Below are 123,946 nucleotides of genomic sequence, written 5' to 3' on the forward strand. Positions count from 1 at the left end.
TGGTGTCAATTTTTCATCTACAATTCAGCATAATGGTCCAGCAATTAATTATAAACAGACTATGAACAAGGTCGAAACATCAATAATGGGAGATAATTCTTGCAGTAACTATATTGCAGTCTGAGTCCTGGTGTCTTGTTTGCACTGTAAGATAAATAAATTTTGTTTAATAAATAATACTTTTTAACCCTGAACTATAGTCATATATTATAGTATTGTTTGTTATGTACATGGTTAAATGTACATATAATATATATCTAGAATTTGTTAACACTATTTACTGGTAAATAATACTGGTATATGTACATTTATTTAAAACCAAACAAAAATTCCAAGAAGACAACTTTAATGCCAACTTTATGTTCTTGCTTCAACTTACCAACTCTGTTTTCTGTACTTGTATCCATCGCTCTAACAAAACCTTGAGTGATCTTCAATTTCTGAATTGTTTATATTTTAATAATATTAGATTTTAAATATTTGATTTGACAATCAAGACTATATTATGAACATGTCAAAGAATGTTAACTTCACTCACAAACAAGTAATTTGACCAAAATTTTAAATATATTCATTTTTCATCAATCTGATTAAAACACAGATCCAATTTCGTTTCGTTTTTATAGTTCAAAATTTCGATTTTAGTTGTCTTTACTAAACTTGGATCTGGAAGTGTTGTTATTTAACTCGTGTTCTGCTTGAAATGCGGGGTCAGCCAATCAAATGGTTGGTTGAATCGAGCGTTTGACCTTTTTTGCGCGGAACTGTGGGTAGACATTAGCGGCAATAGAAATCAAAACAAAGCAAAAGTAGATAAAAAATACACGGCGGTCGCTAATTGGTTAATCGAATGACTGACGTAATTAGGTCAAATGTCATTTGCTTGGTACCTGACGTCATAGAACGTGAACTCCCACTATAACTTGTTAGATCTACATGTAGTGTAGGCCATCGAAAGTATAAAAAACGAAACGAAATATAGATCTATATTTTAATTAGATTGATTTTTCATTATCTATTTTTGAATTATTATAGCACGAACAGACAGCTCTTTATCTAAATCTTACATAATGTATCTTTAAATTAAATAGTTACACATCTGGAATTATAGACTGCATGACACTTTCAATTATTTATTCTGATTATTAACAAAGATAATTAGTTACTATATAAACTCATAGGACATAGTTACATAAATTGGAAAGATAGATATTGAGATAAATGTTATTGCCTGAATACTTACAATGAGTCATATAAAATTTAATTAAAATATATTTATATCAACTAATCTCAAAAATCAGAAAGAATTTTCATCCAGTTGAAGTTTTAACAAATTTATCTCTCTAAATTAGAAATTCTATTTCCATAATCATTTTTTGAACTTTTTTTATACCCGACCACAGAAAAGTAATTGAGGTTTTGTAAGAAGTGGAGAACAAATGGGTGACTTTTTAACTCTGCCAATTAATATTAAAGATGCGTTATTTAGTTGAGAAAATTCATTGTGATTTTCCGACGTGGTTTCCCCTTGTCAGTGGTGCAGGACGCTGTCTAGTTATTGGGTGGGACTAAAAACCAAGATTATATCATTTCATTTTTGCGTTATATAGATAAAGAGATGGTCGTTCTTGCTATAATAGGGAAAAAATAGATAAAGAAAAATGAATATATTGAAAATTTTACTTAAATTACTGTATTCTGACCGAAGTTATGAATGGTTTTTTGACAAGAAATAGCCTAAATTGTCTGGATTGTCAAGTAATATTGCTCTAAACGCAGCTAGATTTTCCATTTTAAGCTTTATCTGAGGGATGGTAGACATTGTCTAATCCATTCAATACCTCAGCCATTCAATGGTCTAAGTTAAATAATTGTCCAAATGATAATCTATATAACATTTGAAGCCATCAAAAACATGTGGAACAGGCAGATTTAGCTCTTATATAATGCATCTTTAATAATATAGATTATATACTAGCGTGTTATTCTAAATTAAGCTCATTTAATTTAATAACTATAATTATCATTTATTATATTATATAAATGTCATATAAACATCTACAATGTAAACATTCTCTTTCTGCTAAATGTACAGTATTTTTCTAATATTAACATCTTGTTTTGTAGTTTATATTATATTAAGAATATTTGTAAATTTGGAGATGTTTCTTGGTCCAGTTTTCTAATTTATCTTTGATAAACAAAACAGTTTGAAAATTTTATTAAATGTAGAATATTTAACATCGCTAGAGTCAGAGTCTGTTGTGGCCCCTTTGAAAAACATATTTTCCATGAAATTAAAGCTGTCCGATTCTGTGATATGGTTATTGATACAAACGATTGACTTATCGCAGTGGTTCTCAACCTTATTTTTAACAACAGCTCTTCTTGGAACACATGAAAGAATAGTGGCACGTCTGGCTAAATATATATGAAAAATATTTGAATTTTGCAAACTAAAAACATTGCAAGTCAGACGGCATACAACCGTAGACATATCAGTAGACACCAGTGAATACTTAATTGGGATCATGTGGTTTTTTGCATTTGCTTAGTCTGTCGTTCAAAATTCTGCAGCACACTGGTTGAGAATCACTGTTTTATTGGAAAGCATATATAGCTGATTTATTTTATTTGTGGACAATTGTAGATACCTCATGTTATGAGACCATAATAATAATAATAGCCAATATAATATGTTTGTCATGTTTATAGATTTATGCACTGTTTATTAAATTCATAATATATTTGTATTTATACGCTTATTGAATATCTACAGCATTTTAATAATATCAGCTTCCAATATAAAACAATGTGGGGAAGTATTTTATTCATACAGAGGCATTTTTTTGCATAAAGAGGCTCTAGCAATTAAAACTTGTTAAAATTTCTTTAAAAAAAAACTGTTACTGATACTAATCAATATGATTGGTCAAATTTTAAACTCATTTAAATACATTAAACAATAATGCTAGGTTCCCACTGGCATGCGATGTGTTACTATGTCCCTATTGAGTCCATGATCTGTTACGTGCAGATACGTTTCGAGATGATCAACACACTTGCTACGAATGACCTCAATATATGATAGGATTACCACAGTTACGCCACGATTTCAATCGTAGAGCGAATTGTGATAGTGGGAACCTAGAATAAGCAATAAACAAACTGTTTATTCAGCATTTATTGTTTAGCTAAAAATGGTTGTTTTTGTACAAAACACTTAGTTTTCTGTTTATTGTTTTTTAATCAATGTGGGCCGGACTTTAAAGAGCAGTTTTAAATGACTTCAGTACCTGTATGAATTGAATACATCCTTTATGAAAACATGATAGCATTATGAATGTTACTATATGTTGTATTATTATTATATTAATGTACCATTGTTTAACATAATATTGTTATTAAAGTTATTATGTCGTAGTATTAAAATTGGTAATATTTTGTACAGAAAGTAATTATGTTGTAAAACAGATTTAAGAAAGTTAAGATTTACTATGTCAACAAATGGCATGATGCCAGTCCTTACCTTAGCTAATGTCGAATTAAACATGATTTAGCTAATGTCATAGATACATGATTTTGCTGGTGTCGTACATACATTATTTAGCTAATGTTGTATGATTTAACTAATGTCATACATACATACATACATGATTTAGCTAATGTCATACATGATTCAGCTAATCAAATGCATACATGATTTTGAACTGATTTATGTTTATACATTAGAATTATCTGAACTGTATTAATCTATTCAATCTGCTTATAAATATAATCAGAGGTCATGGGCCTTATTCACAAAAAATTCAACTAAAATATTTCTAGAACAAATTTTAACTCTTATCAAGTAAAAATGCAGGATCCTTAAAATGTTTCAGTTTAAAGATTAAAGAAAGAGCTGACAGTTCTCGCTATAATAGTTAAAAAAACGAGAACAAAAACAAAATATGCTGAAAAGCTTGGTCAAATTGCTTCACTCTGAACCGTGATATTGAATTTTAGGCTATTCTCGGTCGTCATTACTGACGTTGTTATGATAATGAAGTCTTGGTTATCCATTTTTATGTTAAATTATCAATACCAATTCCAGTAAATTTCTCAGACTAACGTTGACATCAAGTGAATTATGGTCTAGATAAGTTAATTAATGTCCAATTAATAATTTAGATAAAATTTCAGGCCCAAGGAAAGACCTGAAAAAGGCAGATTTAGTTCTTGTATAATGCATATTTAAGTTTTTGTGATTAAGGGTCAAGGCAGGACCATAAAGGACTCAATCTATAAATTACTCAATTTATAATATTTTGAATGGTATGTCCAAAAACAATAGCAGGTTTTGACTGTATGGATGTTGTATGTCAAAAGAAAAATATCAATAATATTTTAAATACATATTTTACCATGAGCTCTAAAAAAAAGCAATTGAAATTTGAGTAAAACTTTAGTTGATCCATTACTCTGATTTATGTAATTTGGCTTTTTTAAGCTGTTATGTAATTTTGTATTATTATAGATAAAGTATATACATATCACAGATAATTGAAATTATATTCCAAATATATCATCAAATGTTCCACATTTATGAGAATTTGATATCTTTCTAATTAAGAATAGACTATAATATTTGTTTATTTTGTTCCTCTTATTATTCATTGGTTATTTATGACATCTCTGCACAATTTTAAATTACAAAACATATCTAATAATATTTGCTATATTGTTTTTATATTTTTTTAAATAAAATAACATTCTACATTCCTTAATTATTATTTCATAGTCAGACGCTCACTGTTTGATCATTTGATTTCTAATAATTATTTTGTATTTTTCTTCTTTTATATTTCTCATTTTTTCAATATTTTTAACTTACATTTTCTTACTTATATTCTGTTATATATTGTACATTTCCAAGCTGGTCTCCCTGACATTCCGTAATTGATGAAGAAAACATTTATGTAGTTTGTTATACCACAGCTACAAATAACAGGTATTTGACAGGCATTAAGGAAAAATTGACATGAAAAGAGAAACAACTTTATATTTTATTTGACTTGGTCGATTTAAATGTTTTTTTAAACTTGACACTATCATTTTGTGTTCTGTTTGACAAGTAATCAGAAATTAAAAATCTTTGGTTAAAACAAAGTCTACTTTAAACATCTAAAAATTAAATACTCCTTGAAAAAAGAAATAATTCAGTATTAGGCGATTAAATATTAAAATACTTTGCATGTGGCGGAGTATACTTAACCAATCTATAGAAATAAAATGGGGTTTAAAGTCCTACCCAAATATATTTTCTGGCGTGGTTTTTTTTCCCCTTGTCAGTGGTTCTGGACGGAGGGTCTGGCATGGACAGCTGTCTAGTTGTTCGGATGCGACAAAAAACAAGGTCCCGTGTACACATTTTCATGCATGTAAAAGATCCATTGGCAGTTGGAATTCAATATAAGAGTAGGCCGTAGTGCCGCAGTCAGGACAAAATTTCACTTATAGAACTCTGTTTGGCATATGCCCGTCTTCATTATCCCAATCGGAGCAGAACAGTAGGACGCTAAACCCCATTTCATTTCATTTTGAGAAATTTAAATGCGTATTTGTTTGAATTTTATAATATTTTATTCTATTATTTTACTTGACATACCTGAACACATTAATTACAATTGATTTTTGTTACCTAGATATAGGTTAATCTTTTAACCTTTATGAATTATAATTTAAAATCAATTTTACCTGTTGTATTTAAGCATAGAATATTTTTGCCTATTTAACACTTAAATTTTCTTGGTCATATGTTTATTTTAAAATATCAGTGTTTTCTATACTGAAGATATTAAAAAAAAAATTAGAGTACTTAATACTTAATGATTATTACAACTTACCACTTTATTTATTATAAATATATTAAAATTTAAAGTTATTATTTAAAGTTGAAATAACTTATTCTATAATTTTTTATATTTTTAACTGGTTATTGTATGTACTTATATCTTTACTAATCTAATTCATATTTACTTGGTATTCATTCCATGAAATAGTTTGTTTTTCATTTTAGTTCAAATAGAGCATGTAGTGTTTATATAGATATAAAAATTATGACATGTGTATTTTGCTTTAAACATGTGTCATTTTGGGGGACACAGAATTGCTTGAGAATCATATTTTTGCTGATTTGAAAATTATTAAAATGATTGAAAATACTAAAAATGAAATAGGAAGATTCATTGAAAATGTTTTATAATTTTGAAGTAATCATGTCTGAAATATATGTTTATGTTACATAATATAGAGTTCTGGAAATAAATTTGTTGCCAGAGATTTTTTCATAATCAACAATGGATAACAGCAGCCTTAAACCCCAGTCAGATTGGGGTGGCGTCCTTACGGCGCCAGTAAATGGTCCCAGACCGCGTCAATATAGTCATTAGCGTTGTAAAAGTGTGATGGAAACGCGGATATCGTGCTGTGGTCTCTCATGTTCAAAACAAACGCCAAGGTGATGCGATCTGACCTAGAAAGCTGTGAGGAGGCGACTTTTTTCAGGTTTGTAATTTTTTGGGGACATTTTCTCGTGTTGTGTTCACGTTTGCCGGCGACCTTGTGTATTTTCTGGTCGCCTTACGGTCGGTGCGGCGCAATAAGGACGCCGCCCGGTCTGACGGGGGCTTTAGGTTGATTACTATAGAAACCGTAAAACATACAAATTTTGAATAATGATAGTTTAGCATTGTCATTAATTTTATTTTATATATAGTTCAGTATCTTTTGATAGAAATGAGCTTGGTTGATAAAATACTTTCATGTACTGTAAGACCAAGATTTACTTTCTTATGAAATGATGGCAACAGGAATTTTATTGTGATAAATTTGTACATATCTTGAAACTATTGATTTTTTTAGTCTAAGAATGTTAAGAGTATACAAACTATGACGTCAATACTTTATCGACTTGTTAAAAACTATAAAATTTAAAATGTTTATTCATCACCATTATTGTATTGTATTAATGAAATAAAAAAAAAGATATAAAATTTGTTGGTATGAAAATTTCGAGCGCTGATTGTCATTTGTGGCATTTTGAAAACCCATGAGGTTGGGGAGGTTGAGCAGACAACCGTACTCCTTGTTAGCACAAGCTTGTGATGGAAACTCAGTGACAGACCTTATAATCTAAAGCGCACCACCCATCCCCTCACTTAACCATAAACTTTAATCTTGCAACTCTGGATCACGACAACGAGTGAGAAGGATGTTTACACAATCATGTGAATGCACTACTTACTAATTCTCTCGAACAAACAAAAATTGAATTGGACACGATTTTTTGGTGATGACATGGGGTATCAAATGTGGCTTTTAAATAACAAGGGTGGGTTTAAAACTCATACAATTCTGTAGAAGATGTCCTGAGTTTTACACCTGAATATCGTCAACGTGCCATAATACAAAGGAGCACCACATTACCATCCTGAGACGTTCGTTTGGGTCCAGAAGAGATCCACCAATTAAACCCTGGACGGCAAAGCGTGATAATGCCTCCACAAAACCAGCACATTTATACGGCAACATCTGCCAGATCGCACACTGTCAGCTTCCCGACTAGCTGCTATTGGGGGAGGTTCATATAAGCTGCATGCCCAACAGGATCGCATTGAACCAATTCTGACTACTCCCTTACTGACTTGAATTTAACCCTGTATGCCTTTGTGTCACTGTTAATTAAAATTGTTATGACCACCATGGGTTGTTGTGATATTTTCTTGTATGGGCAAATGATGCCAATAATCACATTACAGCTGCATTTATGTCTCCCCAGCACATTCCATTCATTGCGTCTCTGTATATTATCTTAGACATACCATGAGTGAGATGTTAGATAATTGGACATCACAAGTCTGAGAGATTTGACATTATATGACTGAAAGATTGACATTACAGGTCTGATATGAAATGATTGTTTGTTAGATTCAACAGATAAGATATTTATTACATAAAACAACTATTCGAGTGGCATTTTGCGATTGAACACATTTACAATAACAACACATTTTATATGGAAAACAATCACTGTAAAAAATAAAAATAAAAATTGTACTTGAAAAACGATAAGAGAATACTTGTCGAAACGTTGTGCTATATGTTTATAAACTAGTGATTGTTTTCCATATAAATTGCGTTGTGTTTTCTTACATAAATCAACTAGTTGAGTATGTAATTATCAAATAAGATTTGAAAGAAATTATAAATACTGCGATGGTAGATAGACTGCCCTCAGAAAGAAGAAAGAAAGGAGTAAAAAAGAGTTAAAGGAGCTAAATCGCTAATATTTTGGACCTAGAAATTGACACAAATGGGTCGCAACGCAAACAATAATGTAATATGAATTTATATAAATTGATTTACATTCAATCCTTTCTGTTTTTACTGTAATTTCTAATCAGTTAGGTTTCTCAATCAAATTTCAATCTCTAGCTTCTGGTTATTCCAGTCTACGCAGATAGTATTTATTGGGCATGCTCTCCAGATAAGAATATAGCGTCAACGTTTGACATGACTTGTGGAATATGCCTAGCCTCGTTTTTCAAGTCCCTTATTACAAATAGCGCTGAAACGCATTATGCTACACGATTTGTGTACCAATTGTAAAATGTTTATTTTGTCTTAAATAATGGATATCAAAAGGCCATCTTTTCCCGGTAAGATCACAACATCAGTGTTGATTTAAATCGACAAATAAATCGTGTTTTCAATGTCGAAGATTTTGGATGATATTGAGTTAAAGACTTAGCTACTTTAAAGATGCATTATGTACGATTAGATAAAGAGATGACTGTTCTTGCTATATTAGTTCGAAAAAAGATACTGATAAACGGATACTTGAACATCCATTCAAATTACTTTATTCTGAGCCAAGTTATGACTGTTCGAAGATGGAGCGTAGATTGTTTATTATCGTATCCAGTCTCAATTATTCAGTTTAATGTTAGATTTTTAAATCTTGCGAATGTTTTTATCAATTTAAATCTCAGCCGTTCGTTGGTCTACCGAGTTGATTATAGGCTTGTCATGTGAATAAATGTCTAAATAATAGTTTATATAACATTTGAAGCCAAAATGAAGCCCAGCAATCGACAGATTAAGCTCTTATATAATGCAAATGTGTTGTAATGTTGTATGTAGAAAAATATAAACCAAGATAAGCTCATATTAAAAATAATAATATATTAATGCATTTTTACTCATTTTCCACTTGCTGTTACGAATGATTTTTATAAAATCGAAGATGCGACACGAGAGAAAGTTGCCGATGTGTAAATTCTATATAACTACATTGTGAAGATCCAGGGTGAGATGCGTCCCAGCCTAAAACACGTTTAATATAAATTACTAATAGAGCTTAATTTCCAACATATTTTCACTTCAACAGATAGACAGGAAAGTATTATTGTTCTGTTATCGTTCAGACTGAAGTAACAGTGTCTATTGATCCTCAACGATTTCCGATAATTACAGTCGGAGTTATGACCCTTGATCGCACTTTTAACAAACAACTTATGATGGACGCTCTAATGACTCAAGATTGCCTTTATGTACTGTCCTTGATTAGTTTTAAAACATCCAGAAAAAATGGTGTACAAGTGTTGTGCATTGTCAACTAGCTCTTAGTGAGGCGGCCAATTAAGCCATCGTCTGCTTGGTCCATGCGCAAATACGCCCGCGCATGGACCAAGCTGGCGATGGCACAGTCAGGCGTTCCAAAGTGTTGTTATAGTTATATTCAGTGTCATCGTTCAGTGTAACTTTACCTTTACCTGCAATTTACAAAATAGTATGCCATTTGCTAATTACCATACCTCAAAAGACAAGAACGGCAACATTTGAGACTTTTCGGTTTCATACAAACTAAGCATGACGTTAGGCCCTATTCTTATAAACGGATAATGATTACTTTATTCTCACAATCGTTAACGATTTTATAATGTCAAAAACATGCCACTCTACAAAAAAAGAATTCAAAATGTGTTAATGTTCCTGGCAATCGATAAAAAGTACCTGACATATTAGATAACGATATTGTCTGAGCATGATGTAATATATTGTTCTAAAGGAACTAAAATCAGGGGCGGATCCAGGAATTTTTGCAGGAAGGGGGTTTGCCAGGTTCCCGAGGCAATGTATCCCCCCCCCTCCGCCATGGTCTCTATCGTCATTTTGGCGTATATACATACACATTTAGCTTTTTAAACAGAGAAATTCAACACCTCGTTTGACGTCAATTTTTATTATGAATAAATACAATGACATTGTGATTCAATTTCATGGATGCAAAGCATTAATTGTGATATCACATAATGTCTTTATCATTATCTCGTGCTTTGAGTGCCCATCCTGTCCCACATCTGACGATAAAGGATAAAGCACACGGCCGAGGAACTTTATGTAACTGAGCAGGGGGGGGGGGGTCGACCCCCCCCCCCCCCCTGGATCCGCCCCTGAAAATCTGACGCGTATCTGGCGCAATAGGGCGAAGGTATTCCTGTGATGTCACTGTCTTTCCATTTGGCGTCGTGTATCTTTATTATCCTGGTCATCACCGTTGCCAGGAAAGCCGGTGATCAGGACGTACACTCAGGGACGTAACTAGCTCAGAGCAACGAGGGCGGCGGGGGAGTGTTCTCGGAGGGTGCTGTAAAATGTATATCTATTGTTTTATGGTCGACAATTTTTTCACTGTCCCCAATGCGCAGCCGTTTTGAAGGTGTAAAAGAACGTCGTCATTCGCTACCCCATGGGCTGTCGCTGAAAGTAGTGCTCGGAATTTGAAATTGATCGCTGCGCGACAATGGCTACTCGCCATGTGGGGCCAGGCCTCCAGTGGATGGTCTTGGTGTTGCGGTTATTATCCGATCATTTAAATTTATACACAGTGTACAGAAGGATGCGCAAGGACAATTTTTAAACTTTTATTTTTTTCGATTTTTAACATACTGGTAGGTATGGTACCTGCGCGTTAATATTGTTTTTAAATCGATAAACTGTTCCTAGTTTCTGGGTGTCTGAAGAGCATAGTTGCAAATTAAGTTGCTGACATTTTCTTCTGAAGACATTTAGTTATTTGATGATAGAATGAAAGATGGTGTGTTGAATACCTTTTACAATTCAGCAATTTTCGAGGGGGCGCCAAAGCTCAAGAGGGCGCAAAATCTCAAATCCAAGAAGCAAAGTAAAACAGTCTCGAGTAGGGAGTCGAACGAAGATTTTGACATGCCCCAGAGAATCGACATGGCACATGTAATTGACGCAATATCTCATGATATTACATTTCTCTTATTAGACAATAAATGAATGAAAGTTTATTAAATATGAAATGAAATGGGGTTTAACATCTTACTGTTCTGCACCGACTGGGCTAATGAAGATGGGCAAACGCCATACAGTGTGCTGTGCGGAAAATTTACCCCCGGCCAGCGGCACTACGGCCTAGCTTATATCGAATTCCAACTGTCAACGGTTCTTTTACGTGCATACCAACGTGCATACCAATGTTGTCCCTTGCCACACACCTTCCGTCCTAAAGGGAACCACGCTGGAAATCCCGGATGAACTTCCGAGACCGCCAGGTTAGCGAACCAACGTCTTACTCACTGAGCCACATCGATCCCCTTCCTAAATATGAAACAGATCAGTAGACATAACTGCAAAAATGGGAATTACATGATTGACATTTACATTATACGGCAGAAAGATTAGAATTACATGTCTTAAAAATGTAAACGATACAGCTTGTATCTCTTAAAGGGTTGAATTTCCTGACAAATTGTGTTTTAAAAGAGGGCGAGGGTTACAGCACCCCAACCCCGGCACGTTTTGAGGTGACTACTAAATATTTCTACTCTAGTTACGCCACTGGCAGCTGACAGCACTATTTGGAAATCCACGTTAAGAGATTATAGTCCCGAAATGACCTAGTTTGTGTTGAATGGACGTTAGATCTACCAGTTTTATGTCATCCATTTTAAGTGATTATTGTCTACGGCCTATTCTTACATCGAATTCCAACTGCCACCAGATCTTTTACGTGCACACCAATGTGTACATGGGACCTCGTTTTTTGTGCCATCCGAACGACAAGACAGCTGTCCTTATGAGGCCCTCCATCTTACACCACTGGCAAGGGGAAACTGCTAGAGTAATAATGCCATCTGATTCATTTTCAGGGAATAAGTAGACTGTTTGCGTGATCTTGTCATTTGAAACTAATGGAGCGTTTAACTGAAGGTGATCTAATGATAAGACAAGGCTTCCTCTTGAGACATATCCTTAACACAGTTCTATCAAAAATAACATTTTAGTTCTAGACGAGTCTCGTCGTGTGCTGAATTAATGTTATTTCTTTTAAGCCCAGAAAATAAAATTTCCGTTATGCCTGCGAATCAGCCTAATAAATGAATATCATTAAAGAATTGTATTTGTTGGGTCGCTATCCTGGAGGTCCGGTGTTCGATCCCTGCATTGGCCGAGAAAGTTCATTCAGATTTTCCGGCGTGGTTTCCCCTTGTCAGTGATGCAGGATGGATGGCCTGACAAGGAGAGCTGTCGAGTCGTTCGGATGGGACGAAAAACCGAGGTCCCGTGTACACATTGGCGTGCACGTAAAAGATCCCTTGGCAGTTGGAATTTGATATAAAAGTAGGCCGTAGCGCCGCTGCCCGGCAAACCCGTCTTCATTAGCCCAGGTTAGGAGCAGAACCGTAGGACGTTAAACCCCATTTCATTTCGTATTTGTTGGGTACTAGTATACTTCTATCCTGGCTGTTAAACGAAATATTTGTATCGTGTTTTGTGATTCAGTTACGTAAATAAACATCCTCACAATACACAATAATCATTTTCTTTATCGTTTGTTTGGTGTTATTTAAATGTTGGGGTTTAATCTTTATTATACTGGCGGTTCAGCCGAATGTAAAAGAACACTCTTGGTGTTGCGAAATGCGTTCCTGTCTAATGTGGTGAGTGATATTTAAAATGTCGACGAACATCACGTACAATATGTCCTCTTATAGTAAGCATTCTCTGCCTTGAATACAACTGCCGACACTACTCAAATAAACATGGCCTTGTCATTTATTTTTATCTTTCTCTTATCGTTTGTTATTTAAGTACAATTATTCAGTCATCATTGAAATTGTCCAGACGTTCTAGAGACTTTGATAATATAAAGATCATTAAAAGGTGACACGTTCAAGAAAAAATCGAACAATCTGTTTCTGGGTCTATCTTAAATAAATTCAACCATAGACATTGAGTTCTGTCGTGTACTTCCATGTAATTCTATACAAACGATACAGATGTTCTGTTTTTGACACATTTTTTGGTTTCTCAAAATAGGACTGTTAATCAATGTCATCCATTTGTCCCAGGCCCGTAACTAGGGGTGGGGGGGCGTCCCCCAGCAAAAAGTTTCGCCCCCCCCCCCCTGTGAAAAAATTGTCGACCATTAAAACAATAGATATACATTGTCCGTCAATTTTACAGCACCCCCTGAGAACACTTCCCGCCCTCCTTGTTGCTCTGAGCTAGTTACGTCCCTAATTAGTTCGCAACCATTAATGCAAAGGGATGGTGTGCGGGGGAGGGGGATGTTGCGGACTCAAGCGGACACTCATGGCCTCTCGACTAGATTGTCCCAGGCTCGAATCCAGGCGAGGACCGGAAAGAACCTTGGTATTTTTTAAAGCCCGATTCCCATTTTTAAGGGCAGAAAAGTGATGCCCACGCGAGACAACGGCGGGTAGGTCCTACTTTGAAAAATTATAAAAATATATTTACTTGTAACAGAAAAAAACGCGGAAGGGAGCACCCCTTCCTTCAAAATATCTAGTCTTATCTTAGGAGTGTTCATGGAAGTATTATTAGTAGCAGTACTTGTTGTAATTTCTAAGTTATATTATCTCAAGGAAATATCATTTTAATGATATTTATATGTATATCAGTAAATGAATAATTGGGCTATGTCTAAATATTAAAAAAAAACCGTATAGTTTTCCAACGAAAGCATAGGATGTCGCCCCTGATGGTGCTTCGAATACTATGACAGATTACTGACCCTGATCACATTAGCCTAAATAAACCCGGAGGGGGGGGGGGCTTATGCAACAAACGAAGAAATGCAATTGCCCGAAAAGCTTTGTTAAATTAAATATTAATCCGTTTTCCAGAATTTATTGGCGTTTTGTCAATTGTACATGTTCGTACATTAAGCGGGCGTTAAATAAAGCTATTTCACACACACACATAACGTTAAGAGGAAGAAAATAATGCATGTAGGATGTGGCGATCGGTTTTATTGCGTCGTCCGCTCTCCACGTCTGACCATATTCCTGAAGCCGAGAAATCCCTCTCTGGCCATTGCTGGATTGGCTTCTGATACTTGAGCTTTTAAGGGAGTGTGTCTATTCTTCCCCTTAAATCAAATCTATCCCAAGTACAGCAACATGACAGCCGTTCGTTTAATCTGGGGTATTCCCTAAAACTTTGGACAGTGATTTAAAGTATTAAAAACGCTGAAAGTATTGTTCGTCGCCAAACAGTATTGTTTATATTGTATTCGATTTGATAGCCTCGTTTGTCACGCAATTAGTTTTTCTACACTATTCTGTTTTGGACAGGTTAATTGGGCATAATAAAATCGTGAGTCATGACGTAACGTTATGTAAACATTTTGGTCCAATTTGGAGCTCTGTTTAAAGCGTAATGTTATGCAGTTATCTATTGGTTGTTAATCGGGCTATTGACCAGTCATAATTTGGAACAGAAATTTGCTTCCTTTACAGCGGTGTTAAGTGAGATTAGGTATAATCAAACGAAACACTGCGAAGAGTATGCGTCCTACAGACGATCCATGGTGCTACCCCCCATCTCCCTAATCTCCCTTCCTATCCCTCCCCTCATCTGGCAAAGAGAAATCAAACTTGAAATTTCCGAAGGTATTCTGTCGTGTAATTTCTTTAAAATAGGAACTGTGACACTATTCTCTTTGTAAGTTTTATCTGTGTTTTATTTTGTGGGGGTGGTCGATGGTGACAATGTCAGAGATATATTATACAATTATTCATAGGAAAAGAAACAAACTATAGTTGAAGTAAATGTCAATGAAAGAGTATATTCTCACATTAGTTATAAAGGTCGCTCGTTTACATGATTGTCATTGAGTCGAGAGAAAATAATAGCCGTTTATTTCGAGAAAATCATATACGTGGCCTTTAAAATGTCAGCTATATGTAACCGGGGCAAATTAAATTCCCTCGAATTAGTTTAAAATTCAAACTTGACAGTTTTACGTAAACCTCTCAGAAAATTTACGGGTATTTAGATTTCCGTGTTTTATTGATTTCTATTTTTAATGAATAAATACATATTCTATAAAAATGGAATCTTTTTTAACACCCTGGTTCTAGCTGTAATAAACACAGCCGAAAGAAGTTTGACATCACGGTTTTTTTACATGGTAAGGGTAATGCCAGAGACCGTGGATGGGTCGGTTTTTTTTGGGGGGGGGGGCGGAGGCGAAACACGCAATGGTGGTTCCGGGTGGCCTCCCCCGGAAAATTTCGAAAACTAGAAGCCCGGAAATGCCATTTCCAGTGATCCGAGACAAGAAACGGGTTATAAAATGATGAATTATAATCCAGATAGGGGTGGGGGCGCCCCTTACTAGATCCGCCCTTGCATGGTCACGTACATGTATTCTCCAATTATTTTTTAACGTGGACCTCGGTTTGTGGACACACCCGAACGACTATGAAACGGTTTCCTTGTGAGCCCTAAGTTCGGAAAGAATTATATTCAGAGAGGTGGTGGGGTGTACCCTTTAATCATCAAATCACCAAGCTTGAGTTATATACATGGGGTTTCTTATAATATTATAATAAATTGCATATATAAATAAATATGAAGACAAATTTGTAGACAAAGTTCACTGTTGTTTCACTCTCTCTCGAAGTACAGTGCAGCTTCACAGTGGCGATACTGTCTAGGCATAGTGCCATTATAAATGAGGTTTTAGTCTCTCTTGACAAAATTCACTGTAATCTCATTCTCTTGATGAGGTGAACTCCCAAAAATGTGTCAACTTGTGTAACTATGAACCATACACATTTTTGCCCTTTTTTTGTGGTATTATTACCTTGCCTTTGCTCGGACTGGATATAACGATAATATACATACACAGTAGTCTTTTGTGGAATGTCTGATTAAACCAACCAAAGGGACTCTTATTTTCGATATATTGTACCCCGAAATCATGCTTTGTATCAGGTTCTTGGGAACCCATGAATTATGAAATGTGGTTTCTGTCCGACAGTCCTGTACTCTGGTGCATACACATTATACTTTACTAAACAGCAAAACAAAAAAAAAAACGTCAGTCCGATTTCAAAATGAGAGAGACATTTTAATCAAATCATTCTAGAAAAGGCTTACTACTAAATGGATCAAAGCAATTTTTAGTGAACAGTATGTTGGCACATTAGTGATTAATTCATCACAATTCCAAGACATTACGAGGAGGTTTAGAGTCTGTACACAATCTATACATCAGTCTGGTGCGTCCACCGCGAGTGTTAATAACAGCAGCACAGCGTCTGTACATGGAGTGGACCAGACGATTGATGACCGCCATTGGCACGCAATCCATTGGCTGTGTTTGGTCTCGGTACGACGTTATTAAGTCTCCTCTGAATTTCACCCCAAAGATGTTCAATTGGGTTTAAGTCCTGACTGGGAGCTGGCCAGTGCATAACGTTGACACCGTTCTGATGTAGAAAGTCCCGAGTAATGGTGGTGTGGGCACGGGCGTTGTCATGCTGGAAAACGTTGTTTCGATGACGTGCGAAATGATCGATGTAGCGCACTGCTTGTGATGCCGCCTCCTCTCCCTGGACCAAGATTTTGGAACACCACAGGACCCACTCTCTGGTTCAGGCCGATTCCACCCCAACTCATTAACCTTGGATCTCCCCATGAGTCTCGTTCCATGACACATTGGTCAGAATAACGCTGGCCACGTCGACGCCATATTCTGGTCCTGCCATCTGCAGTTTATACGCAATACCGACTCTCGTCTGTGAACAAAACAGTTTTCCATTGCCTGTGTCGCCAGTTCTGGTGATGTTGGGCAAATTGTTGACGTCCACGTAAGGTCTAAAGCAATGGATGTTCTCTCTGGTGAGACGTCGGCGCACTGTATCGGTACTGATGGGTCTTCCGTGGTGTTTCCACTGTCTGGCGTGCACATGCTGTTTCAGATGCGGGCCCGTAGCCAGCTCGTAAAATTTGGTGGGGCTATGGAATTTTTTGGAGGGGCTAAGGATGTGACCGACCGCGAAGCGCCGAAGGCTAGAGCCAGGACGGGGGGTATGGGGTTCTTTCCTCAGAAAATTGTAAAAATTTGGTGCTCTCTCCTCGCATCTGAGTGCATGGCCGCAGATCTTATTAAATTTTAGGGGGGGGGGGGGGCGGAGGTGGCGGACGGAGCCCGACACACGGCTCGCGCCGCAGGCGCGAACCTTTTGCGGGGGGTTTGGGGGTCCTCCCCCAGACAATTTGAAAGCAGGATGCCTGAAAACGCCATCTGAGACCATTTCTGAGCATTCTGCAGAGATGAACGTACCGAGAATAATTGGGCATTGTATTATGGCTGAATTTTCTGAAATTTCCTTCTTCCGATTCCTCCCGCTGATATCATCTTGAGGGTAGTAGAGAGTGTCTTTTGATTTACGCGTACAGCTGTAGTATCAAATTTCAAGTGAACTATAAGTATCCTATTCTTCTATTCATAGAATTACAGTATAGGCTGCACAATAGACACCTTATGTTGGCCTACATCGGGTGTAGGCAAATGCCAATATTTGAACCGGCGCCTTGAAGGCGAACTAATAAACAAGGGCCTCTTTTAAACCCGTAACCCGGGTATAAAAGGGCAGGTCCCAGGAAAATTGCGATAAATTATTCGATTTTTTTTTTGGGGGGGGGGGGTGATGCCTGTGTGAAGGGATTCTGCACGTGCTGTCGCACAACATGGCGGTCTTGTCGCCTTGTGGTAAGCCTTGGTCTACCAGTTCGGGGGCGATCATCCGTGGTGTTGGTGGCCCGAAAGCATTGCTGAAGCCTGTAGATGGTCCGAACATTGACCTGGAAGTGATTGGCAACGGCTTGGGCAGTGTGGCCAGCGTCGAGTGTTCCAAGCGCCTGGTTCCTCTGAGCTGTCGTGAGCCGTGGCATGCTGCTGACGTTGTAGTGTGAATTATTCAACCAGGCATGGGGGGGGGGGGCATTTTATAGGGCTGGTCCCGGTGAACAGTACGTGCAGCATGAGTTACATGAAAATCATGGAGAACACATTACCATCTCAGAAGTCAGGCTGCGTTTTTGAGAAGATTTCCTGGGTTAAATTCTGTGATTGGTCACAAATATATATAAAAACATTATGCAATACGTCTATTCAGAGTAACATACCAACATGGCGTTTCTTTTGCTTCTTGCTAATTTCGCCATGGGAGGGTTGAAAGAAAAGAAAATTGATTATCTCATTTTGGTTCACTAAACAGTATATAGTCTACTATTTCTGAACCTGTCTATAATAATATTTTTGTCTTCTAGTCATTTAATTTGTACATAACTTACAGAATTAGAAACATCATTGGAGTTGAAGACGTCGCGAATTTAAAAGGTCGGCAGACGACGTTTTACACCTACTTGTATATCAAAATGTCAATTAAGAACCACGTCTCCGTCTTGTAATCTGTCTCGTGGTATGGACAAACATAGATTTATATACATTTGATGAACTCAGTATTAGTGCAAACTAGATTCCATCGCACCATCTGTTGTTACGATGGGATCCCGTTCGCATCACGTTAGAGAGTGCAGGGCCCTGTTTCTCGAAATCTTAGCTTAAGATAAAATTTTAGATACTTCAATTTTGATTGGCTAAGCACTAAAATCAATCTAATATTATCCAATCAATTTCCTAAAATTTTGATTTTATCGTAGTTAAAATTTTCCTGAAACAGGCCCCTGATACATAATATAATGCTTGTTTTGCACTTGGGAGTCACGGTAGGTAAGACGCTGGCTCGCTAGCCTGGAGGTCTCGGTCTTCATTCGCCCAGTTCGGTGCACAACAGTAGGACGTTAAACCCCATTTCATTTCTGTTTTGCACTTTTATTTTATCATATAAAATGATACAAAGTCATATAATAACCCAGAAAGAAATACGCCAGCACTTTTATAGATTGCTGTTTCCACAAAAGAATTCACAAATGTCAATAATTCAATTATGGTGTCACATGTTTAATTATCTCACAGTTATTCTATTAATCTGATCTTTTACTAGGGTCTAACTAAAAAAAACTGGGACAAAACGGTGTCTGGCAATTAAAAGCGTCTAGTAGTTCGAATGGAACAAAAAACCGTGGTGCACCTGTGTACTCGTTGGCGTGCACATAAACGGACCCGTCTTCATTAGCCAGGCTGGTGCAGTGAAGTTGTGTGTAAAAAAAATCATTTGTTTTCTATTTCGTCTGTACTAGGATGCATTAACTAACTGAATATGGTGCATTCTAACTATACCTAGTTTGTACAATACCAAAGACGAAAATATGATCTAAAGACACAGATGAGGTGAATGGTGTTAAAAGTCCTTTGCCAATAGGCAGTTGCAACTTATATACGACCCATTCGAACAACTGGATACGTTTTTAGAAGTATCGCAATTATATACGACCCACCCGAACGACTGGATACGTTCTTGGTAGTATCGCAATATTGATTTGCTACACACTTCAACTGTCAAAAAACTTGTACGTCTTCTGTTGGCAGATCTTACAACAAATTACTTTAATCTGTCAGCCATACGTATTGATCCTTCCTGCCGTTCTTGATTCTTTCCTTCGCTAGTGTATTCAATTATATATGCACATCATTTCTGTTTTCTACAGCTGTAAAATGTCAATGGATGTGAATAGGTGAAGAAACTGAAAGCCATTTGCATTGGCTATGGTAATGTTTTTGGCCGAGATAAAGCACCTTTGATCTGTCTGTCGACACCTCCATAACTACAGGATCGGTGGGTTTTAGAAATTATTTATATACACATGTAAGGGCGAACGCACGGAGACCCCCCGCCCCTCCGACACACACACTCACTTCATAACCACGAAAGCAGTGGTTTAAAAAGTCCTTTATAGACATGCACCTAACAAGTATTGACGAACGCAAGAAGAAACTACAGCCTCCCTCTCCCTTCTTGAATAACTGAACTTTTCAGTCCGTGCTTATTAAAAAAATCCGTCAACCAGAAGAGTAAATAACCAATTTCTGGCGTTAGTTTCTGGCGGTTGTGCATATAGTCCGTAAGCATTTCAGGTTGTGTTTTATATGTTAACCAAAAGCATCTGAATAACGGACGCGGGTATTTTAGTCCACTTTGGTTGCATATTTGTGAGTGGGTATAGTGGGCGTAGTAAGCTTCTTAAAGTCTTAAAATATTACCATGGCCTGTATTCAATTACTACAACCTTTCCATGGATATACTTTTTTTATAATCTTCTAAATGCCAACCATGCTTTCAGGGAAATTACGCTTCTAAACCAAAATCGAGAAGTTTATTGCCCTAAAGTGAAAGATTTTTACTTCTTCATTTATTAATGAATTATAAAATGATCAGTTTATTTCACTATATTAAAGGCGCCAAACCTCTAAATTAATATTATTCATAATACTGAAAATTAAAGGCACGAACTAGAATTCAATTTTGGCCGATTTCAATTGATGCTATTGTCTTAACTTGAAAATATGTGATTCTAATATACAATATTTAAGACACAATGAACATTTTTAAATCACTATAAGACTCGTGTAGTCGATGGACGTAATAGTTTCGAGCAATGCCTAATTGGATTGTTCAAATTGGATTGTTCGCGTATTTCACCGAACATAGGGGGGTTGGATGGCCGAATGGTTAACGCGTGCGCGTTTGATCACAAAGTCTGTTATTGAGTCAAGTGGCGTGATTTTGAATCCCCGCTTGTGCGTGACAAGGAGTAGGGTCGCCTGTCCTACCTTGTGGGTTTTGTCCCGGTCCCCCGGTTTCCAGTCCACCCACTGCTAAAGACCCCTGCGCGCAAGCGAATTATTGAAATAAAAATGAACCATGTGTTGGACCCGAAATGACCTAGATTGTGTCGAGTGGACGTTACCCCCCCTCTCTCTCTCTCTGTCTGTCTCTCTCTCTCTCTCTCTTTACGTGTTTTAACAGATCACGAATTTTTGTTTGTGGATTCATTGTTAATTTATACTTAAAAATGTTTACTCGTGTTATGCATAATTGTGTCTAACGACAAGATAATACACGTCGAAACGTCGCACTATTAAAGTTGCTTGTAATATCCATAAAACTGTGCTATCTATTTTTGTGCCAGTTGGACCAGGAACTGGTCGCTGACCGCTATTCATCTTCTTCTTCTTGGGGTGACGCTATTTGAAAAAGCCTAAGGCTCCGTCAATTCAAGCCCGATCAACATTGAAAATTTGGCATGCTTGTTCCTTGAACAATTCTGCATCGATTTGGTGAATTAGATTTTTGAATTTCACCCAACAAGATGGTCAGTTCCTGGTTCATAGTATACCATCGTACTTGGTTTTTGTTTTTGATTTGATATACCAAATTTGTCATATAAAATTCAGATTCCTTCCAGAAATTCTCCTCGAGATTAGTCATCTGACACCTAGGTGATTGAAGATTGTTACAAAAATGCTTGAGAATAGAAAGTCGCTTTGAACCAGAAATTAATAGCAAAAGAATGCTCTACAGAAGATTTATTGGAAGGTGGAAAATCCAAGTTGTTAATTCTAAAACGCATCAGCAGCGATGCATTCTTTGATATATCTTTATACTTGGTATGAAACAGTGCCATTTACTAGGGAAGTGAAAGAAGTTTGAATTAAATTACAGTCCATCGACCCGATGTTATTCATGAATTGGCATCTAATAGATGTGGTGGATCAAAGCATGTGAACCATTCACTTTAACTAGATTTTCTTAGCTATACTGGTGACAAGCTGGAAACCGCTAGCGAGCAGAGGGCCATTAAAATCATATTACACTTACTGAGTTAATCTTTTAAAGAGACGGGTGTTAAAATCGATACGAAAATCGGCAGTTTTATGAGGTAAAAGGAAACACGTAGATACAGAAAATATCTTGATGTTATAAAAGTATGATCCTATGGATGGAATGAAAATCCTGTTAAAGGTCTGACTCTTGCTCTAAGAAACTAACGAACAAATACTTTCAAAACGTTTACCATTTCCCCCTCTATAATGAGAGCGAAATAAGCGCGATTTATATGGGTTTTTTTTATAAGCATGGATAGCCATATACATCTACTAAAATATATAGGCCTAATATTCATATTTAAAAAAAAAAAACAAGTCTAATGAATTCTCTCTCACTGCACACACGGTGTTGTAAGGGCCTATCCTTTTAATTTCAGCGGTGTCAAGCCGAAATATTGGGGGGGGGGGGAGTGAAACTTTTGAGTCTAATTTCCATCCCATTCTGCACGCAGAGATTCATCTATCTACTTCGTTCAAGCGGTGCTAACTGTTGACTAGTACTGTAGGCCTACTTTAGTAACGATGTCTAATGGGATTAGCCAGACATCATTACCGTAGTAACCAACTGTAGACAGTCAGACAGTTTGGTATGTTTCCATCAGTCTCCATGTATTCAAAATAATCACCGGTTGATTTTTTCCAAAAACCAGATACCACCATTTGGGCTTTTATTTGTTAAACCGTGTCATTTAGGATTACATTAATTTGGACGCTCGCGTTTTGTAGCCTGACTACATCAAAGGGAGTTAATTCCAACCCAGTAAAACTCTCTTAGCTAGAGTCACAATTTGTATGGAAACCAAAACAAATATGGCGGCAAGATTTTAATAAAGACAGAAGAACAAAAAGTTATTCCCATGATTAAGACAGTTCAAATTTATCGGCAAAACAAGGTGGTCGAAAAAGGTAGTAATACACCCATGGGCGTTATTAGTATGTTGTCATTCGTAACTGTCCACTCCTGGCACACATGAAATGAAATAGGCAAAACCCTTGCCTTAGGCTTATTCAAGGTAAACTGACACCATCTTGTTGCATAGTCGTCTCAACACCAACAAGACTAAGATATTTTTTCCCAACACAGAATAGTGGCCCTTGGATATACAAACGTCCAAAATAAACTCTTATTACTCACAATACACTATTAATCTATTTCACTGTCACTGTCAGTACCTGAATAGCCTACACGGGGGGGGGGGGGGGGTAGGTGGCCGAATGGTTAGCATGTACGTGTTGTATCATAAGGCCTGTCATTGAGTCAACTGGCGTGGTTTCGAATCCCCGGTTGTACGTGACAAGGAGTAGGGTCGCCTGTCCAACCTCGTGGGTTTTCTCCGTGTCCTCCGGTTTCCTCCCACTGCTAAAGACCCCTACGCGCAGGCAAATTATTGAAATAAAATTGAACAATATGTTAGTCCCGAAAAGTTATCAGACGCCAGGGAGAGAACAGATATTTCGAGCTACGTGATATACAATGCCTTCTCAAATCAAACACTGTTTTAATTTGTAATAATCTGAACCAGAGTGATGTGTCATTCACAAAATGGTAAGTTTGTATTATTTTAATTTGCTCTGCTTGAAATAAATTGCAAAATACAGAACGATTTAAACTTTATATTTTTTCTGCCCACAGTTTGAATATATTTTCCAATCATCTAAATTTTGGGGCATATTTCTTTATATTTTATTTTTTATCAAATTTAAAAAAAATGCTCATTTAATTAAAGTTGAACTAATTTGTACTTTGGGTTATACCTTCTCCTTTTGAAAAAAAAGACTAATAATTCTCTAGTATCGATTCAGATTATACTCATTAGGGATAGTTCATTGTGTTACAGTTGAATTGTTAATTTTGTAATAAAATGAAATACATTAAATTATTTTGGTATCTCACATGACTGCCTTTCTCTACTTTATGTAGATAATTTTCATTGAATGGAATAGGCATAGAATTTTATATCTCAGATTGACCTTTAATTTTATATCTGTACAGATTCAAAGGATTTACAGGAACTCTTAAGAACTAGTACTGACAAATTGCTCAAGAATTAAAGATGTTCTCACTAAGTTGATAATGCTGGAAGTCATCAAGGGTGTAATTCCGAGTTTTAACAACATGCCAAGACAAATTGCTCAATTTATGGCTTTAAATTTTTGTTACCCTTCTAGTGTTGTATTGTAGCTTTTAATCAGAATTCAAATTAATTAGTTAAAGTAGCTAAGTCTCGAACTCAATATCGTCCAAAATCTTCAACATTGAAAACACGATTTATTTGTCAAATTAAATCAACATTCATGTTGTGATCTTACCGGAAAAAGATGGGCTTTTGATATCCAATATTTAAGACAAAATAAACATTTTACCATTGGTACACGAATCGTGTACCATAATGCGCTTCAGGCCCAGTTGTATCAAGAGACTCGAGGGACGAGGCTAGACACATTGCACCAAATCAAACGGTGTATGTAGACTGGAATAACCAGACGCTAGAAATTTGCACTCGGTTGAGACTGCTGGCTTATTTCGCCGAACATAACTGATTTGAAATTGGAGTAAAAACAGAAACCATTGAATGTAAATCAGTTTATATACATTCATATTACAGTATTATATGCGTTGCGACCCACTTTTGTCAATTTCTAGGTCCCAAATGTTAGCGATTTAGCTCCTTTAAACATGCCCGTTTATGATTGGAAGCCACATTAAAGTTTTGCCCAAATGAATAATCAACAAAATTTGCCTGAAAATCATACTTTTGCTGATTGCTGCCTGATAATGTCTTTCGAGTTCACAAGTATTTTAAACTAACTAAACGCTTTGAATAAATAAGGTAATTGGCAGGCAATAGTGATCAATGTTAAAAGGTATTAAGTACATTATGGTTTATTTATTTATTTATTTTTTTTATTTTATTTGTCAGTGTAAATATGTAAGGTATTCTTTCGGAATTTGTACATATTAGGAATTGTATTGAAATGTATAAATTACATGGAGATGAATTTATATAAGCTTCGGCTTGTTTTCTAAATCCAATCCATTATATCATTATTGTAAATACTCAAGTTGTACTCAAAATAAAATATTGTTTAAACTATAATGTCGTTTTCCTGTAAAAGGACATCTTTAGTCTCTCAATCCCTCGTCTATAGACACACCTTTTTGGTGCCAAAGATTAATAAGTTTACAAGGCTTTTTTTCTAATTAGCTAAGGCTATCTAATTATTTCATGCAGAATCTACACTAGTCAGCTGGATAATATGGCAGAAGCTGTTAAATGTCACTTAGCTTTATTCTCCCCAATAAAAAGACTGTGTGACTGATACCCAGATAAAACTAAAAGTATTATTTTGTCCACCTGTTGTCTACAAGACTCTCATCAGCAGCTTTTATTGTCATTGGACCGCCCCGCGTAAATAGCCGACGACTGAAGCGTTAAGCCTATGCTGTGTACTGTTGTATTGATTTAATTCAATATAAAGCATAGAGGAAAAGCTGGTGGTATTTCAAGCCTACGTTGTCATTGTTATGCTAATATATTGTAAATGGAAGAAATATACAGTTAAGCTGTAGGTGTCGTACTGTCGTCTATAACGCGACATAGCCGTGTGTTGTAATGTTGATGGCTGACTTGTCTGTGATGACAGTGTTGTGAGATTATTACTTGTACAACTTTGTTTATGTTTTTTTGTTTAAAGGATTAACTGGTAATGTGTTTGATGTTTTCTTGTATGTATTCTACAGAATAAGTTTAGAATGAGATATCTTACTATACAGAAGGTAAGTTGACAGCACAACTTTAACTGCTAACAAAGCATTATTTTATTAACAGCTATAGGCCCATATTACATGATGTAAACCGAGATGACATAACATAGTGTGTTTGTTGTATGTTTGAGAAGCAGTAAAGATGCTATAATTGTGATAGTGTACAGGCGCACACTTATCCAACAAAAAGAGCTACATAGACTGTATTTGTAAACTATAGTCATTTTTAAGTCGAATTGAAAAGCCTTGATATGTCAAATACTAACACTTAATGACGTCTTTAGGCAAAATAATCACTGGTATATTTTAGGCCTAGGCAGATAAATATTGGAATTTTTGATGAATGGAAAAATTCGCTGATCATATGTGGTGTAGTTGAATTTGTGTTGCTCCAGGTGGTCATGGAGTCTCCCCCACTCCACCCCATTAAAACAAAATACATATAACAAACAAACTGTTAAACAAAAAAAAAAAAGTTTTTGCATAAAAAAAAAATATTGTGTCGGGCAACTTATTCATCTACTGTCCCAACAGAAAAACACTTATTTTTCATAATGCAGTAGGGGAGCCAAAGTGGCTCAGTCAAAGGCACTGGCTTGCTTACCAGTGTTGATTCCAGTGTTGGCTGAGAATGTTCCTGTGGATTTCTCAACATGGTTTCAATTGTCAGTCCGTAGTGCAGGACAGAGGGCCTGGCATGTATCAGGGTCTAGCCATTTGGATGAAACTAAAAACTGAGGTCTCGTTTATTTGGAGTTCTATGAAAAGTAGCTGGAAATGCCCACTATCCGAACAAAGTTTCCCCCATAGGACACTGCCCCTGTTTTCATTAGCCTGATTGGTGCGGAAATGTAGGACATTAAGATGCCATATCATTATCATTGTGCTGTATCATAAGGCCTGTCATTGAGTCAACTGACATGGTGTCGATTCCCCGGTTGTACGTGACAAGGAGTAGGGTCGCCTGTCCAACCTCGTGGGTTTTCTCCGGATCCTCCGGTTTGCTCCCACTGCTAAAAATCCCTACACGCTAGCGAATTATTAAAATAAAATTGAACCATATGATAGTTCCGAAATGACCTAGTTTGTGTTGAGTGGACATTAAACCCCATCTCTCTCTCTCTTTCTCTCTCATTACCATTGTAGTAGACCAAAATTGCCACCTGCCTCATATCCACGCGCCCCTGCTTGCCAAATCCCATCATCCTCATGATCCTCCTGGTTAGTATATATTTTAATACCAGTAGAAAAATCTTTGACTTTTCGATAAGTATATCAACTTTTTTCAAAGTAATTTATTTACAAAACATTTGGATAAATTGGCATGCAGCGATTACTTGTACATTTTTTCTACTATCATGACAGAATTGTAATTGGCAGTTGTAACAAAGACATTAATTATTGGTTATCTTTAGGTCATTCTAGACCTGATTGACGTTGATGTGAAAAGATAAAAGAATGTCTAAGTTTTCTTTTTACCATATTGGTAGAGCATGACACACTGGATCTGTTTGTAATGTGGTCTTTGAGACTTCTGTTCAATCTGTAAAATGGGGCTGGATGGCCAAATGGTTATCACGTACACACTGTATCATAAGATCTGTCATTGAGTCAAATGGAGTAGGGTTGTCTGTCCGACCTCGCAGATTTTCTGCGGGTTCTCTGGTTTCCTACCACTAATAAAGATCCCTACGTGCATGTGAATTATTGAAATAAAATTGAACCGTGTGTTAGTTCCAAAATGACCTAGTTTGTGTCGAGTGGACGTTAAACCCCATTTCTCTCTCTCAATCTGTAAATCTGAAAAAAATGTTAAATAAAATATGAAAACATAATTCAATATCAAGTCCATAATAGATCTTAGATATAAAGAATTTGATCAAACATTATCTAAATAGTCAGATTATAAAGATGGACTAGAACAACCCCTGGTTTCCACCAAGCTACTTCAAGTTACAGTAGTAAAAGGTTGATGGCAGTTATACATGCCATGTACACGAAAGCAGGAACTAGACCCTGTATAATGCTAGCACCATGGAGGAATAACCAACTATCTTTCCTCTATTTACGGACATGTCAGATTTACACAGAGATGGACATGGGGTTTAACGTCCACTCAACACAAACTAAGTTATTTTGAGACTTAAAATATGGTACATCTTTATTTCAATGTCATCTACATTCAATAGAATTCTCTATGATTTCCCAAGTTTTCAGCTGAGATTATTTTATAGATAACATTTTCCTACAGTAGTGAAATTAATGGCATAATGAATAACCATTCCACTTTCAGAAATTATGTCAGAAAATAACAAGCTGAACGGAACAACTCTTCCATTGGAAGATTATGGAGCAACCTCAAAACGACAGTCAGAAGATAAGATCAAAATATTGGACAATGACGAGCTGGTATGTAATCTCTTTTTGATTATTCTTGATGATTTCTATAGAAAATATATCTAATAAGACCCCACTCATGCCAACATCTATACATTAAATATTGGTATATTGAAATAGTGCCCTCATGCATATGATCTTGAAAGCCGTACTTATTATAGTGGTTAACCATTGCTACAAATGTTTTAAAGTTAAATCAGGTCAGAGGGGCAACATATTTGAATATAGATTAGTTTTCTGGTGTGATTGTTTAAGAGTTCTGAGAACCATATTTATTATGCTAGAAAGATTGCATCCTCCTTTACCCAGTGTACTCATTCCGTTCTACTCCACTATACCCTGGGTTAATCCATAGGGTTTCCACGATTTCAAATTATCTGCCCTGGCCTTGAATGTAGCTACAGTCTACGAACCAATCAGAAAACAGTTTACAAACCAATCGTTTTGCCTTCGTTTCTTTAAGGGTAGATAACCATATTCATGTCCATTTACTGAATGATTTATATAAATAATGTATATATTTATAATTTATTTATATTTGATTGTATTATCAAGATCTGTAGTATGTGTTGTTGATTTCAAATATGTATAACATCTATATGTTTGACTTTTGTTATTATTATTACTATTCGTTCTTTGTCTGAAATATGTCATTCTGTTATGTTTATTATTATTGAACTTATACTTGGCAATTTGATTCTCAATAACTTGTCTACGATATCACGTCGACATAAAATTCTGGGAACGAACAAACGATTAATTATAAACACTAAAGACCCTACCTTATTATATGAATGTCTGGCCTTCATTAACATAATATATAATTGGTTGTTAATAATTATGCATTTAGAATAGGCCAACTCCTAACATTGTCCGATGAGAGTTACTTACCTTTGCCAACTTCCTTTTCAAATAACAATTTATGGGATTGGTCGATAAAAATAGCACAATCATCAAGGGCAGATAACTTGAAAACGTGTCTCCCTCATAGATTAACCCAGGGTATAGTGGAGTAGAACGGAATGAGTACACTGGGTAACCGAGGCTGGAAAGATTGCAGCACCTGATCTTCTGGTAAAAAATTCAGCATTTGAGTTGGACTGTTCTTGTGTTGGAACCAGAGCTGACCTTGACACAGGCTCTCAAGGAAAAAGTAGCTTAACTGATGCAGCAAGTGGCTATGTTTTCATTGAAGTTCTAAACATAGCTTTATTTGGGAATCCTCCAAAGAAGACTGACATAGTCAAAGACAAAAATGGAAGTTTTAATTTTGTGCCTGACATGTATTAAGCAAGAAGAGAAATAAGTCCCAGACACAATATGGGGCACTGGAATTGTGCCAGTGATATCTGGCATATTTTCAATCTTGGGCCCTCCCTGTTTTCCATTCCCAATCCATACAGCTTCCAGGATGTTAAAACTATTTGTATTCTGTTTAAGAAAAAAAGAATATTGCAGTCAATGGCGAATATCAATTAACGTAAAAATGCGTACACTCCCAGTTGTAACTTTAATTAGATGGGATTTACATTAGAGCATTAGCCTTAATTATTACCCAGATGTAATCATAAATATTCTCTGTATGATCAGTAGGCAGTATATAGTCTGATCATCTATATATTATCAGTGGTTCCAGGTATATTGTAGAAAATAAAACCATTATCCTTTGTATATCCTATTTGTATATCCTAGGGAAATGAAATGGGGTTTAATATCCTACTGTTCTGCTCAGACTGGGCTAATGAAGACGAGCATACGCCATACAGTGTGCTATGAAGGAAATTTTGCCCTGTCAGCGGTGCTACAGCTAGCCTACTCTTATATCGAATTCCAACTGCCAAGATATCTTTTATGCGCAACCTAATGTGTACATGGGACTTTGGTTTTTCGTCCAATCCGAACGACTAGACAGCTGTCCTTGTCAGTCCTTCCATCCTGCACCACTGACAAGGGAAAACCATGCCGGAAAATCGCAGTGAACTTTCTCGGATCAAACCTGCGACCTCCAGACTAGTGACCTAACGTCTTACTCACTTAGCCAGCATGGCTCCCTTATATTCTAATCTGGTATTTCTTCTTTTATTCGCAAATTAACATGTATATTGTGTAAGATTGATCTTTCTGTTCATTCATACATTATTTACTAGTAAAACTCAATACATGTCAATATGTGAGGATGTGAGGTAATCATCCAGCTTCACTATTAGAGAGAGAAAGAGAAATGGAATTTTAACGTCCACTCGACACAAACTAGGTCAATTCGGGTGTAACACATGGTTCAATTTTATTTCAATAATTCGCTTGCACATAAGGGTCTTTAGCAGTGAGATGAAACCGAAGGACCCGGAGAAAACCCACAAGGTTAGACAGGCGACCCTACTTCTTGTCACGTACCACCTGGGGTCTCACTATTAGAGACAGTAAAACACACAGATCTTTAAGATGTATTTTGTAAGTTTCAGATAGAGTTGGCTGTTCTTGTTATATAATAGTTCAAAAATAGATAATGCAAAATAAATATATTTAAAATTTCATTAAAACTTCTTAATTCTGGGTAAAGTTATGTTTGAAGATGTAGCAATGGTACTTGACAACCAAGACTAATTCACGATTATCCATTTTATCGCTAAATTTTTAAATCTTGAGGGTATTCAAATCCATTTCAATATAGAGAATTAATTTTAGGCCTGTCATGTGAATAAATGTCTAAATAATTATTTATATAACATTTAAAGCCAAAAGAAAGGCAGGTAATAGGACGATTTAGCTTTTACATAATGCATCTTTAATAACCTGTCATAGGCTGTCATTTTAATGGTGAGAATTAATTTTACGTCCAGTTATCTGCTCATCTGATGTTCCACAGAGTTGATTTTAGGCCTGTCATGTGAATAAATGTCTAAATAATTATTTATGTAACATTTAAAGCCAAAAGAAAGGCAGGTAATAGGACGATTTAACTCTCACATAATGCATCTTTAAGAAAGTTCCATGGAGAATTTTCTCATGCGATCTCATGCTAATTAACACTAGTTTCTGTAGTCAACAGAATGGCTATAAGGTCTGCATGTATATGCTGACTCAAAATCTGTATGGTTTAGGACTAGAGCATTAGAAATAAAATTGTCCCCACAAGGCATATCATATAACTGTATAATCAATTTCAAACCTTGTAGCTTATAGAACTTGATAACCTATGGATATTCATCCATTACTAGTTAAATATAGTCACTATAACACATTATTCTCTTGAAAGTGATAAAATACATGTCTGTTTATGAAAATTGATTTTTTAAAATATTAATGAATGGTTTCTTGCCATCATGGTTTCACAGTATCTGCATAATTGATGGTCTTTTATCATAGATAATTCTCTCTTTAGTGTATTCTTGCGAAACATGCCTTATCAGTGAATATTCTCTTGTGGTGGGTGACTTGAGATTAACATCTTTGCCATTCTGATATTTACTGACACAGACTTTTGTTCTTACAACTTAATTGTCTCTTTTTTTGACAATCTGTTAACAGGCTCACACTTCAAGATTTTGTCTGTCAGGCAAAATTTCATGTATTTGTTTATCTCAGACAGACAAACTTTTTAGATGGTCAGTTTCGCTGTCTGTCAATGAAATGTGATGCCCTGCTGTTCTTCTCTGACTGGGCCAATGATTATGGGCATAACCCATGCAGTGTGCTATGAGGGAAATTTTGCCAGGACAGTTGCGCTATGGCCTACTCTTATTTTTCAAATTCCAACTTTTATGTTCACGCCAATGTATTCACAGGACCTCAGTTTTTTGTCCCATCCGAACAACTATACATTGTCCCTTGCAAGGCCTTTCGTCCTACTCCACTGACAAGGGAGAACCACGATGAATTTTGTCAGTCAGTGCAGGGTTCGCACACTGGACCCTCCCGTTAGCAAGCCAACGTCCTATTCACCGAGTCACTGTGGATCCCACCAGTCTTTAAAGTCCTAATTTTTGCTAAATATGATTTAATGTATTAATACATTTTTTTTAGTGGATTAAAACATTATAACTATCAGAATTATATACAGTAATGTATTTTCCGGAGAATGTCTTGTTTTCATGAGCATTTCTTTTAAGTACTAAATTTTGCTGAATACCCTAAGCAAAATGATTATTGTTCTTTTAGCACATTGAGGTGTTAATGTTCAAATTGAGAGCTCTGAACTGGGAGTATAAGTAAAATGACTGAACAGACATTCTGAATACCTTAGTTAAATGGCATTTTCCTCTTTCCTAAAATAGTTGTTTAAAGCTTGTGTCAAATTTTTGCTAGAATTTTTCTTAGTCAGACATTTTGACCAGATATAAATAAAATATCTCAGAATTTCCACCATTTTCATGCACTTAATATACTAACTAGTTAAAAACTATGATTGACTGTCTGCCCATATGGTAAGTGGTTTGCTAGTCTGTTCTGTTATTTAAAATATTAAACGAGAAAATCTTGTATCAATATAATATTTTACTTCTACCAGTACTAGATCAATAGAATCCTATTAAGATATGATAATAATAATACCTACATACCTTTACTCATGTATGAATTAAAAAAAATTAGTCCAGTTTCTGAAGTTTCAGATTTGCTGACTATTTTTAAATCGTCTAACATGAATTGTATAAATCCGACACATTCTTTATAAATGTACATATGTACTTCAATTTCCAAGTGAAAAATCGAAAAATAAGCATTCAGTGATCAAGTGAATGAGCATCTTACATGTGACAGGTGTCTGTACACTGGGACTGGGGAATGGTTTAACTTGTGCACTTTAGATCATGAGGTGTGTCATTGAGTCAAGTGGCATGGTTTCAATTGTTTGCTTGTACGTGACCAGGAGTAGGGTCACCTGTCCATCCGTGTGGGTTTTTCCCCGGGTCTTCACTGCTAAAGTAAATTATTGAAATAATATTTAACCATAAGTTAGTCCTGAAATGACCTGGTTTGTGTCGAGTGGACGTTAAACCCCATTTCTCTCTCTGTACACTATTTGTCTTGTATTAAACATTAATTGTAGGCCTGTTATCTAATTCTGAGCACATGGTGAAATAATTCATTAACACACCTGATAATCGGCACGAAATAAAGAACAAGAAAACACTATAATTTTTGTAGGAAATGAAAGACTTTGAGGATTAATGCCCGGCGTTGATAGCATGTTGTCTGATCGACTAAACACCGTATTTCCCAGGAGGGTGAAACTATCTGATGAAATAATAATGAAATGTATTGAACAGTCAATAATAGGCAAGCTGATATCGTTAGAGAGGTGATGATTATAGATACAGTATTCATAAGACCAGATAATATTCCCTTAAGCTTCTTATTCATCCTGTAAGCACAGCATAGACTTACGTTATATAATTAAATTAATTATCCAACCTTTTCTGTTTTTTGGTAAACAAAATGATGCATAACGCCTAGTCTCTGATTACTTCATTTCGAGACAAAGCATGCATTGGCTGTTTGAGTGTGATGGTGGCTCGCTAACCAGGATTTCCCGGGAACTTGGTGTTACCCTCAAGATTTTCCAACATGGTTTCCCCGTTTCAGTAGTGCATTATGAAGGGTCTAATTGAAATTAGATGAAATTTCCCTCGTAGCATGCTGCATGGTGTATACTAGATAAGAAACCTCATCTCAACCCTTCGTGTTTCGAGATAAGAGATGGTACTATATAGATCCACTTGGCAAAGCCTGATGGAGATCAGATCAGATTTTCAATAAGCAAACCTGACAATTGATTATTGTTATTTGTAACATCCAACTGGCATTTTAAATTTGACATCTTTACGTGATGAAGGTGGGCTAATATTTATGGTGTGTACAACAACTAATCAAAGTACAAACCTGATACAGGACTAATGCACTGTTATTATGAATGTCTGTATCAATTTTGATAAAAACAATGCCTGATTCACTTTATTGACAATATTTGCAGATAAACGAAAGTTGTTTTACTAGATTGGGCTGCGTATGTTTAATATGTCCTAATAGTATAAAATTAACTTATTTTTAAGATGTTACATGCATTTTTGCCAGGTGAAACTAAAGGCAACCCATTTTATTTCATTTTGTTTGGTTATTTTAGATTTCATTTCATTTATTTAGATTTCAATAAGTTGTAGGTATCCTTAACGGTGTAAATTGTTGCCCAATACTTGCTGATTTATTTATCTATTCCTACTAAAGCATACCATTACAATATACAGTTAATATATATCAGCTCTACACCTTTCATCTCAAAATGAAACAAAATAAATGCTTTTTATATATTTTTTTATGGAAGCTTTTTTCCCTTGATAAATTTACATGAACGAAAAAATCTGTCAAACGGCTTGATAAACAAAGACATAAAGGAATCATAAATTGCCAGTAAACTAGCATCCTACATTCAACAAGAGAATGATTATAAATAATTGAGAGAATTTGATATTGTTAATTAATGTCGTGCCATTATTGTGTCTCTCGTTTATGTAAATAATTTAATACAAATTAGTATGTTTATTCGCTAGTTGACTACTATTAACTAAATTGATATAGTTACACTTTTGAGAATATATTCTGATGACCTTTTTATTGGTTGCTAACATAAAATTGCTCTAAAGAACAATTAGAAATTAGTATGTCTAATCATTATATACTAATTTAATTGTTTGGTTCGAAGGACTTGTTTTTATACGCCCACATTTTCATGTGGACGTATATTGTCATCGCCCCTGTCTGTCCGTCCGTCCACAATTTGTTTGGGGACACTCTTCAGGTCACAATTTTTATCTGATTTTGACGAAACTTGAAATATAGGTTTATCTCCCAAATCGTATAAAAATATCATCATTACACCCTGATGATGGTTGGGTTCTAATTTCGTAAAAATCGAACCAAAACTGTCCGACAAAATGACCACTCCTTGAATGGGTGAAGGAGAAACCTCAACAGGTTTCAAGCCCAGGTTTTCTGCGTGCTAACAAGAAAAGTGTGTAGAAATGCTGCTGTCCGGGCAAAATTAAACTCCCTTCCATTACACATCCAACAAAATTAACATATGTTACTCTCAAAGTATTCTGTTGATGAGTCATTTATCCCCATTCCATTCCGTTGTCTTATATAAACCAAAAATATATATATCTACCTGCTGTACAAGTCTTTTTCTCAGGTTGTTTATGTATGTTAAAAATAGGATATTATTGATCTGCTGCAAGTCATATAAAATTAATACAATACATGTACCTAGAAAATTTATCAGTATGCATTAGTGCTGGGCAATATCTAAGTTTTAGTTGTAAAGCGAAAATGTTGTATGAATTTTAACATCATATTTGAATGATTGTAAGAAAAAGAAAGAAAACACATGTGGCTTTATGTTGAGTACTGTTATTTGTGTGGAATCCATCCCTAATAAGATTTCTTTGTATTGAAAAATCTAATTAGGTTAACAAACCTACATTTATTGTGTTTACTCTCCTTACAAAATCTGGATCCTTGATACTTGAATAAAATGGAGTTTAATAGCCTATTTTCTGCACCAACTACGCTAATGGTCATATGCCGTACAGTGTTCTATGGGCAGAGCCAGATTAAGACTCACTGAGGCCTTAGGCACTTTAAAGAATTTGAAACCACAAAATGAATTTGGATTTGTCAAAATGAGGTTTATACACGTCATTTCGTTTCTCCCAGGTATTTTTTTATAAAATGACAACTTACTCTTTTACACAAATACCATCACTTTCTTATGCATGACACCAAACAATGGGTTATTTACTCGTTAAATAATAGACAGATACTGATAGATTTAGTATAATATCATAATAAAATGCTGTATAGCAATAAATTTCTAATATCGCAATATCCATATTGCCCATTACTCGTATGAATAAACTGCAAGAGACTTAACAATTAAAACTATTCCTAAATGTTAACCCCCTCTTGTGGATTTGGGGGGGGGGGGGTCATGGTGGCTAAGCGGGTAAGACGCTGGCTCACTAGCCTGGAGGTCAGGTGTTCGATCCCTGCATTAGCCGAGAAAGTTCATCCAGATTTTCCGGCATGGTTCACCCTTGTCAGTGATGCAGGATGGAGGTCCTGACAAGGACAGCTGTCTAGTCATTCGGATGAGACGAAAAACCGAGGTTCTGTGTACACATTGGCGTGCACGTAAAAGATCCCTTGACAGTTGGAATTCGATATAAGAGCAGGCCATAGTGCCGCTGTCCGGGCAAAATTTCCCTCATAGCACACTGTATGGCGCATGCCCGTCTTCATTAGCCCAGTTTGGAGCAAAACAGTAGGACGTTTATCCCCATATCATTTCATTTCATTTTCTTGTGTATTTTTATTTAAATGTCATGATCAAGCACAAAATACGCTTTTTGATTAATTTTTTTTTTTTCCCATGGCAAAAATTATTCTTAAAATTGTCATTGATTGTTTCTTTAAAAAAAATCAAATTCTCAACAGATTATTATTTTTTTTTATTGATTTCATTTAATTTAACTGAATTGATGTTCGTTTATTATATATTACTCAGAGTGTTTTCATAGTTTCACCTGGAGATTAAGCCTTATGGATAACTAAAGTGACTTTTTATTGAATTATTAAATCCGATTTTCCTCTCAAGTTTAGAACAGAAGAACCCGATAAGACAGTAGCTTATTGTCAGTTTAATCTCAAAATAGTAACATTTACAAAATAATCAGAGGAGTTAATCATGAGGAATTTAAAATCGCTTATTTAAAATCTGTGCAAATAGACCCATGATATTCTTAAAGACATTTCATCTACTTGCTTGGTCAGATCATTTCATTAAATTGGAGATAATTCGCTTTGATGTCTATCAAAATAAATAAATCATTCAAATGAAGTGAAAGGAAATGATGTTTAACACTCTACTTTTTTACACCAATTGAGCTACTGAAGAAGACTGACCATGCATGATTGTGTTACAAAGGAACTTTTCCCAGACAGCAGCACTACGGCTGACCCTTATTACAAATTCCAACTGTCAAGGATTATATTTAGTGCATGCCAGTGTGTACACCGGACCTCAGTTTATCATTCCATTCGAACGACTAGACACTGCTCCTTGCCAGGCCCTCCATCCTGTACCACTGACAAGGGGGAACTTTCTCAACCAACACCAGCATTGAAACCCCGGATCTCCTCCTGGTTAGTAGGCCACCATAATGCATTGAACTGGTTTAGTCTGATGCATGAGTTCTATGTGATTATAGAATTCCCGGTTGTACGTGACAAGCAAGGAGTAAGGTCGTCTGTCCAATCTCGTGGGTTTTCCCGGATCCTCCGGTTTCCTCCCACTGAAATAAAAATGAACCATGTGTTAGTCCTGAAATGACCTAGTTTGTGTCGAGTGGATGTTAAATTCTCTCTACAGAAGTTATTATTAAGACAGATTTCTACCTCACATAAAATTCAGTCAATTCAGACAAATTTGTTTTAAATCCAAATTAAAATGGTGAATATAACATGATTTGTCATCAGAAGTCTTCCTGTTCCTGGACATATATTTCATTATTGTTTAAACTGAATTCATTGTCACTTTTGTTCAGCAAACATCCATTAATCACTGTAATTTGTGTTGCTCATTAAGCACATAGATTGTATCAATCCCGATATTAACAGACTGTTTATTCAGTTGACATGATGATGATATAAAAAAAAATAGTGTTTCCTCCTCAGAATTTCCAACCTGCTTTCAGTGGTGCAGGAACGTGGGTTGCCTGGCTAAGAAAAGGCATCTAATTGGTTAAATAGGGTTGAAAGCACAAGGTCCCATGAACAGTTTAATATCGGTGAGATTTGTTAGGAAGATAAAAGAGCCACAAATTACTACCATTAGTCCAGTTTTGATGTTACAAAAGTATTAACTGTCATGGAGGAATTATACCAATGTCATAGAGACAGTTACATTATCAAGCATAGACAAGAAATATCAGTTACCAATTTTCATTGATTTAGTCTCTAATTTACTACAATGATTATTACAGCCGAATTTGAAAACTTAAGTTTTGTCATCAATTTGAGCATGTTAATTTTCTTCCTATATCGAATATCATTGACACAGATTTTTGGTTTATTCACATTACTAGCCTCAGATGACAGCTTTAAAGAGATTTATAATTGCGAATCGTCTGCATAAAGATGAAAGTTAATTTCATGGCTGTGGATTATATCCCTAATGGGAGTTCTGTACGTAGACAAAAAAAGTAATGGTCCTAACTCTCATCCCTGGGGGACACCATATTTAGATCTATTGATTCAGAAAGAAGACTTTTGTTCACCATTTTAGTTTACCACGTACAATTTCGAATCTTTGAGACAGTCTATTTAGGGGGTGATGGTGTCGAATGCAGCGCTTATGTCAAGCTCTTACTTTTACCTTAGCGCCGAATGATGTCATTGTTTACTCATAAAACAAAAATCTCAGTACTGTGTCTTTTTTTGTGAGCAGGTTTTATAAAAATAAAATCCATCAGCACCTGATAGTTGTAATATATGTGAGTTGAAACAAGCAGCAACAACCTTCTTTATTAATTAAAAATGAAAGACAAATTTGAAACTGGCTCAAAGTTCCTGAGGGATTCAGGATCCAAAGAATGTTTTTGTTTTTATTGGAGCAACTAACCCTTCTTTCAGTATTCATTTAATTGGCTCCTTCAAATACAATTTTAACAACTCTGTTGGGATCAGGTCCAAATGATTGATATTTGTCACAAACATTTTTGCACTTCCGTTGACTTTTATCAATTCCTTCTGTCATTCTGCTTATTCGATAACTTTGTCTTGTCTGATTTAGAATGTTGTGCTCTTGAGTGATAACATATGGCTAAAGTATTTTTTGATATTTTTTTACATGATTTATGAAGATAGTTATTCTGAAAATCCTAAGAAATGTAATTTAATTTGAATTTCTCAGAACATACAAAAAATTCTTCCAAACCAATAGAAATGTAATTTTAGGCATGAGAGATATTTGATTAGACAAGAATTTGTTCAAAAGAAATTTTTTGTCCATTCAAATGGACTTTTCGATAGATTTTGAATTATGTTGTCTTGCATTGTACTAAAGATATATTTCATGTTTTGTAAAGTGTTCAAACATTGGATGCATTTTGCATATGTCAAAATAAAGAAGCATTCATTTGCAGGATTTGGATTGTTGTGGGATTTGGGTTACCATAAACAGTGTTGTATTGGGCATCAATTCATAACAGTATTCAATAGGATGACAAGAACCAATGTTCTAATCTCTTTGTTTGATCATTTGACTTAATTGTATCTGATAGATTTATGCAGGGATGCTGATACATGGGGTAACAAGTTTAAAACCGTAATCAAACTTTTGATGTATCTTTTAAATGCCCCCATACTTTTAAATGATTCTATACAAAAAAAAAATGAATATGCAACAACATTTGTGGACTGCACTGATGACTTAGCTTCTGTGGATGTATGTTTCATTCATTGCCTGACACACTCAATGTGCTAACTAGGCTTGTTCAACCGATACATTTGGCACAATAGAAAAATAGGCAATACAATAATTTATGATAATAAGAATTATGGTAGCATTTAGTATTGTGAGATTAATTTGACTTAATGCTAATAGTAAATATTATATTGTATATTAAAACGAGAGACTGTATATTAATCAACTGAATCGAACGACACGTAGATAAAACCACATTATGAATAAATATTATAATACAGAATACATAATTAATAGCTGAATAATAGCATACATATTGTTTGTCTTGTAGTTCAGGATTTGTTTTTCTATGTAGGAATGCATTGTCCAGTGATAAAATCAATTCGTTATTGAACAATGATAAATAGATCACACTGAGCCTGGTACAGCTTTCATTCTGATATATTTCTCAAATACTGTAATCTTGAGTATCAATGTATTTTAATGAAATTTCGATTATCTCAAAAATGGAAATTTCGATTATCTTAAAAATGGAATAATATAAGTAGTAATTAGTGTCTTGCATCAGGCAGGTTATGCTTAGCATTACAGAACACTTTATGCTCCTTTTAAAAACAAAAATTCAGATGCATAGCAGTTTTGGCTGACTAAGTATATTTTTCAGCATATATGCCTGGAAATAATGATTTTAATTGTATTTATACTCATAAGAACTAGAACATGACATTTTGATTTTGTTGATGAACATATGTTAAAATATCAATAAAAAAACTGAAAAAAGAAAATTTTGTGCCAAACAAAATGACAGGGATCAGTGGGATATGTGCCTTGCAAAGCCTGAATTTGTGCCAGACTATTTGTGACGGGTGCCTTATTTTCAGGCTTGCATTACATACCATGTCGAAAAGTACATCAGTTATTATGTAAAATAGGTTGGCTCAAAGATTTTTATACACCCGCATTTTTTTTGTGGACCTTCTAGAGGTCACAATTTTTATCTGATTTTGACGAAACTTAAAATATATGTTTATATCCCTAAGATCTCTGTTCCTTTCAATATTTGCGGCTCATAACGAACCGTAACTTTCTGGCTTATAGCCCCTGATTGTATGAAAAATCGATGTTATATTTTAGCTTGTTCTCTGTCCATCTCTTGCAAAATGTGGGCATATCTTGCATGGCAACCGCTTGTTTTTAATCATCTTGTTTTGCTTGAGAGATAAATTGGAGGACTTCAGAATATAGATGAAATTTTGATTAAACATGATTTCGACATGTTCAGTATTCTTTCTTTAACTATTCTTTTGATGTTTTTATGTATATTTTTAGAAACAGACTTGATTATACCTGGAATTATCCAGAAATGGATTTGACATTTCAAATAAAGACCGACTTACGGAAATATTCATTTTCTTAAAGGGTCAGCTGGAAGTCTTAGATTTCACAGTACGCCATAAATAAAACTAGATTAAGTATACATCAAATGCCTATCGATGTCGATATCATCTGTTTATCTTGTCTGAAAATTCCAAATCAAAATATTGAGATATTTGGAAATTACTTTACTGATACATGTATAAGGCTTTTTTCTTCAGTTGTATGAGAGACATGATATTTGTGAAAATCGTTTACCACTGTAAGTATAATATCATGGTTATCCAGGCATTTACAAAGCGTGGAATTTTGTGACTTCTGGTCAACACTATCTGGAAACTAAAAGTTTTTAATTCTTCAAAAAAATATTAGAAAAATTAAGATTGTTGCACAGGACAACGTTAATGGTTGACAGCAATCTTGCACATCACCTTAAACATATCTGGGACTAAACCTTTAAAGAAAATAGAAGCCTTTGTATACGTACTAAAAGATATGATATTAACATTTAAACTAAGAGCATGTTTGTTTCTGTTTTTTTTGTAATATTTTCTTTAACAAAAAAAAGAAAAGGAAACTTCAAGAGAAAATTATCATTTTAGAAAAATTAATTTTGTGAAGCCACATAAAGTGATAAATATGCATATAGAAAGTTGAATTCTACAGCTGTGAAGCACTTTCTTAATCCTGTGAGACTGAAATATCTAATACATATTGTGGACATATTCTTAACTTAATCTAGTAAGACTGAAATATCAAATTTACATATTGTGGACATTGTCTTTACTTAATCTAGTGAGACTGAAATATCAAATACATATTGTAGATATATTGTTAACTTAATCTAGTGAGACTGAAATATCAAATACATATTCTAGTGAGACCGAAATATCAAATACATATTGTGGACATAGTATTAACTTATTGAGTTCTGGAAATAAAAGAAAGTCTGTAGAATGCTACGGAAATGAGAAAGCAATAAGCGTTACTTGTGTTTAATCAATTATTTTTACTTCTAGGTTCTATTTAATGCGATCTGTTTTCATTTATCTCCTAGTGGGTTATAATATCAATATTTCATATGAATTTTGGCAGGCAATGTTTTATATTTGAATTATGTAATGGAAAATGTAAAATATATGACTATTACATTTGAATTGTAAGCACAAAACTTCAGAAATCATAGAGAAATTTTATACAGCTGTCGAAAAGAATTCTGTAATATACAGTTTGGTGTGAAATTTGATCAATGATTACAAATGTAATACTTTTTTGATTCTGAGTCATTTAGCAGTCTTATCAATAATTAATGGCCAACTATATATATCGTGTAGCAGAAGTTCTATGTCATCGGGGAATTAAATTTTGAATTGTTCATGATTTGAGTTCATATCAAGATAGGGAGGGGTTGGGTGGCTGAATGGTTTAACACATGCTCATTAGATCATAAGCCCTGTCATTGGGTCAAGCGGAATGGTTTCGATTTCCTGCTTGTGCATGACAAGGAGTAAGGTATCAACCAAGCAATGAATCTCAGATATGTGAAGTAGAAAAGATGCCCTTAGATAGATTTCCAATTCATGTCAAATATCAGTTGTTTTGAAGGCAATCTGGAACCTGTCACAACTTAACCATCCAGAAAAGCTCCCAAGACTGGATCAAGAATAGAAGCCATTGGATTAGTTGACGTGTCAATTAACAAAATATCAAATTTCAAAACAGGTTCAAGCCATTGATCGACATGTCAATTGTATCAAATTTCAAATTGTTTTGAGAAACATGCCACAATTCAACCATACAGAACAACTCCTGAATGATTTACCTTGTTTCTCCAACCATTTAAACACATTATTGATTTTTCATTTGTTTTATAATAAACTGAATGACGATCCCACTCCATGATCTTTATTTGATTTTTAAATACGACAATTTTTGCTAATAGCGATTCTTGCAGCCATTGTGGGATGTAAAGTATTATTGATTGTCGTCTTTGGTTTGAATGAATATTGACAAAGACTAATAATTAGTGTGCTCAGGAAGTGTGGATATGTTTTATGTCTTGCATTTAACTCCAAGGTTTTATAATAGGAAACTTGATCTGCTAATGCACTTCCTTTCAGGAAAACTCATGTAAAAGAAGTATTAAGAAATGGCAAAGTTTGCAGCGTTCTATTATTAGGTTTAGAATGAGAATATAGAGTGCAAGAGACATTACAGCCCTAGAAATTTTAGTTGCACGGACAGAAAAGTTGAATGCTATAGCATCTTACTTTTCTGAACCAACCGGTCTGATGAAGACACGCATGCACCATGCTGTGTGCTGTAAGGAAAATTTTTGCCGTGACAGTGGCATTTCCCCGTACTATTCTCCAACTTTCAACTGCCATGGCCAACCTTGTGGGTTTTCTCCGGATCCTCCTGTTTCCTCCCACTACTAAAGAACCCTATGTGCAAGTGAATTATTGAAATAAAATTGAACCATATGTTAGTCCTGAAATTACCTAATTTGTATCGAGTGGATGTTAAAGCCCATCTCTCTCTCTCTCTATCTATCTCTCTCTCTCCCTTTCTCTCCAACTGCCATGAGTGAGTACTGTTATCTGCACTGCTGACCGATCTGTAAACAGGATCTGTGTTTTGTCCCTTCTGAACTACCAGACATTTTTTCTTGCCAGGTCGTTCATCCTGCACCACTTACAAGAGTGAAACCACGCTGGTAAATTTTGATGAACTTTCACAATGAACACCAGAATTGAATACAGGACCTTCTTGTTAGTGAGCTAGCAATCATACTTACAGAGCAAATAAATATTCCCAAGTAGAAAAAGAAGCTAAATTACTGTCATAACTGTCTCATATCTCATTCTTTAAAGATTTAAATTTCTTCAAAATTCACATGGGAACAAAACTTAGAAGCCATCTCAAAGAATTATATTGATAATGATGACTAGAAAGGATGATGCCAGTCTTAGATTTAAGTTTTATCAACATTAAAACCTTTGGGGACTCATTCTGTAATATTTCTAATGAATGTATTTGATAAAAAGTGAAAAATGTCAGATAAACATCAACCTGATGATGATTATGATTGTCTGTCATAATTATTGAAACATCTAAATCTGACCAGTCATGTCTATTGAAGACATCTAAACCCAACAACTCATGTCTATTGAAGACAACAATTTAGCCTGTCTCGTAATATGTGCCATAAAACCACATTTCATTTCATTTCTATTGAAGACAGCTAAACCCAACCACTCACGTCTATTGAAAATATCGAAACCAACCACTCATGTCTATTGAAGACATCTAAAGCCAACCACTCATGTCTATTGAAGACATCTAAAGCCAACCACTCATGTCTATTGAAGATATCGAAACCAACCACTCATGTCTATTGAAGACATCTAAAGCCAACCACTCATGTCTATTGAAGACATCTAAAGCCAACCATTCATGTCTATTGAAGACATCTAAACCCAACCACTCATGTCTATTGAAGATATCGAAACAAACCACTCATGTCTATTGAAGACATCTAAACCCAACCACTCATGTCTATTAAAGACATCTAAACCCAACCACTCATATCTATTGAAGACAAATACATCCGACGACTCAGTCTATTGAAGACATCTAAACCCAACCACTCAAGTCTATTGAAGACATCTAAACCCAACCTTTCATGTTTACTGAAGACAACTACATCCGACCACTCATATCTACATCCGACCACTCATATCTATTGAAGACAAATACATCCGACGACTCAGTCTATTGAAAATATCAGTACGCAACCATGAGAACTATCTCCATATGTTGATGTAATTGGGTGGCAATTGCATATTATACATGTGATTATTATACATGTTTTAGTAAAATCAATAATGTTAAGTTTATATCAGTTTTAAAATCGTGACAGTTGTTGTAAATGGTTGACAGATATTATCGAACTAAAACAGTGCTATGCCATCATTGAAATTTTAATTAAAACGGTTCTGGTTTCTTTAACTAATATTTATATCTTATTTACAAATATTGAACTACATATTGATATTTTAAAATGCACGGGATAAATATTTTTGATAAATTGGATTGATCGTCAATGTGTGTGTTCATTCACCCGACTGTATAATTTGTAAACACAGTACACTTAGAGCCTACATTTATAAATATCCATGAGTTGTTGTTAAATTGCCAATTTCAAGCCATTTATGAAGTTATTGCCCATAACTTTGTCAGTAATAGCTTGCTCAGGTACATGTATTTGTATGGTATCTAGGATCATTATTCATTTCCCAAATTAATGTTCTTGACTGAGTTAAAGTAGCACGAATTATTTGTCAATTCAAATCAACATTGGTCTTGTGATCTTACAGGGAAAAGATGGGCTTCTGATATCCAATATTCAAGACAACTTTGGTACACAAATCGGAACAAGGGACTCAAAGAACGAGGCTAGACATATTCCACAAGTCATGTCAAATGGTGACGCTATATTCTTATCTGGAGAGCATGCGCAATAAATACCATCGGTTTAGACTGGAATAACCAGACGATAAAGATTGTCTTCAATTGAGACTTCTGGCGTATTTCGCCGAACATAACTGATTAGAAATTACAGTAAAAACAGAAATGATTGAATGTAAATCAGTTTATATACATTCATATTACATTATTATATGTGTTAAAACCTATTTGTGTCAATTTCTAGATCCCAAATATTAGCGATTTAGCTCCTTTAAAATACACCAATATTTGCAGAAATGTTGCTCTTGACTATGACAAGGTACATCAAAAATAACGTGTGAACGTAATATTTGTTCAATTCATCTTCCTGAAGGGTTGGTTTCCACTGATCTGAATGTATGTTTCCATTGGTTAATTGTTGGTTTTTCTTCTCTGTTGGTTGTAGTGTACATGTAGTTTCCATAAGTGGACGGTTGAATACAAAGTCTTGATTTTGATGAAAACTGAAGGTTTCTAATTTTAAACCCATTCATGTTGATTAAATAGACGAAGGTTAAAACAGATCATATATATAACTGAGGTAATAAGAATATTTTTATTAATTAAAACTCTAATCTTTGTAATAAAACTATGATGAAAACCAATTTTTACTCCATTTGTATATTAAAAGCTATAAACCCTGTACCAGATGTCACCTTTATTTCATAAAACTCAGACTACAAATCTTTAAAAGAATCAATATTATATGGATGGTGTTACTAACATTTTAAATAAACATTTATGTAGGTGTGTAATATTTTTATTCAACCATTTAAATTTTGAGAATAATATTAAAATTGATTGATTTTTAATTGTTTAAACTAGTTCAAATTTGGATGCGGCGACAGGGTAAGACCATATGGTTCAAGACATGAGTTTTAAAAATGAATTATTAATGCTTTCTGAGAAATGGACTTATGAAATAGGTCGGAATAACTCTGCTTATAATTGATGGTGAATATCTTTACTGGACTCAAGCAAAGATTGATTGAGATTTTGGAACGCAATAACTCTGTTTATGATTAAGGTAGAATGGTTAAACATTTCTACACGCCCACATTGAAATGGGATCTTGTATTATTGTGACCCCTGTCTGTATGTCTGCTGCGATATTTGATTAGACCTGCGATTTTTATTTATAATATTTTTTTATTGCAAGTGCACATGCCAAATTCCAACAAAAATGCTGTTTTTGCTAGGCCTTCTATCTGCACCACTGATATGGGGAAAAAACGTGAAAATCCTGAAAAAGTTCTCAGCCATCACGGAGTGGTGCCAGATGGTGGGTCTGACTAGGAACAAAGCGTTGAGTCATTTAGATGAGACAGAAAATAACTAAGGTTTACAGGCAAAATTTTCCTCATGAAACACTGCATGGCATAATCCTGTCTACATTAGCCGAGTTGATGCTGAAAAGTAGGATGCTAAACCTAATTTTCCCAGTCAGTGATAAAATTGATGATTGTCTGAGACAGAAGATAAAGTTGATACTTCTGTAATTGAGAGTCCAATAGTCCAATAGTTTATTTAATGTACATAATAAGGTCAAGAGTTGATGGTACAATAGAGCTATTAAAACAGACAATGATTGAAATGATGCTATATATTCTGTCAACACATTCATGTCAATACTTATACCACCCCCTGTTTATCAAGACATCAGTTGACATTATCAGTTTCCTCTCTTTAACATTTATAAACTCCATGCTCTCTCTATATCCTATGCACAGCTGGGGAATAAGATAGACTGATTCGTCTCAGGGAGGTTTTTTATTCGCAGACGAGAAGCTAGATTTTATGTATGTTTATTGGATGCTTCCAGTAATTGGATGCTTGAAAGAATTCACTATGTAAATGTTGACCAATTTTTCTGCTCCTGTGCCAAGAAATCCGATTTTTTGGGGATTGATTTGTCTGATTTACGTGTTCCTGGTCAAATTTTTATTGATTACAATATAATAGAGATATTATTTTGGACATAAGGTTATATCTAAAGATATTGAAATATTAATTTTACTCTTTATTTGAAGGCCTCTCAACCTTTTCCAAAAGAAAGTATCTGCTTTGATGAACAGTTTAGTTGATGTTATCATCGTTGCACCCTTATGATGATTGATTTTGAATTTCAGACAGTAACTACCCATCAAAATGCCCGCTTCTTGACCGCAAATTGTGTAAAAGTATGTAATACCAAGGTTGTGGACCTGCCAGATATTTGGATATTTGCACATATCAGACTATAATTTCCTGGATAATGGCCCCCTGATTGTATGCAAAATCACATTTTTAGCTAGTTAATCCTCTTAGAGGACACAAATTTTATCAGATTTAAAAAAACTTTAAATATATCACCGTTTCACCATAATGGAGGTAAAATTAAAGCAAAAGTGCTTGACAAAATCGTCGCTCCTTGTATGGAAATAGTGTTAAAGTGTGTAATAAGACGGTTGTGGACCCTCTAGAGGTCACATTTTTTTTACGATTTTGATGAAACTTCAAATATATCCTTATATCTTAAAGATCTCAGCCCCTTTTGATGTTCACTCATTTCAGACTATAACTTCTGGGATTATGGCCCCTGATTGTACAAAGTATCACATTTTTATCCATCTCTTGTAAAATACGAGCATATGTTGCCTGGCAATCGCTGATTTTAATATGTGTCCCTTGTAGCCTCTGAGTCTGTCGGAACTATAATTGATTAAAATACTAGACTATTCCCAGATCTATAGTGTTTAAGTTTCACTCATTTTATTGCACAATATTTTCAGCTGCCTAGCAGACTATATACTGATTATAGCAGATTGTGAAATGATATGTCGGACTGATACGGTTGGGAATAAATACAAGATAATATTACCCAGTAATGATGTACAACACTTTTATTGCATCTTTGGGTACCAGCGGTTTGGAAATAACGATTTCATTTGTAGCTGACAAAATGTCCGGCACTAATGAAATAGAGAGAGAGAGAGATGGGGTTTAATGTCCACTCGACATAAACTAGGTCATTTAGGGACTAACAATAATTCACATGTGCTAAGGAGTCTTCAGCAGCGGAAGGAAACCGTAGGACATGGAGAAAAGCCACAAGGTTGGACAGGTGACCCTGCTCCTTGTCATGTACAAATGAAATGGGGTTTAACGTCCTACTGTTCTGCTCCTAACCTGGGCTAATGAAGATGGGCTTGTCATGTACAAGCAGGGAATCAAAACAAAGCCACTAGACTTAATGACAGACCTTATGCGTTAAACCACTAGACCCCCCCCAGAATGCTTCCACAACAGATGTTAAAGCCCATCTCTCTCTCTCTCTGAAATTGTTTTTAAAGGCATGTGGAAAATAGATTTCTTCTACAAGTATTTCCAGAAGCATATAAAGCCATGTTTTTCTTAAAGAAGTAAGGAAGCTAGAGATTTATTGATGTAGAGAATAGTTAATAGTGTTTACCATATATTGAATTATCTTATAATGGTGTGCCTGTAGCTAGGTGAAGAAAACCAGTAATAATGATGGTTATAAATGAAGAGAGAACACCAGCTTCAGATATTACACCTACAACTGATTCTCATCTCATGGCTTTTATCACTTATATTCACTTGATTTGATATTTGCTGTTTATATCTTGCTATATCTATAGTTTGTCTAGGAAAACTAGGAGAAAACTTGGGCATATGATCCTTTTCCTTGTCGTGTACAAGATTGGGATTGAAACCACACCACTTGACTCAATGACAGACGTTCTGATTTAAAGTGCACTCATTGGACAACTTGACCAATCAATTCCCTGTACAGGTTACAGGGGTATAATTAGATATATATATTCTGAAAAATACAGTCATCATGTACAGGCATAGTTTTCAGGCATAAAATCTGCCAAAAATAATGGCTCAACATTCAACCATTTTTGATTGTATTTGTCTATAGCCATAAATGGACGAATCAGACAATTAAAACAGACATGTTATGGATATGGACTAGTAACTTTAATTTAATCCTGACTAAAAATACCTTGAGTCTCGTGTATCACTTTTCCAGTGTCAAATATTTTGATCAATAGTGATAAAATTAATCTAACAATCTCTCATTGTCTTGCCTCATGATCAAGGTACTTGGAAATGTCATTTTGGTTGTGCCAAGACCGTTTCTAAATTTCAAATGAATAATATTCTTCAGTAGATTGAAGTATTTTTGGTAGACTAATATCAGACACCTAATTTTGGAGATTGATAACATTATTTTATTTGATCAGAATATAAATTGAACATAAACAATTAAAGATGTTTGGTGTACACATGATTGCTATAAGAATCGTCTATTGATATGGATTCCATGCTCGTTCCTAATAGCAAATCAAATTTTCTAAACCTTAATTTTATCCTTCACCTCAGTTAGATCCATTTGGAAACAAACTGTTGTCATTAATTGATTCTGATGCAATCTGATTAAAATACAGTTCTATATTTCGTTTCGTTCTTTTTATACTTTCGAGTCGCGTCAGGGGTCGTACTAACGGCTTTTGACCCTATGACGTCAGACATTGATTAATAAATCAGCGTTGACGTTTCTAGTGGTTTACCCACAGTTCCATGCATGGCCAAATCCCTCACACTATCCAGAATGCCTTTTATATATATAACAATTCTTCCAGATCCTAGTGAAATGAAATGAAATAAAATGGTGGTTTAACGTCCTACTTTTCTGCTCCTAACCTCGGCTAATGAAGACGGGCATACGCCATACAGTTTGCTATGAGGGAAATTTTGCCCGGGCAGCGGCGCTACGGCCTACTCTTATATCAAATTCCAACTGCAAAGGGATCTTTTACGTGCACGCCAATGTGTACACGGGACCTCAGCTTTTGGTCCCATCCGAACGACTAGACAGCTTTCCTTGTCAGCCCCTCCGTCCTGCATCACTGACAAGGGAGAACCACGCCGGAAAATCTGGATGAACTTTCTCGGCCAATGCAGGGATCGAACACCCGACCTCCAGGCTAGCAAGCTAGCGTCTTACCCACTTAGCCACGTGATGCCCAGATCCTAGTGAAGTACAGACAAATAAAACTAAATTTTGAACTATAAAAAACAAAATAAAATAGGATCTGTGTTTTAATCAGATTGATTTTGATGATTCTATTCATTGAGCCAGAAATATACTTGTATATCTCATAAAAATAACCCCAATCTATACTCTTTGATTTTATTTAATTCCATAGGATTGAATCAGTTCAACTGACCAATTAACTAAAAATATAATTATTTATTGTTCCACTCATAGTTTGAACACAGCCTGTAATGGCAGATTGCGTATATACTTAATAAAAGTTTGAATTTGGTTGGCCTTTGAAGATTTCTTTAATGATCATTTCTGAGCCAGTGAGTAAGTTGCTGGCTCACTAAGTAGGAGGCCCTCGGATCAATCCCGCTGTGGACCCCAAAAAATCCTCAAGATTTTCCAGCTTGATTCTCCTGTCAGTTGTGCAGGACCTGGCAAGGATCAACATCAAGTCGTTCGAATGGGATGAAAAAAACAAGTCATGTGTAGTGCTTACACATTGGATATGCAGCTGCCTTGGCCAAATTTTGCTCATAGCACACAGCATGGTATATATGTCTGTCTTGACTCTTCATTAACCTGGTTGCACATAAAAGTAAAATGTTATTTCATTTAATGATTATTTCATTATTTTACAGAGTCCAGATTCTGAATTTGATGTTGAAAGTGAAAGTGCCAAAGTAACTTCCAGTAAAGATTGTTTTTTTCGAGATGGAGTCAGAAAAACTGGTAAGTAAAACTAATGACCTCGTTACAGCAACATAAAAAATTGATTCTTTGATGGAAAATATGCAGTAGAATATAAACAGCTTTTCTTTCAGGTTTGAGTTTAATGACCCGAAACCTTGCAGGAGCATCATATTTGTCACTCTTCACTGACTTCACTGATCCAGTTGTTTTAAAGTAGTGTTTTTAACGAGAAATAAATTTGCATTGATTACCTCTAATGACTGTGATGGGTTTCATTTTCTGAATTTATAATCAGTAAATAACATTATTATTTACTACATACAGTGAACATTTTTCTATTAATGTACAGTATGGAATTAATGAGCCTTAAACTTTGCCATGATACTTGAATACATTTATATGATAAACAAGAAAGTCTCCTATAATTAGGCTGGGATGGCCGAATGGTTAGCACGTGCGACGTGCGTGTTGTATCATAAAGTCTGTCATTGAGTCAACTGGCATGGTTTCGATTCCCCGGTTGTACGTGACAAGGAGTAGGGTCGCCTGTCCAACCTCGTGGGTTTTCTCCGGTTTCCTCCCACCGCTAAAGAACCCTACGCGCAAATGAATTATTGAAATAAAATTGAACCATATGTTAATTTCAAAATGACCTAGTTTGTGTCGAGTGGAGGATAAACCCATTTCTCTCTCTCTCTCTCTCTCTCTCTCTCTCTCTCTCTCTCTATCTATCTCTCTGTCTCTCTCTCTCTCCCTATAATGCTGTTTTATTCCACACCTTTATATCTGTGTTATTGCATGGTACTTCAAACCCAATACCATCTCTACAGTCTGGAGATTTTTAAGAATTTTTAGAATTTTCTCTTGAGAAAAAATCCTAAAAAATCTCCAGACTCCAGTGGGCTTTGAATTAAAATGCAGTAACAAATATAAAACAACCTAAATCAATAGATACTTCATCATAGTTAAAAATAGATTGTTATTGCACAGTCGGATTTCTACATTAGGTCTGTCATTGAGTCAAGTGGTTTGGTTTCGATTCCCTGCTTGTATGTAACCACTTGCCCAGCCTCTTTGGTTCTCTTCCGGTCCCCTGGGTTCCTCTCACAGCTAAAGACCCCTACACACAAACAAATTATTGAAATAAAATTGAAACATGTTAGTACTCAGATGACCAAGTTTGTGTTGAATGGATGTTAGACCCCATTTCTCTCTCTCTTAAGTCATGGTGAAGAATCATTCTTACCATGCCTGCCCCCACCGACTAATGTTTTCCCTTTTTTAGCCAGTGACCTACAGGGCTTAACTCATGCCCCCATTAACTTTTTACATTTTGATATCTTGATTAGAACCATTTGATAGAAGTCAATTAAATTTGTCTACATATTTTGGGTGGATCCTAATTGCCTATTCAGATTTGTTCAAATGATTTTCTGTTATCCCTTATGGGTGCTCTCAAGCACATTAAAAGGAAATATTTTGACCTGATTGGTTTCAACCTAAAACTGATAGGTACGTTTCTTGCATGGTACTCATACAGATTGGTTTAGATTAGGCTAGGTTCAGAGAGATTATTAAACTGACAACCTAACTGAACCTACTGATGGGCGATTAAAGCCTGTTGGGCTCTTGTTGATAAGGATGGAGAAATAATTGGGACCCTGGGGATGATCAACATGGCCTTTAAGTAAAACAAATTGTCTTGATGTATTGATCTATTTAATATTATATTTTTTTACAGATTTCATCCTGGCATATGAAGAAGCCATTGATAAAAAACCTAAATCATCAGAATCTAGAAATACTGAATGGAGAGAGAAATTTTTCAAAAATCTTAAGAAAGCTGGGCTGGAAATGGAAGAGGTAGGTTACCTCGAGATATTGTATCAACTATTTGATCGTTGGTGTTGGCAGAGAAAATTCCTCAGGATTCTTTAGCACTGTTTGTCCTAGTCAGTGGTCTGTAAAGGAAAAGTATTAAGTCAATCAGATGGTCTGTGTATACCATTAGCAGCTCAATAAAGATCACCTGAATTTGGAAATCAAAATTAGAGGAGGTTGTAGCAGGGAAAATTTCTCTCATAGCGCAAAATGGGCTGTCCATCCATTATGCCAACAAATTAAACATGCTGCTATCCCTAAAAATGAATCTACTGCCCTAGAAATCAAACATGCTATCCCTACAAAAACATCTACTGCCATAGGACAAAAAGGGCTTTTCATCTATCATGCCGACAAATTAAACTTGCTATCCCTACAAAAGAATCTACTGCCATAGCACAAACTGGGCTGTCCATCCATCATGCCAACAAATTAAGCATTTTATCCCTACAAAAGAATCTACTGCCATAGCACAAAAAGGGCTATTCATCTATCATGCCAACAAATTAAACATGCTATCCCTTCAAAACAATCTACTGCCATCCGAAATCAGATACTGTACATGATAATGAGGATGTGAAATAATAAGCAGTACTTCTCAGTCCAGCCAGAAGCAACGTACATGTGATCTCTATCACTGCCTTTAACCATATAATAAATAGCAGAATTTTACTCGGACTAATTGCTGTCACTGGGACTTTCAGCAAGGCCATTTATATTTATAGCAATGATCCATTTGTCTTGTTATGAATGAGATTTTTATATCAATACATTTATTGCTCTTGACATAATGACTGACATCTACTTATACGACTAAATACAAGTACTTTTGAAATATTTGCCAGTGTTTTCTAGCAGACAGTGCAACTCAACTACCCCAAAATCAGTGAACAGTGCACAATTACAACAATGGCAATCCAAAATAAGATTAAAATTATACCCTTTCTACTACCATGTGACACTTATTTAGACTTGTGTTTAAAATTGTCATCTGACAAAAAAAAGTATGTATAAGAGTACAGGAATGATTATTCTGGCATTTAATCAAACAAGGGGTAACAGGTTTGATCCTAGTGTGGACCAAGAAAGTTCCTTGGTAATTTCCATTCTAGTTTTCCCCTGTTAGTGATGCAGGATTGAGGGCAGGGCAAGAAAAAGCATCATATCATTTGGATACCTTTGGCAGCAGGTGAAGATCCCCTTAAATTAGGCTGTAGTGCAAACGCCATTCTATTTATTCATTCAGATTATTGATGAAAGTCGATCTTGTTAAAATTTTTTCCTTTATCTTTTAAGGAAGTACTGGAAAGTGAGAGAAAAATTATTAATTTTGTGAAAATCCACGCACCGTGGGAGGTGGCATGTGCTTATGCTGAAGATTTAGCTTTACAGGCCCCATTGCAGGTAATACCATACATTAATTAGTAATTGAAACCAATTAACATTATTACATTTGTACCAGTAGTCTTCTCATATTATGAAATTATCTTTCAGAAATCTATAAGAAATTTGTTAAATAACATGAATTAGAATATTTGTTTTGATGTAGCCAAGCGAAGTTCTGTAAAAATGACAATACACAGGCCAGCATCTAAAAAACCTTGGGCGATTGTCTAGAAAAATTAGACTTCAAATATGTGCCAGTTGTGGTTAAGCGATTGATCTAGTGTTATTATTAAAGCAGCTGATCGATATTCGGATTTTTCGCTGCTTAATCCACGCTAATATGTACTCAAATTGACTGTATAGCATTTGATAAACCAAACAAAACCACAGTTGGATTAAAAGAGACCCATCATATAAGGTTGAATCATTTTTGGACTGACATGCCTTTTACAGATTCAACATTCACAATATTGTAGTTCCTTAGTCTCTTCAATGACGATCAATGGTTTTAAGTATTCATGCATGTTGTTGTTAATTTTATCTTTAATATTAATAAACCATGTCTCATTGATTTGCAAAACTTAATAAAGGTTATAATCATTGGTGTAGATAAAATAACAACACCTGTTTCTTTACAGTATTATCAATAAATCTTTTCTAATAGCCATAGTTGAGATGGAACAATAATGGAATATCCGTTGTCTACACAATTGGCTTGTATGTAAATTGTCCTTCTATGTTAATCTGAAATTGACCAAGAAAAGGATTGAGCATAACAAACGGAAAAGACTCAAATCATTTGCAAGGACCCCTTAATACAGGGATTGATGTGTATCAGAGGCTGGGGAGTGAATCAGAAATCAGTGGGAGAAAATTTGATTAACGATGTCTGTCTACGTATAGAGTGTTGTTATTCATTTTCCAACTACCGACAGACCTGTCCTATTTGTTTCCTTGCAGACTTCCTTAATTATAGTAATGTTTTAAAACTTTATAATCGTGCAAGCTAATTATTCATAGAAACATAGGGTAGTAATGGACCAGACTTAAATCCACTAGAGATCTGCTACATCAAGATGTTGATTGCATGAAGAAATATCGGTCTGACTCATGATAGGTTGAAATTAAACATCTTGAACCAAAACAAATAAAGCAAATGAACTATTCATTTAAACATGAAATGGAGGGACTGTCAAAATGAATTTGAAAAATTATAATTTGGTTGTGTTTGGTGAAATTTATCAATAGTGTTATGTTTTATGATTTAAAAACGTGCAGGACTGGAAACAACGATTTTGGTTGTAGCTTATAAAATGTTAAGACACCAATCAACTAGATCCTGGCATTTTGAACTATGTGCCTGAGGTATTAAATAAATAGATTAGAAAAAAGACAAAATGACTGACACCAGATGGATTATTCTTCTTGACAATGTCAGTGACAGGTGTCTTATATCCAGTCTTGAAAATATGTTAAAAAAAAATATTTTTTTTGATGTCAAACTTATTTTTATTTTCAGCTTATGTGGCTAATTATAACCTTTCGCCAATGATTATAATATTTTAAATAAAAAGATTTAACATTTTTATCCAATGTTATAAATGTTATCTGTTTGGTGTCAAATTTAGTTTTATTTTCAGCTTATATATTTGTGGCTAATGTATATAACCTCTCCCCAATGGTTATATTAAAACAAAACAAAAAAACTCAACATTTTTATCCAATATTTCATTAGGTTGTGAATTCTGAGGTAAAGTAAAAACAAAATTCACAGCATGTTTCCCACTCCTCCTCCCCCCCATTTCTCTCGTCATTTCATCGTGTAGTTTATATTATGCTTCATGGTAGCAAATGAGCAGAAATGTAGTCTTTGTGCTTCAATTGGGTAATGTAACAGATAGTTGTATGAGTAATTTCAGGAAACAGAATTGGTCAATGTTTGCTTTAGTATAGATGAATATAGACTGGAAATGAAGACGTTTCTCCAAACTCTTAATGCATTATTTCAGAATTGATAAATATGAAAATCTAATTAATGTTTTTCAAGAACTATGCCACTTAGCATCTTACTTTACTATCCATATTTTCTCATGCGATGTCTGGAAATGGGTATTATAAACTGGCTTATGGAATAAGCAAATAATTCTCTGCTGTTTAAAATCTCTGGGTTTGTCTCAATTGCATGATGAATTATATGTAATATACATGTATATATATATAGGTGATAGGATGAATGGGCTTCACAATATTCTCTTTGGCTTTCTAACTAACTCTTGCTCCTTAAAAAAAAAACAAAACAAAGATATTTCAAAAAGTATTATTTAATTCCTTGAATTGCAGTGGTAAGATACATGGAGAACTTCAGTGCCAAAACAGAACTGTTATTGTGAATGGCTATTATATCAGTGATATGCAGATTGTGATTGATAGACACAAATATAATATCTAGTTTAGTAATAGATGGAATGAATATAACATCTAGATTTAATAGACAAATAGAATATAACATCAAGTTTGAATAGATGGAATGAATATAACATCTAGTTTAATAGACAGATTGAATATAACATCTAATTTAATAGACAGAATGAATATAACAGCTAGATTTAATAGACAGAATGAATATAACATCTAATGTTGATAGATGGAATGAATATAACATCTAGATTTGATAGATGGAATAAATATAAAATCTAAATTTAATAGACAATTAGATGGGATGAATATAACATCTAGATTTAAGAGACAAATAGATGGATTGAATATAACATCTAGTTTTAATAGATGGAATGAATATAACATGTAGATTTAATAGATGAATAGATAGATTGAATATAACATCTAGTTTTAATAGATGGAATGAATATAACATGTAGATTTAATAGACGAATAGAATATAACATCAAGTTCGAATAGATAGAATGAAAATAACATAAAGTTTTGATTGATGGAAAGAATAATACATCTAGTTTTAATAGATAGAATGAATATAACATGTAGTTTAATAATAGATGGAATGAATCTAGTTTTGATTAGATTGCCAGGAAGGTAACATAAAGGAAAATAGCATGAAAAAGACATTCATTAAATACATATAGAACTTTGACTTGATAGGAAAAAGATTCTGCACAACATGGATTACAAATTGCTATTTTTACTCATAAACTACAAATAATTGTTATTTATTGAAGATTGTATTTATATCATCTGCTCATTTAACTTTACATTTCTTTCAATTTATCTTTACAAGAAAAATGTACCTCATGTGATTTTCCTTGGCAGAATTGTTCAGTTGTTTTACTTATTTTTCCATGAGGTAACTTTTTGTGTGGGTTTAGTATTTGAACGAAAAAATGTAATATCTTAGATGGGAAGTAAATATAGATTTTCAAAATAAAGATTGTATGCTTTAAAGTTTAAAACAAGTTGCGGAAAGTTATACATGAGCAACTGGCTTCAGCTGACTGCCACTCAATTCGACCATTTTCAGTTGAAGCCAGTTGCTCTCAGTTGCTGGAACACCAGTTGCTCTCATTTGTAAGTTCGACATTTGTAATCCATGGTGGGCAGATTATGGATCTTTTCTACTTCTGTCTCTACTGTATACTATTATTATTATTATTATAAGTAACACAAACAGCTTCACATTATCATATGTTAAAAGCACAACAACATCAACACATCCTTGATAGGTATATGACTTTTGACTAGATCCCAGTTCGAATCCCATTCCAGTCGAGAAGAACCTTTACAATTGCCTTCATTTTTCATTGATGGTATCTGTGAAGCTGACAGGAAAGTGTAAATAGTCATTTGGATGGGACAATAATCCTAGGCTTACTCATGTACACATTAGCGTGCTCATAAAAGAATCCTTGACAGATGAAAATTATAAATAAATAAGCTACAGAGCCTACCATAGAAATAAAAATTACCTCAAGATGACCAAAATATTGTGTTGACGAGACAAACCTCATTCAATTCCATTTGATAGGAGCTAGGGTGGCTCAGTGAGCAACCAGGAGGTTCCATGTTCAATCATGGTAATGGCCAAGAAAGTACATCAGGATTTTCCGGCATGGTTCCTCCGTGTCTGTGACAAAGGACAGAGGGTCTGGCAAGGGACAATGTATAGTCCATTAGATGGGACAAAAACACGAGTTACGTGTACACATTGGTATGCATGTAAAATATCCCTTGGCAAATGGAAATCAATGTAAGAGTAGGTTGTAGCATTGCAGTCTGGGCAAAAATTCCCTCAACACACTGTATGACATTTGCTCGTCTTCATTAGCCTAGTCAAAGTAGAACATTTGATGGGTAAACAGTCATTAGTAGAGAATAAGAATATTCTTCCTCAGTATATGAAGGCTACATCCAATCAAAAGATAACCAGTTCTATTTCAATCCAGGATGAATATGTTGTAGACTTTGACACTTGACAATGTGAAGATGAATTTTACATTATTAACAAAAATATTAATAAAAAAATATTATCTTTAATTTCTGAATGTTTTCTAATTAATATTTGTATATAGCTTCCTATAGAAACATAAAACACATTTAATTCAGTTATATTTTTCTGCATGGTTTTGATCAAAATACCGGTAAATATAAACTTATTTGGTATTTCATGAGGTTTATTTACATTTTTCAGGCACATCAGAATCCAAGTGATAACTATTCAGAAAAGATATTAAGTTTTTTTCATATACCTAATATAATGAAACAAGATGTACCAAATAAGCCATTAGATTTTTACACCTGCAGATTTAAAAAATCGAAACTTGACAGGTAAATATTATCTTCCCTTTCTAATTTTTTTTCTTGTCTGTTGAGAAAGTGGGCCCTTTTTTCATCTCGCACCGAGTAAAGTTAAGTAAGAGAGGAATATTGAAATTGTCTCTGCCTGTAGTTAGTGTACTACCATCTCTCCTTCCGTTTCTTTTGGTTTTCGGAGCATATATCATATTACATAAATCATTCAAGCTTTGTGTCTCTTACTGTTAGAAATATCTCTGTTGTAAAAATTTTGTATTTTGGGGGATCACATTTGACGTAAATTTTTTGTATGCAATTATTATTCTGTAACACAGAGCACATCGCAGAAAACATTTAAAACATAGCATCAATGGTATGCCTTATACTGTTTGCTATACGCTTTATAACATGTACACTAGAAGTATTATGTTGTTGATCCCCAAGAGACTGAAAATCTTCCAAAAGATTCAGTCATCAATATGGACATCTTTTGGAAATGAAATGAAATAGGTTTAACGTCCTACTGCTCAGCTTCAACATGGCCTATGCCCGTTTTTATTAGTGCAATCAGAGCAGAACAGTATGACGCTAACTCCATTTTATTTTCAAAACATGTTCATGTTGATGACTTAATCTTCCTGTTTAAATTGGAACTGTTAGTAATTGCAGGAAATTAAGAATTCATCCCACAAAAAAAAACATTCAAACATATTGATTAGACGATGTGTTCTATTTAGTGACAAAAATGTACTTTTGTCCAATTATTTCACTAATGATGCCACTTTTTTTTTAGAATTTTGAATATTTTTCATTCATTACAATATCAGCAGATTTTAATCATTGAAGGGACCCAATTACAATTAATTACTACATGTAGTTATATTTTTCACTAGATTGGTCCAAAGAAAATAATAGAATAGAATATTTTCAGTTTATATAATGGAAGAATTGTTCATTCTTCATATTGTAATAATCAAGAACTTCTTATTAAAGCCCAAATGTGCCAGAAGGGCAACATTCATTCATTTAACCACATGTTAGTCCCAAAATGACCTAGTTTGTGTCAAGTGGAAGTTTAACCAAGAGTTCTCTCTCTCTCTCTCCCAGTTTCTGGTTAGCTCATAATCTCATTTTCTAGCACATTATCCCTATAGAAATAGATTTAGCTTGATGATTGATCATTGAAGCGATCATTCAGATTCCTAGCTGATACCCCCAATGGAGGCTAGGTCGCAGTTCTATTTCGGTATTTAATGCTAAAATGACAGTGATGTTAACTTTTGATAAATATTGTGGGACTCATTGTCCAAATGGCTGGCAAATCCTATTGATGCCAGAAAATAACTGATTTTGTCATATAAAATAAAAACACCAGTAAAATTCTGGTGTAACCTTCAACCTCAACTTTATCAACAAATATGATCATGCTGATTTATTGTGAATGTTTAGTAACCATTTCAGTTTCATTATAAATGAAAATAATAGGTTTGTATTATCGTTAACTGGTTGAATTTCATTGTTGTTTGTTCAATAAAGTTAAGATTTTTTAAAAATATTTGTTATTTATTTTGTTTTATTGTTTTGAATAAAATGACAAGACCCCTTTGATTTGAGACAAATAAAGTACTGATCATTGTTGATTTTATTGGATTTTTTATGTTGATATATTTCATGCAATGACCAGTTGTCTTCGTTAAAAGTTTAACATCTATAGATAAAGTCAGTGTTGATATATCACCGATTTTGTATTCCACTCTAAATACATTCAACTGAAATTTAATCAAACTTCGCCTAATCTTTCAAAACAAATATTCAATTGTGCATAGATCAACCTAAGTCAATGTTTTATTTTGATCTTCAAAGGTTATGAAAGTGAAAATAAAGAAAGTATTTATATTTGTTGAGAAATAGAGTTGATCATTTCTAAATCAAGTAACAAATATGTATGATTTCCAATCAAATTAATATTTGAACATTTCTTTACCACCTGCATAAAAAAGATTCTTCACTTGACTTAGATAATGTTGGAATTTTCCAGACAATAGGTGTTATGGGTGTTAAGTTATTTCCTTGTTCTTGTTTACAAGACTTATAAATATGTTCTTTTTATTAATGTTTTTAACAACTGATTTTAAATTAATGTTCATAATGACCAGTATTTATAACAAGATCTGATTTTGAAATGTACCATAGAAATCAATAACTGGTTTATTTATGGAAATAGAAAAAATGTGAAATATAATAGAATAAAGTTGGGTTTTATTGTCCTATTTTGCTGCACCAACTAGGCTAACGAGGAGGAACATGTAGTTCAGCATTAGATAATTTTGTCTGGACAGCAGATGTTTCCACCTGCTCTTCATCAAATTTCAAATGTCAAGGTTCTTTCACAGGCAGGGGGGCTGGATGGCTGTATCATAAAGTCTGTCATTGAGTCAACTGGGGTGTTTTCGATTCCCCGGTTCTAAGTGGCAAGGAGTAGGGTCGCCTGTCCAACCTTGTAGGTTTTCTCCAGGTCCTCCGTTTTTTTCCTACTGCTAAAGACCCCTATGCGCAAGAGAATTATTGAAATAAAAATTGAACCATGTGTTAGTCTCGAAATGGCCTAGTTTGTGTCCAGTGGACGTTTAACCCCATCTCTCTCTCTCTCTCTCTCTCTCCCTCATATTAAATGTAGAATGCCTAAATGTAGAATGCCGAGATTTGCCGAATGTGCCAGGCCCTCTGACCCCCTCCACTATCAAGGGGAAACTACTCTGGTTAGTGGGCCAGTGCCTCACTCACTGGGACAACATGGCTCCAAAAAGAAAAACAAATTAAATAGATGCTTATTTTAACAACACATCGGCATATATAGTTAGTGTTTTTAAGTTAGAATTTTGCAATTCTCTAATGCTATTGTTTAGAAGATATCGACCGCATTAGATTATTCATGTGCATGTATTTTGGTCTTGTGTGATCGATACAGTGAAAAAATTAACAGAAGTTTGAACCAGCTGGCATTATTTTCAAATTTACTTCAGACAGAAATACCCATGGTACTATGTAAATAATTTATATGATATTATTTCAGGTTTTTAGGTAGTGATGATCACATCTCATTTTTCTCCAATACTCAACGAAGTTTTATAGTATGGGAGATCCTGTGTTCAGCTACATACGGCAAGAAGAAGAAAGCAGAAGTTGGCGTAGAAAGACTTTTAGAAGAGGATATTCTTACTGCTGCCTACAACTTACATGATGTAAGATAATTTCACTGTAATAGCTACACATGACATTTTTCTTATTTTTTTTTTTTATATACGCCCACATTTTCATGTGGACGTATTATGCCGTCGCCCCTGTCCGGACGTCCGTCCGTCCGTCCACAATTGTTTGTGGACTCTCTACAGGTCACAATTCTTATCCGATTTTGACGAAACTTAAAATATAGGTTTATCCCCAAAAGATCTCGGCTGCTTTTGATATTGGCATGTATCGGATCGAAACTTCATGGATTATGGCCCCTGATTGTACGAAAAATCACGTTTTTAGCTTGTGGACCCTATAGAGGTCACAATTTTTATCCGATTTTTTTAAAACTTAAAATGTAAGTTTATAACCCAAAGATCTCAGTTCCTTTCGATAATCGCGCATATCGGACCGTAACTTCCTGAATTATGGCCCCTGATTGAACGAAAAATCGCGTTTTTAGCTTGTGGACCCTATAGAGGTCATAATTTTTATTCGATTTAAAAAACCGTATTATTATATCACCGTTACACCCTAAGGAAGGTTGAGTTCGAATTTCGTGGAAATCAGCCCAAAATTGACAGCAAAATGGCCGCCATTCGTTCTCCAATAGCGTAAAAATATGGTATATCAAGGTTGTGGACCCTATAGAGGTCACAATTTTTATCCGATTTTGTTGAAAATTGAAATGTAAGTTTATAACCCAAAGATCTCGGTTCCTTTCGATATTTGCACATATCGGATTGTAACTTCCTGAATTATGGCCCCTGATTGTACAAAAAATCACGTTTTTAGCTTGTGGACCCTATAGAGGTCATAATTTTTATCCGATTTAAAAAACCATATTGTTATATCACCGTTACACCCTAAGGAAGGGTGAGTTTGAATTTCGTGAAAATCGGCCCAAAATTGACAGACAAAATGGCCGCCTTTCGTTCTCAAATAGCGTAAAAATATGGTATATCCAGGTTGTGGACCCTATAGAGGTCACAATTTTTATCCGATTTTTTTGAAACTTGAAATGTAAGTTTATAACCCAAAGATCTCGGTTCCTTTCTATATTTGCGCATATCGGACCGTAACTTCCTGAATTATGGCCCCTGATTGTACGAAAAATCGCGTTTTTAGCTTGTGGACCCTATAGAGGTCATAATTTGTATCCGATTTAAAAAAACGTATTATTATATCACCGTTACACCCTAAGGAAGGTTGAGTTCGAATTTCGTGAAAATCGGCCCAAAATTGACAGACAAAATGGCCGCCGTTCGTTCTCAAATAGCGTAAAAATATGGTATATCAAGGTTGTGGACCCTATAGAGGTCACAATTTTTATCCGATTTTGTTGAAACTTGAAATGTAAGTTTATAACCCAAAGATCTCAGTTCCTTTCGATATTCGCGCATATCGGACCGTAACTTCCTGAATTATGGCCCCTGATTGTACGGAAAATCATGTTTTTAGCTTGTGGACCCTATAGAGGTCATAATTTTTATCCGATTTAAAAAATCGTATTATTATATCACCATTACACCCTAAGGACGGCTGAGTTCGAATTTCGTGAAATTCAGCCCAAAACTGACAGACTTAATGGCCGCCCTTCGTTCTCAAATAACGTAAAAAATATGGTATATCAAGGTTGTGGACCCTATAGAGGTCACAATTTTTATCCGATTTTGTTGAAACTTGAAATGTAAGTTTATAACCTAAAGATCTCCGTTCCTTTCGATATTTGCGCATATCGGACCATAACTTTCTGAATTATGGCCCCTGATTGTACGAAAAATCGCGAATTTAGCTTGTGGACCATAAAGAGGTCATAATTTTTATTCGATTTAAAAAACCGTATTATTATATCCCCGTTACACCCTAAGGAAGGTTGAGTTCGAATTTCGTGGAAATCAGCCCAAAATTGACAGCAAAATGGCCGCCATTCGTTCTCCAATAGCGTAAAAATATGGTATATCAAGGTTGTGGACCCTATAGAGGTCACAATTTTTATCCGATTTTGTTGAAAATTGAAATGTAAGTTTATAACCCAAAGATCTCGGTTCCTTTCGATATTTGCACATATCGGATTGTAACTTCCTGAATTATGGCCCCTGATTGTACAAAAAATCACGTTTTTAGCTTGTGGACCCTATAGAGGTCATAATTTTTATCCGATTTAAAAAACCATATTGTTATATCACCGTTACACCCTAAGGAAGGGTGAGTTTGAATTTCGTGAAAATCGGCCCAAAATTGACAGACAAAATGGCCGCCTTTCGTTCTCAAATAGCGTAAAAATATGGTATATCCAGGTTGTGGACCCTATAGAGGTCACAATTTTTATCCGATTTTTTTGAAACTTGAAATGTAAGTTTATAACCCAAAGATCTCGGTTCCTTTCTATATTTGCGCATATCGGACCGTAACTTCCTGAATTATGGCCCCTGATTGTACGAAAAATCACGTTTTTAGCTTGTGGACCCTATAGAGGTCATAATTTGTATCCGATTTAAAAAAACGTATTATTATATCACCGTTACACCCTAAGGAAGGTTGAGTTCGAATTTCGTGAAAATCGGCCCAAAATTGACAGACAAAATGGCCGCCGTTCGTTCTCAAATAGCGTAAAAATATGGTATATCAAGGTTGTGGACCCTATAGAGGTCACAATTTTTATCCGATTTTGTTGAAACTTGAAATGTAAGTTTATAACCCAAAGATCTCAGTTCCTTTCGATATTCGCGCATATCGGACCGTAACTTCCTGAATTATGGCCCCTGATTGTACGGAAAATCATGTTTTTAGCTTGTGGACCCTATAGAGGTCATAATTTTTATCCGATTTAAAAAATCGTATTATTATATCACCATTACACCCTAAGGACGGCTGAGTTCGAATTTCGTGAAATTCAGCCCAAAACTGACAGACTTAATGGCCGCCCTTCGTTCTCAAATAACGTAAAAAATATGGTATATCAAGGTTGTGGACCCTATAGAGGTCACAATTTTTATCCGATTTTGTTGAAACTTGAAATGTAAGTTTATAACCTAAAGATCTCCGTTCCTTTCGATATTTGCGCATATCGGACCATAACTTTCTGAATTATGGCCCCTGATTGTACGAAAAATCGCGAATTTAGCTTGTGGACCATAAAGAGGTCATAATTTTTATCCGATTTAAAAAAAATGTATTAACACAAAGATCTCGGTTCCTTTCAATATTCGCGCATATCGGACCTTAACTTCATGAATTATGCCCCCTGATTGTACGCAAAAACGCGTTTTTTGGCTTGTGGACCCTATAGAGGTCATAATTTTTATCCGATTTAAAAAAACGTATTATTATATCACCGTTACACCCTAAGGACGACTGAGTTCGAATTTTGTGAAAATCGGCCCAAAATGGCCGCCGTTCGTTCTCAAATAGCGTAAAGATATGGTATATCAAGGTTGTGGACCCTATAGAGGTCACAATTTTTATCTGATTTTGGTGAAACTTGAAATGTAAGTTTATAACCCAAAGATCTCGGATCTTTTCGATATTCACGCATATCGGACCGTAACTTCCTGAATTATGGCCCCTGATTTTATGAAAAATCGAGTTTTTAGCTTGTGGACCCTATAGAGGTCATAATTTTTATCCGATTTAAAAAAACTTATTATTATATGACCGTTACACCCTAAGGACGACTGAGTTCGAATTTCGTGAAAATCGGCCCAAAATTGACAGACAAAATGGCTGCCATTCGTTCTCAAATAGCGAAAAAATATGGTATATCAAGGTTGTGGACCCTATAGAGGTCACAAATTTTATCCGATTTTGTTGAAACTTGAAATGTAAGTTTATAACACAAAGATCTCAGTTCCTTTCGATATTTGCGCATATGGAATCGTAATTTCCTGAATTATGGCCCTTGAATGTAGGAAAAATCACTTTCTTGTTAGCTTGTTCTCTATCCATCTCTCGAAAATGTGGGCGTATCCTGCCTGGCAGCCGCTGGTTTTTGTATTTAAGGGACTTGAGTCTTCTTGTACAAGAAATGAGACTGAGAAACAAATTTTTATAAGAATTTTATCTATTAGGACTCTGTTGAAAGTAATCAGCAAAAATCATCTGTTTCTGTAAAATTAACATATATGTTACTTAAATAACTTCAGTATGTACTAAATGATTATAGTAAAATTTGTATACAATGTTTGAGAAAAAAATATTACAATCTTTGAAAATTCTGAGATTACGGTCTTCATATTTGTAGGCATGCACAACCTATAAAATGACAATTATTTTAAAACATTTGTCTACAGGGTGGTTATGAACTACCAAGACATTCATATGATCCAGAAACACTGAATAAAAGACAAGTTCTTCATCATTACTGGGCTAGATGGGGCTGTTGGTATAAATATCAACCCCTTGACCATATAAGGGAATATTTTGGTGAAAAAATTGGTATATACTTTGCCTGGTTAGGTGAGTAGAGAACTATACTTTGTATAAATATCTTTTTCATTTGTTATTCTGTGCAGAAAAAAAGATTATGGGAGGGATATTAAAATTCCTTCAATCCAGGTTTTATATTTACAAAACTTTGTGAACATACCAACGAATTATAATAGTTAATAGATATTTTTCATTAAAACAAATTTATATTTATTTATCAATCAAGAATACCTGATACTGTTTGTTGTTTATTCTAACGATTTTTCTGGCATGATTGCTCAGTGATTTAAGCGCTAGCTCACTGGTCGACAAAGTCACTCTAGATTTACGAATATGCTTTTCCCTAATCAATTGTGCAGGACAAAGGGCCCGGCAAAAAATGTGTCTGATTGTTCAATGCAACAAAAAAGGGAGGTCCCTGAATACCGTTGGTAGTACGTAAAAGATCCCCTTACAGTTGAGAATCAAAATAAGAGCAGGCGATAACTCCTCTGTCAAAGCTAAATTTCCATCATAACACAATAGATGGCTTATGCCTGTCTTCTTTAGCTTGATTGGTGCAGAATTTCCATTTACTTGCTTGAATTAAATAGTGATAGGGTTTGTACACAGGGCAGGTTATGCGTAATCTTTCTAGAACACCTGATACCTCATCCCATATATTTGCTGTACTTTATAGATGGGTCAGAATTTCCATTTACTTGCTTGAATTAAATAGTGATAGGGTTTGTACACAGGGCAGGTTATGCGTAATCTTTGTAGAACACCTGATACCTCATCCCATATATTTGCTGTACTTTTATCTTTATACATGGTATAATTTGTATGTTTTCAGGTTTTTATACTGCCTGGTTATTACCAGCATCTATAGTGGGTGTACTTGTATTTATATATGGTATTGTAACTGTTGGTAGTAATAAACCTGCGTAAGTACACATCCTTCACCGGCCAAGGTTTAAAGATACATTATGTAAGATTTAGATAAAGAACTAGCCATTCTTGCTATAATAGTTCGAAAGTAGATGATGTAAAATGAATAATTTAAAAATTTCATTCAAATTACTCTATTGCAAGCGAAGATATAAGCCTTTGAAGTTTTGACAGACGTGTGCAATAATTTCAACCACGGTACTGGTTGATTGAAGCTAAGTCTCGGTCCTCCATATTTGATTAAATCAAAGTATCGCTGAACCATTCTAATCTATTTAATATCGGAGAAATCTGATGCCATCGAGAGTTGATTAAGGCCTGGATCAGTTAATTAATGTCTAATTAATACTTTTGAAAACATTTCAGGCCTAAAGAAAGACCTACAATAGGCCGATTTAGCTCTTGCAGAATGCATGTTTTAGGAGGGATATTGAAACAGGCTCCTTCTGTACTTCTGTCATGATATTGTTCCAGGAGCATTTCACACACGCTGTTCACGATATCTTTATCAAATTTTGTACACACATCAACATATTATAGTATTTGTGCCTTTTGCTAATTAGATATTTCTCAGATTTACTCATTTCTGTGTTTCAATGAAAACAAATTTGACTTAGTTTTTGGTGTACCTTGGGCAGGAAATGTTGGTGACAGTCTTCTTGATTTAATTTATTCAAATATTGAAAGGATTGAAGGGGAGACATAACTCTCCTTGGAAATTAGAATTCATATAAGTGCTTACTCTTGGGAATATTGTAGTACCTGTAATTAATATTTTATTCAATTCACTGTAATATAATTCAATGTATATTGTAGAAGTGTGTGTGTGTGAAATAGCTTATTTAATGTCTGCTTCCACAGAAGTGATATCGCCGACATATGAAATGAAATGTTTTTGTATATTGTAAAAGAAGTGAAATGTTTTTGTATATTATTGAAGATATGAAATGTTTTTGTATATTGTAGAAGTGAAATCTGTGATAGTGGTGAGTCGTATAAGATGTGTCCACTCTGTGATGAAGATATTGGTTGTGAATATTGGTATTTATCAGATGTATGTCTGTTTGTTAGAATAGCTTATTTATTTGATCATCCGGGTACAGTGTTTTACGCTATATTCGTCTCTTTTTGGGGTAAGTAGAATTTTTTTTTATTATCATTCAATTTACTGAAAGTTAAGACTATGCTGAATGCTACTTGCAACAAAAGTTATCATTGGTTAATAATTTAGTCTAAGATTATAGGCAAGAATTCTGTAATTCAGTATTTTATGAAAAAGAATTGATATAAACAGAAATGACTTCAAATCACTCAAATTTTCAGCATTTAAAATTTTATAAATTTGACACAAAATAAATTTAGGAGTATTAAATTAATGCTGAACTACAATTATTACAATAACTTGTGACCTGGGTGTTGGTGTAAGGGAGGTAACTCCAAGGAGACTAAAGGGGAGATAATTGAATGTAACAGATATTTAAATAAATGTTTCAGCTGTAACATTTCTGGAATACTGGAAAAGAAAGAATGCCAGTTTAGCTCATCATTGGGATGTTTTAGATTTAGAAGATGAAGAGGTAGGTCAGATTAATTATACTAGTTAGGCTTGACAGGCTCAAACTATGGCCTTAAAATCTTGGAGGCCTCCGGTCAAGGTGTACAATATTTTTGACCAAGTCATATAGGCCTTTCTTACATGTACTTTCCTAAACACCGAGTACCATTCTCAGCTCTACTCAATTTTGTTTTTAAAAAACTCTTCCATCTGGGGCTGGGGGTGGGACAGGCCTCACATGCGGAATAGCATAGAGTCCTTCTTCATCTAAATTCGGCACTGTATTTAAGGGTCTGATAAAACAGGATCTGATTAAGGTATTTCTGTCAAAATATTCTCTGACAAAAAAAAGTTAATAAACTTGGGTATCAAGTCTACCAAAGGTATGTTAATTAGACCCTCTTAATATCAAGCATTTTGAATAAAAAAAATAAAAAAATAATTTTTTTTCAAATTTCAGGAACGTCCTCGTACAGAATACGCAGCCAAAGCTCCAGAATGGAAGGAGAATCCTGTTACTGGGATAAGGGAGCCTTATTTTAACCCCAGACAAAGGATACCCAGGATATTGTCGGGCATGGCTGTTATTGTTATTATGGTAAATATTCAGTCATAGATTTCAATTCAAACGAAAGGAATTTTTTTTACATATGTGGGACTGGGGTGCTAGATCATAGTATTTTCTTGTATTTAAATGTCCTCTCGTCATCATATTTACCTAAGTATATTCCTGATTATTCAAGAATTTTATTCTTGTTATATTTTTGTTGTCTTTCATTATAATCGTTCATGGATTTATTTTTCTCTTTTTGTTCTCAGATGTTCCTAGTTATTATATTTATCATTGCCGTAATTATGTATCGTGTTTTGGTTAGCATACCATTATTTGAAAACAAAGACTTACGACCTAAAGCATCCATTATTGCCAGTTTATCAGCTGCTATTGTGAATTTAATTATAATTATGGCACTTGGCAGAGTTTACGAGAAATTAGCTTTAAAATTAACACAATGGGGTAAGTACCAATATGTATTTAAAATATATATCTGGGTAAATGCATTTGTTCTCCGCCATTTCAGATATATTTGAAATTTTAGAAATGCTGTCAATGTTTGCTGTTGTTTTTTTTCAAGAATTAAAATTTTAGTTTAAGAATTATGCTGTTCATGAGTTACTGAAAAATTAAACTTTTACTTATTTAAGAATCAAAATGCTGTTAGTTTTTTAATGATGAAATTTAAGAATTAAAATATAATAAGTTATTTAAGAATTAAAATATAGTTAGTTATTTAAGAATTATAAGATACTGTTTGTTATTAAAAGGTTACTGAAATACTTTCCTCCATTTATTTTTCAGAAATGCATAGAACTCAGTCAGAGTTTGAAGATCAGTTGACATTTAAAGTATTTATTTTCCAGTTTGTCAACTTTTATTCTTCCATTATTTATGTTGCTTTTTTTAAAGGAAAGTAAGTAATATCTGTTATATTTTACGCCTGGTTACATTCACAATATTATACTAAACATTTTAATATTATATGCATACCTTTGCAAATAAAGTAGGTTGGGTGACCAGTGACCAATTGAATTAACTCATGCACTTTAGATTGTAAGGTCTGTCATTGAGTCAAATGGCGTGGTTTCAATTCCCAGCTTGCATGTGACAAGAAATGTGGTCCACTGTCCAATGTTGTGGGTTTTCTACACTGCTAAAAACTCCTACGTGAATTATTGAAGTAAAATTGAACCATGTGTTTGTACCGAAATGACCTAGTTTATGACATTAAATCCAATTTTTCTCTCTCACCCTTTGCAAAACTCCATTCTGTAAAGCAATTATGAACAAATTTGATCCACAAATGATGTTAATATGTTGCATGTCATTAAGCAAGTTTCAGTAGTGTGTTTATCCTATAGTCTATTGTTCATCTAATTGTTTATGACTGTTTTACTACCAGAATATATGCTGTTTTTATTTATTTAGGTTTGTAGGTTATCCTGGTCATTACAACAGATTCTTTGGTTTAAGAAGTGAAGAGGTAAATAAAATGCATATCGTCAGTTTGAAATTTCATGAAATAAAATGCATATCATCAGTTTGAAATTTCATTAAATAAAATAGCATTTCACCAGTTTGAAATTTCATTAAATAAAATAGCATATCATCTGATTGAAATTTCATTCAATACAATGCATATCAGCAGTTTGAAATTTCATTAAATGAAATACCATATCGTTGGTGAAGTGTCAAAAGGGTGTATCTAAGAATTTCTAAAGATTAAGAAATAGAACCTTTTGCATTTAAAAATTTCCACAAATCAAGATACAACATTTGGACACATGATACCCAGAACAGTTCTAATTGGCATAGAGATACACAGCTCAGACAGAAATGTGCATATTAATTGGGAGATTTTAAAAATGCAGAAAAGGGTATTTGACTAATTCCCCGAGATACACCCTTTTGACACTTCACCGATGATATCATCAGTTTGAAACTTCATTAAATAGAATAGAATATCTTTATTTGATACTTCATTCAATAGCTTTATGGACTTAATTTAATTTAGAGAGCCACTGTGGTTCAGTAATTAATGTGTTGATTTGATAACCAGGTCATACCGTGTTCAATCCATTGTTGGCCGATAAAGTTTCTAGAGATTTTCCGATATGGTTTCCCCCTAGTGAGTGGGGCATGAAAGAGGGCCAGGCAAGGAACAGCATTTAGTTGTGTGGATGGGACAAAAAAAGACAAGATCCTAGATACATGATGGTGTGCATGTAAAAGAACTCTTGACTGTTGGAATTCAAAATTTCTCTCATAGCATACTGCATGGTATTTGCCATCTTCTTTAGCTGGTGTCAGAAAGTAGGATGTTAAACTCCATTTTATATCATGGAATAGTATCACATTGAAAAAGCAAGGCCTATTTCTCCTGAATGAAACTTCTTATAATTTTGGAAAGAATCATATATCTACTTCATGTGTAGTCTATATTATCTGGATTAATTTTAAGCTATAATATTATTCAGTGTAATAATGGAGGTTGTTTAATTGAGTTAGCTCAACAATTGGCTGTTATTATGATTGGTAAACAGATGATTAATAATGCTCAAGAAGTTATTGTTCCGTAAGTTATATTGTCATGCTGTTAGACAAATAATTGTTTCATAAAAGTTTTTACGAAAAATAATTGTTTCATATGTTATATACAGCACAAAAACAAAAAATAATTGTTCTGTAAGTTATATTTCCATACTCCATACAGTAAGACCATGATTGTTCCATTAGTTATATATCCATAGTCAGTATCACAAGAAATTATTGTTCTGTATACTCATACAGTAAGACAAATGATTGTTCCATCAGTGATATATCCTTACAGTGAGTATCACAAGAAATTGTTGTTCTTTCCAGAAAAGCCAAATCTTTATGGCATCGTTTCCGTGTAAAGATAGATAAAAGTGTTCCTAGAATGAGATGGGAAGATGATTTTGAACTGATAGAAAATGAAGGACTATTCCAGGAATACCTGGAAATGGGTATGTATTTCTTCATCTCGTTTACATTTACATGAATATCTTAATCCGAACAATGATATAACAACAGATGCCAATCTGTCATACTATACACCTTACAGAAAATTTGCTTCATGTGGGACTTTTCTTAGAACAAATGTTTACTTCCATCATTTTACTTTGGTTGTACAGTTGAATATTATTTATGTGCTGTCATCTAAATTTTCTTAATAACAGCTCTGGTACACCTGTCTTAGATGGGGGTGTTGGGTGGCCGAATGGTTAACGTGTGCACGTTTGATCACTTGGTCTGTCATTGAGTCAAGTGGCATGGTTTTGAATCCCCGCTTGTACGTGATAAGGAGTAGGATTGCCTGTTCAATCTTGTGGGTGTTCTCTGGGTCCACCAGTTTCCTCCAACTGCTATACACCGATACCTGCAAACATATTATTGAAATTATGAGAGATACTATGCAATCACAATCCTGTCTTTTGTTCAACTTGCATTTTTGTTACCAATTTATTAGATTAACGTTTAAAAAAAAAAGTGATTAATTGTTTGGGGGTTTTTTTCTTCAGTATTACAGTTTGGTTTTATCACAATATTTGTTGCTGCTTTTCCACTAGCTCCTTTATTTGCTCTGCTTAATAATTGGGTTGAAATTCGACTGGATGCTTCGAAATTTGTTTCTGAAACACGGCGTCCTGTAGCAGAGCGAGCCAAAAATATTGGTGTATGGTACACCATTTTAGATTCTTTAGCCCAGTTAGCTGTTATTAGTAATGTAAGTATAAAGCATTGTATTTAAATACGTATTAATGCAGTGATCATGACTTCCATTCTGATTTCAAGCTGAAAGCGTTGAACACTTCGCTATATATCATTCTTGTAAAACTGTCAGTTCAGTTGCTAATGTCAGTGGGTGGGAGTACAGTGCTCACCCAAACATTCTGTCAATCACAGAAATTCAGGTAATCATGGCCATGTCAATTCCACTAAACACTTTGAACATAGGGGTCAAATTGATGCAAGAATCTTCAAATCTTATATTCCAATCTATAGTACAAAGAATCTCACTAATCACTAATATTATCAATATTCATATGTTTTGAGGAAGCGGAAAATAATATTTTGGTGTCTGGTTATATTAGTGCAAAAATATGATGCAAAAATAGGCACCTGAACTTGAGTTTTCACATCACTCCCACCTTAATAGTGTCTAATGTTATTTGGGCAAAAAGAACGATTAGCAATGAAATTCAGATACTTCTTTTGACAAAATGTATCTCAAAATTAATGTTATTAATTATTGCACTTACAAAATTTTGCTTTAATTTCATGTATACAAAATGATCTACACCAATTAAATGAAATAAAATTTTGTTTTTTCCAGTCATTTTTAATCGCCTTTACATCTGAGTTTTTACCTCGTTTATTATATCAATATGAGTATAACTGGGACTTAACAGGTTATACTAACTTTACACTTGCTCAAGCGCCAAATGGTACTCTATCACAGCCTTGCAGGTAAAATATAACAATATTACTTTAATCATTTAGAGGCATTTAGTAACTGGATAGAGTAATAAACTAGTATAACACATACTTATTGAAAACAACTTTTTATATATTTTGGCAAAGTTTTGATGAGTATGCTCTGAACGTTATCAGATAGGAATACGTTATAGTTTAATACCTCTTTATTGCTTAGTTATTATTGCATTTTGACTGGGGAGTGGCGGGTTGCACTGGCTGATAACCAGATGGTCTTTGGTTCCAAAGACTACATGGGGTGCAGACTACAGAGAAGGATGGATGTAAGAATAGGGATAATTTTTATATAAAATGTATTTTTTTATATAGATATAAAGCCTTCAGAGATGAGACTGGTCATTATACAATATTCTACTGGCGTCTTCTGGCTATTAGACTAGGATTTGTCATAATATTCGAGGTCAGTACATTAAAAAGGATTAAAGAGATGCCCATTAGAAAGATCTTCCCCAACACTTTTAAGAGGCACTGCTTGTTTATGTCATCTGCAGAGGATCCTAAATGTTACAAAATTTCCAAGTAACCATACTGAACGGAATTAATTCTAACGGATATTCATTTTAGATATTCAACTTCCATACTATTGCAAACAAATCATTAGTGGTTTTAAACAATTTTTTCTCACTAGACAAAATTGTTTGTTTTTAAATGTGAGAATCTGCTTTTTTGATCAATTGCTTAAGTAAGGATGAAAAGCTACGACAAATTATCTTTTAGTTTGATGAGCGGACAAACATGGTTGTAATTGTATGATATATTTCAGCATGTGGTGTTTGGTGTATGTAGATTAATAGATTTATTGGTACCGGATGTACCAGAAACATTAGAATTAAAGATAAAACGAGAAAGATACCTGGCTAAACAAGCTTTAGCAGATACAGAAACTATGATGATGGTAAGTATAATAGGACATGCTTGTTGGGTTTCAGCCATTGCTCCAAGATTCTTTTCTACCATTTGTAGCTTAGTCAGAATTATTGTTCCATTTGGATATTGAGTACGGATGCATAGCATGCACCGGTAGCCATGGTCGATCAGAGAGTATTGCATTGACTCTCCAACCTGGTTCAATCCCTGTGATGGCTGAGAACTAGCTCATCAATTTTTAGACTTGTTTCCCCTTGTCATTGGTTTAGGATGGAGACTCACCAACTAGCTAGTCCAATCCCGGTGAAGGCTGAGAACGTAACTCAACGAATTTTAGCTAGGATGTAGCGTCTGGCAAGGAAAGCCTCTAGTTATTTGGATGTGACAAAAAAAAAGTGGTTTCCTGTGTATACCATTGACGACATGTTAAAGATCCCCCGACTGGAGAATAGGCTTGTCTGTGATGTCACCGCGGTGGAAGCGGACGTAAAATACAACTAACACACACACAGAATAGGTTGTATCATTGCTGTCATGGCACAGTGCATAGTTATGCCTGTCTTCTTTAGCTCTGTTGGTGTAGAAAAGTAAGACTGTGGCAGTGTAAACTTCCAAAGACTGGACAGAAACTGACAGTTAAACACAGTAGAAAGCCGAAGGTTGTTTGTTACCTGCCTAGAATAGACTTGTATAGATCAATACCATACTTTAATTGGGAAAAGATTATGTATTATACTATATATTGTGTAATATTTTTCTAGATGTTTGATGAGTTTGGTGAACAGGTATATAATATGACTAATACATTTATAATAGAATTAACATAGTCTTAATTCTCACTTTGTTCTAAAATAATAACATCATAATTTAGTATAGAATATTTTTATGATCTTACCAGTAGCCTACTCCATTTAATTTATAGATTGTGAATAGATCCCCTCCCTCCCCTGATTATTACATAGATTTAAACTGTCATATTACAAGTAATATAATTTATTGCTTCAATTTAAATACTATAGTTCAGAATACAATATTTTATTACAAACCATTTCAAATACCTTTTATCTTAGAAACCATTTGAAATACCATGTATCTAAGAAACCATTTATCGGAGAAATACCATTTATTAGAGAAATACCATTTATTGGAGAAATACCATGTATTGGAGAAATACCATTTATGGGAAAAATACCATTTATCTTACAAATTATTTGAACTACTGTTTATCTTACAAACCTTTTGAATTACCATTTATCTTACAAATTATTTGAATTACCATTTATCTTAGAAACCGTTTGAAGTACCATTTATCTTACAAACCGTTTGAAGTACCATTTATCTTACAAACTGTTTGAAGTACCATTTATCTTACAAACCGTTTGAAGTACCATTTCTCTTAGAAACCGTTTGAAGTACCATTTATCTTACAAATCATTTGAAATACCACTTTAATCACAAATCATTTGAAATACCACTTTTATCACAAATCATTTGAAATACCATTTTTATCACAAATCATTTGAAGTACCATTTTTATCACAAATCATTTGAAATATGATATGATATTTAGATATGATATTTTGCTACACATTATTAAGTAGTTTTTGTTAGCTTACTTAGAATATTAGAATTTTTTAATTATTAGAACAGGGTTTATTCAAATTTCTTGATACCATTTATTTTAATATCATTTAATTTGTTGATTTCATGAGCATATGTTTATAACCGTAACCCCAAACACAGAAATTTGCTAAATTGTACCGGATCATAGCAAATATTTTACCTGGTACCAGTAATAGAAAAATTTTGCATTTTTTAACCTTGATAAAACTCATCAATAATTTTACTAATAAGCACAATAATACTTATATTAACTGCTTTGTTTTAAGTTAACAGAGCACATAGTATGATTTTCAGTTTGAGGGGACCACCTTTGCCTTCTGATTTGGATGGTAATTGATTGAAGCATGTCATATCTCAATAATTTATACTACAGGATCAGAATTAATTATTAGTTATAAGGGTAGTAAACAAATAATTTTCCAAAAAAATGATCATAAAGCAGATTGTAGAACAGTTACTATATATTATGAGTAATGGTTTATTTAGAATAAACATAGTTGGGTTGAGAGGTTTATACATATGATATATTTTACAACAAATAGCCACAGTAAAGACTTTTATTGTATATGACCCAGTCAGATGTTAATGTCTCGGAGTAAAAGTTTGCTCAGTTGATTTAACAGAAATAAATTGTAATATAATGATTTATAATCTGTTTATTACAGCTGACGAAAGAAGGTGATGAAGATGAAGGTACTGGTGATGTCAATCTTAAAGTTCCAGAAACAACCACATAACATTCATCTTAATTATTTATCCGACATTTTCTTCTTTGACTATTGTCCTTCTAGTCTTCATTAATAAACACTGCTCTAATTTTCATGATTTCTGAAATTAGTTTGACCCCCCAGAAAATGTTGGAGAGTTGGGATAGTTCAGTTAATAATGATTGTATCACAGGAAACCAGGGTGTTTCAGTCAGATTTGCCTGTTCGCAAAAGTAATTGGTATTCTTGATTTAATTTATAGATGGTCCATTGCTAGTTACAATGCTGACTATATTAAAGTTTGTAGACACGATACACGATTTTTAGTATAATGGCAACAACACATTCATGAAATCTTGCAAAATTAACCTTCCCAATTTGTTATTCCTATGATAACATATTTATGAGACGTGAGCAATATGAAGTCATACCCAAGGAATGTATTTAATGCATTTATTTTGTTCTCTTTTAATTTTTGTTTTTGTTTTTTTGACTGTTTTGAAATCCATATTTCAAAGAATCTTAATAATTTGTTAAATGTGTTTTTGAATTTATTTTCTTTTATTTCTATTTTGTAAGCTTTATCCATTTCTGTTAATTTTATGATATAATTTCTGTTAATCTTATAATTTGTGTTAATATCACCTTGCCATTTGTATTAATACCTTATCGTTTGTGTTAATATTATAATATGTTCAAATTATTATATCTGTTAATATAATATTATTATATCTGTTAATAAAATATTATTTCTGTTTTGTGATAATTTCTGAAACTTGCACCTTTTTTTTTTAATTTCATCTCACTGTTACCAAAACAAATAATCAGTATTATTTTATCTTATTTTATTATATTTAGTTATTTGAGATCTTGGTAGGAGGGTTCATATATATATTTTCTTTTTTAAGTAAGTGAGAAACTGACATTTGGTTGTCTATTTGTTTGATAAAATGTTAAATTAAGAACAAAATTGGTATAATGTGTGAATATAAATGAAGGCATTTTTTAATAAGTGATTGCTTTGTTAAGACTGTGAGAGAAACGGTCCATAACATGGCTCCTGTTTTGGTAATATATGACAGCCTTGACTGATTTATTGTGAAATTGAATGGCTGGCTAATTTATATCTCTTTCAAATTAAGGTAGAAGATAGTGTTAAAAGTTGACAAATTCTTTGAAAAAAAAAAGTTGAAATAAATGAATACATGTATGTGAAAACTTGAACAATGGGCAACATTTTGAAGTTAGATCCCTGATCCATAGTCCACTGTATTTGTTATTAGTTGTGTACAGATGTCAACATGCTTTATTAAATATCAATGCTTGCATGTATATTATGTTTATATATTTACATGTATATATAATAAATATTTTGAACATAATAATCTTAATTCATTTGTACTTATTATCAATATGATATTCAAGCACTTAAATCTACCTGAACTTTCAGCTAACATTTATGGGTAAGGAATTTACTTTGTAGAATAATGATATTCATTGATATTAACAGGCATTAATGGGATTGGTAACTTAATGATCTTTCTTTACATTTCTTTTTTGCCTTGATGTAGATCGATGTTAAATACTTTTCATTCATTGACTAATTAGTGCAATTTCTGTGAAATATAGCATATTAAATACCTAATCTTAAGGATGCATTATGTAAGATTTAGATACAGAACTGGCCGTTCTTTCTATAATGGTTCAAAAAAAGATAATGGAAATAGAAAGTTTTTAATTCAATCATTAAATGCTGATCGTTTTTTAATCTGTTTAAATATTGCCATCCAATGGTCCAGAGAGTTGATTGTAGGCTTGTAATGTGAATAAATGTCTAAATACAAATTTATCTATAATATTTGAAGCCAGAAAAAAAAGGCCAGCAAAATTTACTGCCTATTTAATAGGCAAATTTAGCTTTTACATAATGCATCTTTAAATACCCAATCTTAATTGAAATTAGACTCTACTTCCGTTTTGTTTATTTTTCGTTTCATTTTCCCATCAAACAAAAAAACAAACAGAATGAAATAAAGATTTGAAATCATCAAATTAGATTAATTATTTAATATGTATGTGTATTTTATATATATTGGAATTTATTTATTGTGTATTGTTATATTGGAGTTACTAACTACAACATTCCCATTTTACATTTAATTTTTTCAATTTAAATACTGTTAAATTTTAATATATTATGATCTTGTTCATGGTATCATTAAAACTATTAACTTTTAATATATTGTGAATTTATGAATGATGTAATTAAAAACTGTTGACTTTGTGAATATTTTATGACTTTTTGTGATGAAAAAAAGTTGATTGTTAATATGTTATATGTTGTTTATTTGTGTTATTGAAACGCTAATCATGCGTAATTAAATTTGTTGACCTTTGAACTTTCACATTCCTTAAATTAATGAAATAGAACTAGGTCCTTTACTTTTAACATTGCTTTATGTTCTCCCCATAACACGTCCAAAAACAGTATTGTGAAACTTTTAAATGAACATAAAAGGTAACCCAAATTCATCATCCTTTCTTGACTTTCTGCACATAAAACAATGTGTCCAGAAACAAGAACTTGAAAAGTAACCTAAATTCCTCCATTCTTTTAAATCTGGCTTCTGGTATATTGTTGTTACTTTTACAAGGACTGGCTCAGTCCTTGAATCCAATTTGGAATTACTAAATTAGCAATATTCAACATTTAGTAATTATGAGTTGAAAAGTTGTAAATATTATGTTTAGTAAACTGGTGTGTTTAGATTTTTATACCCTCCCACATTTTCATGTTGATGTATTATGCCGTCGCCCCTGTCTGTCCAAGTTGACATCCAACCACAATTTGTTTGTGGACACTCTACAAGTCACAATTTTTATCCGATTTTGATGAAACTTAAAATATAGGTCCATGTCCCAAAGATCATGGTTCATTTTTGATATTGGCATGTATCGGACCATAAATTCATGGATTGTGGCCCCTGATTGTACGAAAAATCATGTTTTTAGTTTGTGGACACTCTAGAGGTTACAATTTTCATCTCATTTTGATGAAACTTGAAATGCATGTTTATAACCCAAAGATCTTGGTTCCTTTTGATATTCGTAATTTCCTGAATTATGGCCCCTGATTGTTCGAAAAATTGTGTTTTTAGCTTGTGGTCCCTCTAAAGGCCACAATTTTTCTCTGATTGAAAAAAAAACAAAAACATTTAAATATATCACTGTTACACCCTTATGATGGATGAGTTCGAATTTTGTGGAAATCGGAACAAAACTGACAGACAAAATGGCATATCGCGCATATCTGAACTTAACTTCCTGGATTATGGCTCCTGAATGTACGAAAAATCGCTTCTTTCTTTGAGCTTGTTCTTTGTCCATCTCATGTAAAATGTGGGCGTATCTTGCATAGCAACCGCTTGTTGCTTTCAAGACATGATAAATTTGTTATGAAATTGTTTTTATGACTATTTGTAAATTAAATCTTTTGTTATCAGTATTTTTGCACATCTTTTCTTATATTCTCTTAAAACTATATTTCTGACTATTTTCTTGTTTTGTTTTGTTAAATTTTTCTCAAGAAATAAGTCACTGAGTTCTGACCACTACACGGGGTGCTGGCTTCAACATAAGACTTGATTACAGATGTTAAAATAAATTATATTACAAAAAAGATATTCGTTTCTTGTTTATTTATATGTGAGCTAGAAGTTGTAATAGAGTGTTATGTCCAAGAAACCTTATAGGGTTTCGCTCAATATTGTTCTGCCCTATTCCCACCATAAAAAAAAATCCCAAGTAATGCCCCTTGGACCAGTGGTTCAAGGTTAGAATTACGTCGGTGGCTTTTAATGGTGTATTTACTATGAACCTGGTTTATGCATCCCCCCTCACTTTGGAATGATAAAATAAAATAAAATGGCACTGTTGGCTGATCTGACTACTGGGCACTAACCGTAACCCTAACACAAAAGATGAAAAGATAGGTTGCCAGGCAACGAAACATACACCCACAGCAGCTAAATCGTCTGGGCAGTCAACAAGAGTTGTCGCATATTTTTACTTTTTTCGGTAATGAAACATTTATAATACACTAAAATCTGATTAAGAGCAATAACTTAGAAAACCATTACAATTTGTTTGGTGTTTATAAAGTTCTGCCCCATGCTAACGTTTTGTATACAAAACTTTTAATACTGTATCATGGATTTAGCTGTTCCAAGTCATAAAAATTCATTGAAAATCAATATACTTGTTTGTCTCAAGATCTTAAATTCTGTGTATCAATCTGAAGTCAATCCGATATTAACTTTGGCCTCTAGAGCGTCCACAAGATTTTTTGAAGTGATCAAGGGCCAGAACTTTGGCAGTAATTATCAGAAATCTTTGAAAATCAATAGGCTTCTTCGTCTCATGGCCTGAAACACTGTATATAAATTGTAAGTCAATCGGATATTAACTTTAGCCTCTAGAGCGTCCACAAGCAATTGTGGACGCCGGCCGGACGGAAGGGGGCGACGACAATATACGACCACATTTCAATGTGGGCGTATAAAAAGTAGTCAGATCAACCAACAGCGTCAATAAAATAATTGACAACCCAAAAAACACAATGCTTAACATGCAAGATTTAATATTTTAATTCTTTTAACTGAGCACTAGAAACTTATGTCATTGCTAATTTTCTACCACTGTAGATCACAAGTCCTCTCCTTGGATTATCCACCTACCTGGTATGAAGTCATGAACCGTTGAATAAGATGTCTATTCAGAGATGGCCTTGGCCCCATCATGAAATGAGTATTAAATTATTAAAATGAGCACTAATTTGTATCATAAATTTTCTAAAGAATAATGTTTATTCAAAGCACATAAATGATGACAATAAAGTTATGAATCTTGGACTAAGATGGTCATCCAGAGATCTTCTAGAGCCCCTTCAAAAAGTTTTAAATTATTCAATGACCATAAAGTTTAAATTCATGGGCTAAGATGGTTCTGGCATGTACTGGGTGTTACAAATTTTGTAAAAAAAAAGTAGTTGTTTATTCAAAGCACAAAAACTCCAATACAGATAGCAATAAAAAGAAAGAAAATTGTTAAAAGTTTAAATAATTGTTTGTAATCAAGATAGTATGTATCATGATTCAACTGTTTTCCACTCACTAGACGCCATTGTGGTACAGCTGGCCCTCTCTTTTCAGAGGATTTTTCGTTTGGATAGGGAATAACACCAGCGAGCATTTTAGCTTCTGCTGTTTTGGCAATTTCGGGAAGTTCTTTTAATGGTTCTGGATTTTCATCTGGTATGTCGTCTGGTAATCTTTCTGACATTAACCCAATGTCATTGCTAGGCCAGTGAGTCGTCATCCGCATGTTTTCGTAGGCCTCCTTTTTGGTTTGTAAACTTTGATAACTTGACCACGATTTCGGCGCCATACAGACGAACACAACAAACCGCCACCTGTCCTTGCAAGGTCGACCACTTAACGGTCGGGCATTTGCATGTATTAGTCGTGAATCCCAAAGAACCATTCCACCTTTAGGAACGGCAATTCTTTTTCTGATGCAGCCTGCTTTGTTGTACCATTCAGTGTCCGTTTTTATCAAACGATAGAAATCATTTAGAGCGCTTCTGATCCTAGCTCTTGGGGACTGCTCAAAGAAGTCATTATGGAGTTTGTGTGAGCCTTCGAGAACCTCTAAAGTCCAATCCTGTTCATCAGCTTCTTCCAGATAGACACCGGATTGATATGCATGCAGTCCATCTCTAAGATAGCCTTGATCACAGTGAAGCCACCCTTGATTTTCTTTGCAGAAGCCGTTTAGTACATCATTGGGGTCGTCAAGTTCTTCTGGGGGACGAGCAACAGCAACTGCATCATAGCTTGAAAGAAGTTGATCCGTTTTCCACACTTCTTCAAAAACTCTTTTAGACGCAAGTCGGACCTTCCACGACGGTTCCATGTGAGCTATCTTGTATCGTTGTATACATGAATACATGTTGTGTGGCCATCGTCCATTTTTAAACTGCTTTAGCCAATCTTTGTATTGGCTTACATAGATATCACAGTCTTTGTGGCTGATAACATTTGGAACAACTGTATAACCTTTCTCTTTCAGTTCCTGGAAATTTCTTTTTGACATCAGAGATTCCTGAAATTGGATAATAACAATAGGGGGTCAATTACAGAAGTAACAAAACAGAATACTAAATACTAAATTAATTTAATGTCTAAAAAGTTACAAGACAGGGGGTCTGGGCGCATCCCCCATAAAATTTTCAAAAATTTGGAGGTTGTCCTGAATAGGGAATACAATCAAAATAATTTTAAAAAAAACAGCTCGATTTTGTGGGTTGTCATTGTGAGAAAAAAAAACAGCGCGATTTTGTGGGTTGTGAATATTAAATTAAACACATTAATATGAATTTTCATAACAATTAAATCATAACCGTCGAAGCTATAGTTCACAACTGTTACATACTGTCCTTTTCGGGGCGTTTGCTGCCCTTAGTTATAATCAATCAGATGCTTTGGGTGGGGCTGACTCTTTTTCGGATTTTTGATGACAGCAAATAAAAGTTCGGTACATATATAATTTATTAGACTTATCAGAAAGCGCCCAGATGCATCGACAGATAAACGAATTTTCCACAGGAAAATTTCAAAACAAAACTCAGAACAATGTATGAATACAACTCAAATTATAAATTAAAGGGAATAGATATTAAACTTACCATTGTTTATCGTTATCCTATAAATGGTTTTAATTCTATACACATATGATCTATGTAAGTCGTTTGTTGTCTTTGCATTGGCAAGGATAGTTGATACGCGCTTATATATAATAATAATGATCATGTTATCAATGATGACGTGTGTTTTAAAATAGCTGGCCACGTGGATTTAGATGACAAGAAATTTTACATGTCACTTACAAACATGCAGTAGTTGACAATTTCATAAACTGTAATGCTAATTAAGGTTTTGTGTCAATTTTATTTTGGGGAAACTAGAAAGTACGGTTCATATTTAAGCTTACAATTAGTAATTTTTGTCGCTAACAGGACTCTAATACAGCCAAAGAGACGGACTCAACGCAAAAGAGGCGCGAAAACTTTTGAAAAGGGCATCATAGTTAAGGCACTATAAGACCTAAACACTGATCCTCTGTTTCATTTTTATTTTTTTATTTTTTAAATAGTTAAATATCTATTCTTCGTTTGATATTGCTAAATTTAATGTTTTTACTCTTTTAGCGAGAGTGTACCTTTAATAATCCAGGTTCTTATCCAACCAAACGGTAAATACGTGGCAAAAGAAAGGTTATCCAGCCACATAATCGGGCTATTTAGTTATTAGGAGATGTAGGTTTTAAAATGAAGTCAATGGTAATAAATAAAATAACACCATATATAACTCCAATAAAAATACAGTGTGTACGGTTTTTAATTTGAACGCATTTTTCAGTTCATCTAAACGCCACTAAATTTACAACTGAAAATCAGACATTCCAGAATAGTTATCGGGAACCTGCTGGTTTCACGACGGTCTGGACAATAAAGACTATTTACACTAAAAATGGAGAAGACGTGCATTACCGGCGTCGTTATCTTGCTTTGTTATGTTGCTGCAGCTATTGCTCAGAAAAGAACACTGATATTGGTAGACAATTGGTCAATCCGAGAAACGCATTCAACATTTTTTAGATCTCTGAGAGGTAATTTATATAATTTTTCTGTCTACCAAAGAGAACGATTTCAATTGATTGCTAAGGGAGGTAATCGAGTCAGTCATTTTTTTTCTGGAGGTAAACCACCATTAATTTCCTCATTGACTTCAATAATTCAAAGTCTTGTCCAGGCTCCAAAGTTATGATGTTGATCACCAAAATTTTGAGATACACAAACTTGAAGAGGCATAGGCCTAATACTAGGCCTAAGTATAAACTTGTAACTCTTATCAGTAATATCACCTCTGTTAGTGTTATCCTTTCCACCTCTAAATCATGATAGTCCCGAAATGACCTAGTTTGTGTCGAGTGGACGTTAAACCCCATTCCTCTCTCTCTAATAACTAAATCATGAATATTTACCCAAACCTGGCAGAAAATATTAATTCAAACCATCTTCGTCTCTAAACCCAAAAGAATCAACGAAAATGGGCATGCAAAATGGGAAAAGAGAGAGAGAGAATTGCTATAAATAGTGGGTTCCAAGATACTTATAGTGAAATATAATGGTTGTCTGCCTCCTTAAATGAAGAGGCATTGTCACTCTCAAGCACTGACACAGTCCCCTTCACGGAAACGAAATGAAACTGGTTTTAATGTCCTACATGTGCTGTTCTGCACCAACTGGTCTAATGGGGACGGTGGACGCCATACAATGTGCTCTGATAGAAATTTTGCATGGACAGAGTCAACTTTTATTTTGAATTCCAATGATCAAGGGTTCTTTTATGTGCACGACTGCACGCCAATGTCATGTGTACACACAGGACCTCATTTTTTTGTCCCACATATGTTGTCCATTGCCAGGTCCTCTGTCTTGCACCTCTAACATGGGGAGACCACGCCAGAAATCCTGATGAAGCTTCTTGTTTAGTACCGGTTTGAACATCACCTTTATAATGTATTAGTAATGTGACACTGCCTCACATAATGTCTGATAGCTAAATCGTAAAACTCAACACCGGTGGCATACCAGGTAGCCCTCTTCTATGACTGTAGGCTTAACTTTACTACTAGTTTCAGTGCAATCAATTCGGTCATAACTTTAAAATAAAGCTATTCTTTTAAAGCACCATGCTATTTCTTCTTTTTTTTTTAAAATAGATCAAGGATTTGATTTGACATTCAAGACTGCTGATGATTCTAATTTAGCGTTAGTAAAATATGGAGAATTTTTATATGAAAATCTCATCATTTTCTCGCCATCTGTTGAGGGTAAGATATAATTAGATTTAATTTTATTTGTCACAATATTCAGATTTTCTGATTAAATTAGTCTCTGAGTAGCAAGGTTCTACCAGAATAGAAATGGTATCATCTGTTTATTGATATGATTTGTAATTTCTCCATAGTCATGACATTTTTCGAGACTCACCCTACATCTATTATGTATCTGAATGCAATTGGAGATTTTCTTAGAGATAGTCTGTCAAATTTTAAAGCACACACACATCACATTGAAATCTCAAGTTGTATTTTTATGTATACCGTTAGTTCATTTTTGCTTGATCATGCATGCCAAGCAAAATGTCACTATTTACCAGTTTGAGTCCATTTTTTAGTAAATTTTACATGGCCATATATAAGGTTTATGGGCTAGATATCGGCCCAATAATATAGAGAATAAAAACCTTCATCTCTTGCTTGTTTTATTTAGATTTTGGAGGTTCAGTAGATGTTGGAGCCATAACCAACTTTATTGATGGAGGAGGAAATGTATTAGTAGCAGGAAGTTCTTCCTTGGGTGAGTTTTATATTTTATGATAAACCTTGAGATAACATATCCCAAATCACATACCACAATAAATCTTGTGTGGTTTAGGTATTTTTTGTCAACAATTTGCTCAATAGGACAGACTTATTTCATGTTTTCTAAAGCATTTTTATTATAGACAAACCAGGCCATAAACACCTGTCACATATTTTATCAGGCACAAATAATCACACAACATATGTATTATAATATAAACACGCATTAATTTGTGCCTGACAATGTCTGTGACAGGTGTCTTATGTCCAAGCCTGATTATAGATGTTTAATGTTTTATTGTAGAACTTTATTTAGCTATTTATACTTTTATTGTCTTGTAAATCAAAACTTGTATATTATATTGTAGGTGATCCTATTCGAGAGTTGGCAACAGAATGTGGTATTGAATTTGATGAAGAAAACACAGCCGTCATTGATCATCTAAATTTTGATATCAACGATGATGGCAAGGTAAAAACAGTATGAATTCTACTTGTATCTAGAGCGTGGGGGGAGGGGGGTGTTGCTTGAGTATTCTAATGTCTGTGCTTTAGATCATAAGGTCTGTCATTGAGTCACGTTATGTGGTTTCGATCCCATGTCTGTACATGACAAGGAGCCGGGTTGTCTTCCCAACTTTGTGGGTTTCCACAAGGTCCTCCATTTTCCGCCCACTGTTAAAGACCCAATGAAATGAAATTGTACCATGTGTTAATTCTAAAATAACCTAAGTTGTGTTTGTTTCATCTTTAATATTTGACACAAAACAATAGGGTGGTTTTTAAGATTCTTTCATAAATAATTTAACAAGTGTAATACAAAATTGAGAATTGCATATAAATTTAATACAATCTTGACTTACCTCTTATTTATGCTATGTATTTATAACTCATAAAATGTAAAACACAAAGGTTTTTTTTTTCAGCACACCCTTATTGTTGCTGATACTAATAATTTATTAGATGCCCCAATGATAGTTGGACAGAAAGCTTCTTCTCCATTCTTATTCAGAGGAGTTGGGTTAGTAGATTAATACTTTAGTTAAATAAAGCCAATAAAAATACATTACAGTTTATAACAAGACAGGGCAGGGTGGGGGTTGGATGGCCAAATGGTTAGCATGTGTGCGCTGTATCATAAGGTCTGTCATTGAGTCAACTGGTGTGGTTTCGATTCCCCGGTTGTACGTGACAAGGATTAGGGTCGTCTGTCCAACCTTGTGGGTTTTCTCAGGGTCCTCCAGTTTCCTCCAACTGCTAAAGACCCCTACGCACAAGCGTATTATTGAAATAAAATTAAACCATATGTTAGTCCCGAAATGCCTTAGTTTGTGAAAACAACCCCCCTCTCTCTCATATAACAAGACAAACAATATAGTTATTATTAAGTCTAGAGCCAGTGGTGTACTCAATTTTGTTTAAAGATAGTGTCAAGTGTGAGACCTTCCAACACTATCAGAAGGTCCCAGCTCAATTCCAGTGTTTGCTGAGGAAGTTCCCTTGGTAGTGGTGTGGGATGGAGAGGGCCTGCCATGGGAAAGCATCTAGTCAATCGGATGGGACAAAAAATGGTCCTACATATAACATCAGCAGCATGTTTAAAGACCCCTCACCAGTTAGAGTAAGAGTAGGCAGTAACTTTAGTCATTGATTTGTAACATCTCTAAAGCAGGTGGATGGTTTCTTTCCTTTTCAAATGATTACTTTAACATCAAGGCAACCTCTGTGTGTCCTTCTTTTTCAGTTGAACCATAAGAATTGATAAAAATGATAATTAAATTAAATATTGTAATTACATAATAGATATGTGTTATGTATTATTTACAGTATGGTAGCTGATCCTGATAATCCTCTAGTACTTGGTGTTTTACATGCTTCGTCTACAGCTTATTCTTATAATCCAGATGAAAAAATATCAGAGGTAAACATTGATAGATTAATTAATTAATTAATTTATTTAATTAAATGAGACATGAGAAAGGAGACTTGATTTATAGATCAAAACTTTGCTGTCTTTGATCGTACTCATTTTACGATTTGAATACTCTTAAGTCATTATTTGAATATTAATTTCAATTGAAATGTTAAATTTAAAGATTATTTATTTGTTCTTTTTTTTAATCCATTTTCAGATTTCTAGATAATATAAATCTTTCAAATCAATATATATCTGTTCTTTTATCTGTTTATTTTGTATTCCATTAGTTTTAATTGACATTGTGTAACGAATTGTAAACAACAGTTCAAATAACTCTGAAAAAGTATTAAAGGAATTTGTGACAAATTGGTCGCAACACATATTATAATGTAATATGAATATATTTAAACTGATTTATATTCAAACGTTTCCGTTTTTACTCTAATTTCAAATCAGTTATGTTCGGCGAAACACGCCAGAAGTCTCAATCAAATGGCAATCTCTAGCGTCTGGTCATTCCAGTCTACACCGATAGTATTTATTACGCAGTCTCTCCAGATAAAAATATGGCGTCACCGATTGACATGACTTGTGGAATATGTCTAGCTTTGTTCTTCAAGCCCCTTGTTACAAATGGCGCTGAAACGCATTATGGTACTCGATTCGTGTACCAATTGTAAAATGTTTATTTTGTTTTAAATATTGGATATCAGAAGCCCATCTTTTCCCGATAAGATCATATCATCAATGTTGATTTAAATTGACAAATAATTTGTGTTTTCAATGCTGAAGACTTCTGATGATATTGAGTTAGAGACTTAGCTACTTTAATTAGAGGTTGAATATTTGTGTGAGGACTAGCCGATTAGTAGTTTCTTTTGTTTTACTTGTAAATTTACTGTTAATATTTCTTCTGTTTTAGTTCCCTCATGCTGTTGGTAAAAATACTTTGTTGATCAGTGCTCTACAAGCCAGAAACAATGCTCGTGTTATATTTGTTGGTTCTATTGATTTCTTCAGTGATGAATTCTTCCAAACATCAGTTCAAAATGCCAACAATGGAAAGAGGTAATATGGAAATTTAATAGTGAAGTATTATTCTGCACCAAATGCAGTTAATGGGCACAGTATATCAGTCCACAGCACATAAACCTACTATGATACTTTTGACTTTTATTAATTAGAAATTTCTCAGATTTAATGATTGGAAACAAATTTTGGATTTTGATGACTGCGTCTTGTTTTAATTTATCATTTAATTTTTGAGATGTTTGCCTACTCTATTGTTTTATTGTTCTGATAAACAAATTAACCCTTTGAATTTGATCAAATGAACCTTACATCTTTTGATGAAATATTAATCATGTGCCCCTATGTATGTTTTTTTTTTTTTGCTACAGATTTGAGAAGTCAGGAAACCAGGAATTGGCCAATAACTTAGCCCTGTGGGTTTTCCGTGAGAAAGGTGTTCTCCGTGTAGGAACAGTTGAACATCATTTAAAGGGATCAAAGAAAGTACCAGCAGCTTATACTGTTATGGAAGAAGTGGTATGTTTATTGTACATGTATTAATCTTTATCTTGGTTCCTTGGAGCTGCAGTGGCTCAGTGATTAAGGTGCCAGCTAGTTAACCAAGAGGTTGCGGGATTCATCTGGTTGCAGATGAAGAAACTTTCTCTGGATTTTCCAGTGTGGTTTTCCTTGGCATGGAACAATTTCTAGTCATTTGAATGGGAGAAACAAGCTCCTATGTACATGTTGACATGCACGTAAAAGAACACAAAATTAACCCCATAGCACACTTTATGGCCTATGCCCGTATTCAATAGCCCAGTTGGTGCAGAAAAGGAGGATGTTAAACCTCATCTCATTGCATCCCTGTACCTAGTGATTCTGCTGTTTGATATCTTAATTGTATTTAACTAGGAGTAGACTCGTTGTCCTAATCTGTGTTAGAAAGTAAAATGATGTAACTCTGTTCATTGGACATTAAATGAACACGATTAAAGTGGTTACATCGAATAGTGATTTTAATATTCAAACAGTCCAAGTTATTATTAGAATGCTCTTTAAATATTTGATTCAATTTAAATCAATGTTTGAATTGTTATTGGGGTTTTTTTCTTTCAAATTTCTAGAAAATGTGAATCTGTATATAAGCAATATATATTTTCTATATCTTTTGTTTTATATTAGTTCATAGCATGGATTACTAAAATTTGACCAAACTCCAATGATTAGAAAGATTTATTAATTTATAAATACTGGCTTTGTGTATTTTAGGAATACAGTATTCAGATTGATGAATTAACTGATGGTCAGTGGAAACCATTCCAAGGAAAAGATGTCCAATTAGAATTTGTTAGAATTGATCCATTCGTTAGGACAACTTTAAAACAGAAAAGTAAGTTTGTTATAGAGTTTGACAACCATAAGAAAATAGTGTTTCACAGGGCCAGGTTCTTCAGTACATGTTGAACAACCGATGATCTATTCCCAGTTCATTCCTGATAAGAAAACTGTTTGAATCACTAATGTGTAGTTTAAGGGTTTGGAGACACCAAATGCTGCAAGAGGCCATCAGTCCGAATATGTATCAAAATATTGATACATTATCCTGAACATGATCATCATGGATGTCCAACATTTCCACCTTCTTGTATAAATAATGTACACTTGGAACATTGCCCATACCATTATTACAACATCAAATGATAACACATCTGTATTTTAAAAGTAGTTAAGATGATTTTAAATTTCACCGGCCTTGTAATCAGTCGATGAAAGTATGATCTGATGTTAGCCTGCATTTCTCACCATGTGTAGATGGCATTGTATATTCATCTGAACTTTCGGATATTCAAACAGATTGTCCTTTCATACATTAAACTAAACTATATTGTGTATTAGATGGGTTATTACATCAGTTGGTAATATATTAATGTAAATGATTTTATTTTTAGACATCAGTTTGTAATATATTAAAGTAAACTTTATTGTCTTTTAGACAGATAATTACATTAGTTGGTAATGTTTTAAAGTAAATGATTTTGTATTTTAGATGGGTTATTATATGTCAGCTTCAAATTACCTGACGTATATGGTGTTTATCAGTTCCGTGTAGATTACAATAGAGTTGGTTATACACGTCTCTTCAGTACCACACAGGTAACACATTTCACATATTTCTTAACATTAATCATCATTGGTTGTAACTACAGAGATATACTCTTATGAACAATATCAATTTGTTCCAAGTTCGAGCCACGGTGGGGGGTTGGATGGCTGAATGGTTAGCACGTGCGCGCTGTATCATAAAGTCTGTCATTAAACCTTGTGGGTTTTCTCCGGGTCCTCCAGTTTCCTCCCACTGCTAAAGACCCCTATGCGCAATCGAATTATGGAAATAAAATTGAATCATATGTTAGTCCCGAAATGACCTAGTTTGGGTCGAGTGGACGTTAAACCCAATTTCTCTCTCTCTCGAGCCATGGTGGCTAAGTGAGTAAGATGCTGGCTTGTTAGTCTCTAGGTAGCAGGTTCGATCCCAGTGTTGGTCGAAAAAGTTCATCAGGATTTTCCAGGGTGGTCAATATTTATATGTACCACATGCTAAAAGGTTCATATAGTGTGAAATATGTTAATACATATGGAAACCAATAATTTCTTATACTGCTTTATTTTGTTTTATTTCAGGTTTCAGTTCATCCATTGAAACATACTCAGTATGAGAGATATATACCTTCAGCTTATCCATACTATATCAGTACATTCTCCATGATGTTTGGTGTCTGTATATTTAGTTTCGTATTTTTACATTATAAAGAAGATACAAAAGATAAAAAAGAATAGAGGATTATTTTAAATTAATAATAATGTTTAGTACATTTTTTTAAATAAAAATTAAAATTTAAGTATTTACCATTCCATGAGAAAAATAAGTTTTTGTACAAAATATCAAAAGAAATGAGTAAATTGTCTGAAAGGTGGAATGTTAAAAAATAATTGTTGAAGACTGAAAATGTTTTAAGAATAAAAAAATTAATGAATAACCACCAGTAATTTCCAAAGAAATAAAGTACATTTTATGAAAGATTGTTTGTTCAAGAAAGTTGTTTAGGACTAAAAGTGTTTATGGAATACAAAAAAAAGAAGTGAGTAAATTCAAAAAGTTTGAAAAATAATGACATCAGAATTTTTACGCTATTAATTGTACTTTCTATCTCATCATATGTCATCAGAAAATAAAATATTTGGACTCTTGTATTCTGGCTATTGTGTTTGTTTATATCATATAGATAGACATTTGATTATTAATCATGTTTACTGAACATCTTATTTTAATTTAGCCTGAATTAATGGGATGGGATTAACTAACTTTTGTTTGAAATAGGACTGCAAAATGACATAGTTTTGTTGAAATACGGGGTAAATTGTATGAGACTGGTAATTATTTGCACTTTTTCTTTTATCCCTTTGTCAATTTTTGTTGACTTCTGGTCTAGAATCGAAGTGGAATTTTATTTTTCTGACAGGATTTTGTGAATATACATGATTTTGAACTTTAATGATTCGGAAGTAAAAAGATTTGAGGAGGCAACCTGCCTCCTAAAATGATGCCCCATAGAAACATACAAGATGTTCAAATCTGTTAAAAAAAAATTTTTTTTTTTTTTTTTTTTCCAAATAATTGTGAATAGTTTCTAACATGTTATCGGCAGAGAAATGGCAATGTGGAGAGAATTATAGGTCTGATTCCATAGTCAGCGGTCATGTAAAGTGGAGTGATCTCCCTCTAATAGCACAATTAATAAAACATTTAGAGGCGTGAGCCCAGAGGGTCGAACCTAGACGAACGGTGTACCAATATCTGACCATATAGCCATCTACATACTAACCTGTGATTTACAGAAATGGACGCTTGTCGGGGTTCAGTCCCTGGGTGTGGCCTTGGTGACGCCTAAAATGGGTTATACTCATACATTCAAGGTACCGGTCGAAACCAATTTTAAATGAAGGAGGAAACCAATTTTAAATGAAGGAGGACATCTCACTGAGTACGAAATTGCCCGTAACAGACGATTTTGGCCCTGGGATGGCCCAAACTGACACCCTAAATACGGACCCCAGAGGGCTTGAAAAAAGGTTCTATTCATACATTGGAGGTACCAGTTGAAATTAAATATAAAGGAAAGGGTATATCCCACTGAGTACGAAAATGCCCATAAAAGACGATTAGGCCTCTGGGATGGCTCAGACTGACACCCCATAGCCGAAGGGGGCCAAAAATGGGTTATACTCATATGTGCGGGGTACCAGTCAAAACCAATTTTAAATTAAAAAGTACATCTCACTGTGTACAATATTGTCCATAAATTTCGAAGTTTGAACGCTTCTCGTTTGTTTTTGAATGTTGATATTTAGATTTAATATATTTGACATTCAGTGAGTTACAGACTCGATGTTAAAATTTATGCTATTAGAAATTTAACATTTGAACAAAGTAGTCTAGTCATGTTTTCTAACTTGTTCTAGCCCACACTCTGAAATGTCAGTACGCATACCTCCTAGGAAAGCTATACTGGTTGTGTTGCGTGAATTGGGGTGTAGCTCCTAACTATAATTGAGTGATCAGGTGATAATGTGGTGAGTGATGACGTGATAGCCAGGGGCGGCAGATTACCCATGGCGCAACTATCCAAGGGCCCCATTGGAAAGTTAAGAATTAGAATACGGAATCCTTCATTTCCAAACGGTACGTGTTAATAATTCCGAGATTGTTTTTAAACACTACAGTCCCTAATTGCGCTTGTGAACGTTTCTATAGTTATTTGAAACGAATTAAACAAACTCTGCGTCCCACTATTACGCAAGGGACTGAACAAGCTGGCATTGATTTTAGTCAAAAACCGGATTTTTTTTAGGATATCATCGATTACTTTAGTATGTAAACAACTAATTTGATTCTAGTTTACTGAACAACAATTTAATTGAAGTTGACTGATCAATAATTTGAAATTTTATATACCTGTACATTGCTAATCATTGAGCATTCAGTGATTTGAGATTATACTTTTATGTTTAAACATACATTATGCAAGAGCTAAATCTGCCTATTGTAGGTCTTTCTTTAGGTCTGAAATATTGTCTAAATTATTAATTAGACATTAATTAACTTATCCAGACCATAATCAACTCTCGACGTCAACGCTAGTCTGCGATATTTACTCGATTAGGGTCCGATTTGCTGCTCAACTTTCATTCATGATTTAATCATGAAATGGATAATCGAGACGATGTTTTTATCGTACCGATTTTAGTAATGATGATCGAGGCTAGTAATGATGACGGGACCTCCAGGTTAACGAGCCAACAGCTTACCCACTGTGACACCGTGGCTCCCAACGGTTATAGACGCAAAAAGTGTTAACATCCACGGTTCCAAATCCGATTCTTTGCATGTGCTCCGTGGGGCATCACAGTGTTTAGTGTAGAGTCGGTATTATTAATAATCTTCACTAAAACGTCAAAAGAAATTGATAAGCAATGTGAACTAACTTGTATGCTGTCAAGTCAATACAGTTTTGAAATTAAAGATCAGCTCAGATCAGAGCATTCCTTGGTTGTTTAGATAAGATTCGCATATGGGTGTCACTGTCAGCCCACTTTTTAAAATCAATTTTCGAGAAAACCAAATTTCTGATAATAGGCACTTAACACAACGCGGATTAACCATGGTGGGGGGCCCTGAGGCATGACGAGTGGGGGGGGGCACCAAAGTGACACAAGTGACCAGAAGTTTGGCAGTACTACGTTCCTCGATTCACCGGCAACAAAAAAAAAAAAATTACGTTCGGAGATTAATAATGACAATTTTGACAGATTCTGCGTCCAAAACGCGAATAAAAATGGGCTCAAAGTTACCTTGATTCCATCTCCTACAAGTTGTGACCAAAATATTGCCGCTAAAGAGAATTTAAATGCGTTTCTTGATACATTTTTCCAGCTAAATAAACAAAAAGAGGAAACACGGATACCAGTCGAAAGTCATACGCGGCATCGCCGGATCACACTTAATTCTCGGATGTCAACCGCAATACGGGCCCATCGCCATGGATCGAGGGGGCACCAATGTCCAGTACTATGAAAATCCGATGGAGTGCCTCGAACCGTGGAAGTTCTTGTTCATTCATTCATATCGTCTAAAATAGACTATTACGAAGAAATACTGTTTGGGCTACCAAAGTATCTGTTCCCTAACCCCCCAAAACCAGAAAACACCAAAACGTTACTTTGATATTGAAGCGTCTTTATTGGCTTCCGGTTGGTAACGAATAAAATTCAAAATCTTACTCATTAAACTTTAGAGCCTTAAATATGACATAGCCCCTGAATACATAAAATATCTTCTCATTATTCGCGGCCCTAGCGTTATTAAGCTATTGTCGATCAGAGCTGTACATTTTGAGATAGACGCCGGTTAATTCGCACACTCGGTCCCTTTTTTTATGAAATCCATTATTGCTGGTCAGAAGCTTGAGATGATCTGACGTCCATTCGCATACTCGGTCCCTACCCTATGAAATTCACAAAACTAGGCAGTCACGCCCCGAAAACGGTTTAAATATTTTGCTTGTAATCTCAAGAGATTGTTCACCAATTGGCTTTGATCTTCTGAATATGCCCCTGTGTATCTTTAACATTACTCCAGTGTTGATAGTTGGATGGCCGAATGGGTAGCGCGTGCGCGTTGTATCATAAGGTCTGTCATTGAGTCAAGTGGCGAGGTTTCGATTCCCCGCTTGTACGTAACCAGGAATAGGGTCGCCTGTCCAACCCTGACGGTTTTCTTCGGATCTTCCAATTTCCTTTCACTGATAAAGACCCCCCACGCGCATGCAAATTATTGAAATAAAATTGAACCAGATGTTAGTACCCAAATGACCTGGTTTGTGTCGCGTGGATGTCCCCCCCCCCCCTCCTCTCCCCCCCCCCCCCCTCTCTCTCTCACAAACATAAGAGACAGATGTCAAGAAGCAGATATAACGGACGTTCTCTGTACAAGATGGCTAAATCTGAGTGGTGGACAGACTCTAGGAAATTTTGAGTCATTGGACCACGTTTTGACATTTTTATTTTAGAATTTTCTACGGGTCCATATAGGTAGTTCAAAATCCATTATTTTCATGCTTCACGAAGATAGGTTATCGAACTCTCTCCACATACTCAACGATGGATTCAAACGCTTATGATCTCCCTCCATAAATATTTTGGAAAAGCTGACCAGATTAAAACACTTGACTCGTAGGCGGCAGAGGAAATTAGCTCCTGCTCTGTCCTTTCTTCACAAATAAGGTGGCGCCATTATATTTGGCGCGAACACGATCAGCTAATTAACTATGTAGGCGCAAATTCTTATGCCCTAGGTTTTTTAGAAAGTAATCCAGTTGGTCCCAACAATGTAAAAACTGAATTGGTGTTCATATTTTTTTAAAATTCTCGTTTGGTTGTACAGAAAATTCAAATGCACGTTTTACACTTGACAGATTAAATACGGATTTGAAAGGAAATGTTTGAATATAAGACGGATAAGGAGGGTAGTGTTTAAATAGACTTTGTTTGGTATTATCTAGAATCTATGAGTATGTGTGTCAACGCTTATCTTAAACAGATAAAGGTGGTAATATGCACCATTTGTTTATAAACATTCAACATGAGAGGATTTATACTGTGTGCTGTGCTTGGCATCGTCTTGGTAACATTTCATTCTTTATCTTTTAGTTATATATTAATATGTTATGATATTTCAGGTGAGATGGTAATTAACAGGGTAGGGATCGAGAGATTTGGACATGGAATATAGACATCGTGTTTTGGCCAATTTCAGAAATTGGGCTGAGACCATCATTGTGTAACCATAAAACTATTTGTGTGGGCATCAGTTATTTTTGCTAATATTATACTGATAATCAACATACTATTTGAATGAACACCTTGATTTAGGTGTTTACTGCTTGCGTTTTTCAAAAATATGTGGTTTTAGGCCAATTCTTTATAGCAAATCGGCTCATGGGGTGCTATACCTATAGGTACTAGCCACGGGAGCAGCTGCCCCCCTAACTTTCGGGCAACCTGACTTTTCGGGCAGACGGGTAAATCTAGTTGGCAAAATAAAGTGTCAAAAATCTACTAAAACACTAATTTACTTTTCTTTTAATTGAATACCAAGAATATGTACTGAATTGACTATGGATTAAAGCATTTTGTCTGGAGCCATTCTACTCTGTGCGACATTTTTCGGGCATCGATTGTTTTGTGAATGCCCCCTGTCATCGAGCCGGCACGCCTATACCTATGGCTATACCGTACGTTATCAATGCCTGACGTCTCTTTCTTTTTCGCCTTATTAGTCCGTGATGATAGCCCCATGTATGGGATCTTCTCCCGTCTTTTCTCGTAGACGGTAATCGTTTATGACCGGACTCAGCCGTTCATGGCCAAAACCCGACGAAGTTCGCTGGAAACAGTGTTGTTCTAGACCAGTGGTTCTCAACCAGTGTGCCGGGGCACACAGGTGTGCCGGGAGATCTTCCTAAGTGTGCCGCGAAATTTTGAACGGCACACTAAAAAAATGTAAAAAGTTCATATCTGTGTTTTTCTTTGTTTAGTCATTCTATGTGTCTATGACTAGTCTCTGTCTACGGTTGTATTCCGTCCAAATTACCATGTTTTTATTTTGCAAAATTCAAATATTTTTCATATGTATTTAGCCAGGTGTGTCGCTATTTTTTCATGTGTTCCAAGGTGTGCCGTTCGCAAAAAAAGGTTGAGAACCACTGTTCTAGACGTATAGTCCAACATGTTTTGCTTTTTTGCTCTAATACTTTAAGATAGATGAATACCTATGAAATGAAGGCATCTGCTGTCGGGATGACCTTATATTTAAGATTTAGACGAAGAGCTGACTATGATAGTTCAGATATAGATAATGAAAAATGAATATATCGAAAATTTCAGTAAAATTACTTTATTCTGGGCAAAGATAAGACTGTTTAAAAATGTAACGTAGATTGTTTATTATTGTAGCAACGATACTTGACAACCGAGACTACGTCTTGATTATCCATTTTATAGCTATTTTTTTTAAATCTCGCGTGTTCAAATCCGTTTAAATCTCGATCATCCAATGGCCTAGAGAGTTGATTATAGCCGTGGCATGTGAATAAATGTCTAAATAATAATTTGGCTCCTACATAATGCACCTTTAAGTCTTAAAATGCTTTGTGGTATTTTGCTTCTTTTTCTTGTACTGCTTTAAAAATAATTTATGGGCAACCCGGACGAGATAAACATTCCGGAATTGCACGTGAATACAGGAAAGACAACTAAATATAAGTAAAACTGACGGTGATTGGATGACAATATGGTGACGGGTGACAGTCACCACCACTGTATTAGTCTCAAATAAAGACAGAGTACGCGCTATCACCTGTAACCCAAGGCGACCACGCGAAGAAAAAGCCGCTTTTTGCGAAATAGTGGTTAGATCCTGAATCGTTTGAAACGACAAATATAAATATTTGTGAAATTTTCCATCGTTTGCATACAGTTTTATAAATTTATTTTTCCGTCTAGTAATAAAGAAAGGATTTGAATTTCAAGTTTCTGATTTTGTAAATATTCATAATTTTTAAGCGGAAGGATAACAGAGTTCAGAAGAGGATGATGATCCTGACCATATATTTGGAACCTCTTTCCAGGTTTAACAATCGCTGAAAACGGGTGAACCATGAGGAACAAGATCCCGTCTGCCCCCCCCCCCCCCACCCCAAACAAAAACAATATTTATATGTGTGTGCGGGGGAGGTAGTGGGGTGGCAGTCCCTCCCAGTGTCACCGGTTAATATTGGCCTGTAAGGAACGTGCTAGGGTCGATTTGTAGCATATCTGACCCACAGTATATTTTTGACACTATGATTGAGCATTATGATTATGATTATCATGATTTTTTGCCATTTGCGAGGGGGCGTAAAAACTCAAGGGGGCGCAAAAACTCAAAACCATGACGCAAAGCTCGTAATTGCGTCACTCCCACTTAGCCCCTAGCTGAAAACACACCAATTAAAAACACCCTTGACTTTTGTTGTCGTCACGGAACTATAATTTAGTCGTGCTCAAGTACCCGTTAAAATACAAGTCCTTATCAATCATCTTATGACCCGGATTTTAACACATATCATCCTGTGACTATCCCCATTGAAATTTGAACATTGGAAGAATTAATATATTATATTAGTAATAGTGCAATATTTCTTCTTTACAAAATATAATTTAATTAAGAGATTCCGTTTATATTCTGCCTGACAAACGTTTTAATTGAATGTTTATTTTGTAGGCGGAGTTTCAAAATAGCAAGTATGAAAGGCGCCTGGATGGATACCGATTTCAGTACCATGATGATACGGTGAATAAATAATTAGCTTTTCAAGCAGGTGAAAGCCTGCACTCCCAAACTTACCACACAAATATTATACAATAACAAGCTCATTAGATATAAATTGTTAACTATTTCAAATGCGTTGATCGGGGTTATTTTACAAGTAGTGATAATTAAAAGAATTGTCCTAATCTCAGTGGAACATTATCAGAGCGGACGGACTTTGATGTCGCTGCCCTGGTAAATATATAGACTTCTACCATCTACTCTTATTTCGAATTCAAACTGCCAAGGATTCTTTGTAAGGTACACACGGGCCGGGATCTAGCTATTTGTCCCATCCGCACGACTAGACGCCCCCCTTTGCCATGGCGGAACACAGTACGCCGGAAATCTCCGGCGATTTTTTTGGCTAACTCAGAGATCGAATCTAGGAGCACATAGCTAGTGTGAAATCATCTTACACTGGGCCACCACATCCCTCAGCCCTACTGCTGAAGATCTATGTTAATCCCAATGACCCCAATGATTGTATCATGTGGCCATTACTCTCTCTCTCTCTCTCTCTCTCTCTGTCACCTGGATGTGTGGGTCATTGCAACACCAGAACTGTTTATGGGTTTTTTTATTTAAAGGGACATTATTTGGCGATAAAGGGGATGGATTGTTATGTAGCTGATGTTCCTGTTGACAGTGAACTACAGACGAAGCTTCAAGATAATGATCATTTAGATGATTTAGAAGTGAGTATAGAACGTCGCAAAATATAAATGTATCTATTTTTGTTAATCTATAGACAGAGCCCGGTTAGCCATGTCGATTTCCTGGGCATATGAAAGCTAGAGAGGGGAGAAATGTGGTTTAACGTCCACTCGACACAAACTAGGTCATTTCGAGACTAACATATGGTCTTTAGCAGTGGGAGGAAACCGGAGGATCAGGAGAAAAGCCAGTAGGAGGAAACCGGAGGACCAGGAGAAAACCCACGAGGTTGGACAGGCGACCCTACTCCTTGTCACGTACAACCGGGAAAGCGAAATCACGCCAGTTGACTCAATGACAGACCTTATAATTCAACGCGCACCGCGCTAACCATTACCCGCCCCCCCCCCCCATATGGAAGCTATGTACAGTCGTTTCTTGAAAAAGTTTGGTAACTCTACCCAATATTACTGTTATACTTATTCTCCCGTTCAAACTGTACTTTCATTACTCTTATTCTCACTTTCAAACAACGATTATCAAATACTGCCTTTTAATTTTCGGTGTCTATATGATTTACTGTAATCTTTTTTCTTCTGACACAGACGACGTACCCCCATAAAAGGCACTCTGAGTTAAATGTGGTTTAGCTTATACATAAATATAGTCCGAGACTTACATACGTACATATTATATAAAAATTATTCAGTGTTCTTAATCTTTATTGATAGATTTTGTTACAAGACCTTTAAATCTTATATATCTAAATTGAAGACGCATTATTTATAGATTCCAACATTCCTTATATGAGTGGCTTGGCCACTGGAAAAAAAAACAAAAGTAGCAAAAACACATTCTGCATGAGATAATTTATTTGGGTAAAAAACTTGACGGAATCGTGTAGAAGGTCTTTCTTACCAATTATGTATACGTGTGTCTAGAAACCCATCAATAATGCACAAAGCGGAAGACATTTATATGGACAAAAAATAGATACTTATATCTTATTTAGATAAATTTACATCTGGATTGTGTTTGAGAAGCACACGCAAGTCCGAAATTCCTGACAGTTTTCCAGTCATCTTGTAAGGGAAGAGTCCAGTTTTAGCCTGATTTCAGATGTCCATTCATGGTACATGTACGCTTAAACATGCATTATGCAAGAGCTAAATCTGCTTATTGCCGGTCTTTCTTTAGGCCTGCAATGTTATCTAAATTATTAATTAGACATTAATTAACTTATCCAGACCATAATCAACTCTCGATGTCATCGCCAACCCCCGATATTTAGCGGATTGGAATACATCTTGTGAAGGACAATTACAATTGATAATCAAGACTATGTTTTTTTTATCGTACCGACTTTAGTAATGATGATCGAGGCTAGCTCTCGGTTCAGAGTAGAGCAATTTGACTGAAATTTTCAGCATATTCTGTTTACGTTATCTATTTGTTTTTTTAACTATTATATCGAGAACTATCAACTCTTTATCTAATCTCCCATAATACCCTTTTTAATTAATTACCTTTCCAAATATGTATCCTAGACAGTTCTACGGCTTAGCCTATGTGTTGGAAGTTGTGCCCAAAAGTATCAATAACGCATCTGTCGTAGTCTTGTTTTCTGCACAGCTTTGGTTAGAAAAGTTGTAAAGAGTCCGGGGATACGTCAATGAAAAGGCTATTTAGATACATTTTATTCAGTTCAAAGCAAGTGATTTGAGTCCTAGGATAATTGAGCTACACCACCAAACCAGTTAAACCCCAAGTGGTCCGCTATTTCTTATGATCCGCGCTACTCCTTGGACAACTAGGATCAGTTGAGCCATAACACTTAACAATGCAATAATCACAATTTTGGCCCGTTAAACGGAGGGTGATTCTCTATTCCTTATGATCCGCAACTCCTTGGGCAACTGTACTAATGTTTCCCCTTTATTTCAGAGAAAGGTCATTAATGTGATAAAATCAGGAACTGGTTTGAATCGTGTTGACCTGCAAACCATTGTGGATAGATATCAAGATACACTGACCCGAGCTTTGTGTTTTCGATCTACTATGTACATCATGGATTTATCTGGAAAGATTTAACAAAATTTATTTTGACATTCATAAATACAAAATGAACCTTGAATAAAAGAAATATCTCAGTTGTTCTTGATTTTAAAATTCAGCGATGGTTGAGACTAATTTCGTGCATGTTATGTTTTTCTTTGGTACGGCAGCAGGCAAGATAAGGATTGATGTACAATACCCACAACGCATTGTGCACCCCACCTGTCCCTTGGTCATAAAACAGTTAGGAGAGAGAGAAATCGGGTTTAACGTCCACTCAACACAAACTAGGTAATTTTGGGACTAACATATGGTTCAATTTTATTTCCATAATTCGCTTGCGCATAGGGGTCTTTAGCAATGGGAGGAAACCGGAGGACCCGGAGAAAACCCACGAGGTTGAACAGGCGACCCTACTCCTTGTCACGTACAACCGGGAATCGAAACCACGCCAGTTGACTCAATGACACACTTTATGATACACCGCGCACGTGCTAACCATCCTCCAACCCCCCTGGATGGTTAGGACATGATTCTAGAAATGCATAAGCTGCAATTTTGTGTGCACATTTTAAAATTTCACACGTTATTAATTAATCAGCAGTTCGGATATTTGAAGTTAAAAGCGTCGCCAGATCACCGGATGACAAATAATAACGAAATATATTGAGGGTTCTTTGGGCTGAACCCGAAGAAAAAAATTTAAAACTAAGGAACACATATTTGCAAATTATTGGGGAGGAGGGTAATGTCAGTTCACCTAAAAAAAGACGCCATGCAAGGCCGCCACAAGGAGGAGATAAGTCTCTGGAAAATATATGGCTGGGATCATTCTCTGCTATTGTTACAAGGCACAGTAAACTGGGGCCCTGGAAGTGACGACCATGCAATATTTCCCATAGATGCTCGATAGGTGAAAAATAAGGAGGGTGAACTGGCTATTTGAGAACTAACACGTTGTTTTTGGTTCAAGAAGTCCATTCTTAAACGTGTGCAGATGTTGGTGGCGTTGGGTCAAAATTGGTTCGACGACGAACCGTATTAGTACATGCACAGATGAACCTACATGGACACCTCGCAGTAATATCCGTATGGGATGTTACCGGATACTGTGCCGGTATTGTAGAGGTGTCGCCTCCTAGACCTTGGTCGATCTCTCTATATATAGTGGGCCCGTCTGGTGGTAACGATCAGCCAGTTAATCAAGTGACTGCTCTGGTAGTCATGGCAGGTTCTCGGTATTCAGATGTAAGCCTTGGCATATCGTTGGGTCTTCCATATAACTGAAGGAGTTGTACTAAAGCAAGTCACATTTCATACCCCGTCTACATCATAAAATCATCATTTTCAGCTTTCACAAACTGTCGATATCAATTTTGAGGGTTCGAAAGAATTAATCTATGCTGCGTTAATTATGTTTTTGTCCTGACCCCCCCCCCCCTCTTCCTCTCCACAACTGGATCCCCAACTGATATAGATAGTCCAAAAATTGTGAACCTACTCGCATAACCCGCATGTATTAGGGGGAGAGAGAGAAATGGGGTTTAACGTTCACTCGACACAAACTAGGTCATTTCGGGACTAACATATGGTTTAATTTTATTTCAATAATTCGCTTGCGCGTAGGGGTCTTTAGCAGTGGGAGGAAACCGGAGGACCGGAGAAAACCCACGAGGTTGGACAGGAGACCCTACTCCTTGTCACGTACAACCGGGGATTCAATGACAGTTGACTCAATGACAGGCTTTATGACCGAACACAAATTGGCGACCTATTCAGCTAGCGACCTATTCGACCGATCCAGCTGGCAACCTGTTCGTGGCAACCTATTCAGAATTATGCCAACAGTCGCCCAAACTCATCTATTTTCATCAACCAATAAAATCCAACGAAACGTCTATCAAATGAAAGTAGAATATATTATTTTTTTATCCATATCTTTAGCCCCAGAATAGAGGTGTAATTTCGCATTATCTTACACAATTCTGAACATCCAACTAAATATATTCCGAAAGGTAATTAAATAGGCTTTCCAAATATTTTTAGTAAAGGGGTGCACTCTCATCCTAAACATGGCCAATTTTTTAAACAAATTAAAGGGAAAGACCGTTAATATCCCGTGTCAAAATTCGGACCATCGTATAAAATTCTGATGATCCAACTAAACATATTCTAAAAAGTAATTGAATAAGCTTTTTAAATATTATTCGTAAAAGTTGGCACAATCATCATATTAAAGGGGCGCGCTCTCAACCTGAATATAGCCAATTTTTCAATATTCTAAATGTAAAGATAGACCGGTATTTTTTTCGAAGTCAAAATTCGGATCATCATACAAAATTCTGAGCATCCAGCTATATATATTCTGAAATATTATTTACTAAAATATTATTAATAAAAGTTGGCACAATTATATTAAAGGGGCGCGCTCTCATCCTAAACATGGCAAATTTTTAAAACATTTTAAAGGGAAAGACCGTTAATATCACGAGTCAAAATTCGGACCATCGTACAAAATTCCTAGCATCCAGCTATATATATTCTAAAAGGTGATTAAATAAGCTTTCCAAATATACTTAGTAAAAGTTGGCACAATCATATTAAAGGGGTGCACTCTCATCCTAAACGTCGCCATTTGTTTCAATATTTTAAAGTGAAAGAACCGTAATATTCCGATTCAAAATTCGTACCATCGTACACCATTATGAGCATCTAGCTATATATATTCTGAAAGGTAATTGAATAAGCTTTCCAAATATTATTAGTAAAACTTGGCACAATTATATTAAAGGGGTGCGCTCTCAACCTGAACATAGCCAATTTTTCAATATTCTAAATGTAAAGATAGACCGGTATTTTGTTCGAAGTCGAAATTCGAATCATCGTACAAAATTCTGAACATCCAGCTATATATATTTGATAGACGTAACGTTGGATTTTATTGGTTGATAAAAATAGATGAGTTTGGGCGAATGTTGGCATAATTGTGAATAGGTTGCCAGCTGGATCGGTCGAATAGGTGGCTAGCCGAAAAGGTCGCCAATTTCTGTTCGGTGGCTTTACGATACAGTGCGTACGTGCTAACCATTCGGCAATTCACCCCCCCCCCACCCGCATGTATTAGGATTAATGAATGAATGACTAGCAAAATTTACACAAATTGTCTTGGCAACTCTTACCTTGAGCAGGTTACCACCATAGATGGTCTGGATAAAAACTTGTAATTTCGATATGAATCATCCAAATGCAGAGACTCTGGGCTATTCCACTTTTGGGGACATTCCCAATCCCCCGTCCCCGTTATTAGAGAAAAATGTTTTAAGCATGAGCAAAGCCGAGGATGGTGACGGATGTTTAAGACTTCCATGTAAGAAAGGTTGACAGTATCCAAAATATTATACTCCTTGACTGGAGACCCACATTGGTCTTGAAACCCTAGGGTTCAGCCTGTCCGGACTATAGGTAAGCCTAAACCCGGCACTGTAATCATCCTGAAGTCTGGACCACAATCCCACTAAATTTGAAAACAAAAATGCGTAAGGGATTTTGTACACCTCTAAAATACATTACGAGACAGTCGATGCTGCAATTATTGGTGATGCCAATCTGTGAATTCCCACAAATATATGACTTAATTTATGGCATATTTTATAAGAATATGAATAATTTTGTCTTATAGTTTTTTAAAAAATAAAAATAAATAATGTCACGCACCGCTGATGGCACCGTATTTTATAACAGGGATCTTCACTTTTATCAGTGTCAAAAGTCCGTCCGTCTTCATTAGCCCAGTAGGAGTAGAACAGTAGGACGTTAAATCACATTTCATTTCATTAATTCAAAAGTCCCTAATAGTTTTGTATTTTGAAACGGCTCAAAACGCAGGATGAAAATAAATCATACCCGTTGAATCCCGATCATCGAATCACATTTTCGACATTCGGCTTTCGGCAGATCAAAGACACCATATTCGAATCGGCCAACTTCTCTTGAGATGTGTACATGACCTTGGCTTTATGACCTTGAACTGCTTATACGCAGATGAGGAATGGCACGAGATCACCTGTAACTGTAGCAGAATGGAACGAGCCAAAAGAAGACAGCGAAAAAACATGGGCTATCTATCTTTTGTTGAGAAATTTGATGATGGTTGTCATGTTTCGTGATTCCCGCCACGTAATTCCCTACATCTTTGGGGTGAGAGCTTAGTAAGAGCTGTACTAAGTAAAAGTTAAATAAAATGGTTTTAAAGCCCCATTTTTCGTCACCAGTTTAAAGACAATCATTGTCAATCATAGAAGAAATCCGAGGAAGCTATAAGGAATTTTATGAAATGGTAAGCTGATGTGGATGAATGAAAACAAATGGACGGGATTATATGGCCATGTATTTAAAATGGCATCCCATGTCATGAACTGAAACAAACCCGAATTTTTATACACCCATATTTAATGTGGACATATATTATTGTAGTTATTTTAGTAATGGATTGTTATGGACTATAGGGGGCGTGGTCCGATAAGAATCTTTTACTAAAGTAACTAATGTTATTGTGATCGTCATCACCTGGGCCCTTATTCACGAAAACTTAAACTAAGATACAATCGAAATTTGAAGAAATACTGCAATTCGATTGGCTGACCAGTAAAATCAATTTGCATATATCCAATGAAGTTGCAGTATTTCTTAAAATTTTGGTTGTAACTTAGTTTAAGTTTTCGTGAATAAGGGCCCCGGTCTCTCACAGTTCCATGTGAAAACACTCAATTCAAATTCACAGCAATTGTTCATTTGGTACTGATAAGGAAGAATCCATTAGAATCCATTAAAATTTCAAATTTTTTCTGTTATCAATCCGACAGTTATATCTTTCTTATATTCAGACCTATTAAAGCTTGTATTGAATGCACAATACAGAACAAATTTTTTGACATCATTTTTAAATCTCTTTGGAATGGTTCTATATGATGGAAAAACCCTATTGCATGTAAATGCAAACATTATGTGACCCATTTTTTTCAAAGACGCTTTGCGGAGTTATGTATCAGGGCACATTTTTTATATTTTAAACTTGTGAAAATGATGCAAAACTGTTCTAAAACTTGGTTGGATTATTTTTCTGGGATAAAGCAGAAAACCTATTGAAATTCAGGATTTTTAAATCTTGAATCACAGAATTATTCCTCCTGTATTAAAATGTTTAAATTTCTCTTTGAGGTTGCAATACAGTAAAGAGTTCAAATAATAATTTCTTAAAACTTTGTAAAGAGTTCAAATAATAATTTCTTAAAACTTTGTGAAGTTGTTCATAAGGGAAAGGGAAGGAACCTATTCATTTTTATCTGTCCACATTCATACATCTTTATTGTTCCTCTTGTCAAAATATTTGATCATAAATTTGCAGTGTCCCAGGCACGGATTGACTGTTATAGCTTGTGAAATCAGATATTCTTTAAGCATTTCTTGGAGGCATCAACATATTTTTTTAAACTACATAAAGAAATTTTTAATGTCAAATTTGGGATCTAAAACGTATGAAGGATAATGGGGCTATGGCCAAGCCAGTTTGTTTAAACTTGGTTTCATACATCATAAAGCTAGCTATAACAATTTCAATATTTCTTACTTTGAAAATATTTCCAGAATATCTCTGGGCATACGTTTTAAAAGCACACATAATAGACATTTATGCAAAATTGAAAAAACAGTTAAAATTGAAGACATTTTTTAGATATACACAGTTAACAACTATTTGGCTAATAGACATGGTGACAGCAGATTAAAAAACACATAATTTTGAGATATACAATTTGAATAATCTGGCTTGTTGTGTCTTTAATAGGTTAATTATTTGAAAATAATATCTTCCAATTTCCAAATGGCACAATGGAAAGATTTTATTTTCAAATGGCACATGGCATTATATAGATGCTATCCTTGATAGATTTTTGAAAATGATAAAAATTTTAAGTGCGTATGAAGGCCTCCATGTAGCTATCAATCTTTAATAATATTTTCTATTGTATGGCCAGACTAAAGACATAATGGGAGGAGTTTCAGAGATACAAAAAACATCTATAACATGACTTCACTTTCTAGAGATGAAAAAATGATGAGAATGGGTTTGGTTATAGACAGGTAAGTGGGAGGAGCTTGCATTATTTCTCCAGTAGTTTTTACATTTATCTATGTTATGATGAATGAGAAAATGACAAGTTGATTGACAGGTGGGTCGGATGAAATCCACTGATTGGCATAATGGATAATTTAACATGTGGTAATGAATTAATATCTTGTGTTTAAGAAAAACACATCTTTATGATTTTGGAAGTTGCAAAAGTTAATCAAGTTTTGTCCTGAGATTCGATTTATCTTTTTGGAAATAACTGATTTTCTTTCAAATCCATTTCTTTTTAGAAAGAAGAATTTGACATGGAGGGTAATACCATTTTCCCAGATTGTGTCTGGAGTCAGGATTTTTACAGTTGCAGGAGGTATAGGTAAGTGAATTTTAATATTTCTAAAAAAAAAAAATGATTATTCAAATTTGAATGAATTGAGCTTTTTTTTGGTTGATTTATCTGTTAAAGGTTTTCTATTGTAATGCAAATTTATAGTAACCAATTGATAACAACTATAAAAAAAAGATCATGTAAAACTAGCCAACAATACCAATGGGGAAAAATTAAATTTAAAAAGTAGGTTTTGTAATTCCTGCATTAATAATGGATAATGGGCATACTTGACATATGTACACTGTATCAATGAACAGAGGTAGATAATGATGGCTAGAAAGGGTGGTCCAATGATCCAGGAAGACGTGGTAATGGGGGGGGGGGTCTCTCCTCCCTGGGTATACAGGAAGTTGAGGATCCTCCAGCAAGAAATTTTCCAAATTGACTGTTAGAAAATCCTCCGTCAAGAAATTTTCTTAATTGACTGTTGAAAAATGCTGATGATGTGACAGACATTTGGAGCTTATCATTGTCACAATGCCCCAAATCCTTGCCATTGTTTGTAACATCCCAAAGCACAAAGCTAAGCACTTTTCCTAAAGAACTGGTCAGGATAATTATGGTAATATGTTCGTTTAAATTCGAGGCAGGTTGGCCACCACCCTATCCCTTTCGACCAGGGAGTCCCATTTTTGATCTCAAACAACCTCTTTAAACATCAATATTTTGACAGAACAAGCTTTTGCTGCAGTCTTTCTTCCTTTTTCCAATTAGTGACTAATATTTATAACTTTAACTCTATGATGCCAAACGTTATATGTTTCAACATAATTATTCTAGAAAAATAAAAAACAACAAATAAAACCCCCAAAATACCACTTTTGTATATCATATCTAAGGTCGTGAATTCTTCTGAAAATGCTTTATTTAAACATGCCTATTTTTATGTCTGCAGGGAGGATATTGGGTGAGGTCAAAACAAAAAGTTAGTGCTAGTGTTCGAGTTTTGTGTCAGCAAAAGAGTTAACCTGAGTGCCTTTATCTGATGTTTGGGTTAGAAACAAGATTACACTTTGGGAAAATATTTTCTATTTTAAAATTGAAACTATGGCCATTTGCAATAATTAATTTGTTCTTTTTACATACTGTTTTGACCTCAAGCCAGATTTGTAACATTCTCTTAGGTTTCAAGTATACAAGTGAAGTGAACCCAGCACTGGTATCATGCTAGTCTTTCCCTAACCTTGGCTCCGGAAAGTTTTCCCATTTTATAACATGGTTTCCAATAGGCCAGTAACTTTTCTCCAATGGGTGAACACTTTTTCCAGATCAAAAGTAAGATGTAAAGCGTTATCTGATTTTCACAAAAAGCCTTACAAGATGTATTCAAAGTCTGACATATCATGGGATCAATTCCGTAGAATATATGTCAAGAAATTATTGAAGTAGGATACTGGAGATTGTCTTCTAATTTTATTAACAGGTGAAAGGACATTTGTAGGTGTAATTTAATTTTCTCCCTTTTTGTTGGACACTATATTTGAGGTCAAAAGTTAGGAAAAGAGTTAAACTTACATTATGATTCATACAATAATAATAATGTATATCTATATAATGCACTCAGTAATCCATCCATAATCCATCCATTTACGCATGCTCAAAGCGCTACATATAAGGAACCTCTCTTGAATTAAAAACACATAAAACAATCTGTTTCTAATCTTGATAAAAAGAGTTAAAACACGAAAGTTTTTAGCTGTGACTTAAAAATTGTGATAGTTTAAGATTTTCTAATGTTTAAAGGCAACTCATCCCAGAGATAAGGTGCAGCAGCACTGAAACTTCTATCACCAATTTGTTTTAGTTTTGTTTTAGGATCAGCAAGTATATTTTTTTATGCGATCTTAGGTTATGTTTAGGTTTATAGATTGTCAAAAGTTCAGATAAATAGAATGCTAATCTGATTAAAATACAGATCTATATTTCATTTCGTTTTTTTATACTTTCGATGGCCTACACTACATGAAGATCTGAGAAGTTGTACTCGAAAGTCGTTTCAGGGGTCGTACGAGCGGCTTTCGACCCTATGACGTCAGACATTGATTAATCAATCATCATTGGCGTTTCTAGTGGTTTACCCACAGTTCCGTCCATGACATGCCAAGAAGTCTCTGTAGCAGATTATTTCATTGGTTTATCCCTCACTTCAAACAAATCGCCAGTAATATAACAACTCTTCCAGATCCTAGTGTAGTAAAGACAAGTAAAACGATATTTTGAACTATAAAAAAACAAAATAGGATCTGTGTTTTAGTCCGATTGTTATTTATTTGAATATTATGTAGAAAGAGAAAAGTTTAGTTTATATAATATATAAACCCAACTTCGGGACATCAACGTTAACTGAAAAAAGTTAATAAAACACTCTACATATAAAAAAGTTAACACTAATGTCTGTCACCTCTGGATAAAAAATTAATGGTCAGATTTATCATCAATCTTCTATGACGATATATAGATATATTTTTTATAATGATGTATTAAGAGATATGGTAGATGGTTAAAAAGTTTTATCTACATCATAGCGTGTCATTTTGGAAAAAAGTTAGAAGTGACCAACACCTTCGACTTCAGGTCAAGTGACTTAATTTGATGAATTAAGATTAAGTATTCTTGATGAATTATGGTTTAAACATGGATTAAATCTTACCTATATTAAAAAATTCTCTTAAATCTATGTAGGTCCTGTTAATCCATCAACTTTATCTGAATGGCACATTGACCTTAGTGTCATGATGGTGAAAAAGTCAACGCACATTTTGTTCTTGCTCATTCAATTTCACCATTTTTCTCCTAGGTGTTTAATGTCATATTTTCTAGTAAAAAATTAGATGCATCTCTCTTTTGCTGAGGAATGAAAAAATATATTTATTTTTTAGAAGAGCTGGATTAAGACCTTTAGAGGCTACATGGATTAAAAAAATTATGGTGCCCCTATATATGTGTGTACCGGTAATTCAAATTAAAAACTGATACTAAACTGTAAGATAATTTTTTTCTTTCGTACATATATAGGAAATGAAAATGGCTTTATGGCACTAGAAAAGACTCTGTGGTCCTTTCCATCCCTAAGTGATCTAAGCGCATACTAATTTTGCTTAAGATGACAAGTTCAAATAAATTTTATAACAGTGAACTTCCATCAGAGCCTTTCCAACAAATCTTGGACCAAATGGTTAGTGCATGCGCATTGTATCATAAGGTCTGTCATTGAGTCAGCTGGCGTAGTTTTGATTCCCCATTTGTACATGACAAGGAGAAGGGTCGGCTGTCCAGCCTCATGGGTTTTCTCTGGGCCCTCCGGTTTCCTCCCACTGCTAAAGACCCCTGTGCGCTAGCGAATTATTGAAATAAAATTGAACTATATGTTAGTCCCAAAATGACCTAGTTTGTGTCAAGTGGATGTTAAACCCTCTCTCTCTCTCTCTCTCTCTCTCTCTCTCTCTCTCTCTCTCTCTCTCTTCAACAAGTCTTCATTTGTCTTTATTAGAGTTTGTAGTTTTATATTTGCCGACCCGTATTGATTTCTCGACCATGAATTATTTGGTGTATAGTTCTTGTCCCTGACTGTAAAACAATGAAAAGGCTAAAGATATTACATTTTGGTTAAAAAATTATTAAAATTTGCTGCAATCAATTGTAGGTTTATAGTTAATGGAGTAAGAACTGTTGTAAATTTAATTTTTTGTCGTTTAACTTGTGCATTACATCCTTTAACCTCTCATTCTGTTACTGTTTAACTGAGGGACAAGGCTTTATTTAGAATGTGTGGGTCATCTTAACAAATCACGTATTCTGCTATTTTGCTAAGCTGATAGACTTCAGGGTTTACTTGATTAAAGCATCATCTTAATTAGAGGAACTCTTACAGTGGCATTCTTTACAAATTTATCAGAAATTTAAAAGGGTCATCCCAGATTTAACAGAACACTGTAAATAGAGGTGGGTTTAAGTATGCCCGTCTTCATTAGCCCCGTCGGAGCAGAACAATAGGACGTTAAACCCCATTTCATTTCATGATGCAGGACGGAGGGGCTGACAAGGACAGCTGTCTAGTCGTGCGGATGGGACGATAAACCGAGGTCCCGTGTACACATTGGCATGCATGTAAAAGATCCCCTGATAGTTGGAATTCAATATAAGAGTGGGCCGTAGTGTCGCTGTCTGGGTAAAATTTCCCTCATAGCACACTGTGTGGCATATGCCCGTCTTCATTAGCCCAGTTCGGAGCAGAACAGTAGGACGTTAAACCCCATTTCATTTCATTTTAAATGATGTAAGAATACCCAAATCATTAAAGAAACACATAACTAAGAATGATTTCTTTCTAGAACACCTGATACCACTTACATATAGTAAAAATGAAAATGCATTTCGATGAAACATTTGATTGAAATATGTAAATGATATTAATAGAAAGGGTTTCAATGATTTCAAGGAAAAACATTAAGGAAATGCATAACTAAGAATAATTTCATTCTAGAAAAACTGATACCAATTGTCAGATGGTTGGTATATTTAGATACAACATATACTTTAAAATGATAAATACATGTTTGACCTTGATTATGGAAATTTCACAGAATTGAAATTATTTTTAAAAATTAATAAGTATATTAATCATAAAAGCTGTATTAATCATAAACCTAATCTCACGATAATAAAAGATTAACAATCAAGTTCATAGTAAAATAGTACAAGAGACATACTTTGTCTGCTAGCAAGCTAAAGGTTTAGGTTTAATGTGTCACTGACTAGAATGCTTGTTAAATTTCAAGAATACTGATAGGACATATGTGGGGTGGGGGGGAATAGTCGAATGCTATAGAAATTAGGGTCTTATTGTATTGAGTCAGGTGTTGTGGTTTTGACCCCCAGCATGTTCACATCTGTGTGTTTGATGGGAATTTTGTCCAGGCAGCAGTGGTTCCACCTACTCTTCATTGAATTCCAACTGCCAGGGGTTTCTTTAAGTGCATGCCATGTACTCAGGACCTCAGTTTTTTTTTTACCACCTCTGAATGATTAGATGCTTGTTTTTCCTTAGCAGTTCCTCTTTTCTGCATCTGGTGGGGGGGGGGGGCTGAATGGTTAACACGTGACAAGGAGTGGGTCGCCTGTTCTACCTTGAGGGTTTTCTCCAGGTCTCCCATTTTTCCTCCCACTGCTAAAGACCCCTCACACAAGCAAATTAATGAAATAAAATTGAACAACATGTTAGTCCCAAAATGACCTAGTTTGTGTTGATTTAATGTTATACCCCATTTCTCTCTCTCTCTTTTCTGCACCACTGACAAGGGAAATCCACTCTGAAAAATCCTGTGAAAAGTTTTTCACTCAAACTAGCTGGTTAGTGAGCAAGTGCCTTAATCACTGAGCCACTGTAGCTACCATTCGAAATGATGCAGGTGAAAACAGATTAACAAAATTGTTTATTGTTTATATAATTAGTGAAAATTGTTTTTGTCAAACTATAATCCTTTAATCATCTTAAAAAAGTGGCTTTTGAAGTTAAAGTTTAAACTACTTAAACAAATCCCTTGAAATTGTATAATTATGACTTACCACTGTAGATAAGATTATTTGTCTCAGTTTAGTGTTCAGATATAATTAAGTGTTCATTTATTTTATGATGAAAATAAATTAAATCAAGTTTTAAACAATTATCCAGATAAAATACTGTTTTAAAATTTGAATAAGATCATGCTTTCATGATAAACAGATCTAGTCTGGATAATCTGTATTAATTATGATTACAAACAGGACAAGTGTGTTTTGTCATCAGGGACATGAAGGATTTGGTGTAAATATAACTTGAAATCTAGGTCTCTTTGATTTGGGTAATAATAATAAAAAAGTGTTGAGTTAATTTAAAGTTTATTTTCCATAACTAATCTTTTTGTGAAGTGGGTATTTGTCTATGTTTGAAATTTTTAAGGCCATTCCTTTCAGTCTCTTAGGCCTATCTATTTAAACTAGTTTAAAAACACTGGTAATCCTTGAACCGGATTAACTTTTTAGTCATCTGAAGACAAAAGGTGGGGCAAATAAACCAATTTGAAAGCATCAGCTCTCTCCCTGTCTCCAAGAATGCATTTTTTAAAGGCTGGGATTGAAGAACAGTCATTGCATATGTAAAGAAGTAATGTTCCTTTAAAATGAAAAGGACAAACATAAGCAATGACAATAAATGATATTGTTAAGACTCAGTTAATAAGAAAAATCTGGTATCAGTTTGACTTCCCCAAGGTGTAACATCTTAAACATATATTATGCAAGAGCCAAATCTGCCTATTTCAGGTCTTTCTTTAGGCCTGAAATTTATCTAAATTATTAATTAGACATTAATTAACTTATCCAGACCATAATCAACTCTCGATGTCATCGCTAGTCTTCAATATTTACTGGATTAGAATCCGATCTGCTGCTCACCTTTCATTCATGATTTAATTATGAAATGGATAATCAAGACTATGATTTTATTGTACCGATTTTAGTAATGATGATCGAGGCTAGACCGAAAATTCAATTGCTAAATTCTCAGTTCAGAGTGGATCAATTTGGCTGAAATTTTCAGCAAATTCCATTTACATTATCTAGTTATAGTGAGAACTGTCAGCTCTTTATCTAATCTCCAATAATGTATCTTTAATAATGCTGATTATCAAGATTTATTTATGTTATGAAATTTCCTAGTAATAAAATAGTGTTAATTTGTTGCTTCATGGAGGAACAGTGGCTCATTGAATGTGAATACTGAACAGGAATGACTCGAGTTCGATCTTCGAGGTTGGCTGAGAAAGTTCCTCCGGAGTTTCTGTCCGGTTTCTCGTTGTCAGAGATACAGGATGGACAGTTGGTGTGCACAGTTGAAATTCGAAGTAGACTAGGCGAAAATCATACTGTTAGGGCAAAATTTCTCTCATAGCACACCAGTCTTCATAAAAGCATTTGTTAAATCCCATTTTATTTCTTATTTTATTTAAAATAATTCAACATGAAGGGATATAAAAGTGTAAAAAGAGGTTAATGGTGTTAAAAACTATGGGAATTTAAAAAAGCTTAATTCAAAACTTAAGACAGAGCTACGTAAACTAATCACATCTGAGAATAAATAAAAAAAGAGGATTTTTGCGATTCTTTCTTGTTTCATTAATATCAATAACATTTTATAGATTGATAAGTGTGATGTAAGAAGTCCAATAATATATTTAAGGTGATGTTGGAAAGCCATTAAGAGATTTTAAGAGTCCTGGGGTTTTAAATATAGAAGATAAGTGTATAGGTTTGATAACTTGAAGGGTTCTCACCACCAACGTGAGGCACCCTCAGAGTTTTGTATTCAATAGACATAGACCACTTAAAGTAATGAAATGATTAGTTAAACTTGAAACAGCTGGACCACGGAAATCTTCATGTTCTGCTTCAATTATCCATAACATTATCCATTTCTTTTCGTTTCGCTTGAATCGTTGAAAACATAACTCGACTGTAGCCACTGTTCGTGTGTCATCGCATACCAGAACAAAACATCGTTTAAATTTATTTTGTCCTTTACAAATTCCATCATTTAAACCCATCAAAGAAATTACGATTTTTTTCTCTCTGCTCAATAATGTTCCTATTTTTATTGACAATATCTAACAATAATATTGGTTAAGAAAGAGCAGGCTAATTTAGTTGTCAGCGACATTAATTCTACACAGAACAAGTGTTTTTTCATATTGATTGTATTAAGACATTACATGGAAAAAAAGGAAACTACTATTCATTAATTATCTGCCAAAGATTATTATTTTCATGACATTTGATTTTTTCATCTGATTCTTTCGTATGTTTTTGTGTTCCTGTCTGCATCTCAATAGATGTTGTATTGTTACAACATGGTACCACATAATCCATGTGATTTAAGCCCATAATTTATTTAGTCATCTGTGTAATCTGTTGGACCAATCATTTCATTAGGGAAAAAATGTAAATTTGCACCCAAAGTTTGTCATTCAATTTTTCAATTTGTATTTATTAGTGAATTTTTTTTTAAAAAAAAGATTTGATGGAATTATTTTTTTTTATTATTAGGGAAAAAATGTTAATTTGCACCCACAATTTGCCCTACAGTTTGTATTTATTACTTAATTTTTTTGATTGGAACGGACTATTATTTTTTTTTTTAAAGTTTAAAGATTTTCTTGGAATATTTTGTATTAGTTACTATTTACTGTATATTTTGTATGAAGGAGTACATGGAATTTTTTTTTTTTTGATGAAAAACCAATACATGTACCTTTCTTTTTGTTAAACAAATCAAAATTATATAAGATGAAGGTCTAAAAATGTTATTTTTGTGGGAACAGGTCTTGATTTGAGAAGATAACTCTTTAAAATATATTTCCATACAAATTGAAATAAGACTTTCATATCTCACAGTTCTAGACTTAACATTTTAAACTTGGATTTTTAGTGGATGACATCGTTATACAACAGTTGCAATCATGGTATTTTCTCCACATTTATGTTCAAATGTATGAAAGTTTGTGAATGTGATATAGGACAAAGCTCCTGGCATGGTTTATTGGTGTATAATAAAGATCCCTGTTGCATTTCAACATTTTTGAATCATAAATCTCTGGATTCGTTTTGACAATTTAGTCACAATAAATCAGTGGAATTTGTTAAAATATAGTCTAATAACCTGCATCGAATGGATTACGCAATCTGGAACGGTCCCTCCGAGTCAGAAAAGGTTTATGAAGGATGCATAAAACCATTTATTGAAAAATCTGGCAATTTGGGCAGAAACAAGCTTAAACCTAGCTCACAACCTGTCGTATGTATGTGTTTTGACACGGACATGTCACAGGGTTTGGTAGCTCGCAGACCAGCCTCAAGAAACTGGGTGAACATTTTGTATGTGCAGGATGAAAAGTCTCTACGATTTTCTACGGTGCCGAATACCACAAGTGACATGCAAGGCTCACGCATAGGTTGTGCACTACGCTTTTAGAAGAAATAAGAAATATGAATTATGGGTGGAAAATGGAGGACATGTTGGCCGATTGTTTATGTAAACTGAGATGAGTATTTAAGTACAGCAAAAATTGATTTGACATTCTTTTTTAAAAACTTGTACTATGGAAAAATGGAAAAATATATATTTTTAATAGAAGATGGAATATGATTGAGAAAAAAGTAAGATTTAGAGGATATTTGGTTTTATTGTACAGCATAGCAGACCGTAGTTCTAGAGTAGTGACTGTAATTCTAGACACCGACCTGTCTTCTGTTCATGGGTTTGGTTGTTTTTTATGCCATTTCACAGAATCCAGACATTTTCTGTCATTTAATATTATATTTTATTCATACATTGCAAACTTGTCTTTTATTTGCAATGAATGTCCATATTGTTTGTATAAATAGAAAATAAATAAATCCAACCTGTGTCTGTCTGTGATTGTGTCTGATGAATTGTACAGCCACCATGATTGTTACTGGTTCATGAACAACCCACTTAAGTGTCTCTATGTTTACATTAAAGGGCAAGTGTCACCCACTCACAAGATAACAATAAGAACAATTGTAGAAGTAAAACAATAAACAAATCAAACAATTAAACTGGTTATTCACCAGATTATATGTTGGATGGTTAATAAAGTACAACATCAGTTTATCTGACATAAGTTCTCATATTTAAGAGGGTGGGGAAAGCCGATTGGTGTAACACAACTAAGAATCAGTTTGGTTTATATGTCAAATGAAAAACAATATGTTACTGATTAAGGTAATTATATATCTATTGTGCAGTGGCGGGAGAGAACTCTTAGAATCTTTTACTTACAGTGGGTGCGGAATGGGTGGTCAAATGGTTTAACTCGTGGGCTTTAGATCATAGAGTCAAGTCATTGAGTCAAGTGGTGTGGTTTCGATTTCCTTGTGTGTGACAAGGAGTGGAGTCGCCTGTACAACCTCGTTGGTTTTCTCCAGGTCCTCCAGTTTCCTCCCACTTCATTAGCCCAGTTGGAGCAAAACAGTAGGATGTTAAACTCTTATTTCATTTCATTTCTCTAGATCTCCCATATAAGGATCCAGACCACCATTGAAATTCAACATCTCTCTCTCTCTCTCTCTCTCTTTTCTCCTCTTTTACATGACCATTTTTCTTCACTTTTTACTCTAAAAGGGAGAAGGGAAAAAGAGGGTTAGAATTGACATTTTCAGTAAGATTTTGGTAAATATTTATGGTTCATAAAATTTGTGAAAAGTTGACGCCGGCAAAGAGACAAGAATTATCATTAAGGTCAATGGGGTAATTTATGGTGGTCTGTCTCCTATATATGAAAAATGATATACCGGAAAGATTGGGCATAACTTGCCTCATAGTAGTAGCTGTCACTAATTACTGCATGTTCGGTCCAATTGTTGGCCGAGAAAGTATCCCTTTTCAGTGGTGCAGGACAAGGCCTGGCAAGGAACAGAGTCTAGTTGTTCGGATGGGACAAATACCGAGGTCCTTTGTACACTAGGCATGCACGTAAAAGAACATTTGATTGGTGCAGAAAAGTAGTGCTTTTAACCACATTTCATTTCATTTAATTAAATCCACCGATCTTCATTTGTATTTTTCAATTTTTAATCCATCCTAAAATTGATTATTTTTTATTTAATTAAAAAAACAAAATCACTGCAAGGACAGCTGTCTAGTCATTCGAATGGAATGAAAAACTGAGGTCCCATGTAAATATTGGTGTGCACATAAAAGATCCCTTGACAGTTGGAATTCAATGGCGTATGCCTGTCTTCATTAGCTCCATTCCGAGCAGAACAGTAGGACGTTTAACTCCATTTCATTTCATTTTTTATTTCACAAAATCACTAGCAAGTAACTTTGGCATGTATATAAACAAGGTTATTCATCGACTCTAAAGAATTTTATGACTTGGAGATTGAAAGTTTATAATATGTGGCAAATGAAGATGGGCATACACCTTGCAGTATCTTATTAAGGATGCTGACCGTCAAGGAATGTACAAGATTAACAAGTTAGTTGTACAAGTAGAGAGCTATGATAGCAAAAGATGTGTTTAAAGATTTAGGATTAAGTTGACAGATGGATAATTGGTGAATAAAATTTAAATAAATTATGTTTGTCTCTGTTGAAGTGTAAAATAACTAACAATGGTTATACGCAAATTAAGTTTTAATACAAATTCGTGTTGAATTTAAATTCCTATATGTTACAACTTTAATTACCTGCATGAAAGGATGTGTGCAGAAATTACATAATAAATGCTCCTCATAAATATTAATGTTTTAACAGCCACTTTGTGTTTTTTGTTGATGGTTCACTTTTATTCCAATATTTTCAGTATATTTAATACTTTGATGGATAGATTGATATAAGAGAAAATGGCATAGAAGCTTAATCTTTTGTTCATTTAGCTGAAAAAATAATTTTAGAATTTAATCAAATAAAATGAAATTGCGTTTAATATCCTGCTTTTCTCTGTTAACTGAGTTAATAATAAAGGCAGATAGAATTTAATATGTAGTCATTTAGGAATATAATTATCAATGACAATAAGGAGAAAGAGAATGGTGATATTTATTTATTTATAATGATGCTATATTTATTAGGACGATATAAGGGTCTATTGCTATCTATAAGTATTGTATCCCATCTGTTTCTTGCATGCTCAGTTGAGCGTATTGAGGGAAAAGACAGTATCCATCTTGACCCTTAGCAATGACTGAATCTGTAACAACGTTTGCCTTTTATGAATCCGTAACCTGAGTTAAATAGAAATGTATTTAAAAAATAAACAGTCCATTAGTGACCTTATCAGATTCCAACATTAAATTTTAAAAAATATGTTCCTTGCCCAAACCTGTACGGCAGAATATACACTACAATTCAGCATAAAGTCATTGAACATGTTTCACATCCTTCTCTCTCAATGTTCATTTGAATAAGTTGGCTAGAATAAATGAAAGAGACCTTGGTTGACCACCATTGCTTCGTTACTGTATCAGTCAGGAAGGCACTCATATTTATATCTATAGTAAAAAACAAAAATACACACATTAACCACATCTTGTAATGTCCACTATCCAAAAGTGTTATTAACCCTTTGACACTGACGACCTGAATGACATTAGACCTATGTACTAGCCTCCCAGGGTAAAAAAGGCCCCCCAATTTTTTGGGGTAATATTATAAACCCTTGTGACCCGAGTGGTTGTAAAAACCAGCTAGAATACCAAGCGGCCGGTACAAACAGGTCTTATAGTTCGGATGGGATGAAAAACAGAGGTCCAGTGTAAACAATGGCATGCACATACAAGAAGCCTTGACAAAATGAATCCATTAGTTTTCCGGGCAAAATTTCCATTATAGCACACTGTATGGCATATGCCAATCTTCATTAATCTGTTTGGTGAAAAAAAAAAATAGGATGTTCAACTGCATTTCATTCATTCATTCATTCATTCATTCCTGACATGAACAATCACACTTTTAATGTCTAATTACAGAGTTATTAATATACTGTCTATTAAATTACAATGTTTTAAAATGATAATTAATCAGACCTTCTAATATACAAAATCTATAAGAGTTATAAAACCACACCATCTAATATACAAAATCTGAAAGAGTTAAAAAAAACCACACCATCTAATATACAAAATCTATAAGAGTTATAAAACCATGCCATCTGATATACAAAATCTATAAGAGTTATAAAACCACACCATCTAATGTACGAAATCTGTAAGAGTTTTAGAATACATCTTATTTAAATCAAATCGGGAGGGAGAATTGGGGTTGTAAGTTATGGTCTACGCTCACATTGTTCGTCCGTCCATCCACAATTGTTCGTGGACACTCTACAGGTCACAACTTTTTATCCGATTTTGACTAAACTTGAAATATACGTCTATTTCCCAAAGATCTCGGCTCCTTTCGATATTGGACTATAACTTCATGGATCATAGCCCTGAATTCTCTTAGAGGTCACAATTTTTTATCCGATTTTAAAAACCGTTTAAATATAGGTCTATTTCCCAAAGATCTCGGCTCCTTTCGATATTGGACTATAACTTCATGGATCATAGCCCTGAATTCTCTTAGAGGTTACAATTTTTTATCCGATTTTAAAAACCGTTTAAATATATCACCATTCCACTATAATGGAAGTTGAATTCAAATTTCAAGAAAATCAAAATGAAACTGCTCGATAAAATGGTCGCTCTTTGTACGCAAATTGTGTAAAAGTATGCAATACGAAGATTGTGGCCCTCTAGAGGTCACAATTTTTATCCGATTTTGATGAAAGTTAAAATATATCTTTATATCCCAAAGATCTAAGTCTCTTTTAATATTTCCACATTTCAGACTATAACCTTTTGGATTATGGCCACTGATTGTACGAAAAATCGCTTTTGTTTTTAGCTTGTTCTCTGTCCGCCTCTTGCAAAATATGGGCGTATCTTGCCTGGCAACCGATGGTGTAATGTAGTTCTGCTCCATTTCTACCTCTGTCAAACACAAAGACGAAATAAACCCTTTCTATTTTATAATGAAAGTGGAATAAATACTTCTCAAAATGCACGAAGTATACTTAGTGTTTTTGACTAAAATGTATAGGAGTATACTTAGTGTTTTCAACTAAAATCTTCCATTTGGGAATTAAAATGTATACGAAGTACACTAAGTGTTTCCAACTAAAATGGGAATTAAAATATCGGTCAACTAGCTTAGTATCTGTTCTCAAGTGGAGCTAATTGCAGGCAGGGTCCTTCTCAATCCATCTGTGATTCAAATGAAATTGGGTTTAACGACCTTCTGTTCTGCTCTGACTGGGCTTATGAAAACGGGTATATGCCATACAGTGTGCTATGAGGGAACTATTGCTCGGACAATGGCTCTACCACG

The 123,946-nt window shown here is 34.6% G+C and overlaps 3 protein-coding genes and 1 long non-coding RNA gene across 6 annotated transcripts; 3 read left to right on the forward strand and 1 right to left on the reverse strand.

Moving 5' to 3' along the window:
- Positions 1-25,670: 25,670 nt before the first annotated feature.
- On the forward strand, positions 25,671-81,581 carry LOC126828215 (anoctamin-7). Of its 3 annotated transcripts, XM_050557851.2 has the most exons (24): positions 25,671-25,961; positions 28,243-28,358; positions 51,406-51,496; positions 53,199-53,320; positions 54,635-54,742; positions 56,460-56,474; positions 59,382-59,518; positions 62,559-62,727; positions 67,009-67,174; positions 67,980-68,070; positions 69,041-69,207; positions 69,569-69,651; positions 70,090-70,227; positions 70,449-70,644; positions 70,987-71,098; positions 71,614-71,668; positions 72,663-72,760; positions 73,048-73,172; positions 73,728-73,933; positions 74,543-74,676; positions 75,013-75,103; positions 75,467-75,598; positions 76,332-76,355; positions 77,859-81,581. In XM_050557851.2, the coding sequence occupies exons 2-24, from the start codon at positions 28,248-28,250 to the stop codon at positions 77,928-77,930; spliced, it is 2,643 nt and encodes an 880-aa protein (XP_050413808.1). In that variant the 5' UTR covers positions 25,671-25,961; positions 28,243-28,247; the 3' UTR covers positions 77,931-81,581. The 3 variants fall into 3 exon arrangements, with proteins under 3 accessions (XP_050413808.1, XP_050413810.1, XP_050413809.1); XM_050557853.2 differs by lacking the exon at positions 76,332-76,355 and having other exon boundaries at positions 25,672-25,961; XM_050557852.2 differs by lacking the exon at positions 56,460-56,474 and having other exon boundaries at positions 25,672-25,961.
- Positions 81,582-82,522: 941 nt separating this feature from the next.
- Positions 82,523-84,741, reverse strand: LOC126827159 (uncharacterized). Its single transcript, XM_050556391.2, has 2 exons — positions 84,646-84,741; positions 82,523-84,062 (listed from the first exon to the last, which is right to left on the reverse strand). The coding sequence occupies exons 1-2, from the start codon at positions 84,646-84,648 to the stop codon at positions 82,956-82,958; spliced, it is 1,110 nt and encodes a 369-aa protein (XP_050412348.2). The 5' UTR covers positions 84,649-84,741; the 3' UTR covers positions 82,523-82,955.
- Positions 84,742-85,454: 713 nt separating this feature from the next.
- On the forward strand, positions 85,455-93,573 carry LOC126827737 (dolichyl-diphosphooligosaccharide--protein glycosyltransferase 48 kDa subunit). Its single transcript, XM_050557238.2, has 11 exons — positions 85,455-85,628; positions 86,745-86,855; positions 87,298-87,384; positions 87,758-87,861; positions 88,316-88,410; positions 89,217-89,310; positions 90,230-90,375; positions 90,708-90,855; positions 91,591-91,711; positions 92,369-92,475; positions 93,004-93,573. The coding sequence occupies exons 1-11, from the start codon at positions 85,490-85,492 to the stop codon at positions 93,157-93,159; spliced, it is 1,308 nt and encodes a 435-aa protein (XP_050413195.1). The 5' UTR covers positions 85,455-85,489; the 3' UTR covers positions 93,160-93,573.
- Positions 93,574-97,949: 4,376 nt separating this feature from the next.
- Positions 97,950-103,599, forward strand: LOC126827215 (uncharacterized). Its single transcript, XR_007682609.2, has 4 exons — positions 97,950-98,062; positions 100,703-100,771; positions 101,380-101,487; positions 103,391-103,599. It is a non-coding gene; the product is annotated as an uncharacterized LOC126827215 (long non-coding RNA).
- Positions 103,600-123,946: the final 20,347 nt, after the last annotated feature.

The sequence above is a fragment of the Patella vulgata genome, chromosome 7 (assembly GCF_932274485.2).
Source record: "Patella vulgata chromosome 7, xgPatVulg1.2, whole genome shotgun sequence".
Classification (NCBI taxonomy): Eukaryota; Metazoa; Mollusca; class Gastropoda; family Patellidae; genus Patella; species Patella vulgata.

Bases quoted from the DNA above. Each gene is read 5' to 3' on its own strand.
- LOC126828215 (XM_050557851.2), top strand. From the start codon at position 28,248: ATGTCAGAAAATAACAAGCTGAACGGAACAACTCTTCCATTGGAAGAT. The intron at 71,669-72,662 runs GTAAATAAAATG...AATATTATTCAG, and splicing joins TTGGTTTAAGAAGTGAAGAG to TGTAATAATGGAGGTTGTTT. The intron at 72,761-73,047 runs GTAAGTTATATT...TGTTCTTTCCAG, and splicing joins GCTCAAGAAGTTATTGTTCC to AAAAGCCAAATCTTTATGGC.
- LOC126827737 (XM_050557238.2), top strand. From the start codon at position 85,490: ATGGAGAAGACGTGCATTACCGGCGTCGTTATCTTGCTTTGTTATGTT. The intron at 87,862-88,315 runs GTAAAAACAGTA...TTTTTTTTTCAG, and splicing joins ATATCAACGATGATGGCAAG to CACACCCTTATTGTTGCTGA. The intron at 91,712-92,368 runs GTAAGTTTGTTA...TTTGTATTTTAG, and splicing joins GACAACTTTAAAACAGAAAA to ATGGGTTATTATATGTCAGC.